General features: G+C 39.1%; 3 protein-coding genes across 3 annotated transcripts; 2 read left to right on the top strand and 1 right to left on the bottom strand.

The window, feature by feature from the left end:
* Window positions 1-27,824: 27,824 nt before the first annotated feature.
* CDC73 (cell division cycle 73) lies at window positions 27,825-134,219 on the bottom strand. The gene is made up of 17 exons (XM_054384098.1): window positions 134,089-134,219; window positions 128,090-128,195; window positions 127,065-127,134; window positions 126,029-126,091; window positions 125,891-125,943; window positions 124,114-124,202; window positions 121,691-121,907; window positions 109,895-109,993; window positions 108,579-108,657; window positions 99,865-99,929; window positions 42,269-42,326; window positions 39,248-39,283; window positions 38,787-38,874; window positions 35,139-35,300; window positions 32,846-32,946; window positions 29,260-29,401; window positions 27,825-28,059 (listed from the first exon to the last, which is right to left on the bottom strand). The coding sequence occupies exons 1-17, from the start codon at window positions 134,217-134,219 to the stop codon at window positions 28,023-28,025; spliced, it is 1,596 nt and encodes a 531-aa protein (XP_054240073.1). The 3' UTR covers window positions 27,825-28,022.
* Window positions 73,562-74,830, top strand: B3GALT2 (beta-1,3-galactosyltransferase 2). Its single transcript, XM_054384099.1, has one exon. The coding sequence runs from the start codon at window positions 73,562-73,564 to the stop codon at window positions 74,828-74,830; it is 1,269 nt and encodes a 422-aa protein (XP_054240074.1).
* Window positions 134,220-135,562: 1,343 nt separating the features above from the next.
* Window positions 135,563-139,524, top strand: GLRX2 (glutaredoxin 2). Its single transcript, XM_054384185.1, has 4 exons — window positions 135,563-135,625; window positions 135,771-135,840; window positions 137,261-137,437; window positions 138,005-139,524. Exons 2-4 carry the CDS (start codon window positions 135,778-135,780, stop codon window positions 138,131-138,133), a joined length of 369 nt encoding a protein of 122 aa, XP_054240160.1. The 5' UTR covers window positions 135,563-135,625; window positions 135,771-135,777; the 3' UTR covers window positions 138,134-139,524.
* The last annotated feature ends 4,655 nt before the right edge of the window (window positions 139,525-144,179 follow it).

Raw genomic sequence — 144,179 nt, 5'->3', positions numbered from 1 at the left:
TACAGAACTATGATCAAGCACAATCCAAACTAGCCCATTCATTGACACATTAATAAAGTAATAGTTGATCTAATAGTTGATCTAACCTAGCTGCTACAAAGTTATTGCTTGGATACCATCATTTCATTTTGTCCAGGCACTTAATCTATGTGACTTTTGTATGCATGGAGTTGCCAGTTTGGCATGCTGGGCTCATTAATTCAGCTGCTTTGCTTCTCCAGCCCTATCTGCTCTCCAGTTCTGGGGGAGTCCTCCTATGCCTTGACCCTGGGGTGTTCCTATTTAGTTCTGTTTCAAGGCTTCAAGTTTTCAAAAGATGAATTACAACTGAGGAAAGACCTAAGTTATCCTGGAGGTGAGTGTCATGTGGTAATGCTTTCAGGTGGGTAAGCAGATCTATTCCAAACATCAGCACATAGTACTGAATCCCTTTCAACTAATATGCAGATGATGTTCAGATCTCTCATTCCCCGTTTTCCTCTCTGGAACAGACAAGGTGTCATCTGGAGGTTTATGATTGAGTTGAGTTTTGCATTTCTGGCAATGCCTCAGTCTTTTGGGTTTTTTTAGCACCAAAAAAAAAAAAAAAATCAGTGGTCTCCCATTCTCAAGGAGAAATTGAAAAAATAACTTGGAAAATAAATCATAGATTTGTTTTTAAAATACAGAAATAGGCAACTCAAGCTACCATTTTCAAATCTTATTATTAGAATAATTCATTTTTCAGGAAAGTCTGTGTATAGCTAGAGCTAACTCACTTGCATATGGTATGTTTGGATTAATTGATATTTTCTCACGATCACTTGCTGTAACAGAATTATCTGCAGAAGCAAAATTGAAGAAATCTTGTTTAGAAACAGCTACCAGCTTTTACTGTTTTCTGCTAAAAGAAACCTGAATATTACTGCTTTAATCACTTTTTACCTGTTTTGGCCTACCCCTTCTCTTTGTAACCCAACCTTTGCCTTCCCAAAAGACAGCTTTACTTCTGTCCTATGTGCCGGTAGAGAAGGGAAACCCAATATATAGTTGAAGTCACACAATCCAGCTTAGTAATGTTAAGAAAATGAAACCTCTGGTTCTCAAATGGTTAGTGAGGCAGGGACATATTTGGGTGTCATAATAATGCCTACTTCAATAAATTCCTCTTCATTTTAAAGATATGTTTACCTTTAAATTTTCTGATCTTAGTGCTTTTTGTGGACATTTGAAAGAGACTTCTAGTATATATTATTCTGAACTATTATGAAACAAACTGCATTCAAAAGTAGTTTTAACTACCCTTAATTAGGAGGTTATTAATTATAGGCGTTAAAACAAATCTGTTCTCCCTTATATTTTTTCCTCAAAATATGATTTTGCATCAAGAAAAAAAAAAAAAAAAGAAAAGGCAAGCACAGCACCTTTTCAGATCAGTATAAGGACCTTCTTTGCTCAAAGCATGAGCATCTAACAGTCTAAGGACAAATTTTGGATGGTTTTACGTAGTCAAATAAAACCACTGATTGAACTGAAATATATCAAATTTGCTTTCATTTATTAACTTATTAAGACTGAATTAAAAGAATAGGCAAGCTTTGTAAAAGCTGATAAAGCTTTTACAGATTTAAAGAAGCAAAACAATGATGTTTTCAAATGAAAAGGCATATTTAATCTAGTGGACAATATTCAGCTTCATCACAGCTATCAACATGCTCAGATACCACAATAGCTAGCAAAATTAATGACAAGAATGTCAACTTTCCCTTACTCTTGAGAATAAAATGTCACCAAAACACCTTACCAAGGCATCTGCTGGCATCTACATTATTCAGACTTCATAAATCAAGCTTAGGTTTCTTTCTGAAAAATATGCTCCAGTTTATCACCCAGAGCAGTTGAAGGGAAAGTTTATGGCTTATATTGGCTCATGGATTAGCTTAGATAACAATTGCAGTGTTTATACGCCTTTAACACCAGAAACAAAACATCTTAATGTTATCAATGATAATAATGTGGTCAAAAATCAAGGACATGGTGGGGGGGAATGTCCTGCTTCTTACCTATGTTGTAGATACTTTAATATTTATTAAGTTAGTACAGTGTGGGTGGAAATATTCTGCTTTATATACACATTGTATGTGTACAAATCAATGAGAAAAATACGTGGTCAGGAGGTTTTTCTGCATAGCTGACACTTAAAGCACAAGAAGAAGTAACACTGGAGTGCAGATTTCAGATTTTGTTAGATTTAAAAATCAAACTGTGTAAGTTATTCAAAGCATGTTGTGATCCTGACATATTTGAGAATATATAGAAACATGGATGAGAATTGGAACTGACAAACCATGCAAAGAATCTAAGTGGACTGTCATTTTTATTTACAGTGTCAGAAAGGACTTCTTCTTATGTTATTGACATCATGATTAGGAAGCCTGCATATCACCACATCTTCTGTGCATTTAACAATTGTGAAATTGTTAACATTGTATCACTGAACCAGCTAAAATTATTGTCCTGTACATTTCAGGCTGGACGGAGTAACCCTACAGAAGTAACAAGGCACTTCTCCAAGAGAGAGACATGTAACAGAAATTAATAGAGAGAGATTATAACACCATCAAGTATTGCTGCTAATGACTTAGATAAAGATATTGCTTTAGTAGGAAACTCTAACAAAAAATAAATGCACATCTCATTAGATACACAGTAATAATGCTTTTATGGTTCATATTCACCCAATACACCAAACACAGTTACCAGGTACTAGTCTTCCTGATCTTCTTTGGCCAGTAACACATCCAAATGCTTTGCTTTAAGGTTCAAAATAAATCTTTGGCAAAGCCAAGAAGAGATCTTGTATCTATTGAATCCCATCACTGCAAAAGAAGCCTAAGATCCAACTGGGAGCCTGGATCAATTTTAACAAATCAGTTCTTCATGACATTTGAGTAGCAAATACATCATGTAGTATCTTCAGATGAATTAGACAAAGAAAATAATCAGAGGAAATGCAATTAATGGGGTCACTGTGGATCTGAAGTTTAGTGCATTTTGCAAGTGCATTTTAAAGACACTTCAGACCTTTTTAAAGAAAAGATGCTGGAAAAAGGACCTAACCATGAAGAGGATGAATGAAGACTTTTGACATTTAGAGCACATAGAAATATGAGATAAAAATATTTGGCATTGCCAAGCTCTCACTGTTCTAATTCATTTGTGTTCCAAATCTCCATTTCCTGTTTCTGCTGTACTTTCATGACATCCTCTCCCAAATTCATGCATTTTTCCTACCCCAGTTTCTCTCTCCTGTTGAGGAGACCTCACTTCCTACACAGTACTCACCTTAACACGCCTACCTGTTTGCCCAGCTCACTTCTGGCAACTGCTATTTCTTTCACATGCTCCTATCACCTCCAGCACACCAATATGTTTCTGTCAGAGCATATCTAGGTATAGCTCAGACCTGTGCCTGCACCATGCTGTCAAAAGCAGAGGTCCTGAGGCAATCTGGCTCTAACAGAAGCTCTTTCAAGCCCCTTCTGACTAGGGCTACAGGCAGCAACAGGGAGAAATCAGCCTGCCTGTGGCTGTCTGCCCTGAGGAGCTGAGCTAAGGCAAGCTTGCCACACTTGTGCACCCAGCTGCAAGAATGTAAGTTCCTGGAAGGGAGGGAGGGGAGCTATTTCTGTAACATGCCATGGCAATCACTACTGATGCATGCGGCACACTGTCCAAGGAGACTGGAAATTTACTAGGGGATGGTTACTCTCCCTACCCTCTCTACACAACATGTTACATTTTCCCTGTTGAGAGGTGAAGGTGAATCTGGAAGGCTTGGGGATGCAAGTTCCCCTCCATGACTTCGTGGGCTCTAACTCAGGGCTCCTCTCATCCTAGTCATAAGTGCCTGATGCAGCTCCCATTTTTGGGTCTGGTCAGCGGCAGGGTGTACATCACAGGCACAGATACACGCTAACAAGTTCAGTAGTGTGCCTATATACACACAGAGAAAACACCACATTTGAGTAGAAAATCAGCAGGAATAGAGCTTAGTAAGAACAGAGAGTAAGCTGTGGTGAAAACATGCTGTGCTCTGCCAGGCAAGGGTACTGACGAGAAGCCTGCTTCTACTTAACCGACCTTTTTTATCCCTCATCCTCATCTATTTTTTTCCACCCTCCTCTTCCTCCTCTATTTTTCCATGATTATTGTTTACCCATTCATTTTGGCCTGTCCCCTTCTCTTCCCAGGTGGACAACCCACTTCTACATACTTTATCTGATTGGTCACAGTTCTGCTACAACCATGCCCATGTTTGGTGTTTCTGAACCCATTACCAAGGTCACCCCAATCATAAGATTAAGATGGTATTACTGATACAGCTACCCAGATACTCTTAGCTTTGCAAGATTCCCTTTCCCAAAAGGTCCTTCTTGAAAGTATCTGTGAAGTTTGGATATTTCTCAGGTGATTCTCCCCTAGTCATCTGTGAAATGTGGCACGCACCTTCCCCCCACTCATTTCTGCTGTCATCCCTGCTCAAATCTCTCTGTGCCTTTAGTTTTCCCTTCCTCTAAACCTGCCTATCCTTCCAATTGTTTATGCCAGTTATCTTTCTGATCTCTTCAGCTCTGAAGGATACTCAGAGAAAAAAACAGATGATTCATGAATTCTAAGCAGATCTAGCTATCCTTTGGGCAGGGATGGAGCTATCAGAATTTTTACATGTATTTATCTTCTATCAAAGGATAAAGAAGTCTTTTCACTTGTATTGTTGGTCTTTCCCCCTTCTAGTCCAAGAAAAATAACATCTTAATATAGTCTCTCTCCCTTTTGGTCCATCAGATTTTTGCTTCTGTTAACAGGAAAAGAGTCATCCATAAGAACTCTCTCTAGCAGATGTCAGCTCCTACTTCTCGTAATGAGAATTTCACAATGAAAACAAGCAGAGAAAAGGGGATGATGAAGCAGGGCTCTTCAGCGTCAGGAAGATGAAACGTTTCCCTTCCCATTTACTGGTGGTGTAACAGCTGAGCTCCCATTAGTTTAACTCAAGCACTCAGGATTCATTTCTTTGCTACCATTAATCACTTTATCTCTCACTGAGAAAGCAGAAAGGCACGCAGGATTCTGCTTTTTGGGATCATGACAAGATTTCCCTGATGGAATAAATTACATAGAAAAGAGCGAATAAAGTACAGCTTTTTATCAACATTGTCAAAATCTCCTTAATGTTGATATAAATAAAGCATCTGCTTTGATGTTTTGGGATATTTGCATGTCACTAATGCAGTTGGTGCAAAGCTGAGCCAATTTCAGAAGGAGTTGTCAACCTAAAACCCTGTTGTCTGTAACACCAGTTGCTCTAATCTCCTCAGATCACACATCAGTTCAATCAGTCCTGTTTTGCAGCTTTCCAGTTCCTGCAACACCAAAATATAATTGTGATGCGTTTATACTGAAGAAAAAACTGCCAGAGGAAAGATTCATTAGCAATTGCCCTTACAGGAATACACAATGGAGCCCTAGCAGGAGCATCAGAGTTCTGTCATAAAATGAGCATTTCTGTAAGAGTTCTTCAGCACTGTGCTGCTGTGTAGGAAGCATCACTGTCTTTTCTCTTTGAAATGGTATGTTTTGGCCCAATGAAGCCTAAAATCAAGAAGGGACCACCCTGGCCCACATGCAGTAAGTATCTAGATGAACAAGGCCCTCATAAATTCCTTTGACTTCTTTGCAATAGATACAGCTCTGCAACTAGAGAAGCAATAGCTCAACATCAACAGAAAAGGTAGAGATTACATCAGTGAGGCAAGGATGCAACTTCGAATTCCTAAAGAAGGAATTGTGGGGAAATGGGCAAATAAATCACACAGTTGTGATTGGTATATTTAATAGCACGTGAAGGAGATTCAAACTGGTAAGCCAAAACTCTGCTGAAAAATGTCATTTTGACAGCATATTTTAGGCACATTAAGACCCCCAAAAGCTGCTTTGCAAAGGATATAGAACATCTGACTTCTGGTAATCAGGAATTAGGAATCCCAAAATCACAGCATTTGTTATTGCACCAGAGTGTGGTTGGTCAATTTGCTGTATCGATTCAAAATTTAAAGAATATTTATTAAAATGATTTCTTCAAAATCAAAACTAACACTTAAGCACTTAGTATTTACATATACTCTTAAGCAACTGCTAATTGTTTCAAGTGTCAGCGCAAAATGAATACGTTAGTAAGCTAGGAATGAGCGAAACAAAGAGTAGTGAAGAAAAAGAGGACATTGATATAGAAGACAATGAGAAAGAAAGGAAGAAAGGCAAATATGGAGTAAAACTGGGAAAGTGGGAGAGAAATAAAGGATTGAATAGCATGATCAATTTTCACAGAAGACATCTAGACAGCCCAGAAAAGACACCGAAAGTCCAAATGCTTCTACTTTGCCCATTTCCACACAATGCCATCCACTCACTTGATGTAAGATTACATGTAAGTGAGCAATTACCTAGCCTCACAGGGAACACCTTTACCTGAGCTCAGAGGTGTCTGATTTTTCAAGTCAGTATTTAACTCTGTATACTCCAAAGTGAAATTTATCTCAGCCTAGTTCCTTTGTTATGTTCTGTTCAAGCCATAGTTTTACAGAGATCTCCAACTTTAATCTTTTCAATATCTTAAAAGTCAGCAGGCTTCTGTAACTATTTAGTAATTTAGTATTTGAAAAAGAAAAAAATACAACTAAGCAACATCATTGAACATTGTGTAAAACATGCCTAGATCACTCATCATTTATTTTAAGTCACCCCAAGACTGACTTTTCACTTCCTTTCCAAATTTCCCTACTGCTACCAAATTGTCACAAGCAAATTTTTTGTGTGTTCGCTAACATGTTCTATGCCTTGCTCTATATTCATTGGCCTCATATCTGCATTACAACTGAATTTACTATTTATGTTGTGTTTTACATATGTTGAATAATTTTTGCTCTCATTTTTACTCCTAAAAGCGGGTTTGTGCTGTTCTCAAGGCGCTGTTCTTTGGCTGACAGGTATCTGGCCACAGGCTAGTTAGTTTTGAGCCATGGAGCCTATGGTATCCTCATGCACCTGTACTTTCTAGGCTTCTGCCCATCTCTGTGCTCCTCTGCTTGGGTCAAGGGCCATAGGTAGCTCCCTCTCCACAGAATAACTAGCTCTAATTACTCTGCATAAGTTAAAAAATTCATAACATTAAGTGGTGTGTCACACAACTGTAGATGTTAAGCAAAAGCTAAAACAAAGCAGGTAGTAGTCCCCTGGTCACTAGATAATAGTCTAGCAACAATTTGGATAGTTGCTGTTACAGCTAAAAAAGCTAAAAATAAATAATTAATAACAACAAACAATAATAAAAAATCTCCAGGTTGGCCAAGAGAAGCCCAGATGAAGCCTGACAGATGTTGAAGCTTGCATTGCTAGTTTAACATAACACTTAAATCAGCAGCAATTCCACTTTACTGGGCAATAGGACCAAGCCATAGATCAAACTAAAACACCCATCATGTTAAAAAGATGCAGCTCTATTTCCTGGGTGGCTGTGCAGATCTATATCAAGACATTGTTACCTGATATAGTTTCATTCAGTGATAACAGAACCTTATTCACTATTGCTATCTTCAATTTCCTATTGCTTTACAGTTTCATGCTAGGAGTTTAGGTAAGATTTCAGCTGCTAATTCTGCACTGCTCTCCAGGCTTACTCTAAAAGACATCTGTATATCTGGTTTGGTTGCATTCTTTTCCTGTTAAAATCCATCTTTCTTTTATTCTTATAAATACATTAGGATACAAATCCCATTTCCAGAAACTCAGCGAAATATCTGAAGCAGTGTCTCATCATTTTATACTTTCACAAATGCAAGATTGAATTCCAGATCTGCATTTGATATCAAAATCCTAAGTAAACATTCAAGTATATGCTCTTCAACTTTAAGCAAACAAAATGTTTGTCAGCTTGGAACAGTACAAACAGAAGTAAGACTAGCACAGAAGAAGATTATCTGAAAACTGGAACTGCGTAAGACTGCTTTGATTCTTTTTTCTGCCTATGTAGTTGGTGATCCTGTAAATTATTCTTGGGTTATGTCTGTAAGACTATCCTCACAGTTGTAATGGTTAAAAATACTCAAGAATGTGCTCGGGGAGTTTTAGAGAAGCCCACATCAAAATCATTAGAAATAGCTTTCTAGGGACCACAAGTCTGTAGCATGACGAAAAGGCATGAGAAAAAAAGTAGGCAAGGGATCCCATGAATTTGTTTTTCTCTAGGACTCAGGCTGTAACCTTGAGCATTGAGTGGTATGTGTCATAGCACTGCATTTCCTGCTGTAAATCTCTTTGAAGAGTTTGAGTTTCTCATGCTCCTTCCAGTGCCCTCAAATCTGTTTTATCACTTCCTTGTTTAATGTTTTAGCTCAGAGATGACTCTGCAATTCTTTACAAGAACAGAAAACTCATGGTAGTTTTGTTTGTTTTTATTGGGGTTGGTTTGGTTGGTTGTTTTTGTTTTCAAAAAAAAGAAAAAAGGGGAGAAAAATCTTATGGGAAGGATTTTATAGTGTTTTGCTTTTAAAAAATACTTATGGTAAAGTTTCTGTAGTGACTTTCTAGATCTTGGAATGAAGAGTCTGTATTACAAGTGAGAGAAGTTTGGAAGAAATACCGTGTAATTGATTTCCTGACATGACTAGGAAGCTGAGCTGAAGTTTGTGCAACTTTATACTTTGGAAACTGATGAAAAGCAACTTCATTGTAATAGGTGAAGGCAGAGACAGAAATCATAAGGTTCCATCGTAAGAACTTCCCAGTGTTGTTGGAGCGGGTGCCACCAAACCAGTCTTAAACAATAGATCAAAGTTGAGCATTGGAAGAAGTGAGAACAACTCCGGGGGGGAGGGGGGTGGAATCTATTCCTTTTTCTTTCCCCTACACCACAGTTCTTTAAAATCAAAGCCCTTTCATCTATGCCTGCAAAAAGCTGTTTTTTAAAATTTACCCCAAGTCCCTGCCTGATTTCTGTTGGAAGCTCAGGCAAAACAAAGCATTCCTAGGGTACCTCAGAATTTCAAGGATCCAAAGTCTTCCAAACGAAAGGCATTCATTTGAAACATTGTGAACACTTTAAATATCAATACCAGTGCTGGCTCAGCCACTGCAGATTAATATTTCACTCAACACTTCTGAATTTTGTTATTTTAATTCATTTTCTTTCTATCCCCATAGCTTCAAGGATTTGAACTTGAAAATGAATTTTTTGCTTATATTGAAACATGTTTCAGAATTCCATTTAAAAACCTCAAAGGAGAAAGTAAATAAAGAAACTTCTCTTCTAAATTTATTGCATATTTAAAATCTTGTGGGTTGTTGGCTTTTTATTCCTTAGTACTAGAAACTGGAAATGGCAACTCATTAGAAGGTCTAGCAGTGAGGCACACTTTAATTGTAAAGGTTTTATACACAACCCTGACAAATAAATAGAAAGATCTCTTCAGCTCCAGTAAGCTTAGTGACTGTGCCTGACTTTATTAAGATGACAGTTTTGCCTTTTTTCCTCTCAGTTTTTTTCTATGTACTGCTTCTTTCTTTAGTTTTCCTTAGGTTTTAGAGAACATTTGGCTGTTCATTCTTGTCTGGAAGCTGGGAGCTTTATTATGCCTTAAAGGAGCATAAATACAGCTATTAAAAAAAAAAAAAACCAAACATGCATTTTTCTCTTCCTAAATCTCAAGGTGAAATTTATTTTCAAAATAGGTATGTCCTTCACTTCTCCTATAGTTTGCATATGCTAATTTCCATGCAGATCAAAAGTTTGACACATTCTAGTGTTTCAAGTACATAAACACAAGGCAAAATATATGTGACTAAAAAGTAGTGTGCTCTGGTTTACTCCTTATAAAAAGACTATTGAAAAAGCCACAGCTCCAATACACTGCAAGTGGAGGAAAAGCAAAATTTTCTTTCATGGTTGCTGATGAGAAACTGAATGAAAAAATAGCCTTTGGGGTTTTTTTAATTTTTTTTCTCTCTGGACACCAGCTGAGAACCTCAGCTTATGAAAATAAACTGTTCAGATAAAGTATTTTCCATTGTTCTGAAACAGTCATGCTGCTTTGATAAGCAAGAAAGAACTGCTGAACCTCCACACAAGTTAGTGGTGGTAAATACAGGTGTAGTCAGTACAGGTGTAATGCAGAGCACATTACACTGAATATGAAGTGACCTCAAGTCTACAAAAATAAAGCCACAAAAGCCACCTTTGCCCAACAGAGCTGTTTTTAACCCTGTACCCTTCATGGTGTTGACTGAACTTGACCCACTGCAAAGTCTACTCAGCAGAGCTAAGAGAGATTTAGAGAAGGCGAGATCCTACATTCCTTCTCCTGATTTTTGCCAGCTACAGGTCTGCCTGTCACTGCACACACCGTGAAAGCATGTCCTCTAAACACAAAGCAGGTGGGGTTTTTTTAGATCCATCTTTCAGCTTATATGTGTGTTGATCAGTGTGGTGAGCTGGCTCCATTTCCATCACTGTGTTGCACCAGACCACTCTTTGGGGCAAGCAGTACACAACCCATATCTTCTTGTCTGGTTGTGACAAGTGCCATGGAACTGGCAACCCAGTCTGCAAATTCATATTGCTTTTTCAGACTCACCATGCTATTTCCAGAAGCCCCATATCTACAAACCATCATGTCTCCCATCCTTTTTTGGAAACTCCAAGTTATGATCTATTTATGTGAAGTTAATCAATTTGCCTTATTGCAGCACTTTAAATCTTAAGAATTATGTCCTTTTTGAATGGTCAACAAATATTAAAAGTGCCATTGCTTATACCAAAGTTTTGATAATGACTGAGTTCTTGTGAAATTCTTTATGTATTTGCCCCTGCAGTTCCCTTTTTCCTCCCCAGATTTCTGTCTCCACCATTTCTGATGTTTTGCTTGTGGCTCTATCATTTTTATATCAAAATCAATGTCGTTACAGATCACCTGTTAGGAGCACACCTACAACTGTTCAAAGGGTGGGGTTTATTTGCCATCATACGTATGTGAGGTAGAAGCTAATGAGTTTGAAATGCGTTTGTTCCAATTCTTTTGGAGGGGCAGGGAGACAATGATCACATTAAAAATGCCCTATTAAACTATTCATTCTTTCTTCTAAACAGAATTTTTTGTATGATCCTGCCTGTCAGTTGAATCTTTCAGAAGCCAGCAAGCATCTCCACAGGAATTCTTTTATGTCAAAGACTATGTTTAACGCAGAGCACACAACATATACATCGAGGAAAGACAGTGGTCAGATGATGGAGAAGACTCGATATGTAAAGTCTGCTGAAGTATAGAAATAGCTCACAAGTAAAGATAGAACTTCTGGGTATTTGCAAGTTCTGCAAAGGCTTCTGAAGTTGAGATGTAACTAGGACACAGACTGAACCACAGAAGTTGGGTTGTTGGGGTTTTTTTTGGTTTGTTTGGGGTTTTAGCGGTGGGGTGTTTTTGTGAGGTTTTTTTCACATGTACTCAGATTGCAGGGACACCAAAGTGTTGTCAGCCTTCAATTCCACAGAGAAATGCACATGAGATAAACAGCTGTCATTTTAAAAGGTGTTTCTGCTGCCTGTATGCTCCTTCTGCAGCCTTCCCCTGAGAATACAGTGCCAGAGGAAAAGCACTACAGTCCTGGACTGACAGCTGTAGGGATCAGGAGACTGAAGTTATCCCAATCAAGGAAAAACCTGCGCAGATACAGCAAGGCACAGTCCCCTCTCCACTCCCCTTCTTCCCTTTGAGATAAGCCTGAGATTTCAGCTGAGCTCTTTCCAGCTATCAGGATAGCAAAATATTTATAAAGTTGCTTTGGGACACCCATGTTAGGATACCATACAGAGTCTGACACTTGAGAAAACTGAGTCACAGCAAATCACTAGTCTCTGGCAGAAATTATATTTCAAACATATGTTTGTACCATAAAGTGCTGGTTTTATTTTAGGAAGAGATGAATCTGAAGCACTCCACACTGCAGAAAGAACTACCAATATTGCTATATGCATATGCTAAAGACTTGGTTCTGAAAGCTGCCTTTACTTCTGAAGGAAAAACTGCTTCCAGTCTCCTTAATGAAGTACAATAGCACCAACTGTCGCTATCTCGACCGAGGGCTGCTAGATCCTATTACTATAAAAGCATGAACTACTTTCCAGCACAAAAGCTCATTTACCTCAGGAATCAGCTGCAACCCATCTTTGGCCTTAGCTGCCAGTGAAGCTCTTTCAGATGCAAACCTCCCCTGATGTGAGCCATAAGATAGATACAGTCCTGGGGAGGGGTAAGACCCAGCTAGAAAACATCCTCCTGCTTAAAAAAGGACAACAAAAACATCTCCCCCAGAAGAGCTGGCGGAAAAGCATTTTATTCTTGCAATTAGATATTATTAAAGAACTCCTGTGTCATTACTCAGCTTTGAAACACCCCTTCCAGATGTTACACATCTGTCACATCTTTCTATGTTGGTCCTGCCTCCTTTGACTTGCTCAGTGATCATGTGCAAAAGAGGGATGTACTGAAATAACCAGAAGCAGACTTCAGAGTCCAACAAAAGAAAAACTGTTGGAGCTGAGGGCTTTTAGCAACTGCATTTATCATATGTTTTGAAGGATTTGACTTGCACTGCTTTAGTAGAGCCCCTGTTCTAACAGAATGTTTGGGAAAAGGAGGAAACTTTTGCAGAGAGAAAAAAATTTCACTCTTCTGCTCTGTTCTTATTCACAGAAATCTTTCAAACATGATGGTATTGCATTAATAAAACAGAGTGTGTGGGCTTGCCCTTCAATAATTTGGAGGATAAAATAATGGAGCAATTCCAAGGTAATGTACCCGTAAAGAACCCTGATGCTCAAAATTTATGGATAATAATATTCAACATTAGTAAGAGGTTAAATGTTATTCATAATTTCTAGTTGTCTATGAAATGTACCATACATCAGGACCATATCATTTTACAAAGCCTTCACTCTGGTCAGAGAGAATTGGCAGTTGTCTAAGTATGATTAAATCCTCTAATCGCTGCTACAGTTTACAGTTGTTTGTCTTCATGATGGTAACTACAGAATTCCAGAGCACCAAAACTACCTTAACTGTTTTGTTGTTGTTTTTTTTAAACAATTAGAAATGTGTAATAAAATATTTCTGCAAAGCTCAGAGAGGACATTTGTAAATACTATACACAAAGACGTCAGACTTAATTAAGGCCAATATATTGATGACATCTGTAAACACTGCCTGAAAGATAGCACAGCTGCTTTTCACCTCTAACACTTACACTGCAATAACTAAGCAAATCATACAAAGGTACCAGCTCTAACCTAAAAGCTAATGGCCTGGGTCCCCAAATAAACTGCATTTTTTTGCTGATAATCTGCTCTGGAAAGCCAGATAATGGCCCCTTCACTTACAATAGGTACATACCTAATGCCATCTTCCACAAGGGAATTCACTTCTTCAGTCTGATCCATTGCATTTCCCTGTAAAGAGAACAGATTGTCTTAATCCAATGAGTGAACTCCAGAACTGGTTGAACACCTTTCAGGGACAAGACGATTTTAGCAATTGTTACTTTTAACATCTCTAAACCTGTTCTAATAAATTTTGTTCTAGCATTGTCCAAATAAACCTGTCTGGTTATGTAAATGTTTCGTATGTTCTGCCTTTTTTTTTTTTAACCTACTTTGACAGCAAACGATATTCTTGTGACAGTTACACCACACTGTATTTTCTGGTACAGTAAAGCAAATCTCTCCACATTATTTTTTCTATACAGCAAAGCAAACCACTCTAAAAAATCACTTAATTTTAAGGTCAGAAGAGACTACAATTATCACCTTGGTTTCCACAGAACAATTTGGAGAATTTCATCCTGTAATTCCTATACCTAATTCATCTCTAGAAGTCATTATTCTGTGTGCATCTTGAAGAACCTCAATCTCTAATAAGCAATCATTTAGAGATTTTCTTTTGACTTTGAGTAGTAGTTTACATATCCATTTATACCACAGATCACTTCAAACAAGAATCCTGCACCCTCATATTTATTGGACATCTTGTGGTACCTCATAAAAACAGAAGTTGAAGAACTGCTCTGCCAAGGATTGGATCAATCCTTGGTGCCTCAACAACAGTGGCAAGCACGAAATCTCTGAGTTTATCCTGAATAGTTCTTTTTATGTTAGGAATGGGATTGCTTCTCAGGGGATTTATGACCTTGACTGAGTTCAGATAGAATGTGTCTCAAAGACAAGAGGAGGCTCGATCTGGCAGCCTTATTGGAGGCTGGCAAAATCTGCTGTACACTTGAAAAAAAAGGTTTATAACATGGCCACAGTTCTGGATTTATCAGCTAGCAACACAGTTGTCCAAAAGATCTTTTTTTTTTTTTTGTGTAAGAGAAAGTCTTCCTGACCTCCCTTATGAAGAACTGAGTATCAAAGACATACTCTGTTCAAAAGAAAGCAATTTGATTTCTTGAGTTATCAGGGAAACCAGAGGGACACCAAAGCATAACTCAGACACGCTGTTTTGTGTCTGAAGATATTTAATCAGAAAGAATTAAATAATCTCCAACACTTTGTTAGAGAAAATAGCTATGGGGAAAGAAATTATTTTAGAAATGTGCACTAGTAGGCAAGTAAGATACCAGTGGTTAAAATGGAGGCCCAACAAGTATAATCATATTGAATTCCTCCACAAGTCAGCCTTGGCAGAGATATCTTTATTGTTAACCTTCCTAGGAACCGTAAAACAATAGGGGCCAAAACCAGATGCTTCCTGAATTTGGTAGGCTGATCAGTAATAGAGGTTAAATTAAACAGAGATGAAATTAAATTTCACTTAGCATACAAGGGGAGACATCTAAGATCTCTAAAGTTAGTTAATCCAAAATGTTCAGTACTCAGTTCCAGTAAGGACAAGTGCTGGAAGCCTGGTTCACTTTGTGGGGCACCTGCATCTCAGACCTTTTTATTGTTAGTGAAAAGATACTGTGGGAGAAAAGATCAGTTCTGTGAGACAAAACACAGTGAGACCAGATCAATGGAACCTCAAGAGATCTGAGAGAGTTTGTGAGCAGAAAATAAGGTCTCAGAATCTTTTACTTCTTTGTTTCATCTACCTGTTCATTAACTCCTCCTATCTTCCTTTTCACCTCAGTTCTCTAGGTTCAGCTCCCATTCACAGCTAGCTTCATTCTCCCACCATGTCCCATTTTTTCTCTGAGTATATTATTCATAAAAAAAGCATTCAGCATTAATCTGGTCTTCAAGCCAAACTGTTAAATTTACTTCACTCATGTGCCCAAACAGCCTATTGGTCATGTGGAAAGTGTTATTTTCCTTGTAAATACAAATACATTAAGGCTGGTGAAGAACACACCTTCCACAACTACTGCTGGTAGCACATCAATTTGCAGTAATATCTGGTTCAGTTCTACCAATTTTTGTGAGGAATTATCATTTTGATCTATTAGCAAGTTGCTTATGAAGACCTTCAGACCTAAGAGTTATGAAAATAAATGAGGGCTAATTATATGGAAAGTCTCCTATCTAAATCATCTTGGCACCTCTGAAAATATATGAAATTTCTACTAAAAGCTTGTTAAAAAATGGAGTTTCATCATATGGTTTTGATTTCCATGTATAAAAATGCACCACACTGGTTTAAGGGAAGGTTTGTAGAAACACTGTCCTGCCCAAAATCCTGGTCTCCAAGCTGGTAAAATATGGGTTTGATGGATGGACAACTCAGTGGATAAAGAACTGGCTTGATGGCCGCACCCAATGAGTAGCTCTCAAAGGGTCCGTGTCCCAGTGGAGGCCAGTGACAAGCAGAGTCCCTCAGGGATGAGTCCTGGGACCAGTCTTGTTTAACATCTTTCTTGGCCACATGGACAGCGGCATTGAGGCACCCTCAGCAAGTTCAACAACACTAAGCTGTGTGGTGCAGCTGACAGGCTGGAGGGAAGGGATCCATCCAGAGGGACCTTGACAGGCTGCAGAGCTGGGCCCAAGCCAGCCTCATGAGGTTCAACAAGACCAAGTGCAAGGTCCTGCATCCGGGTCAGGGCAATCCCAAACACCAAAATAGGCTTGGCAGGGACTGGCTTGAGAGCAGCCCTGAAGAAAAGGACTCGGGTGCTGGTGGATGAGAAGCTCAACATGAGCCAGCAGTGAGCACTTGCAGCCCAGAGAGCCAAGCAGAGCCTGGGCTGCAGCAAGAGAAGTGTGGCCAGCAGGGCCAGGGAGGTGATTCTCCCCCTCTGCTCCACTCTGATGAGACCACACCTGGAGCTCTGTGTCCAGTTCTGGAGCCTCTATTACAGGAAAGATCTGGAGGTGCTGGAAGGTGTCCAGAGAAGGGCCACAAGAGTGATCAGAGGGTTGGAGCACCTCTGCTATGGAGACAGACTGAGAGAGTTGGGGCTGTTCAGTCTGGAGAAGAGAAGGCTCCAATGGGACATTATTGTGGCCTTCCAGTATTTGAAAGGGGCTACAAGAAAGCTGGGGAAGGACTTTTTAGGGTGTCAGGGAGTGACAGGACTGGGGGGAATGGAGCAAAAGTAGAAGTGGTAGATTCAGATTGGATGTTAGGAAGAAATTCTTCCCCATGAGAGTGGTGAGACACTGGAACACGTTGCCAAGGGAGGTGGTGGAAGCCTCATCCCTGGAGGTTTTTGCAGCCAGGCTGGATGTGGCTGTGAGCAACCTGCTGTAGTGTGAGGTGTCCCTGCCCATGGCAGGGGGGTTGGAACTGGATGATCCTTGAGGTCCCTTCCAACCCTGAAAATTCTGTGAAACATAAATTTAGACAACATTGTGACTACTCTTATAATATTTGGATGTCAATTAACAAGCTCTATGGTTGTCTCAGTAACGGGAGGGGGGGGGGGGGGCAGGGTGAGGGGAAATCAGTTTACACTTGAGGAAAGGCAGCAATACATTTTTCTACCACCAAAAAAAAAAAAAAGTAAAGAACAAAATTAATAAATTACTGTTATGGGTATAGGCTTGCATTTAAAGTACATTACAAAAAGTAGTTTTTTTCCCCACCTGTATCTGAAAGAAACAGGAAGCAACTCCTGTAAGTGCTTTTCTGCTTAAGCCGAGATAGGTGTAAATTAAGCAACACTACTAATTGGCAGGGGAAACAATCAGCAAATAAACTTGATTGTTAATATTTACATAGGAAAATCATCCTGGCCATTATTAGAAGATTACTCAGAACAACATTTAAATGCCACCATCTTCTGCTAATTATAAACTGACTCAACTGAGGAGACAACTGAATTGCAGTAAAAGGCATGGAGCCCAAAACTTCCCACATTCCTCTGCTTCCTCTGAAGCCTCCTGCTCCCCCAGCTCTGTACCTCACTGACACAGGCACAGCAGAAATGGCAAAATAACCCTGGTTTTGTTAAAACTGCTGGGGGGAGCAGGGTAGGTGGCCTGTGAGGGGGGAAGAAGGCAGGACAGGGCTGCAGCTCCTGAGGATGGCCTGAGTCTGGCAGGCTCCTGAGGTGCCTGAGGCAGGAGGGGGCTTGAGGCAGGGAAATTGCAAGGGGCCTGAGGTGGGAGGGGGACCTGAGGCACTGCGCAGTGCTGCCCAGCAGGCCCTCGGAGGCTTCCCCAGACCTGACAAGAGGCAGTCAACACCTGCTGCCACTATCAAAGCATCATAGAATGGCAGGGGTTGGAAAGGATCTCTGGAGAGCATCTAGTCCAAACCCCCTGCCACATCAGGTTCACCAAGAGCAGATTGCACAAGATGACATCCAGGAGACTTTTGAATGGCTCCAGAGAAGGAGACTCCACTACATCTCTGGGCAGTCTTGTTCCAGTGCTCTGCCACCCTCGAAGCAAAGTTCCTCCTCCTCATTCCTGGAGAAGAGGAGGCTCCAGGGAGACCCAATAGTAGCCTTCCAGTACCTGACGGGGCCTGCAGGAAGGACAGAGAGAGACTATTTACTAGGGCCTGCAGGGACAGGACAAGGGGCAGTGGCTTTAGACTAGAGAAGGGCAGATTTAGATTGGGTATTAAGAAGAAGTTCTTCACTATGAGGGCGGTGAACACAAACAGGTTGCCCAGGGAGGTGGTTGAGGCTCCTTCCCTGGAGATATTCAAGGTGAGGCTCAACCAGGTCCTGGGCAGCCTGATCTAGTTGGGGATGTCCCTGCTGACTGCAGGGAGGTTGGACTGGACGAGCTTTGGAGGTCCCTTCTGTCCTGGACCATTCTGTGATACCTATGTCCAAGCTCATTACCTCTTGTCCTGTCACTGGGCACCATGCAGTGTGTGAAGGAGCTGATCTTTGGCACAGTGGTTATTGCTCAGCTTCCTGAAAAGCACCAGGAAGGCTATGGTCAGGGAAGCTCTCAACTCAGGAATATCAGCATATGACTAACTTTAGGTGCTCCTCTTTACACATTGCACATCTCTACCAGGTATGAGAATGATCAGTGGCCTTGAAACACCATGAGATACATGGGACACAGATTGACAGATTGGGGTTTGTGGGCTCATGGAAAAGTCTGGGTCTTTGGAGACCCTCAGGACCAACCTCCTTGTAAAAAGCAGGACCACAGACTAGGTTATCCAGAGCCCAATTAACCTGTGCCTTTAGTACTTCTGATGAAGAAATAAGTTTCCACCACTTCATCAGCAACCAATTCCTATGCTGAATTGATGTAATGAGCAGTTTTTTCTTTCTTTTTTTGGTCCAGACAATTTCCCCTGAAGCAGCTTCTCCCTGTTGCATCTTTTCCTGTCATCATGCAGCCTTCTGAAGAGCAAATCACTGCATCCCTCCACTACAGCTGCCTTTTAGGAACTGGAAAACACAGTAGATTCTCCCCAAGCCCTTAATAAAACCATATTAATTGCTATTCCAGTGACAAAATAACCACTGAAGTCAGGTGAAGAGTTGAGTCAACACAGGAGAAACATACTACATAAACAAAAGAAACAAAACCAAAACAAACCCAAACTACATTCTTGCTAGAATAAAGTGACACTGACAAAATATATCTGTACCCATGAAAAGTGAAAACAAGCCATCTAAATATGGCCTCAATTAAAAAACAAAAAATCTGTATGTCAGAGAAGTCCCTAAAAGGACAAGCAGCTGAATAGGAGCCAGCAGTGTGCCCAGGTGGCCAAGAAAGCCAATGGCATCTTGGTTGGGATTAGAAATGCTGTGTCCAGCAGGAGCAGGCAGGGGATTGTCCCTTGGGACTCAGCTCCGGTGAGGCCACACCTTGAGTGTTGTGTCCAGTTTGGGGCACCTCAATACAAGAGAGATGTGGAGGTGCTGGAGCCAGGGCAGAGGAGGGCAAGGAAGCTGGGAAGGGCCTGGAGAATAAATCCTATGACAAGCAACTGAAGGAGCTGGGGGTGGTTAGTTTGGAAAAGAGGAGGCTGAGGGGAGACCTAATGGCTCTCTACAACTACCTGAAGAGTTGCTGGTCTCTTCTCACAGATAGGAAGGCAGAAGCTAATGGCACAGAATTTCTTTCTGAAGTGCACAAGGCATGACATTTAGAAGCGTAGAGTCAACAACAATCATTCATACTCTCCAGCAGACAGCAGGCAGAATATTTGCCTTCCAGGCATATATGATATGGTATCATATCTGGACTTATTACTTTCACAGGAAGGCAAAGAAGCTATCAAACACTTATGTCATTGGGTAAAAGCAATGAACTGCTAGATAACAAAGTCAATACTTTACGTTATTATTGAAATCCATCACGTTATGGCATTGCTGATTCAATCCAGCCCTAGGCAAGCAGCTGTTTTCTCAAACAGAGGTGGGGACTCACGTCTTTCTCCTAACTTTAAACTACTTAATATTTTTTCTTTATGCTGTAATCAATTTCCAATAGTAGAAAAACTGCTGTCTTTAGCAGTTATTAGCTACATACTCAGCTAATGTACAAGCTATGTCAATTTACCTCATGACCTACATTAGGGTTTTGCAAGGTCAGCTAGCTTAGGCAGGGAGAAAGCAGCAAGTTAGCTGAGTCAGACCACTACTTCATTAAGATTGTTTCAGTTGCACATCCTACTAAAGAAAATGGCATGGTGAAACAGTTGAGTCGTTCTTTTCAGCATTTAAATCTTCACCTAAAAGTTTCCATATAGACTTTTTCTGATACTTCAGGACAATAGAAAAACTACATACCACTTCCTCTAACCTCCAGAGCAAAACAACCACAAAACAAGCAAAAAGTTAAGCTAAGATAAATCATCATTGCCTGCAGCCACTGCAGAAATATGACTCCTTTGATGGTACTGAACCTCCTCACCTTATCATCACTTTATGACACAGCAGAACCCCCATTTCTGTCCTGTTGCTAAAAGCTTCAAGGTTGTTGCTGGTTTATAAGGAGTCATTTAGTCTGCAAACAATGCCATACACTGCATTGCTAAGTGTGGTATGGAACATTAAGTGCTGCATTAAAGAAACCCAGACATTTGTCTCTGCATTTCAGATAAAAACTTAATCACTTATTTTACTACTATATAAAAAAAAAATAAAATTGAGGTGGGTATGATATGGTCAATGACTGTTCATAAGGCCAGCAATATGGTACTGGCCAGTTGAATTATTTTTAACAGAAAAAGTAGGAAGGTACTGCAATATGGCAGAAAGGCAAGAGACTGAGAAAACAACTGGAAATAAATGGTGTGAAAGAACCAACAGACCAGATGCAAGAAAACTTTGCCACAAGTTGAGAGAGTGTGGGAATGGCAACTGATTATGCACTTATATCCTTGTGCCCCCTCCAACTCCCATTATTAAGCAATGGCCACAATTGATTTATTTTTCCCCTTTTTCTATTACCTATCTCTTCCCAGATACACTACTACAGGTACTGCACATTATTTCCCCTTGCAATATATCTATATACTGGGAGATAAAAATTAGAAAATATTTACACCCACCCCCTCCCCTGATGCGTCTGGTAACACATCTGAAGGCATTAACGCCAGAAATAATAGCATCAATCATGATCCCAGAATAGAAATAAACAAATAAAAACATATGTTGCACGATATGATGCACAAGGAATTGTTTGGCCTAGTGAAGGCAAATTTATTATAATTTTGATTTGCAGACAGTGTGAGGGATGAGAACATTTCCAAGATACCCAGGTGACATTTCAGGACCACCTCCTATGAAATGGATAAATCCCTGCCCAACATACCCCATGCATATTGCAAATTTTTGGCAGATTTTTGTTCTGATAAAGTTCTCAAAGGCTATTTCTTGCTTTTGGGAGCAGCTAGTGAACAGCCTTCTTCAGTCTACATCACTGTTAAAATAAACCTCACAAGAGGCAAATTATTAACTGCAGAGTTCTCCTTAGCCACAATTCCTTACGTAGCTCAGTTACCATATTGATTGTCTCATGATGTATGGCCAAATGTCAAATTGGTTCTGAATAAACATTTCAACATACAAAGAGCACTGCATTTTAATTCTGATACATTACAACACAATGAGGTAAAAAAAAAAATTATAATGTGCACGGTGACGGATGCCTACTTCTCAGGTGAATGTACATGCATGTGAACACAAAATTAACTTATTTTGATTCTGTACTTACAAGCTTATCCAGCTGCTTTGATATTTGGAAGGAAGAAAAGGCTAAATGAACAGACCAACAGGTACTGACCAAAGCCAGAAAAATCAAGATTAGAACTTCCAGTTCAAGAGAGGTTTTTATCTCACTAAATGAATTTATGGATCAATCAGTTTGATAAACCTAAAATAAGATTATTGGGAAAGTAATTTAGGGCATCGGTGCACTGAACTGACTTTACACAGACTTCACAAATTGCTGCAAATGTATTGCAGTTCAGTAATCTCACTTTAGGAAGCTTTTCTGTATTTGGGGTTGGTTTTTTTGTAAGTCAGATTTTCAGTTTTTTCCCCACCACCTTTAATCCCATTATTTCCTTTTGAGCAACTTTTCAGCAACCAATTGCTTCCACCATGCGTAGAACAGAGACTCTTTCACACAGGTCTTCCTACAGAACAAAAAGATCTCCTCTTCCCAGTGAATCTGCAATCTGAGTTTCACAGAAAACGCAACAAGTGAATTAAAACAAAGTTATATCAGTGAATGGCTGAAAACACCTCCCATACGAAGTGTCCACACGTGACATTGTGAAGTAGCTATTCTCCCACTCTAAGACCTGTGTTACTTGCAAGATCTTCAGCAATAAAATAGGTCCTAAGAAGTGGAGTAGTGTTAAATACATAAAGGATCACCTCCTTCCTCAGTGCACTGATCCTGAGCAGGAGCGCTTGAATTGAGGAAGGGGTCAACCATGGTGAAGAGGCAGCTGGTGAGGTACAATTCTGTTACACTACCTTGTTCTGTAACCATTTGGACTTTTTAAAGGCATGCTGCAAAACGAAATGCACACATTGTGCTCTTAGAATTAGTATTGGCTGCTGGGGTCACCTTACAATTCTTACACAATAGTCCTGTATCAGGTGCTGAGCAGTATCTGATAAACAAGCACCAACTTTTTATTCTCTGCTGATAATTCTGCTACATGAGATCTGCCTCTCACAAATTCTCCTGCAGCATCCTTGCAGCTAAACTGAGGAAATGTGGTCTGGATGATTGGGTAGTGAGTTGATTGTGAAGTGGTTGAAGGAAAGAAGTCAGAGAGTTGTAGTCAATAGGACAGAGTCTAGTTGGAGGCCTGTATCTCGTGGAGTCCCTCAGTGGTCAGTATTGGGACAAGGACTATTCAATATATTCACCAGCAGCCTTGATGAGGGCACAGAGCGCACTGTCAGCAAGTTTGCTGACAACACAAAACTGGGAGGAGTGGCTGACACACCTGGAGGCTGTGCTGCCTTTCAGCCAGACTTAGGCTGGAAAGCTGGGCAAGGAGAAATTGAATGAAACATAACAAGGACAAGTGTAGAGTTTTGCATTTGGAAAAGCACAACCCCATGGACCAATATGACTTGGGGGCTGACCTGCTGGAGAGCAGCACAAGGGAAAGGGACATATGGGGTTCTGGTGGACAAAAGCATGACCATGAGACAGCAATGTGCCATTGTGTCCAAGAAGGCCTGGGGTGGATTACAAGGGCTGTGGTTAGTAGGTTGAGAGAGTTTCTCCTCCCCCACTACTCTGCCCTGGTGAGGCTGCATCCAGAATATTGCATCCAGCACTGGGCCCCTCAAATCAAGAAGAGCCTCAGGGAACTACTTGAGAGTCCAGTGCAGAGTCACAATGATTAAGGGAGGCTGAGAAGATGATGAGGAAAGATGAAGGGCGTTAGGTCTCTGTAGCTTGGAGGAGACAGATGGGTAACCTTATTTATGCATATGAATGTGTAAGGGGCAAGTGTCAGGAGGACAGAGCTAGGCTCTTAGTGATGTCCAAATCTTCAAGAAACTGCAGCTGAAGATTCACCCCTGACAGTTTTCAGTGATCCATGCAGGAATCGTGTGAAGCAAGGAATCTTTTTTTTTTTTCCTGAATTTAGAATAAAACAAATGAGCAAAGGAATTTACAGATGCAAATAAAAGCCATAAACCAAGATATTTTTCTTACAGATTTTATGTACCACCTCGAATCTTTCAGTTTTACATGTGAACTAGTCTCTGCCACGAGATTCAAACATGAGATAGTTCTATGCATTTGGTTTCTTGTAAAAAATTATAAAATTTGTGATTAATGAAAATCAGCCTGGATGCACGGCCTGTCACTCTGTACTACCTACCATTGAATTCTGCTTGATTAAATTTCATTATTCTCACCCTTTACAACAGCATCACCACTGAGGAGAATGATCTACAGACAAGTCAATGACAGCTGAGCAATGGACTTGATGTTACCCACAGGATCAGTTCCATCAAGAAACCACCTTTATGTTTGTCAGGTGCATGAGCTCTACTTAAACAACTTCATAGTTAAAGTGATCTGCTTTCAACTACTGCCTCAGAATTATTGTATTGTGTTAAGGGTCTTGGGGTAAACCCAAGCCAAAAAAGACGAACTACACCATTTTTACTGAAATGCATAACTGCTCAAAAAAACAAAAGCCAAAGTACCATCTCTCTTCAAAAAAAAAAAAAAAAAGAAACAAAGGAGCCATTCAGAATATGACATTTAGAGGTTTTCCAGTTTGTGGCACATTTTTCCACAGATTAGTTGAACTGTAACCTACTTGGCCAACAGCTTCTTTAGGCAGGGGTTTTAATTTTTCATGAACACATTGCTCTAATAAAGTACTTGGCATTCGTTATGGCTTTTGAATTAAAATGCATTCATGACATTAAATTTTAAAATCACGAAGCCATTAATTTTGACCACTTTTTTTTTTCCCCCTCCCTTAGTGTTCACAAGAATTAGCAACTAAGTGCATATTTCACCAGCAAAAGAATGAAAGCTATACTACCAAAACTTATTTTTGCAGGTCCCTGCTGAGAATGGTAATATTTTATAGCCTGGCTGCTTATCAAATGAAAGCCAAAACCAAATTTGCTGCTCACGTAATAGTTCCAATTCATGATCAAGGGCAACTTAATACACAATTAGCTATCTACATCTTCTCCTGCTTTCGGAAATAAAAAGATTTACAACAGTTGTATAAATTGTTTAGCTCAAGCTCTGACTTCAGCACCTATTTGTGAAAGTACATCTCTACAAGAACTGCCAGGTAATAACTAAATAACTAAACAGCTGAGCCTGCTCCACTGAGGCTGTTGATCTGCGGTTCCTTCAGGTACGCAAGACCCTGCAGTTGCCCTACTTTCCCTTACAAAAAAAAAACTTCTCCCCTTGTCTGCTTTGTTCAGGAAGCGTTCAGAAAGCTCAAACAGTGTAAATCATAGGTATTTTAGTTTTTCACATAAAAATCATTCCTTCAGATGTATCTACTGGCCCCTTTAACCTTGCTACTAAAAGAAACAATCGCCTGCTGACAGTATGGGAGCCCAATAGCAGACTTCAAACTGGTTTTCATCTTGTTTCATCTTGTGCTTATGAAACAGTGTGGAGCTATGACACTTGAGACGTTTAACAGGAGCAGCCAATTTGATATCCGATTCCCAGGCCAGTACCGCTCTACTGTTAGATAAAGTCAGTGAAGTAGCTCAGTTTTAGTTATACATTTTAATTGAGTACAATTTACACATTTTACACACCTCTAAGTAGTGCGTCAAATTTGCTTGACAGTAAGAAAGCAGCTCACTACAACAGATGTCTGATCCTCCAGCTTCCCCAGTCCTTAGTATCACTTTTCTTTATTACTCTACATTAACTTGTAGATAAATTAAGCATAACATAAGTGTCTCACATTCCAGCTGTGCTGCAAAACGCTGCTGTAAGGCTAAATTTTTTAAGTCCAAGTAGTTTCATAATCTATGTGCAGTTATTTATGAAGGCAGCAGGAATGCTATTCTGACAACCTAATTAAACTTCCAATAATGTCAGCAGGAATCTGATTGCAAAATGGCTCATTTCATAAGCATCACTACTTTCATGACTGACAAAAATATGCAGGATCAGGTGCCAGCTCCTTCACAAATACGTATTCTACAACTCGTGACATGAATCGCCTGCAAGTATAAAATTCCAAGATGTTAGAGGGCTATGCTCAATCCATTAAAAAAAATGGCACAGTTCATACAAAGAGTTCATGGATTTTGCTCTTCTGCCAGTTTCACATCCATGTAACTTTGCTAGTTTCAGAGGAGTTACTCCCAATATATACACACATCAATATCTAAATCATCTCCTGTATACAATATTGGACCTGGCATTATACATGCATTTAAAACACAAGTGAAATACAGGATAGAAGGGAGAAATGGACCTTGTTTATTTTAAGAGCGCTATGTAGTTTGCATACCACAGTGTGTGTGAAGCACACATTTCTTCAGAATTTTTAAGTTTGCTGCCCACTGCAGAAGTCTCTTTGAAACTGGATGGACCATGAAGTACTGATAAAATAAATGATATCCCACTGTTTAAAGCGATAGTTATGGCTGCTGTGTTGGTAGCCATTACTGCTTTTCTAATCACAGTAAAGGTTAAAACAAAGTATTGAATGTTTTTTTAGATCACTCATGCATGATGTGGATACCTTTATAATAAGCATAGAAATTTGGTACCTGCCCAAAGAGGAAACTTTCTAGCAGTTCTCTATTGCCTGCTCTTCTAAGTCACTTCACAGAACGCATTTAAAAATCCAGTGTCAGCTTCTAATCCTGGAGCCGCTGGGGTTTTTGTTTGGTAGTCTATCTGTTGCTGTTCCTTTTTGTTGTTGTTGCTGTTTTCTTTGTTTTAAGTTTCCATTAAAAAACATTTAAAAATAGCAGTCTTGATGTAACAGAGATGGAAACATAACTACAATTAAGACCTTGCAGTCATCATAGATATAAGACATAGTTTTTAAAAAAAACTTGTAAGGAGATGTGCCTTCTGGTTTTATTAAAAATGAAGGTAACATCAAATAAAGGCAAAAAACTAAAAGAAAGACAGGTAGACCATTTTACTTTTGTCAAACCTTAAGTGTAAAGTATATTAAAAACCCCATAGTTTGGAATTCCAAGAACAGGAATATAAACATGTATTTTCTATCCCAGAAAAAAACCCCATCATGCGGGTGTTACAATATTTGATCATTCTCTACATTCACTGGTATGCAACATCAACTTAGGGTATTAAATAGATACAGAGATATCATAAACTCATACAAATACCAGGGTCTTCTAGCCTCAGTTATACTGTAGATCAAGAAATCTGTTCTTTGGTAACTGGAGGAGGCTCATTTTCCATTCCAGTGTAGGAGGCCATACTAGCCACTCATCTCAGAGAATTACAGCTCTTATAGACGAAGCCTGGGTTACTTTTCTCACAAGAAAATATTATTAGAGGTGGCATTACAGATATAAATGTAAAGAAGTTCTAATTCATTCCTTGTGGTGGCTTTTCTGGGAAAAAAAAAATCCTAACTCTCTCCTTGTCTATTCATTGTTTAATCTAAGTAATATTTAGACTCCTACGTAAAGGTATTTTGATAGATGGGAATGTATACATGCACATGTTCAGCTTAAATAAAGAGACCTGTGTGGAGCCCTGCAATTTAAAGTTAACATGACTTGAATGTATCCCTATAATAAAGATTTTAGTAAACTGGGACATTACAAAGCCAAAAAAAGTGTTTCTAGATTATATTTTTTTTCCATCTTCCCTTTTTTTCAACAAAGACTGACAGAATATACATATACAGCTTGACATTTTGATTTATCCAAAACAGCTTTCACTTTGCTCAGTTTCCAAGTCCTATTGACTTAAAGGTAATATCATTCACAACAGAAAGATTTTCATCAGTAAGTGAAACAATAAGCGAAGAAAAACAAAACAAAACAAAAAACCCCAAGAAAAAAAACAAAGCAAGCCAGAAGCTAAGTGGTTTAGAAAGCCTGATAACATCTGTGTGTGCTTAAGTGTGTCTATAATTTGTTTTATACATTATATATCTAGACACACAGGGACACACACACACATATATACACACACACGTGCGCACACGCACGGTTTGAACCTGCAGTGAAGATCCATCTATTTTCTAATTAGGAACAAAACACAGTTATTTAAAAATGTGGCCTAAATTTAAACAAAACCAAAGAGAAGAAACTGCTGCTATCAAAATATACAATTTGGATTGCAGACTAGAAGGCTAACAACATTAAAAAAATAGTTTTAAGCAAAACCCCTTTGCTTCTGAGTCACGACAGGTATCGACCTGCCATAGCGTGAAGCATCCTAACAAGATTTTATAAAAAGTTTCAACTGTGACCCTTCTTCATTTGCAAAGTTCTTGACATATCACATAGTGCGAGCTCTGGTCTCCAAACTGGATCCCCTTTCGTCTTTCTCAATTCTTACTTCAGGAAATAAATGGCAGCTGAAGGATTCAGAATCTCAAGTGAGATTTGTGCTTTACCATATACCTGGGGGGGGAAAAAAAAAAAAATTAACAAGAGGATGTTAATGCTCTTCTGGTATTTGTAGAGAATTTTACTCTCTGGAATAGTATGCACAGACAAAATTACTGGAGAATTAGCAAGTTGCCAAAGAGATGCAATGTCTTATACGTCATACAGCTCTATATATTATGCACAATATTTGTCCCACTAAAAGACAGTCAGCTAAAAACTTTGCTGTGAAGAAAATACACGTTTTCCAAGGCATCAGGTGACCTCCAGTATTGGAAGGCTACTGCTTAAGGTAACTCCAGTTCAGTGCTGGAATTCTGACATGCAGTTTAGCTGAGACTTTTAAATAAGAAGTCATAGAAAGTTTGTTGCTTGAAATTATTTTGACAATTCCCATGGGATTTCTCTTTTTGAAATGCAATCATTCAAGCAGTTTGCTGTGCAATCAACATGAACAGATTAAACATTCATGAAATGCATGGGCTTCTCCTCTCACAATATTTCTTCAGCTGCTTCCTATGAAAATTTCTTCTCTATACCATGAAAAAGGTAATGCCATGAGCTTCCTATTCAGAGAGAGTTCTGAACCAGAGGAGCAGAGTCAGAAGCAATGGAACTCTTCACAAAGCTGTCAGTGCTCTCCCATCCCTTGCTTCTCATGAAAGGCAGGGCTAAGCACTCGGAAGGACCCTGAGATACAGAAGAATCACCAGTCCAAAACTCACAATATGCCATATCGTGTTTTACTTTCTTCCTCCTGCATTCAGTGCTGTGGGCTCAAGGGCATCAAGATAAGATAACGCTCTACTTAAGGTGTTTTCTGACCCTTACTCAGCTGTCATCTAGCAAAGATGGGTGTGAGCTCCTAAGCTTATAACTGCAGTCCAAGGGCAGGGGTGGAAAAACAAGGGGAAAAAGTCTACACCACCAAGCTTGTTCTCCATTCCTTTCCTTCTGCCCAAAGGGAGGTGGGGTATTGTGGTGCTGCATCACGATTAATGGCAACTACCCTTCCTTTAAATCCATACATATTACACTTCAGAGATTATTTCAAATACAGCTGTATCCTCAGCAAACCTCTAAAAAGGCAGCATTTGCAAGCTACAACGTAGCTCAGATACCTAAGTTGTACACAATTCCTTCTTGCCGTAAGCTTGCGCTCCCACTGAACATCACAAAAGTATGAGCATAAAGGATTCTCAGCAGCAATCATACCTGTCCAAAGTCTCCCAGAAGCGCAGGAACACTGGCCTGTCCAAGTGCCTTTTGTGGTAGCTCAGTTCTAACACTGTTACATCCCATTTCTGTACATTGGGGTCCAGACGGACTTCATCGTATTTGAGATGAAAAGCTTTGACTACGGGAAGGAGGAAAATATTTAGTGTACAGCCAAAGAGAACTCCCACCCCCACCTCCTTTTTCAGAACACAGCCCAAGAACACAATTAACGAGCCTATCTCTCAAGAACATCAGCTAGCTAATAACAGGCAGTGAGCTCAATAAGGTGGTCTGTGGCTCTCAAGCCAGTACAGGTGTAAGGGAAAGGCCAGACACTATGTTAAGATGCACAGATCCTAGGAGAACAGTAGAAACTCATTGGCAATTCAAGCATATTTTCATTGGGAAACAAAGACCTTCTTTCTGAAAATCCCTGAAATGCCCAACATTTGAAAAAAGAAAAAAAAAAAAAGCCGTTTCTGACACCACTGAGAAGGAATTCTGGCTATTTCCTGGAAGTCAGTGTAAAATAACCCCCCTTATGCTACACAAAGCATTCTGAGTAACTGCTAATTTCCCCTGATGTAGTACTCAGCTAAAAGCAGTAAAATATTAACAGTTATTTTGCTTTTGGGAAGTATTGTCACGTGTGAGTTATGTAAAGCTTAGACATCAACATCGCGAGTATTAAAAGCTTCTTGCAATTCTTACTGATCTCCTTAGCCAAATCATGGATTTGACATAACCAGTGGAAAAATATTTAAGTCATGTAGAATTCCTGTCCTGAAACCCATTTGATGCATTTGTTATTTTGGATATTATTGGAGAAGAAGCTTTACTTCCTGGGCTTGTGGAAACTAATGATTTTGAATTATGTGGTTATATCTTTTCTGGTACCACACTCTTCATTTTTTTTTCTTCCACAAAATCCACCTACAATTTTAGCTAAATGGCTAAAATAAGTAAGTAAGTAAATAAATAAGAAAGATCAGTCCCCTTTTCCAGATACAGGTCAATCCATAAAACAATGTATCTAGGAGCTTTCTAGAAGACTGGTATCTGAAATTATCTTCTTTTTTTTCAGTTAAACTAAAGAAGTGATTGATTATCTGGCTTGTACTACTACCAAGTGAACTTCCAAGCTTTGTGAGTGAAAAGTAAAAATATACACCCATTATCTTTGCTATACAATGTTCCATGTTTTAAAATAAGTCCAGAGAAAGCAAATAAGGATATGCTGGGGCTATGCATTTATGGAAAACTTAACACCTGACAGAGGTTAAACACCACTGAGCAGGAAACAACCCACTTCTGAATCTGACAGAAATCAATATTAATACACACTGATGTGCTCTAGCAGCAAAACCTTGAAAATGGTATGCAAAATTAAGTATTTGTTCATTAAAGTGATAAAAATTTTATCTCAAACATTTTGCAGATGCAAAAATTAAGCTTGTTTGCTTTGTGGACATTAAACACTCCGATCAACTGTAAAGAAAACTATGGAGAAAATAATTCGCTAACAAAAGACAATGTGACAAAATGATGGAACGAATGAAAGCAGTTTGAAAGGCTCTGGTCCAATACAGATTTTGGTGAGGAACTCCTTGTGGTAAGCTACATGTCTGTCTTCCAACATGACAATGATAAGCTTGGAATATTTGTATACCAGTGACTTACATGAAGAAATGCAAACTGCAAACCACACCTATGGAGACAATTGCAGACTCTAATGACAGCTTCAGGTAAAGGTAAACACACAACCAGAGTGCTGCTGCCTGTGTTCCTCTGTTTACACTGCTTTGGAGTGACTGAAGTAATTTGGAGAAGCCCTACAAATACTCTTACCTGAAAAATATCTAAAAAATACCTGACTTTGAGATGATGGAAGGCAGTTGTAAAATTAAAAAAGGCCCATTTCAATGTATCCTTGAGAGTCAAGCAACAACACTCAAAAAAAAAAAAAGAATTTGTACACCTTCAAGACTGCACTACACAGGCCACTATTTTGATCTTCTGGCACAGCAAAGACTTAAAAAATGTCAAAGCAAAGCACAATTCCTATGGCACTCTATACATTTATATACAATGTTAAAATAGGAACAAGCATGCAACTTCTAGCTAGACCTTAAGTATTTAACAGCATTTGTCCTAGTTTTGCATTTCACAGTTTCCATTTCATCTCCATATTCATTATGAAGTCTGATTTTCTACATTCATTAGTACCTTTTGTTAAACTGTCTCTCATGGTGTATTATTTTCTTTTACGCTGACCTTTGAGCTCTTTCTCTCTCTCCCTGTTCATTCTCAATCTTAAGCAACTCATTCTATTTGCTTGTTCACTGACACATCCTTTGCCCTCTGTCTGACTCCTTCCTTTTTTTTTTTTGCTCCTTACCAAGTCAGCATTTGCTTTCCAGCTTTTATTACACATACCAAGTATGTGCACACACGCAACCTGAGGAAACTTGTTTCCTCATCAGCCTGACTGGAAGATGACAGACTGAACCGAGTTAGGTTTTTTTTAGGGGGTTTGTTTGTTCTTTCTTTTCTTGTGTGTATGCCTTGGTTAGGTGTTGGGTTTTTTTTATTATTTTTAAATCTGTAACTCAGAAACTGCTGGGCACTATAAAGAGGTCTCTTTTCTAAGACAGCTTCACAGTGAAACAACAGAGAACGGAAGCTGACAGTTTCTTTAGCTACGATCATGCACCTTACTGTCAGAAGAGCTAAGTGGGCAAGAGAAGTGCAGCATCTCAAAGCATACTGGGCATAATTGTGGCAACTGCCATGAAGCTGTTTAGTTCTCTATGGTGGTAAAATCTTGCTCACCATTTAGAAGTTTTTGTATCTTACTGAACTCTCAAGTTTTTGTGAGATACCAGGTAATATTTGTAAAGCTTTCTTAGTGAGACTGTAGGTGATTTATCCTCTGTTCAAAGAAGTAATGAAACCTGCAGACAGCCTGTAAAGCTCCTATGATGTGTATTAGAATACTTCATAGATAATTTCACCTTTTTTTTTTTTTTTTAATAGAAGCTTGGGAAGTAAATTTATACACTAGTTCTTTTGGAACTATGTAAAGTTGTAAAGATGACTGCTATGAGAAGATTTCCATGAGCTTCCACAGAACAGAAGAACGGTCAAGGGCACAACAGGTCATCTGTGTGAAGACCTAAACCCCTACCCTCTCAACCACCTGAGTCCAACAGCACTTTGGCAGTACTTGGAAATACTTTTCCAGGTAATTAGTGATAGAACAAGAGGGAACGGCCTCAAGCTGCCACTGGGTAGGGTTAGACTGGACTTGAAAAGAATGGTCAGGCATTGGAATGTGCTGCCCAGGGAAGTGATGGAGTCCTCAAGCCTGGATTTGTTTAAAGGTGGTTTGGATGTGGTGCTTGGGGCTATGGTTTAGGGGTGAGCCTTGTGGAGTAGGGTTCTGGGTTGGACTTGGTGATCCTGAGGGTCTTTTCCAACCTGAATGTTTCTGTGATTCTGTGACAACAACAAACACCCCACAGAAACTGAAAAAGAACAATCACTGCAAAACCAACTTAACATAAAACAAAACCCCACTTACTCTTTGCAAAGATATCAACAGGTGATCCATCAGGCAAGAGCCAAGGCCAGCCTTTGAACTGCCAAGCAGGACCTTGTACAAACACTGCCACCACACGATCCCTACAAACACAGAGAGATGGACGTGTTGATGGCCTTGAGCATTTCAATTCCACGCTTTCTTAAGCAGGCAATACACATAACAGTTTCTTATTTTAGTAACAGCAGTAGAGCACATTTGACAGCCACAACTCCAGCACAAGTGGAGTTTATTTTCTGTTAAGCAAAAATATCCCCAAACAACCCGTGTGATATTTCCAGACTTGTAGCTCCATCCCTTTGCAGCAAGCAGCTTGGTTTCTCATGTTACATTCAGAGGAAGTCAAACAGTGTTTATTTCTGGTCATTGTTACTTTGCTTTTAGAGAGTGTCCAACGTTTTAGAGATAACACAACAATGTAAACTAATATGCATCAATTTAAAAGCTTTTACTCTGGATAATGTTAACATATTCTGAACATTAGGAGAGACAGCTGCTGCATTCCTGCAAAGATCATCATTTATTTTAAGGGTAAATAACCATTTTACCTACAGTCTAAAAAAATGAATATGGGATTAAGAGGAAGTTTGTACATTAATACAATTTGAAAAAAACCTTTGACAACTGATGACCTCCCATGTATGGTCTATGGTCTATCTTTTTCCAACCCCTCTCTGGCAGGGGGATTGGAGTCGATGATCTCCAGAGTTGCCTTCCAACCCCTAACATCCTGTGATTTATATCATCAAACCAGGGTTCCTACCTGCTAGACAAGTAATTACCTCCCTAACCTAACCCCCAAACGTAATTCATTTTAAAGCCTAGCAAATCCCAAATGGAATAGAATAATCAAGGTAGAATTTCTTCTGTTTGTTTTAAAAAACAGACTAAAGTTTTGCCATTTAAAATGATCACAGTATCCCAGTATATCAGAGGTTGTAAGGGACCTCAAGAGATCATCAGGTCCAACCCCCCTGCCAGAGCAGGATCACTTAGGATAGTAGATGTTGCAGATTTTGTAATCACTAACAGAAACAAACAAACAAACAAACAACCCTCTAGCAGTATTTTTTAGAAATCTTAATTTCTAGATAGTAGTATCTGATTTTCCCTTGGAGAAAAACAAGCTAAAAACCCTACCCTAGACCATGACCTCTTTGGCCAGAAGCACTTAAAGAACCATTTTAGATGGCTCTCAAAGGTTTCATCATTGAACAGTTTAAATGGTAGTTGATATTTAGCGGTTCAAAGCGTTTCTCTCCATTAAAATCATAGAATCGTAGAATGATCTGGGCTTAAAGAGACCTCCACAGCTCATCCAGTCCAACCCCCCTGCACTCAGCAGGGAGATCTCCAACTAGATCAGGCTGCCCAGGGTCTCATCAAGCCTCACCTTGAGTATCTCCAGGGAAGGGGCCTCAACCACCTCCCTGGGCAACTTGTTCCAGTGATCCATTCCCCTCATAGTAAAGAACTTGTTCCTAACACCCAATCTAAATCTACTCTGAAAGTTATAAACCCACCAGAAATGTCATCACGCATGTCTAAAATCTTCACGTTTGTGAGGAAGAAGTAAAAAAGTTGCTGATCTCATTGCATGAAATAAATAAAAAAGATTTCTCCAGAATTTTCCTGCTCCAAGACAAATATATTTTCATAGCATAAAGAACGGCCTAGAGACAACCTGTTCCCAGCTTTTTCTTAAAAGCAAAAGCTATGAATCCCTTTCCATAACTGAGGCTCCCCTTTCAGAAGTAAGCTTCCATCACTGATTCCAATTCAGTGAGTCTGCTTCAATACTGAAATCCCAGTTCAGTCTTCACTAACAGATGTGTTTCCTTTCTTAAACTATAAAAAAAAGTTAGAATGTCAGAGGCTGAAGGTCTGCAAACCTATCTTCTCAACAAACATTCAGAAAGCAGACAAGAAAGAAGGATTTTTCTTTGAGATGTCTCAGTGACTTGCACGCTACAGAACCATGAACCAGAAAACTAACATGAAAATTCCTGCTTGAACTCCTGGAACATTGCAGGCAAACCCTATATAAAATTAGTTGTGCTGCTCACACTGCTAAATGTAGAGTGTTGCCATTTCTTAAGATGTTGAAAAATAAGTTCAGTTTCCTATTGTTTTCACCTGAAGGTGCCTATACAGTTGACAAATCCATACATCTGCTATCTTCACATTTTAATGAGTTTAGTAGCATTTTCATGGTTTCCTCCAAATCCTGCATTCTCCTGGTTAAGAAATTATTTAAAGGGGAAATCTACTTTACCAATCCTGTGGCATAAGTTTCAGAGGTTGGTCTACTACTCGATAAGGTACAGTAACGCTGACTGTAGTCCCCCCAGGCTGTATCTGGTCCTTCCTTCTCTGTATTAGAGTTTCATTCTCTCGTTGACAGCCTTGTTTCTTCTTTTCATCTGAGGGTACAAACCTTGGGGAATAAGGGAACATTCAGAAGACGGCAGCAATGCATTTGATGTAATCAGCAGGAACAGTAACAACTTTATCAGAACCTCTCATTATTGGCACCAGTCACTGAAGCGATTTCCTTTCACTGTGCCATGCCACCATCACCGCTTGTTCAGAACCACAAAAAATAGAAGAGCAACATTTCATAAGTGAGATCACAACCTGCAAAATGGCTACAATTCCTTCTTTTCAGTGACCAAGGGTAGCATAGGGAAGCATGAGCACAAAAAACCCCAACTGCCTCCTGGAGCACATTTTAGAGCTCTTGCTCTCAGTCATCACTATTATATTTTCTAAAGAAAGCTGAGATTTTTGGTCAAAAAGGTTGGTGTTTGTTTAGTTCCTTTGACAGATTAAATGCTCAGAAATAAGAGTGATGTGCTGCTCATGTTTATGTTATCTCTATACGATGAAAAAAGAAGCCTTAAGATGTGACCTCCTCAACTGAATTACAGGCCTTCTACTTTACTTCAAAAAAAAAGTTATCAAGAATATTTGCATAGTATGCAGCATGTAAACTGTATATATATCACAATTATACACAGGTATGTCCCCCTATCATAACCTGTGCTTCATCAAATACATTCCACAGACAAATGAGATATCTTAAAGAAAAAAAAAAAAAGAACAAAATCCTAAACCAATAATGGTCTTATCATTGTATCTTTCCTTCTACTCATGACACTTTCCTGTTTTCTATTTCTCTATCCCAAAAGAAAGCATAGCATTAGTGAAAGTAGTGATGAGTTACAAGATGCTAAGCATCATCGAAATGCCAGCAAAATTTAACAAGGAACCTCCCCCTGCCCCCAACATACTGCAGAGCTGTGAAAAGGGTTACTAAAAACCTTGGTGTAACCAGTAAGTTTCTGTCAGTCATCAGCAGCTGTGATTTAACAGCTACTATGGCATTGGATAAAGACTGTCTTGTTTATTTTACAACAACCTAAAGTATCTGTTTGGTTACTTGCAAAAATTCCAGCATTCTAGACAAAAACTGTCCTAAAAGATGGATTCCCAGCTATGAACTGAAGCTTTGATTTTAACTGATCTCTAATTAAAGTTTCAACTAACTTCTGAGCTATGAACCGACTGATCTCTAATTAAAGTTTCAACTAACTTGGTCCTTATTTTAAGAAACTCATAAATAGAGGGAATCCCAAAACTTGCTTCTATTTGAAAGTCCAATACTCATTCTTTATTATCACACGTTTCACAGAACTGTGTTACCTCAGGCATCAGACATGAAAGAGAATTTGGTGGGTCTATAGCCCATGTCACGGGTATCACAGTTTCCATACCCTAACAACCCTGGAGACCTTTCTCCCAGGTTTCTCCTGTACTTCTCAGCAGTCTTCCCTGTGATGGCTCTTACTCTTCCAGCCCTAACAAACCCTACTCCTTGTGCTCTATCATTGATCTCCTCTGATGGCTAATACAAGCAGGCTGTTTACCCTAGAAATAGAAGAAATCTACCTGCATCTTCCTCAGTAGAGGTAAGGGAGAGCATTAATTTGGGTGTGTCTTTTCTATCTGGTCAATATTCATTCCGAAACTCGTGGCCATGACAGGTGTCCTCCAAATCTCTACTCTTCTGTCAAATCAAGCTGAAGGTGAGGAACGAGTTAAAGAAGGCAGTGATTTAAGAGGCAGAAATTAGGTAAGTCTCCTTTCCTTGGGAAACCATCACATATCTATCAATCACATTCTATATCAAGGCTTCAAGGCTAGTTCTACACTCTGCATACCTGAACAGCAAAAACAAACCCTGCAGCCATTCCTAAACAAACTACTTCAATAAATTTAAATGCAAAAAAATACAGGCCAGGTGGTACATTTTCTAGAAGAGTGCTACAACTGTCATGGCTGAATTAATATTTTGCTCTTCTGAATTCTGCTGTTGCACTTCTGATTCATTAACATACCTTACTACTTCATTTTGTCTTTCATACTTGTTTACTACGTCAGTGTCCTCCTCTGAACCCTTAAATTTGATTTCTTTTTTTTTCTGGATCATGTTGCATGCACTCCAACAATCAGCCCCCTCTTGGGGCAGGTCTTGACAAGTTAACTGTAGCTCTGCCCCAGTGGAGCTGAAAACAGCACAAGCCTCTAGCACAGCTATACATAGACATGACACGTAGGTGATTTACTCCATTATAGGTATTCCTGTACCTGAAAGTAACAAATTACTTACATGTAAAACCTAGAGATTGTTGCTGGGAAATATTTTCTTAAACATAAAACCCCATGTAAACAAGCAACATCCTATGACAAGACAATTACACCAGTCCAGTAACTGCTTGCACATTAAACTATAATGCTAAAAGCCAGTCTTCTCCTCAGTTAAATATTTCAGAAGATGCACCAAGAGTCCAGTGTACTTACTGTACCTTTGATGGTATGTGGGAGTAATCTAGGAATTAGAAATGGCTGGAGATCAGAAGGCACAGGGAATCTCACAGCACAGTTTAAAAAACTTCTAGGGCAACTCCAGTAGCAGCACAGAAAGGAGAGTCCACTTTTGAAGAAAAGCAGTCTTATAAAGGACAAGCAAAGTGCTGAAGGTGGAAGGAAAGAAAGCACTCCCCTGTTTGAACATACCACTGGGTAACAACGCATTTCTCCGTGAAAATGACTGCCTGCTTGAGAAAAATTAACCCACTGGCAGTTCTAAATACCATCATCTATTAGACAAGCAGAAAGATGGCTGGTTTGTTGGTTGGGTTTTTTTTTGTTTGTTTTGGGTTTCACCATGAATTTTATCTTATTGTGAAGAAAGTAATTTGCATTGTTGATTGCACTCAGACATAAGGAATTAAGCACTACAATCAGGTGTGTGAGGCAACAGAGTTCAGAGATTCTTCAATATTTCCTGAATGAATCAGCATCAGTATTTCATGGAAATACTTTATTCTTACTTTTGTTGCACGTGACCTTTAAAAAAATTTTCTGTATTGGCACAACCAGCTGACCTGCTCAGCTGTTAAGTGTCATTTGTGTAACACAGAGGCCACCCTTCATTCACCTGCTCCTGGATAACAGTGGTCATTTCCTAATTTTTTTTTTCTGAGCTCCATGTGCATTCTGCCTTCACTTATCTTCTCTAAGGCTTATTCCATTGTAAGGGTTCATTGCTTGGTTGCTTGTGTGTGCAACTCTCTCACACAAAAAACCCAACACACTACAGATATTAGCAAAGGTACTCTAAGACTTTCTTTTCAAACTGCCCATTTGGCCCAGAGTTGCAGCCGTGCTAGAACTGCTTTGCTTTCCCCCTACTACTATTCAAGAGACTTTTTTTTTTTTTTACAAGGGTTGTGTAAAAACTAGGTTCCCCTGAAACAGCAGATACTCCCTCCTCTTGCTTAATTACTAATTTCAAATACTTTGTATTTGAAAACAGGGCTTTTTTTCTTAACACAGGATGTTCTAATTAGCTACTTACTTCAGATCTTGCAGAAGGTCCTTTGCATTAAGCATCGTTATTAAAGAGGTCGTGGCTGCTGGAATAATGATTATTGGAGTTCGAGATCCTGCAAAGATAATAGTTCCATTTGCCTGGGTTGTTCTTTCTGTTGTGGTGCTGGCTTGTTCCCCAGCCCCCCTCTTTTTTTTCATGAAAGAAACTACACATAAAAACAATCCTCTTGCTTAACTGATCGAAATCATTGAAAAATATATATTGTAGTAAGTATGTCCTAAGGAGAAGGCTTTCATTCATCAAAAATAAAAGCATACCTCAGCATCAGGAGTCTCTAAATATGCGTAGGACCCATATTTAGCAAAACAAAATACTGTCTGCATTCCACTGCTTTGTTTACATTGTTGACTGTGATTCCAGCAAAAGACAGAGTGGGAACAACTCACACAAAAATGGAAAGGATTGGGTAAGTAAAACTGACTCACCTTTTTTCTGGTTTGGAGGTGGTCTTGCTTGAGAAACTGAAGAAAAAAGAAAAACAAAACCCACAACAGAAAGTATGTCAGAATGACTAATACACAAATACAAATGTCATTGTAAGGCAACATATCAATGGTTTTAGCCACAGAAGTGAAGGCAGAACAGTCACGGTAGAGTCATTAGATCATTTTCATATATGCAGTATACAAACTGATGAAGGGATGTATAATCTGGGCCTGTGCTCAAAGGCAAACAACTTCTGACCATCTGAAATAGAGAAGTTGTGTCAATCTCCCTTAATTTTACTGAAGCCAGTCATCCTTCTTCATCTTCCTCAGAAGGCTGGGGCACTACACCACTAACAAAAATTGCCACTGGTCTTGAAAAAAGCTGCTTGTAGATCTTAAATTCAATACTGCTGAACTATCAAAAGAACTCTTGCACAACAAACTAATCTTTATAGATCCTCACCTTGTGATTATTGTACAGGATCTATAGAACTTAGCTACCATAACACATGTAGAGCTTTCAACAATTAGAATTTGAATTTCAAGCTGACTCAAGTTAGTTTTGGATTGCAGTTGAGCTACATGAGCTCTTTGAGTGCCAGAATCAGCAAAACTTGACAGATATGGTTAGCACTCAAGAAATAAACCACACAAAAAAATAAACAAACTCTTCCTCCCCAAACCACACAAGCAACCAACATTGTTGAGACAGAAACCAAAGCCTTCCCCTCCCATGCCCTCAAAAATGTTTCCCTCTTCAGCCTTGCAAGTTGTGATTTGCTCAGTATGGGAGATCCTTCATTCCCAAGTTGGAAAAGCATTTGTTTCTTCACTGGTGCTATTACTGAAGGAGACTTCATCTAAATAAACATTTTATGGATCAGTTTTCAGGAATCCTAACTTGAAGAAAGGAGTGTTGTGCTTGGTAATTATTAGCATGTGGTAATCCTAATCCACAAAATGAAAAAAAATATGAGCAGCAGAAAGATTGATACAGACTAACTCGACTGCTACTATGCACGGCAAATTTCGTTAATTGACTTCCAATTTCATGGCATCAACCTGCTCATGTTTATTTATGACCGACTGTCTCAGTAACTTCCTAGAGCAGTATAAATATTCACAACACATAGTTGCCATTGTTGAAGTATTGAGACCAGATCCTTAATTATCTTTTCCTGACACTGTCAAACACACAGATAAATAATTGGCAACGTTATACTGAACTACATGAATTTTGCCTATCCAATGATTTTTACGGTTTTTAAATCAATATATGCCCTTAATGTTAAAAAATTCCTGAAATGTACAGACAGTGGCTGCCCCACTCCACTGCCCTGCAAAAAGGAGGGAAAGTATCCCATCTATAAGAAATCCGATAGATGTACCAAGAAAGCTTAGCAGAAAAAAAATAATCTTAAAATAAAAGCATATCTCAGATATCTTTTCAAATCAGTATAGTACAACTCTTTGGTCCAATTCAACTAACACTTCCACCATGCAAAGTGATACCCACCTGGAAACAGAACATTTAAAATATTTTGACTGCTAAGAACAGAAGAAGCAACTTTTAAAAGTCTCAACCCCCAAAATATCCTAGGATGGGCAGAAAGATCGATGTGGGTTTGTTTTATTGATGCAGGATAGACTTTCTTCATATTACGCCTCCTTTGTCTCTTCAACTTACAATAGACACAAGATGATGGATTAGATTTACCTCAGAGAAGGGCAGTATCAGTATAACCTATGTAACAAACCAAAAAACCCCTAAACGCTTCTGGCAGTTAATGCCCATGAAGTCAGAAGCAGTAGGGAGCTTTGACAACTCAGTCAGATTTCTGTTCTTGCCACTTCTACCCTTTTCATACTGCTGTCAGCTCCATTTGCATTATTATGCACAACAGGGCTAGTGAGATAAGTACGACAGGCAGCATGACCTTTCTAGTACCAAAAGAACCAAACAGAAGCACCTTTGCACAAGATAATTTAGGTATGCTGAGAATATTCAATTACAGAATAGATTTGGTGGGAAGAAATATTTTTTTACAACATTAAGTCTTAGCATTAAATCGTACCAACAAATTTCATGGAATTAGGAAGGCACACACTAAAAACACTTAGTAGGTGAAAGCATTTTTAGTAGTTCTCCACAAGAATACACAGTACTACAACAGTACTTCTAGAAGTATATTAAAAGGTAGCTTACTTTCAAAAAACAAAATCAAACCCAACAATGTCCGTTTTTCAATAGCTTCGTAACAATAATAACAATGATCCTGTTCTTAAACAACACCTTTCACTTGAGACTTCCTTCTTGAAACCTGAAATTGTCATAGCATATAAACTAGGCACAGACACGCACATTGCTGTTTGGAAATGCTGATCCTCTCACATGTGGTCCGTCCTCTTACACTCTAAGGATTTCTCATTAAAATAAAAGAAAACCTATAGTTCTATCTCTGAATGGCAATTCAATCTGACATACAAAATCAACTTGGTAGCTAAAAATCGACTCACTGGGAATTAAAAAGCCAGTCGAGGATTCTGGCCCTATTACAAATACCTTGTGTGACCAGAAGGGTGAAGAAGCAATGATAACACATTTAGACAGAGACTTCTTTCTGACACATTAATAATAGAATAATACATATATATTTTTTTTTTCCTAGATTAGCTTTTCTATTTAGGTTGTTTCTGCTTGGAGTATCGAGGAGCTCTGACACATGTGAGCTGGCATTGTGAACTACCAAGATGATCACCAAGAAGTTCAGCACTTCTTCATTTCAGCAGCACATCCTATCGACAGGCTAATTGGGCAACACGCTGACAAGAATGAACTCAAGCCCCATGGTATAACACTAACCAAAAGGTGATGTGTTATTTCCAACACATATGCACTTAAAGGCCACAAATAAATGATGCTTACGTCCTTCTTCAACTAACTAGAGTTTTAAATGGCAGGTTTTTGAAACTCATGCTTATTTGGAACAGAGTGCAAATGAGAGTCTGCTACCTTACCTGGTCGTGGTACAGGCTGTGCTGCTGGAGTCTGTGTTTTTCGAGCAGAAGCACCTTCCTTTTAAAAGACAAAAGAAGTAACATTAACAGAAGAGGTAACATTAACAGCTGACCTTCTTATTGGTATATGGGGTTTTTAAATGAACACAGAGCTACAGAGGGTAATACGTTTTTTAAAAAGAAAGAAAACAGTGAAAAGATGTGAAACTTTTTCCAGAATCTGTCTTTGACCTGGGGAAGACAGACCACCTCTTGTGAGGAGAGACTGAGGGAGCTGGGGCTCTTTAGCTTGAAGAAGAAGAGACTGAGGGGTGACCTCATTAATGTTTATAAAGATGCAAAGGGTGAGTGCCAAGAGGATGAAGCCAGGCTCTGCTCAGTGATGCCCAAAGAGCAAGGGGCACTGGTGGAAGTTGAGGCATAGGAAGTTCCATGGAAACAGGAGGAAAAATTATTTTCCTGTGAGGGTGACAGAGCACTGGAACAGGCTGCCCAGGGGGGTTGTGGAGTCTCTCTCTCTGGAGATATTCAAAACTGCCTGGATGTGTTCCTGTGCGATCTGCTCTAGGTGATCCTGCTCTGGCAGGGGGGTTGGACTGGATGATCTCTCAAGGTCCCTTCCAGCCCCTAATATTCTGTGATTTTGTAAGCTTTAATCAGCTTACATTTTAACCATCAAATGCCTTTTTTTTTTTTTTTACATTCAAAAAAATCTCATCCATTCATAGTATTGCTTCATTCTACCTATGGTCACTTTCATGAAGTATTAGAAACATAAATCTATGTAACTGGTTACAGAACTTACAAAACAAGATCATCTTACTCTCTGGATGAAAAACTAGGACCAAGAAATTGTAATGCATTCCTGCCTTGAGGAGTTTTAGAGCCCAGAAATCGCACTCTCGTGATAATTAGTTCTGCTCATGCCTTATCCAGTTACCTTAATGCAACAAACAGAAGACCTGCACTACTATTTATTCTTGTTAACTCTGCAGAGTCAACATACCAAGACAACAGTGAGGTCACATATGCCTGGTTTCAAAGCAACACTGAATTCCTGCAAGAACAAATTCTGTTCTGAGTTGCTGCCATGAAACCTCACTGAACAAAACATACATTACCAACACTGTAAACAATTGCGATGTATTCTAACCACTTCAGTTTGCAAGGCTGACAGAAACCCTTTTAAAATGAAACCCTTAATTTTATCTCCCCAGAGAGGTTGTGGAGTCTCCTTCTCTGGAGACTTTCAAGACCCATCTGGATGTGTTCCTGTGCGACCTGTGCTAGATTCTATGGCCCTGCTCTGGCAGAGGGGTTGGACTTGATGATCTCCAGAGGTCCCTTCCAACACTTCACATCTTCTGATCTGAAAATCATTTAAATGCTATATGAAGCATATCCTACAACTGCAAGATACTCAGAAAGGTCAGAGATCCCACTGTGGGAAAAACCTGTTGGAAAGGACTCCAATATGGCACGATCACATTTCCATGCCCCTTGAGTAAATAACAACATGTTTTGTAACTCAAAATCAAGCAAGCTGATGAGCTGGGGATGACAGCAAGAAGACAAGATCCATGATTTAAGTAACACTTAAAGAAACTGCTTCTAAGTTTCCACCATGGGTGTTGAAACTGTTTTTATCTCAAGGATTTAAAAATACAAATAGAAGAGACAATCACTTGACAGGCCCTTAGAAAATGAACTTACTCAAAAGGTCTCTTCCCTGTTTAGTCAAAGCCACCTATGATCAGTTACAATAGGCTGGAGTTGACCTTCAGTACAGCTCACTGCTTTTGTAACTTTTACAGTCAGCAAGCTCCTACTAATCTTCCATGTCAGGATTTAACCCTGCACTGCAAGAAGTGAATTAATCCCACGTTTTGCTGTACTCTTTTCTGCTTATTAAAATACCAACATCTATGTAGGGCACTTGAGTCAGTAACTGTTATTTTAAACCTTACTTTTTTAGCGTCTGAGAAAAGGTATTTTTGCCAATGTCCTTTCACAAGGAATACTTGGAAAACGGTAAAAAAACAAAGTACCACACTCTAAGGGAAGAGCAGCAGGAAAGGCTGAATACCCTTAAAGGGAAGCCTTGTGACTGAGAAACAACACTTATCTGAAACATCAGATTGAAACAAGTTTTACACCAAGATTTAACACCAGTTTTAACCAAGAAAGTAGAAAAAAAAACATTCTGTATTGGTTTCTATAGAAAAATGTCATGTTGTGTGTGAAATGACTGCTTCCGTGGTGCACTAATTACACATTTTGAAGAAATGTCATCAATAGGTCTCCCATAACATTTTCTTAAATTCAGAGCACTTTATGAAATGAAAAAAAAACAAAACAAAACAAAACCAAAACTAACCCCACATCAAGCTAAAGAAATATCACTTCCTACAAAGCTATGTTTCAAGTTTCTAAACCAGATACAGTTAGCTTGGATGCTTAACTCTTCCTGTCCACAGGCCCACATGTACATTCCTTTTTCCTCCCTCATAGAATCAGTTAAGAAACTTTTCTGATTCCTCTTAGAATCACACAGTTCTTAGGGTTGGAAGGGACCTCAAGGATCATCCAGTTCTAGCCCCCTTGCCATGGGCAGGGACACCTCACACTACAGCAGGTTGCTCACAGCCACATCCAGCCTGGCTGCAAAAACCTCCAGGGATGAGGCTTCCACCACCTCCCTAGGCAACCTGTTTCAGTGTCTTACCACCCTCATGGTGAAAAACCTCTTCCTAATATCTGAATCTACCCATTTCAATTTTTTTTTTCCCATTCCCCCCAGTCCTATCACTACCTGACACCCTAAAAAGTCCTTCCCCAGCTTTCTTGTAGCCCCCTTCAGATACTGGAAGGCTGCAAGAAGGTCTCCTCAGAGGCTTCTCTTCTCCAGACTGAACAGCCCCAACTCTTTCAGTCTATCCTCATAGAAGAGGTGCTCCAGCCCTCTGACCATCCTTTTGGCCCTCTCTGGACACGTTCCAGCACATCCATATCTTTCCTGTAATAGGGGCTCCAGAACTGGACACAGTACTTCAAGTACTCTTCCAAGTACTCAGTACCTCAAATGTCTCAAACAGCATCCTCAGGTCCTACAGCAGCTACATGAAGGGAGGGAACCAGGAGCTGCTTCACAGATTTTCAAGTTTTTGCACATTCTTAGAAAGAATTACAATCAAATTATAACCAAAGCCTTGCTTTGGTTCCCATTTGACTTGTACTAGTGATTTGTCTCTTCACTTAAATTTCCATAAAGCACACATAGAATCAAGCCTAACAAAGTAAGTGGAAAATTATCTATTTGGGAGTTTTTAATACTTTCCTCTTATTTGTCTTCTCTACAGTGATTAAAAGGGAAACCTAGGGCAGAAGTCTAAAACACAAAGGCAGGGCTTTGAGAACACTGCAAGAAATAAACAGAAAAAAAACAAACAACCAACCACAAATCAACAAAGACAAGAAAAAAAGTCACATGAAACTATCCAATTAATGGTAGGGGAAAAAAAATCATTTAAACGAGCAAATGCAAAACTCTGCTATCGCTTCCATGCCTACAGCCTTTGCATTTGTAAAAACAATTCCTGCAAATCAATAAATGATGGAGGTCACAGCTTTCAGTTCTGTAAATCATTGCCTTGGACCATGGTAATTTCACGGATGAAGCTCAGCCCACAACTTCCAATATTCTGGCATCTTAGCACAGAAGCTTAATTGTCTGCTACTAAAGGAATAATATCTACCCTTTGTAACTGAAGAGCAATCTCTTCATGATTATCACTGACCTAATCACCACCTCCTATTATGTAAAAACCACAATGTGGCAAAAGAAACTGTTCAGTACTTCAACCCCACACTTCCTAAATGGCTTGTAAGGAGAAAAGTATACCATTAGGATGAGGAAAAAACAGAGGTAGAGAACAGTGATGGTTAACAAGATACACTAAGCACTTTCAATTAAAAAGTCATTAGCAGGATAATTTTGCTAGCACTTCACATTGTCCTAAAAAAAATCAAAAAATGCTATGTTTAGATATAAAATTAACACTTTCAAAAGTATTCAGATAGAGGTTTTTTCCTATGAAAACCCCCTGGATTTGTGATACTGTTTACAAAGCAGGCATCAGCACAGAGAACTATATGACAGGATTTCTCCCAGAGGAAAAGAAAACTGACAGAGCAAATGTCCTATCTGGTGCAGTCAACTATACAAGGTAAACATTGCTGGTAACTTCCAGCCTGTTAGCTGCTTGGAGGTAACTTCTCATTTGCATGTTCTAACTCCTTATAAAGACAGTAGCTTATTTCTCAGTGAGCACACAGTAAGATACTTCAAATCTTCCAATGTGAAGTTTTTAATGCAAAAGTTACTCTTAAGTAGCACACTGCAAATTCAAACTCCAGTTAGGGGAGCTTTTGTTTGTGCAGCTGTACCCTAAGTATGAGAAGGCAGCAGAAATCACTGTTCAGCTATTTAAGGAACATCCATTTCCTCAAAGTTTCTGAACACTTTACAGTTTTGCTGGAAGATGACACACCTAATTCTTATGCATAAGCTGTTTGAGACTGTTAAGGAGTAGATGATGAATATTCATAAGTTGAAACTAATTTAGCAACAAAACCATGTAATTTGAAAAATACAAATCTTCTGTAAGACGACCACTTAACATCATATTTTAATCAAAAATTTGTTACTTGGTTTAGTTGTGCTAATTTACCATAGAAGGTTATATATAGTTTACTTATGATTTACATTAAATACATGAGTATTTAGTCATTCAGAAGCAGTAATCTGATCTAAAATGAAATCAAGATGACAGCTACCAAAAGTGTCAGAGTTTCCTGGATTTCACAGCATCATTTACAGTTAGGTGCACACACGGTATACAATTTTCAGTGGAGTTCACTCCATTCCAAAACTATTTCCTATCACATCAGACATTTACAAAATGTCTGCACAAAATCCTGTTTTTACTTTAGTGTATGCCCTCTGCTCTTTAGCATTGTCCTACCTAAAAGTAATGGTTTTGCAAACCAATGTATCAACAGAAAAGAGGCTCATATATGTGATAAAAAAAACCAACTATAAATTCAGATTTCCACTTATAAACAAGGACAACATCCAGCACCCTGCAGGACGACTGATTTCTGCTTCTGTTGTATGCCCTGGTAATTAAGATTTTAGTGTGATCTTTTCTTCCCTAATTCCTTCATACACACGTTTGTCTTAAAAATCCAGACACAGCTATGTGTTCTGTTCAGTTCTATGATTATAAACTATATTTAGAGTAACAAGAAGCTTTAGGTCTACTGGTTCAACAATACCAAGTGCAAGGTCCTGCATCTGGGTCGAGGCAACCTCAAGCACAAATACAGGCTGGGCAGTGACTGGCTAGAGAGCAGCCCTGAGGAGAGGGACTTGGGGGTGCTGGTGGATGAGAAACTTAGCATGAGCTGTCAGTGTGCACTTGCAGCCCAGAGAGCCAACCAGATCCTGGGCTGTATGAGGAAAAGTTTGGCCAGCAGGACGATGGAGGTGATTCTACCCCTCTGCTCCGCTCTGGTGAAATCCCTACGTGGAGTACTGCGTCCAGTTCTGGAGTTCCTATTACAAGAAGGACCTGGAGGTGATGGAAAGTGTCCAGAAAAGGGCTGCCAGGATGATCAGAGGGCTGGAGCACCTCTCCTATGAGGACAGACTGAGAGAGTTGGGGCTGTTCAGTCTGGAGAAGAGAAGGCTCTGACGTGACCTTATTGTGGCCTTCCAGTATCTGAAGGGGGCTACAAGAAAGCTGGGGAGGGACTTTTTAGGCTATCAGGGAGTGATAGGACTGGGGGGAATGGAACAAAGCTGGATGTGGGTAGATTCAGGCTGAACGTAAGGAAGAAGTTCTTCACCGTGAGAGTGGTGAGAGCCTGGAATGGGTTGTCCAGGGAGGTGGTTGTGGCCCCATCCCTGGAGGTGTTTAAGGCCAGGCTGGATGAGGCTCTGGCCAGCCTGCTCTAGTGTGAGGTGTCCCTGCCCATGGCAGGGGGGTTGGAACTGGATGATCCTTGTGGTCCCTTCCAACCCTGACTGATTCTATGATTCTACTGCTTCAAGTCCCCTTAACTGGTACCTTTCTTGTACAGCTCACTTTATGGCCTGCCCCTCACATGCACAATCACTTCCCCTCCCCCAAGAAAGCTGGGGAGGGACTTTTCAGGGTGTCAGGTAGCAACAGGACTGGAGGGAATGGAGCAAAACTAGAAGTGGGGAGATTCAGATTGGATGTTAGGAAGAAATTCTTCCCCATGAGGGTGGTGAGAGGCTGGCACAGGTTGCCCAGGGAGGTGGTGGAAGCCTCATCCTTGGAAGTTTTTGCAGCCAGGCTGGAGGTGGCTCTGAGCTACCTGGTCTAGTGTGAGGTGTCCCTGTCCAAGGCAGGGGAGTTGGAAGTAGATGATCCTTGAGGTCCCTTCCAACCCTAAGAATTCTATGATTCTACCAAAAAACCTCTCTATTTCACATACCTGATACTTTTCTTAACTTAACTATGCATGTTAATGCTCATTGAGACTTCTTTCAGTCATTTCTCAACTGGAATCATAGACTGCCTTAAAATAACTCATGCTAAGTTTTTAGGAGATAAACTCTCAGGTTTCAAGCATACACCCAAGTCTGTTCACTTTCCTGAAGCACCAAAAAAGTTTACTATTGGGACTTCACAAGATACAAATAATGGAAGGAACAAACTAAAGTTCTAATTATTTCATTGGGCATTCGCTATCCCAACTGGCTTTTATCTAGAGATCCACACAATGTGTAATACTTTTGTCCTTAAAAAAAATATTAGAAGCAATGGATAGAATTGACAATTTGATGCCATCTTGTGGCTTTTTCCATTTAGCAAAATAATTTCTACTTTTTTACTTTATAGTATTTAAATTGCTACAAGGTCTTCACCACCTAAAAAAAAAATAAATCTCAATTTCTTATTTAACTTGCATGCTTCTGTGCAAGTAAAAAGCATCATTTGATTCTGCAGGGAGTATTAGCAACTTTTTTCACCTAAAAAAAACAAAGCAGCTTTCTTGCCTCACTCTCCAAGACAGAAAACAATTCAACCAAAGACTGTTCTGTTCAACAAGATGAACATGGTAAAACCATAACTCTTGGATCTCGAGTAAGAATGAAAACAAATGCATGTGGATTGCAAGCTTCCAAAATTATCTTTAGGAACAGACTTCAATTTCTCTGTTTAGAATCTCTTCTGCCATAAATTAAGAACTCATTTTACTTGCCAGCAACTCTACTGTCACAGCCCAGATGATTTAAAGTCTTGAACATTTGAAAATCTAGTAAAGCCAGCCTAAAGAGTGCTGGCAAAATCTTAAGATAACTGCATGGTAAAAAAATAACATTTTTTAGAAATTAAATCTTGCCTACATCAATGTCTGATGAACAGCCAAAACAACAGGATGACTTTAAAAAAAACCCAAGTATCTAACAACAACTCCAGATGCCCTACTTTAAGCCAGATAGAAACATCTACTTCACACAGAATCATAGAACGTTAGAGGTTGGAAGGGACCTCCAGAGATCATTCAGTCCAACCCCCCCTGCCAAAAGCCAGATCACCCAGGGTAGTCTGCACAGGAATGCATCCAGGTGGATTTTGAAAGTCTCCAGAGAAGGAGACTCCACAACCCCCCCAGGCAGCCTGTTCCACTGCAAAGAAGTTTCTCATGTTGAGGTGAAACCTTCTATGTTCAAGCTTGTACCTGTTGTTCCTTGTGTTATTCCTGTGCACCACCCAAGAGCTTGGCCCCTTCCACTTGACACCCAGCTCTCAGATATTTATAGACCCCCTCAGATCAGATCCCCTCTGGGTCTTCTTAAGACTAAACAGCTCCAAGTCCCTCAGTCTCTCTTCAAAGGGGAGGTGCTGAAAAAACAGCTCAGATTCAAAAAGCACAGGACATTATTGTAAAAATTTAAAGCTGTTAAAGCCTTGGGGGAGGGGAAATCTTCCAAAGAATCAAGCAAAACAATCTGAGCTGCTCTGCCTCTGAAGCCTTCCTAATGATTCTCTGACTTCTGTTCATATTAAGGAAACGTTGGTAATATTTTAAGTTCAACTAGTAGTGTTTTGTCTCCTCATTTTATTTACACATGAAACTGGTATAGCTAATTTGCATACTTCTACATGCAGTCCCCCAAGACAGGTATTTAAATAATGAATGGCAAGCTTTTAACAGCCTTCTTAATTTTAAACTATGCTTAAAAAAATAGAATTTGATAATAGGATCTTAACTGTTGTGCAAATACTGCTAAGATCACAGTCATTTTAGCTTCCATTGCTTGTAATATTAATAAAAAGGTCATTTCTACTGTTTACATTGTTTCAACCTCCTTACAGCCTAGAAAAGAGAATAGGAGTTTAAGCATAATTGAAAACATCTCTATAGAATTCATTTTAAAAGGGGAAAAGTTGACCACTACTTACCAAATGTTGATACCAACTGCTTAAAAAAACACCCTAGATTCACTATTTGCTATTTTGTCAACCAAAAAACTCAAATCCCTGATGTGACAAGACAAAAGAGGTTAGTGAGAATTACATAGTCTTTATTTCAAAATACAAAACTGCTTACGCTGAAGATCATGTCTTATCAAGCACAGTTTCAAGAAAAAATACCAATGGAAGGCTGCCAATCTTCAAACTCAGTTGTAAAAAATAACTTCATGCTCATATCTGAAGGGGATCTACAGGAAAGCTGGGGAAGGACTGTTTATAAGGGCTTGTAGTGGTAGGACAAGGGGCAATGGTTTGAAGCTGGAGCAGGGTAGATTTGGGTTAGGCATAAGGAGGAAATCATTTATAATGAGAGTGGTAAAATATTTTGCACAGGTTGTCCAAGCATGTGGTTGAGGCCCCATCCCTGGAGACATTCAAGATGAGACTTGATGTGGCCTGGGCAGCCTGATCTAGTTGGAGGTGTCCCTACTCACTGCAGGCCAGTTGGACAACATGACCTTTGAGGGTCATTTCCAACCCCATGCAATATGTGAATCTTCTTACAAAGGTAAGGTAAATATCATTATAGTTTTCAGTATACTTTTCAAAATACTGTCGAAGTTATTGCAAGCAGCAAATTTAGATGTAGACAGTCTCTTCTGAACTACTGCAGCATCATAACGGAGGAGAAGGGGGAAAAAGGAAGGCAGCAGAAATAAATCTACACTGATGAAATACCAATACTTCTTGTTGCACAATATTCAAATTGAACTTTTATTTACAAGTCTGGTCCTTTGTAAATCCATTAGAAAATTAAAGTTGACATGATTACTGAAATTCTGGAACCCTGACACTGTAGAACAAAGAACAGGACTGGTGGGTTTTTTTCAGTAGTAGGTTAGGAGAAGACTCTTATTGAAAGGTATGAAAAATACTCACTGCAATTTCCTGCTCATTACAACTACATTGAAGGTAGACAAATATGAATAACTAATGGGACTGCTTATAGACTGCTTAGGTAATATTCTAGTTCTGTACAAGTCTGAACCAGATCACAAGGAACACTGCAGTGACTAGTAATCAACTATGCACAAAAATAATCATAAAAAAAATTAACGGAGATGCTTACGGAAAAAATTAATGAAAGCAACAACTACTGAGATGTCTTAAAACTTCAGTGTGAGCCCCAAAGGTAAGATTTCAAAATGTTCCTGAACAGTCTTCATTGAAGTGTGCCAGACCTCTTCCTACCTTCATCCCTCTCAGAAATCATCAGTAAAATTAAGATCATCGTCTTGAATTTATATCAGGTATGTAATTTCAAATTGGTGGTACTGAAGTCACAATTTTGAGCTCAAGAGGAATGCTGGTGACAAAGCCAGATTAAACTTGTAAGCACTTCCATTTTCCTGGGGATAAGCTGTTTTCACCAAAACCCAACAACTCTTAATCCTGAGAACTCCAGAGATTTTTGTTTGGGTTTGATTTTTTGTTGTTTTGTTTTTAAATAAAGGCCTGTCTATAATATATCTACCTGTGTTTATCTAAATTACTTATTCCCTTGACCTAAGTGATAAGGCAAAAGCAGGTATCACTGTTGTTCTTAGAATTCTTTCCCTTTGAGTTAATTATCTGAGCCAGCCTCATATATATTACTTGGCAACTGATAAGATTTTTGACAGTTTGAGACTAAAATTGTTTCATCTTTTTCAGAAGTCAGGTGCAAAGGTTTATACTCCTCTCCCCCTCTGTATGCTAACATCAATTCAACACAATTGGAATTTGCATAATGGGGAATTCACTATAATTTCCTAAAGGTTTAGTCTTCAACTTGCAGCTCCACACATTCCATCCAATACCACTTGTAAGCACAAGTATTAGTCACTCATGTGCAATGAGTTTTTACCAGAACATGAACTTCTTTTTCATCACAGAACATGAGGCTCAAACAAAAGCACTGATGACATGAAAACTCTAAGCACATGGAGAAAAGCACTAGGATCATTTTATTCACATCCTGCCTTGGAAATGATATTCAGGGGAACAGTCATATGTACATTAAAGTAAATGTTGCTCAGTACAGAGCAGTGGGAAGATCTCACTTTCGTCTGCATTCAATGAGTAATAATGTTGGAGAGGAAAAGGTTTAAAAGTCCTCAAAAAAGACTCATAAAATGCTTTGTGCAGTAATAAGTTTTAAAGTTCTGCAGGTGCCTGAATGAATACAGATTGATCCTTAACTTCTGGGGGAAAAATTTTTCAAAACATCCAAACTGAACCAAGGCCCAAGCAACTGATTAATTCTATGTCATGCTGTTTAAATGTCTCAATCCAAAAGAAACTTGTGATGCTCTTTCCAGGTTCCCCTTCTGAATCCTGTTGCGAGGACAGGGGATGCTGTCATACTGGGATTCTAATACATAGGAAGCTACTCTAGAGCTAGGTTTGTTTTGGGGTTGTTGTTTTGGTTTGTTTTTTTTTTTATGATTGCTTGTTCAAGACATTACCTAGCACCACTTTTTCCCAGTTGTACTCCATGCTGATGTGATGATCTTCTTTCTAGGCACTGAAAAAAAGTTTAAATCTAACTCTTAAATACTTTTCCAGCTTTTGCAATCCCAGCACTATGGTTATGTATTATACTAAGAAAACCAAACTATCACATGCAGTCAGGGCCAGAGAGATGAAAGCAATTGAAAAATTGAGATCCCCTTAGAAGACCTAAAATATCAGGAGTAAATCAGGAAACTGTGTTCCTTCAGGAGCCAATGCACAAACCTGAACAGTGGAGTGATAACTTGGTTGTTTCTGTTGCCTAGAAAAGTAACTGCTGAGTTCAAAACCTGCATGAACTTTAGCTACAGCTAAAAATAAATAGTAATAAACAAGCCAAGAGATAAGAGTGCTTGAGTGATGACAATGATGATCATGAAGAACACAATGTACTATAACCACTTTGACTTGGAAAGGACTATTTGGGAGTGTGACAGGTGAGGGAAAATCCAGAAAAAAGTTCTAATTACAGAACATTGTATTACACTCAAGGCTTCCCACTTTATGAGTAACAGCTGATCTACTATCAAAGTTCAGTTGCAGAAGAGCAAGTGATTAAAAAAACCCACCAAAATCATAAAAGGTGATGATCTTGAGGCTTGTTATAACTGAAACAGGCTACTAGCAATAATGAAGTACAGATCTTGTGCAGTCAGTCGAGTAATATTGGTGATGGAAATTATGCTAGATCAAATTTTCATAACTCTCTTTGTATTTCTCTAACTTTGAGAGTTGTACATTAAGATACCCCCAAGGGATGTATAGGAAATACAGCAATAATAAAAACAGAAGGGGAAAAAAAAAAAAGGAAAAGAAAGAACTGGTATTTACACCAGTTATCTGTGCCATTTGCAAAGAGCAGTAAACCTCCAGCATAGCATCTGTTAAAGACCTCAGATCAACGAACTGTCCATTGTGACACAGCAGATTATTTTAAGTGCAGGTTATAAAAATAATGAGACACGGGATACCTGTTCCACATCACGCAAGCAAGTTAGAACAGCAATCAACTGCAAACATTTCTGCATTTAATGCATGAGAATTTGAAATTCCCCCAAACTGGGAAGACTCCTGCATGGCAGAAATGCAAATTCATTTCCCCTTTTTGAAATGCCTAATTTAACCCTTATATTTACAGTGTGTTTCCACACTGAAAATATCTGCCAAGCACTATAAAACCCAGCATTATTCAATGTTAAATCACATGGGAACAGCAACTAAAACTTGAGACAAAGCTTCCTTCAACAAAAGGACCTTGAGCTGCAGGGATGGGACAGGCTGTACTCACATCACTGCAAGGCCAGATTCTATTCCTTAACTAATGGAGTGTAGGAACTGACCTACACTCAATTCTTATCACAAGAGGCTTTAGACAAGGCAATCCACCCCCAAACACAAAGTTATTGTTCATCTTGTGAATAAACTTTTATTTCACCAAGAACACTAAATTTGAAGGAAGCTATCTATTTTGAACAGACACAAAATACCTTAGATTTTCAATGTACAGGCCTGCCATATGAAAAAAACAACAACAACAACAAAAAAACACAACTATTTTTGAAAACTGTTATGACTGGAGCTGACATTTGATTGCAATGTTTCTTTCTGCCTGTTGATTTCACATCCTTGTCTCAAGCAAAACAAAAGATTTCAGTAGGTTTAACTTCAAAGAGAACACATCTATTTCTGGATAAAATGTTTACATTCAAATTTCAACCAAAAAACAGGTCCTAGGAAACACATTTCCACATTTTAAGTCAAAGCACAGAGGCAATTTGGGATTCAAAAGAACCAAAGCTACTAAGTGCATAAGCAGTGTATGCATAGTACCTCAATCTTAATTTTAACCTGTAGGAGGCACATAGCTTCCAGCTTCTCAAGCTTTACATATTTAAAACAGTAAAGCATCATGGAAAAAAACTTGCATTCTTCAATATCCTCAAATGGTTGCTGCCACCACTAGTAAAAATCATTAACATATCCTTCTCAGCACAATACTCTGAAGTCTGAGCATTTCCAAAATTTACAATAATAGCATCCCACTTAAATCAGTCACAGCTGCTCTGACAAACTGTCTTCTAGACTACTTAGATTTTTTCCGTGGGACTGCATTATGTAAAAGTTTCACACATCCCAACATAATTACCTAGAATAAAAATGCAACAGTTTTGATACTGTTATATGCCATTTGCAGTCCTGTTCTCCAATTCTCTCCCCTCCAGTTTTCCCAACGAGATCCACCGCACTACATGTTTTTCATTGTAGAATTCTGGTTTAATTAAAACACATTTTTACTTACAATTATGAAGGAGCACTCTGATTAGACCAAAATATTTATTTCCCCCCCTCTTTTCCACTGATTTGCAACTGGTTAATTTCAAAAGGCCAGAAGTTTCCCTCTTTGCTAGTTTTAGGCTATGCCTTTAAAAATTTTTCACAGATCTTGAACAGAAAGTGGTAAAGTGGAAATAAATCACTACTGGTTGTAAAAAGAAAAATAATGATAATTCTAAACAATCCCATTGGAGAGGTAAGGGAGTTGGGGGGGGATTTTCAACCCACCACACCCTCCCTAGGCACAGGTGTAAACAGACTAAAAAAGGTCAAATCAATCTTTTGCAGGGTTCGCTACTACACACTACTGTAGCATGTCAGCAGAAACAGCCAGGAATCCACCTGAAGCCCAAATCCTGTATTCCCTACATTAGGCTTTTGTACTTATTCAAAAAAAATTTAAGATAGAAAAAAACAATACAAAAACCAACAAAACCCCCAAAACAACAAAAAAAACCCCAACAAAACAAAAGAACCCCCAAATAAACAAAAAAAACCTGCTAATAATCCCCCAAACACTGTAACAAACAAATCAAAACCTTCTGGCTTGTACCCAGAGAGTGAACAAACAGTGTAGTGTTGAACTTTCAGTTGTCTACATCTAGGTGTGTTCCAAAAGTTTGGCTCTTTGGCAGAAGTCAACAGAGCCTTTTGACAGGGCTGCTTTACATCAGAAAGAAATCACACATGTCAATCAAGCACCACAATCACAACATTAATCGTCACATAACAAAGGCACCTGGGACACAAAGTATCTTCCCCATGCATCATAGACTGACATGTGGAAGATAAAACAGAAGAACAGATACCTTATTTGCCTCATAGCAAGAATGCTGTCTGCTTGTGTGCTTCTCGACAAATATTTACAAAGAACTACCTTCAAAAATGTTTGTATTAGCATGCATGTAACAGAATTTCTGCATCATTGCTGCTCTGTTATATACCAAAGAGGCTGTGCAAAGTGCTATTGGTATCCTGAACAAACATACCATTTCATACCACCCTACTGGAGAACATAAAAGCTGATGATGTTATATGCCTCTATCAAAACCTAACTGTAATGGCAATAAATCTTGCATTAAGTCCGAATACAGCAAGGATTCTGGATGGATCACACACGAGGAATTTCTCCATTTGGCCTTCTGCCTCTGCTTTCATTTTCCTTTGGCATTATCTCTAAATTCCCCATTATTCTTCTCTCCTTAGTAGAGAAGATTAAATTAAGCCCTTCTCAAAGCACTGAGATGACAACATTCAACTTTTATTTTTCCATTTTATACACAATACATACACTAGACAGACTATCTCTGAGCTTCTACCTATGCATTATGAGATCTGGTTTGTAATGACAGCTCTCTGAAGTGGTTAGGGCACAGCTGTATTTTTGGTAGTGAAGAAATGCATTCCTCTTCCATGAAGGTCAACTGACAAGGTCTCATTCAGGACAGTCGGGGGCCATTCTCTTCAAAGACGGAGAGGAAAAAGGCCACACAAAAACTCCACACATTTTAGGATCTTCCTATTATGCTATGATGGTTAAGTGCTGTGGGTTAGACTGGGCTAGGTGGAGGCAGACAGCAGCTCTGCAGGTAACTGGCGAGCAGGTCCCAGCGCACAGCTTTGTCAGGACCTGCTGAATCTCGTGGGCACTTGAGACCAACACGGCTGCAAGGGGGCGTTGCCAGGACCCAACACAAGCACCAGCAACCCAGAGGGAGGAAAAACACAGAGCAAGCAAACTGGGTGTGGTGTGGCAATTTGGGCAGTAAGCTCATGCAGGCAGGGCAAAGTCTCTGCTACTGAAGAGACAACCTCCAGTGAAGGTAAGTTCACACTGGGGAGGGGGTTGCAGCAAAAAGGGGCGGCAAAGCGCTCTTTTGGGGGGCTCTTTGGAAGCTGAGAAAGCAGATTGCCTGCGTGCTAAGCTGAGGTGGGTGGTGGGTCCCCGACTCTGGAAAGCCTGGGGATGAACAGGAAACCCAACAAGAGCCTTCTGCCCTTGCGTGCATGGTGGTACTCCCCTTGGAAGGAGTTCAGCCATGATCTACACCCGGCAAAAAGTCAAGCTCTCACCACTTTCTGGAGTGGATGTGGGAACCCAGACAGAGCTTGGAAACATACAGCTGTCCAGGTCACAGGCTGCAGGGAGTGCCTGCAGAGTCGCAAGAGGAGTCTGAAAGGTTAAGGAGCATCAGGGAGGCTGAAGGAGAGACAGACTGGTGGAGTCAGGCTCTGTCCTCCTCAAAACAGAAATAGGAACACCCAGGATCAGGCAGCCCCTGTATCCTGCACCTATCAGGCTGAAGGCAGCTGCCTACATGAATAGAATGGGGGCAAGTTCGTCATCAAGGCTGTGATCAAGGAGGAAGTAGCCCCCTACCCCACAAATATATGGCCCACCTGCAGTGTATCTATGCCAACACATGGATCCTTGGCAATAAGCAGAAAGAGCTTAAAGCTATCATTCAGCAGGAAAACTATGACATTATTGCCCTGGGGGCATGAATCCCATAGCTGGAGTGCTGTGTTGGATGGCTATAGGCTCTTCAGGAGGAATAGGTCCAGAAGGGGAGGTGGTGGGGTGGCTGTCTCGAGCATGACGAAGATGGTGATGGTAGGGATGAATGCTTGTGGGTAAGATTGAAGGGGAAGGCCAACAAGGCAATGTCATGGTGGGAATCTGCTATAGACTACCCAACCAGGATGAAAAGGATGACAGAGTGTTTTACAAGTGGCTGGGTAAGGTCCCAGAATCGTCAGTCCTTGTGGGTGACTTCAACTTACCAGACACCTGCTGGAAATACAAACACAGCAAACAGGATGTAGCCCTAGAGGTTCTTGGAGCAGCTGAGGGAACTGGGGTTGTTCAGTCTGGAAAAAAGGAGGCTAAAGAGAGACCTTATCACTCCGCACAGCTACCTGATGGGAGGTTGGAACAAGAAGGTGGACAGCCTCTTTCCCTTGGTGGCAAGGAACAGGACTAGAGAATATGGATGCAAGCTGTGCCAGGGGAGCTGTTCAGGCTGGATGTTAGGAAATATTTCTTCAGTGAAAAATGTTTGAGAACATTGGAATGGTCTGCCCAGGGCAGTAGTGGAGTCACCATCCCTGGAGATGTTTAAACAGCATGTGGACTTGGGGCTTAGATAATGGGTTTAATGATGGCTTTGCAGTGCTGGGTTGAAGGCTGGACTAGATCTTGAAGGTCTCTTCCAACCAAAGATATTCTGTGAGTTTCATGCAGTTTAAATGAGCAGAATCAAAAGGGTATTTTAAAACAGCTCTTCAAAATTTTCCCATGCCTGTCCCTCTCTCTCTGTACAACACCCCCCCACACACTCAGTATGCATATACATACACACACACAAATTCACCTTTAAGAATTTCCCACTGTGAGCAAACCTCTAAGATGACAGACTATACCAGCCAGCACAGACACAGGTGAGGTGCACAGCAACTATTATTTCTGCTACTCGCATGGCAAATATCAGTCATCCATAATGATCCTGAGGATTTCACAGTTTATCTGAAGGAAATCTGCCGTAAGCAGCAAGACCTTTTCAGCTCTCCTTCAGCCCTCACATCTGCCCTGTTACTTCAAATAGTTCCTTTGCCTTTGAAAAGTCTACTGATAGTGATAAAAAAATAAACAAGATGTTTTTTCTAGAGCAATCTGTTGCGATGCAAGGTCCCCCCACTGGAGAGCTGAGCACTTAGATGGCAGAAGACAAAGAATGAGTAAAGCACTAAGAGCAGACAATGTTTTGGAATGGAGTTAGGCTTTTGATGCCAAATCTCAATGAGAAAAAAAAAAAACAGAACAAAACAAAACCCAAAGCGTAACAAGATTCCTCTGTTACGACACCCTGGAACTTTCTGTACATGCTTAGGAGGGCTTCACCCATCACAAACAGATTCAATTTCATACAGACTTGTCCAGTAACTTCTTTGTCTTAATCTGGCAGTGCTCTACCTTCATGAGAAAAGTACCAAAACAAAATAGCAGTGTTACCTTTTGAGAAAGGGCAGCATAGTAATTTCATGCATGCCTCAAAAGGCTGGTAATAAGTACAGAAACCTCACATATTTCTGTTTATTCCTTTTCTCCTAAAAAGACATTTTGGAAATGTAAGAAAAACAACTATTCAAGAGCTAATGCCAGACTCTATTTCTTCCATCTTTCTACACTGTCGTATTCTTGGGCAAATGAATATGTTACCTATCTTCTTCCCTTACCTTCTTCCCTTTGGTCCCTGACTAGTGCCTAGTTTGAAGAAAAATCATCTGAAAATTAGATAAAAACAATGATAAGGAACTAGCAGTATGAAAGCTGCTCCTAAAAATCCAAAATAAACCAAAAAAGAGAACCCCCCCGCCCCCAAACAACTCAACTTATTACTGCCACCAGATCTTTATCAAGTGGGATCAGATATTCTAGGTAGCACATTTTCCATTCAAGACCACAGAGGTGCCTTCGTTTAGCAATTTCATTAGCTCAGGGCAGCTATGTGGAAGCACAACTAGTTCACTCCCCAGGCCAGCACAGCTTCAGAACCCGCACCACACAGCATGGAGCTGCTATTTATAAATCTTGCAAGCATCTCATGTATGCTGCAGTATTGTTTCAAGAACAAGCAAGCAATTCTGCACAGAGTCATCAGAGCTTATTAGCTCCAGCCACACGGGACCTGAACAGACTCCACCAGACCATTCAGAGCAGGCTGATGCATCTATTCCCCAATGGTCGACATTCCACAAGGCTTATTAGGTTGTGTGCATTATCATGTGAATACACAGATCCAATTTCAATTTGGCATTGGTCCCAACCAACCTGATGGTAAGAGAAGTACAGAGATTCAAGAGACCTGCTCTAACTTCTCCTGCTGCATCCAGCATTTCCCACATCACTGACATATCTCCTTGCTCATTCCCTTCCCTCAGCGTACCTCAGATAAGCAAAAGTTAATTACACACCACAAAAAAAAAAACAACCTCTTCTTGTCAGGAGACAAAACCAACATGAAAGTACAGATACTGGTGTGTAGTCCCAGACAGTGCTGTTTAGAGTGAACTGTACAATGCAAAAAAAAAAAAAAAAAGAAAGGTATTTTCTCAGTAAAGAAATCTTCTCCATACAAGGTGACCTAGATTCTCAAACAAACGGAAAAAAAAAGGGATTCCTTTTTGTACTATATCCAGGCCTCATTAAATTAAGAAGAGATTTTTATTCTGTTTTATTGCTTTGCTTGTTTACCTAAAAATGCAATAGAAGTAGAAAACAGCTGTTGTCTTTTTTGGACTAGAATGCTTCTAACTGATATTAATAGAATTGTAGGGCTGTAATATTTGGCAAAATAAATAACTCCAAGAAAAATAATAAGGTGGAGATCCAAGGGAGGTGGAGGGGGAAGGGGAAGTCAGATTTAAGCTCCCAAAACAGACTTCTTTCCTTCTGCAGTATAAAACATAATACTTGCACATGAGTAAAGCAGCAATGTGCATGAACCAAAAACTACAGAAAAAGCCTCTGTAGGAGTCTGAATGCTTAGTTACACAAATCCTGGAGAAGAGAAGACTTAAAAGAACAAGCTCATGAGATTTGTGGAGTTTTTAAGAGGATGATAGTATTCTCTGTGCTTTTAAGAGGTTTTATTGTGGGTTTTTATTATTTTTTTTTAGATGATTAGATGACAGATGCTCCTGTAAAACGGATCAGTGATAGAAAGCTTTGCAGATGCTGATTAAGAGTTACAAGAATATATAGCTCTATTTCAGAAAAATACAATCTTTAATTTTAGGTCAAATTTTATGAATTCAGCATTACCACATGAAATATGACCAGTTTTGTTAGCTGGTTGTAGGGGTTTTTTTGCTTTCTGTTAAACACATATTCCCTATGCAGTATACATAAATTATTCTTAATATTATGCCTTGAGATGGTCAAGATGCAAGAGCACTGTCGCATTTCTGCTGTTAGACACCACTAAATTATAAAAAATAAAACCCCCTGGAATTTAGGATAACAGCAAAGAATAAAAATTACCTACTTCTGAACCAATATTCTCTGTTAATTAACATAATACGAAGTGAGCTTTAAGGATTTTCCCTAAATCATATCTTTGAGGACCTGGAGCCTCGGTGCCTCTGACTCAACATTACTACTTCACATGACAAAAAAATCTTGGACTCACAAAATGAATCTAGAATCTCCTAACAGATTACAAAAGGAATCACCAATGCAATCATTCAGACAAAAAAAAAAATATATATGTATATATAAATACATTCACAAACAGAGTTTCCTTTTCCTTGAACATTGCTCAAGGAATGCTATCATTTAAGCTTAATATAGATTTCAAAATGGGAAAGTCTGCAGGACAGACTGGCATCCAGGGGTATGCAAAGTCATTTTGTATAGTAACTTGATTTCTTTGTCCATCAGAAGCACATAAAATGAACATTTATTTCCAAAAGATTTTTGCCACAATACAGAAATAATCAGAAAGCAATTCAATGATATTCAGCACACTACATGATAAAACTCAGCACATACCAAAATCAGCTTTACATTATTATACACTGACTGGAAACTACAAGTTGATGGTATCATTAATATGGAACAACAGCAGGAAAAAAATAAATACATGAAACTGGCTGGCTAGGCTGAAGAAAATCTATCAAACTATGTGGTATGTAGGGTGTTTGGAGTAACCTTAGCTCCCCTGTGTCAAAGAAACGGTGGCAGGGAACTGCTCTTAAAATAGGACTTTATTCTCCACATTATGATCCAGGTTTTCTGTTGGATATGAACAAACATTGTGTCAATTTATTACAAGGAACTTCTTAGATTACTGGAGAAAGGATTTTTCCACAGATTTTGTTGGGTTTCCTAGTTTACGCATCTGTGCTTGAAGAAGAGGCTTCAGACACTTAGAACACTTGGCTAAAATTTTGTTATTTCAGTTGTAAAAGCTGCATGTCTCACAGAATTAGCTGTAAATGAGGATACCTACAGAATGGAGCTGCAGGAATTAATGTACTAAAGCTACTGAGGAAGTGTGACAGATGGAAAGAGTCAATACAGGTCTCAACTCCAAGACACATGAAATTGACAGCTCTGAAAGTCCAGCTCTTCAATTTCACATTATTTAACAGTAAATAATCATTTGCATTGCCCATTTTAACTTCAAACTCTGGGATTTTTGAGGCTGACAAGATGCTTCCATATTCACAGACAAAACATACACATAGGGGAAAAAACGTAGCGAGCAGATGAACAGTTGGAGCTGCTAATCTCTCAGTAAATTTGACATGAAAAAGTACTAACAAAATCTACATAGCTCATCCAGCAGTCTAAAGAAGAGTGCTAGGCTGGAGGTCTGCATCCTGGCAATGCACATGATGGGCCAAGACTCTTGGGAAAGCAGTGCTGGATGCTTCAAGATGCTGAAGACAGCCTACGGGAAGAGAAACTCTGTGCCTATGCCAGAAAGAATGAGGCAGTGCGAAGAGGCTGGACAAGTGGTAACAGCTAGAACAACACATTTTCTCCTTAGGCATAAGAGCTGGTGGGCTATTAACTCCCAGAGGATACCATCTTCTTGCTTAAGAGATTTGATATGTACTATCAGCTCTTCCCTGAAGTCTCACTTTCAATAAGAATTTAAGTTTTCATTTCAAATTCTCATGCTGAGGGTGTAAGGGGGAAGTAAGGGGCATGTCATAAGGTAAGGGGTAAAACAGAAGGCTGTTTTCCACAGTTGTGTTTTAAGCTGCCTGAGAACGTTTGGTACTTCTGCTGGTTGGCCTTCTCTTCCCTGCTGTGCTGAAACAAAGCTTCATAAAGTCCCTGCTCTTCTCAGAATGCAAAAGAAACACTTGTGACAGGCAGAAAATTTTACTGCTGGCACTAGATTGTCAGTTCATCAGGGGAGATTTGCACTACCAAAAATGCTGCACAATACAAATGAAATTATGCTGTCCATCCCCTGGAAAAAAAAAAATTACAATCTGCATTTAGCACTAGACATCAGCAATAATTGGATGCAAAGCCTCGGGGAAGACCTGAAGAATTGGAATACAGAAGAGAAAGAAGACGTGTTAAAGCAAACACATTACTGAGGGAAAAAAACAAACGTGCCTGGACAGTTGTCCAGTATTTTGTATAACACACAAAACCAGAACAGAAATAATGCAGACTGAAACCATTTGGTATTCTGCTTTTTCAAGTGAATTTTGAAGCACCAAAAAAAAAAAAAAAAAAAATCTGTGTTCCTCCAAGTGTGATAGGAGAATGGATGGAATTCCATTGGGACACCTGGAACATCAGTTTACTTTTAACAAAATACAAGTTTTAGAATTATGAAATATCCTCTTGAAATATTTTCTAAGGCTGGTGTAATAAGAAGCAGCCTCCTGACTTGTCTGTTCTCTCACAACTTTGCAAAGTTAGGGGATGTGTTTATATTCCTTATTGAATGATATGACAATTATCAACCACTCATTAGCAAACAAACCCATGCATGTTTCAGAATAACTGGAAATCTTTTCTAGGTTCTATCACCACTTCAGGGTGATCTATGTTGCTGCCTTTCTCTTTTAAACTTAAGATATTAAAAGCTTGGGTGTGATTAGAATAGAGTGCAAAATCTTGACCATTTATAAAGAGAAGTATCAAGTGTAAGCTGAGTTTCTCACCTAGCTAAGCAACGGTGAAAATCTGCTAAGGAAAATAAGGCAGGCAATACTGACACTTGTGGTCATTTCTAGATTGCTATTTTTTATCCAGTTGCAAACATGCTTGTGATAGTCAGGAAGTATGTTGGGATAATAAAAGCAGCCAAGCAAATTACAAATACATTCTACAACACTCTCCTCTTCACTCTAAATGACTTCTGGACAACGTATTTTTTTTTTGAAGTGAAGAACAGAAAGGCCACTGGCCATATGCATAATAATTCTTAGCATAGAAAATTAAACACAAAGCATTTATGGCATTCTGCATTAACACATTTTCAGAAGGAAGTTTAAAAGCAAAAATACCTAACCTTGAAAATGCTGCTATTAATCATTTTGAACTGTCACTCGACAGGTTTTCAACATGTTACCGCTGAAATACTACTACATTTTACTAGGATAAAATGGAAAAATCTTTGCAGAGTATTTGTGGACTATCCAGAAAGCATGGCCCATGTGGGAATATTCAGTTGACAGGTCAGTTATGATGTATGTATTTAGTTTAAGCTTTCATAGGACTTGCAGCCACCAGGCTGAAAATTACCAAGTAGTACACACCTGACTATTGCAACCACTCTAAAGCTGATAGACTCCAGATAAATAAAGTTCTGTCTTGACACTGTTAATGGCCCAACCTTAGAGTCTGATTTATTTTTAAAACCAATTAGACAAGATTCTATTGATATCCTCTAAAAATGACACAGAGGAAGCTTCATAGAATCACAGAATTGTTAGGGTTGGAAGGAACCTCAAGGATCATTTAGTTCCAAGCCCCCTGCCATGGGCAGGGACAGCTTTTAGAAGAAACTATTCCAAATTGACACAATTTTGTTATGCACAAGTAGACTCTGCCTAGTGCACAGTTGTTGTATGCACAGGTTATTCTAAGCAGACATCTTTTCTGACTTCCTGCATCTGCTTTGAGCTTTGCAGAATTCACTGAACAGTCAAAGCTTTCACTGGCTTCAGTAACTCTTCAGTGTTCCTTACACACGCTGCACATCTTCACATCAGAGTAACTCATTCTTAGTAGATGGCAGCATTTCTAACACTAACACTGCAGCTTTTAATTTGATACGCAACCACAGTAACATGACAGGAAATACTACTCCTAGGATCAAGAACAGGCAGTCCACTGACCCTTCACAATGAGACTTAGCTGAAGTGAAGCTCATTTCAGTCTCCAGTCCAGCAAGATTACTCAAACCTTCAGGTCATATTTCCAGTACAAAGCAACCTCTGCCCTGCCGAAATACTCAGAAACATACAGTACCACATAGAAGTATTGAAGAAGAAAGCACTATGTAAGAAAAGGAATTTCTTCCTGAAACTTTGACTCTCTAAAGTCACATCAGTCACACCAAAACAGAAAGTAGTAGAAAAATCAAATCTTTTCCTTACTTTTCTGTAAGATGAGCGAAGACCTGCTCGTCTTCTAATAGAAAAAAATGAAGAAAAGAGATTGTTCCTTAAAGGTTCAAGAATTCAATATTCAATTTGTTCACCTGGCAAGATGACAAATTTTGCACGTATCAACAAGCAACAGCTCCAGCTGAACTTTAGAAGCTATACACAAGTGATATATAATTAAAAGCCAAAGCTGATGTCTGCTCCCTTCTAAAGGTGCTTTAAAACAGCTTATACTAAAAAAAAAATGGCCCCTAGGATATTTTACCTTTAATATTTACTAATAAGGACTTATGGAAAAATAAAAACAGCTTTTTGTCATCTCTAAATATACTGCATGTAACTCACAAGCCTTCAGAGAAGCACTTCAGGTACAGTGAAGCACTAGCAAATTAAGTGGAAACACTATGGGTTTTAGTATGTTCCGTGGAGATTTAGACTTGTTTCCTGAACACAATGTTATGTGTCTGAGCTGAAAATTCAGAAATCAGAGGCAGATTTACATTTTGATATCCAAAAGAAATATTACTTGCCCCTACGTAAATTAACATGGGTAAAATAATTACATGAACATCTCACTTGGATTTCCCACTCAGAGAGCAGAACACAGCAAACTGACAACACTCCTAACCACGTATTTGTATACAAACAGCAACAGATTATTAAATACACTTTTGTATGGGGTAAGAATATGAAAGCTCTGAATATTTCAGTGGAAAACTCAGTAGACTTAGCACACAGACTGTCAAAGCATTCATTCTAAATTATTCATTAATGTCCCAGAACAGCAAGTGATGCCGGACACAGGACTCTCCACTCTTGCTGTGCTGCTGCACTGACTCTCCCACTCCATTATTTAAATATAAATTTTTTTTAGAGTGCAGGAGAAGCATGTCTGTATTGATAGGTACATTACATTTATATCATTACATTTAGGGAACATGATCATGCTTCTAAAATGTTCTCAAACAGGATCATGGGATTTAGGAAATTATCATTAGGATAGGAAATGCATACATGAAAACCAAGACTGGATTAATAGAGAAAATGTTAGTGTACATCAGTGATCTAGCCATGAGGACAGAAATCTGATTAAGTTTCTAGTGAATTATCAGAATGTTTATCTAGAATAGTAAAACACACTGACAGTATTGGGAAGCCTTATTTGCTAGACAGGGATGTACCTACACCAAATCCTACTGATCAGAGATGCCATGTGATAAAGTAATTATATTTCCTCCATCCTTGGGCTAACACCCTCCCCTTAGAAGGAAAAAAAAAAAAAAGTCTGAAGAGCTAGTTATTACAACAAAGTGGACAAACACAGTGACCAACAATGCTGCTCATCTTCTATATTCTGAGCTATGTATTGTCATATTTATATTGCATGGTATATACTGTAATAACTTCAGTTTAGGAGCAGTCATTGAAAGGACTGAAATTTAAAGAACACAAGTTTCATTAGGAGTAGGCAGACTAATTCTGTAATGTAGGTATGTCCTGTAACAGACAAAACACATTTTAGATCCATCAATAATTGAAATCAAGTGCCCCCGATTCTGCAATAACGGATTTCAATCTTTACCAAGGAAGAAAGCCATTAACAACAGCAGAAAGGCAGCTTAACAGCATGTATTTATACATCAGTGTTGCCCAGCTTAATTGACTAACCTAAGATTACAAAAAGCAGCTTTTATAGAGTAAGCATGTGTAAAGCAAGTATCAGCAAAGTAGTATAATTTTTTTTTTCCTCTGGCATGAAGGCACAGAAGATTTTTACTCAGAGAGCCAAATGGGTTAAATAAAGCTTCGCTATTTAAATGCTTGTAATTCCTTTGCCCTGCAGAACAGCTTTTGGAATATGGGAATAAAGGGTCTAGCATTAAACATCCCCTAGAGAATCATAAGTTACAGCATCAGGGAAAAGTGAAAACAATTGGGGAAAAAAAAACCTCAATCATTCATTTAATATCATACAATTTTTATCTATTCACCTATCATTGTGCTGGAACTGAGTGTGTACCATTTATCAAATCGGAGCAAGAGCCTGTGAAGCTTTCTGGCTGCCTTTGGATTTAGTCAAAATGAATGCAAACAATCACGTGGGATTCAGCCAAGCAATGACGTTAAATTCTGCTCTGTCAGAAGACAGCATCTGTCAAAGCCCACATTTAAACTGCTGCCTGCCTGTGCAGCAGCTGAAGAACTACGGAATGGATTTTATAGACCAGAATCCTCGGTTAAAACAGCTCAAAACCATTTCTATTACTGCCTAGCAACAATGAAGGAAGGAGTAGAGGGAAATCCTGTTACTGAAGGCAAGTGAAGCACTACGCGCTAGCACTCCCTGCTAACATTACCATTAGGAATATGGATACTGAGGAGCAGAGAACACAGCACTGCATTGTCCGACAAGGGAAACACCAGATGTAAAGGCTCCAGTGCAGCGGCGGTGAACGCCAGACCGCCCCGAGCCGCACAAACGAGAACTACCATCCTTTTGTTTGAAGGATAAACAAAACCCCCCAAGACAAGGACAACACTTATGAGCAAGGAAGGTAACACAGCAACGAGCAGACAGATGGACAGATTGGATACTGTGAAAAGCAATCGCAGGAAGCAGACTGTTGGGGGATGTGCGCATGTTCAATAGCATCTTTTTTGCTGAAGTGATGGCGTGCCAAAACTATTTTCTGTGGGTATAATCCTCGCACCATAAATGGCCTGACCAAGGAAGGTATGTCAAATCCTTGTGTGTGATGTTCATTTGATTGTCTGTAACCTTTTCAGCCATTACAGATAATGATCGTTCCTAATTTGCAGAGCCCCGAGATAACATGTCTCTGAACAGGGAGAAAGAATTCTAGCAGGTTTTCCTCTCCCACAGCACAATGTCACTACCTTACACTTATTAAATGCATTGCTTACAGTCTGCACTAGGTTGGTGTGACTAGAGAGGAGGGATTAAAGGGATAATGTAGCTACTGTAATGACTGCTTTTAACTGAGGAATTAAAAACTCAAACCCCTCCAATACAGGAAAAAAAAAAAAACAAACAGTTAGAAATCCTCTCAAACTAGGTCAGAATTAATCCTTATCTGAAGTAATCTTAAGGCAATGCTAAAATGTCCATGATGAGACACACTGAGAGAACTGAACCATCAAAACAGACCACACAGTCAAATTACATTATCTTAAAAGTACCTTCAGACTTTTCACACTTGCTTTTTCCCCTTTAAAACACAAGCAAAATGTCACCAGGCTAACATCAGCCAAGCATAAACTGGGAGCATCCAAAAGATTGGACATGATTTAAACCATCAGCAGTGCAATCAGGCACCACATTTTACAAGTAATATCAGGCTCCCCTGACATCCCAAAAGGAAATCTTCAAATACTATTCACTCAAAATGGTGAGCACGTAACTTATCTCATGCCATCATTACCATTTGTGTTTAATATGAAAACACTGCCTGTTTAACTTGGATTGTAAAATGACATTCCATCTAATTGCCTTTCATTTCTATTTATTGTTGAAATTTAAATACTTCCTCACTAGTGGCAAAACAACAAAACGAACACTTGCAATACAAATTTAAGACCTAAATCTACAGCGATTTAATACACCAGAGAAGGGAAAGGCACATCTGCAGACTCCACCAATAAGCTATAATAAATCTTTAAATGTCAATATAAATGTGTTTTCTTTGCCCAAGGCAATACTAAAACAACTGCAACCGGAAAGACTTCACATACCTAAGGATGCAGCACACAACAGTCACTGGTTTCAGATCAGTTTTCAGACATTTAGAAGGTAAAGTCACTTTCCAGAACTTTGAAAACAAAAAATTCTACCCTCAGGCAATACTCCTGCAGAAGCATGCCTAGCTAGTGGTGTGACTTTCATATCTGGCACTTGAAAACCACATCTCAAGCACTGTTTGGTGTAAAGGATTAATGCACTTTGTAAGCGAAATCAGGCAAATTATGCGAGGCCTAATATGCAACCACTACTGCTGTTTATCAGAATACCAACTCAGGCTGCCTTTTGAACTCTTTCTTCTAATTAAAGAGTTTGCCCACACAGTTAATCAAAATATGAAAATCCAGGACATGTGAATAGGAAGCTGAATGCTTCAATCTGCAAAGCTGTAATTATAGAGCAGAAATGAGAGTGCAAGGAACCAAAACACCAGCATAGCACAGACCACAAATAAAAATTCAAGAGGCATTCACAGTTTATATATATGGCATTTGATAATGCATCACTGACTACATAGTCAAGTGCCAAAACTGAAGCAGAATTATCACAAACCGTATCTTCAAAATGCAGAGCTGCATGCAACAACACTCTTTCAGAGGACAAAGTGATTGTCCAGAGACCTTTGGCTACACTTCGGCTGTTTTACCTACTGCAAATAGTTGGTGCCTGTTCATAAGCCTTTTGTGAAATTAAATTCTAAGTATGTGGGCAAAAGCATTAATGCTCTAATTAAAAATGGAAAGGAAAACAATTATGATACTATCTGATGGTGCTTTTAATATACATTGATAGCTGTTTATATTACTTTTAAACGATACATCCTAGGACATAGTAGTTTGTTGTGGTTTTTTTTAAAAAGAACAACTGCTTACTGCTGTATTTCAAATGCTTAATACCCACTGCAATGTTTTGAAATGTCTTACAACTAAACTGTAAAGAAAGCAAGACACAGTTATTTGGGGTTTTTTTGCATACAATAGTTTTATGAAGCTGAGAAATAGATGTGGGTCCTTCACCTATCCACACAATGCCTTTTTAAAAGGCAGTGACTGAAGATGCTCTAGGAAACTCCTACCTTGAAAATACAAAGGAAATATGTAAGCGAGAAAAACTCTTTAAATTTCTTATGATTCTAGTTCCATCCCTCACTGTAAAACTTATTTTGATGAGCAGAATGTGAGCATGCAGTCAAAAACCCACCCACACACACAAAGGAAAAAGGTTTCAGCCATTACAACTGCCTTCTCTGGGACACTTTCTCAGTGCATCATGGAAAGACAGCACTTGAAAACAGTATCCAGTTTACACAAATATTTACATAACTTAGGAGTCTCACTTTCACCTACTGCCATATGAAAGGAGGTGAACTGAAAATTTAACACAGATCAGTAATGCAGATTTGTTGGTGTATTTGCACCTAATGACTGCAGTTTTAGAAGCAGAACAATTCATTATGGCATAATTAATCCGAATTCTAGCTTGCCACTCCATATTCATATAATTCTGGTCTTGACTTTCTTCCTAAACTATGTCTGCATGCAATGGAACAATAATTAATCAAATATTTCCACTGCTGCCCCCCAAACTGGCATCAAACAATTAGTTTCCCTGAGATCTAGGGTACCGTTTGAAGTGCATTTATGTTTGCTTATGCAGAGCTATTCTTTGCAAATAGCTGAGTCTTCCTTTCAAACTCACTGTACACAGCAGAGAAACTAAAAGTTTATTAGCCTTGAGGGCAGGCTTTTACTTTCTAAGCATGTAAATGCAGGCTCAAGTGGTCACAAGCGTTACACATTGGGGTCTTTCTTACTTTTCTATAAGGACAATGTCTGAGTTAAAGTAGCATAGGAAAAGTAGCGCAGAACTCACGTTAGCTCTAAAGCTGCATACTTTAGCCACACATGTTTAACAGCTGTAGACTGGAAAATCATTTTTCAGAAAGCTACCTCAGCCCCCAGTACATGGCATCAGTCCAAAGCAGTTTAAAAAAAATTAGAAGTCAGAAATGCTTTCATTGAGCTTGTGAGCAAAATTCACGAGCACTGTGTAATAGCACAATGACAGGGAAGAGCTTAATATATCACTAGGCAAATATTTGGGCAGGAGGAGAAGGCAGCCGTGTCGCCCGAGCGGCCCCGCGGGCAGCGGCACAATCCCCGCGCACTGGCGCCTCCTGCTGCAGGCTGCAGACACAGCCTGCCCATGGTGCCAGCGCTGCAGCCAGGCAGCTGCCACACGCTCCTCTGCTTGGTTAGACACAAACTGGCACACAGGAATTAAGCTAAACCCTAATCTACTGAAATAGACCCTCTCCAAATGCAGATTTGACATTCAGTCTGCCCGGTTCACGGAAGGGAAAGTCGCACTCATGCAGTTGAATCTTACATTATTCAACTTCTCTCTCTTCTTGAAGTACTCCCACACAATGTAGAATCCTGTATATTCCCATATAACATCTCACTTAGTTTTTAAGTGCAGGAATTAATACAAATATTGGTTTTGGAAGATAGTGAAGCAATTAATAAATTACACATATTAGAAATAGCATTTTCTACGGACTTCTCTTCAGCTGTCATCCTTTTTCATATACAAAACCCTAGGGCCCAGAAATAAATGAGAGCAAATTGAAAATCACAAACGAATTGCTACTGTGCAGTGAAAGGTTCATTTACAAGATGATGTGATCAGATTTTAATATGCAGCATCATGAAGCTGCCATATTGACTCTGCTCTTGAATATGAAAAAAAAAAAAAAAAAAAAGAGAATTAAGAGAAAATGAAGCACAGACTACTTTGGCACTTTTTCCTGCACTTACAGCTGCTGGTAACACCAGTTGGAATGGCAGTATGATACCGGAAGTATAATAGTTAGACATGCATTTCAAGAGTCAAAAACTCATGCTCATCAGATAGTTTGCCAGAAACTTAGAGCTGTGCAATTTTACTTCAGTTAACGTGAACATTTACCCAAGATCTCTGCCTGCTAAAACCCAACAGCTTCATTTGAACTCAGCTGCATACGAGCCTGGCACAACATCAGAGTGCTCCATTCAATATTTTCTCTCAATGTGGAGTACAAGGTTAAAGGTGCTTGAAAGGTGACTGAAAATGTTATCCTGTGTTACCATCTGAGGGCTGTGCAGTGAGGTTACTGGACCCTGAAAATTAATTTTGACAGGTGCATCTTCTCATTGACTTTCTGAACACAGTTGGGGCCAGTGGAAACACGCCAAGCAGTGTACTGTGACTAACACAACTCTGCCATAATCAACCTTGTGCCGTCTGTCTCACCATCAATACATGACCATTTTGCAAAAAGGGGTTTTAAACTGCAAGCTATCTAGCCTCTGCTTGTCAAATCTATTTTAATTAATGCCAATAAACCTCCCATCTGCTATCAAGGCCTTTTCATTCAGTCCTTCTCAAGCACTTCTACGAAGATTTTACAGTCAGCATACACAAAGCCATTTTCATCTAATTCACGTTTTTTCTGCTATCATGATCAAATTACCTTTTCCTGGTTTTCCTTTTATCTTTGGCACCCAGGGTATTCGTCAAAACATTTACCATGAAAAAAAAAACCCAACCAAAAACCCCACTACCAACATTTAAAAAAGTTAAAAATTAAAAAAAAATAAAATCAAGGTAACTTTAATCAAAACCAAGGTTGTCTTTTAGTACAAATCAAGACTTGTTTATACTAACATGAGCTACGTTTGGGTTGGTTTTCTTCATTAATTTTTTTTCAGATTATTCAGTTTTGTGTTCATAGCTAGATTCTTGCCATACCTTTTTATAAATGTGTAAAAACTAAAGATTTCTGATTTTCTTTTTTCAAAATTTTTCAGCATGAGCCATTTGCAGACAATTACTCAGCACGAACAAAAGAAATGAGTACCAAAGAATAGCAGTGGATTCAAAAACGATCAGAGAAGCATTTTGTTTGGCCATTTGTCTCATATCCCATCATTGGATTCTTACAACATGCTTCAGTGGAGAAGACGACACTGCTGCTTTGGAAAGATGACCTGGAATACCAAAAGGTCTCTGTTTCGCACCCATCTCATTGGCCTGATCTCACTGGTGTTTCTTTTTGCTGTGTTTCTCTTCTTTAACCATCACGACTGGCTGCCAGGCAGGGTTGGATTCAAAGAAAATCCCATGGCTTACACTATACGAGGATTTAGATCTACAAAAAGTGAGGCAAACCACAGCTCTCTAAGGAACGTGTGGAAGGATGCCGTACCTCAGACACTCAGGCCTCAAACAGTCACCAACTCCAACAACACGGATCTGTCACTGCAAGGAGTAACTGGTTTGGAAAATACCCTCAGTGCAAATGGAAGTATTTACAATGAGAAAGGTACTGGGCATTCGACTTTGTATCATTTCAAATACATCATCAACGAGCCTGAGAAGTGCCAGGAGAAGACCCCTTTTCTAATACTGCTCATAGCAGCAGAGCCAGGCCAGGTGGAAGCTAGACAAGCTATTCGACAGACCTGGGGCAACGAAAGCCTGACACCTGGCATCCAAATTGTTCGTATTTTTTTGCTGGGATTAAGCACCAAGACAAATGGATATCTCCAGCGTACCATACTAGAGGAAAGTAGACAATACCACGACATCATTCAACAAGAATACTTAGACACCTATTATAATTTAACCATTAAAACTCTCATGGGAATGAACTGGGTTGCATCTTACTGTCCACATGTTCCTTATGTTATGAAAACTGACAGTGATATGTTTGTCAATACTGAATATTTAATACACAAGCTTCTGAAACCAGAACTTCCTCCGAGGCGCAAATATTTTACAGGTTATTTAATGAGAGGTTATGCACCTAATAGGAACAAGGATAGTAAGTGGTATATGCCACCTGATTTGTATCCAAGTGAACGTTATCCTGTATTTTGTTCTGGAACTGGTTACGTTTTTTCTGGTGACTTAGCAGAAAAAATCTTTAAAGTCTCTTTAAGCATCAGACGTTTGCATTTAGAGGACGTATATGTGGGGATTTGTCTCGCCAAGCTGCGAATTGACCCTATGCCTCCACCCAACGAGTTTGTCTTCAATCACTGGCGAGTTTCTTACTCCAGCTGTAAATATAGTCACCTAATTACCTCCCATCAGTTCCAACCTAGTGAACTGATCAAATACTGGAACCACTTACAACAGAATAAGCACAATGCCTGTGCCAACGCAGCGAAAGAAAAAGCAGGCAGGTATCGCCACCGTAAGCTGCACTAGAAGGACGATGCTGCCTCTGGCAAAAGTACCCCCTGTGCAATTTGTAAATAACCGCTGAGCGCATGTACAGTCACGACGGAGGAGCTCCATGGGACAGCCTTCAGGTGATCCCCATCACATAGTGGAGTCTGGAAATTATTTTTTTAAGTTAAAAGAAATACGGCTCTTGATAACACTATCAAACTATAACCCAAAGGGATTACCCAGCAAATTTGCGGGAAATAAAAGATGGTATATAAGGATTTTTTTTTTCTGTGTTAATGTGCAATAAGAAGCATGCACACTTTGGTGGTACAATTGCTGATTTATGTGCCAATAAAATATGATTGAGCATATTTTCCACACTAAAATTTTATTTTTAAAAGCTGCATTAATAGTTCCAGTTCTCTACAATGGAATGATTTCTTGTTATCTAGAATTGCTCTCAAATTAAAAGCTAAGGAAATGTACAAAGGGCAGATCAGTTTTCCCTTCAAATACCACAGGAAAATTTTTATACGTTCCTTTAATGCACAATGCATTTAGCAACATCACATTTACAATTTAGTAAGACACTACCAACAAACTTGAAACAGTTACTAAGAAAGTACACTCTTAAAGTAGGTCCAGTTTGGGGAAGGTTGCTTGTTCTGTATTTATATATCCCTCCTTCTGTTATTAAGAAGGATATACAAAAATCAAAGTTCAGAAGACTGCCGCTTTGTACATCCCCTTCAGAAATGAAGGTGTTCTAGATTCAGCTGTAGATTCTCCTCAAAAGAGCTGACTAAAAGTTACTTCCTCTAGAAATCACAGGGCTCCTAAACACAGAGCTCCCTAAAAGTCAGTGCCAAGTAACATTTACCTTGGCAACTTCATGCAAATTCTTTGAGTCTCCTATTAATTTCCTTACATAACTTAAGGTAACCCAAAGGCTGATCAGAAATGAAAGACACAACTTTAAGTCTTTTCACTATGGTTTCAAAAATGCTCCTTTTTGGGGAAAGTGGGAGAAAAGCAATCAAATCTTTTCTGATTTGGCTCTTTTCTGCCGGCTATAAAGAAGGACCAGTGAAGTGGAAATAGGTCTGTTAGGGAAGTCACACACACACCTTATTTTATAAGTGGGGAAGTCTACATCATAAGGTAGAGAGTTACAGGTAGAAATATAGGCAAGAATAAAATTTAAGTGACTTTAAAAATTAAAGGCACAATACATATCACTGAACACAAATTATGAGAAGCAGGTTAAATCTATTTACAGCTTTCCAGTTTTCTAACAAGCAGAACTTTTCAAGCTTATTTTCCAACAGAGTTACAGCAGAGTTGTATCAAATTCAGGTTATCACTGTTTGTCACAGTGTCAGGGTAAGCCATACCCACACCTCTGATTTAGCAGCAGCTGATGGAACTGTGATCAGTTTTCTGTTTGACTGGGACTTTTTAATTGGATAAAATACAAGTATTTGATGTACTTTTATTATTTAATAAAATTGATTATATTTATGGTCTTCAGACTACACTTTTTGTGGGAAAGAGGTTCAGGAAGAAAGAAAGTTCTAGCTTGAGCATTATTTGAGTTTTCTAGTGTTCCCTTATTCTTCAAGCCTAGTTTTCATACCACACACAATACAGAGATCACTGCAGTTTTTTTCATTTGTAATGAAAAGACAAAAATCATATTACTGAGCACTCTCAGCCACCCTAAAGCTCTCTATGCAGGAACTTACACACATGAATGGACTGTCTGGGCTAGTCCCCTGAAGAAATTTTAGGAGCTCCTATTCCATATGTGTATGGGAACTTGCTCTTCACCATTTTTGTGGTGATCCTCCACCACATTTTGCCATCTGCTGTATTTGAGGTGTGATAAATATACTCATTTGTGCATTTCCACTATACCTCAAATTGCAGAAATGTCCATTTCTGGGGAAAGCAAACGTGTGTAAAAATAGTAACTTTCTGCAGGAGGGATTTCTCCAACTAGATGGAAAGTGCATCTCCTTAGTTTATGTGACGGCTACTGGCGTTCACGTGACACGGAGATGCAAGCTGCATTAGAAAGTCTTTGGGAGTGCTCTTTCAACACCCATTTGTAGTTTTCTTCACACTCAGTCTGGCCTGCTTCCTTCCAGCTAATGCAGGCCACAGTCAACAGCCCATCTGAAAGCCACAGGGCTTAAGTTAATTATATGCAAGCTTTACACAATAGTGCAAGTTTTAGACAACCAGAGTGAGTGTTGAAAGCCAGCCACTACTCGAGAGTATTCAGTTCTGGAAGATGTACAATCCCCTAAGTGGCCTCTCCCTGAGTAATGCTGGCCAAAAACACAGCCCACCCTCTTGGAGAGGACTGCTCCCTGCCTTCAGCACTTGCGAGATAGTCTATAATGTACTCTACTTGGATTTTACCAACTCTGGCAAGTTCAAAATGCAGTTACCCGCTTCTGGGTATAGTCCAAGAGGTTAATAACTAAACCTTAAATAGTTTGGCACTCGAATCATAAAGTTTGGCAGCCAAACAACCTCTCGGGTACTCCACTTTGGAGCTCATGCACGATGCCAATCTGCCCAAGCTTGGCGGAATTATGGTACAATGCCTACAAGTTCAGTATATCAAACTTCTTGCTAGCTGAAATACTAGTGAGGAGTGTAAGATGTTAAATAAAAAGCTATTTGTAATGCCCTTTTAAGGGTTCAACACAACTTTTAAAAATTTCTATTAATGTTTGGGTATAAGTTGACACTACGCTATAAATATATTTGAATCATTATCAAAGCAGCCAAAGGCTGCTTAAATCATTTGTATCCAAGTACTGTTTTCTTGCACAGTTTGTTACAAAGCTTTCAGAAGCAGGAGGGACAGCTTGTATAATGAAATATGCAATTACAGAATTAAAGATCTACATTCCATTCTCTGAATGTTTTTACTGTTTTCTAGCTTGTGTTTAAGCTATTTGCTCACTCTACTAGAATATAGAATCAGTTCGTATTAAAAATAGTGCAATAATTATTTATATGATTCAAATCTTTGGCAAGTTCTTTCATTTCTTTCCCCATAAAGCAAGACAAAAAAATGGATTTCCATTAGTGATATGATACAAGCTTGTATCTAATAGCCTAATGTCTTTGCAATGCAGTGAAATAAAAGATATAATTAGTTGACTCACTGAGGTATAGAACTTTGTTTAATATTTGCTTTAATTGTTTTTACTTATCTGTGTGTTTGCTTCAGGTTGAAAACAAATAAAAAATAAGAATTAGAATGACTCAAACTTATTACAGGAAAAAAAAAAAACAAACACAAACACACTTAGGAAAGTGGACCATGGTAACAAAAATCAGAAATTTTAATTCCCTATTTTTTCAGCTTTCAACTAAATACATATTTATACATTGACACTACATGACCAAAACAAAGTCCAACAAAAAATTGTTATTCACCAACAACAGAACTCCTCCTTTCACATCTCCAATTAAATTAGTGATGTGAGTAATTTGCAAATCACACATCAATAGATGTATGCAATGTACAACTTAAAAGAAGATGCCAGTGTAGAAGCTAATACTTCTTACCTTTGCACTATTAACAAGAGCAGGATTGTAACTGATTTGCAAAAGCATCCAAAGTTGCTTAGACTCATTTTTCCCAATTTTACAGCTCGTTTTTCAGTTCCCATTTTACGCTGTCAGATAACACAAATAAATACTGGACAGTTACTTAATTACACTTTGATAACCGCACCTATTACATTTTCAAGAGCATTACCATCCTTTTCATTTCAGAATGTTCTTCCAAAACACCACACCATTAAGGTGGTGTGCAGTCTCACCCTCACCGACCAGAAAAAATCCTGAGTGCAAATCATACCTAACAGATGTGGAATTTGTTTTATTACTACAGATTATACCTCTAGCCTATCCAGTCCCTTCTCCAGCTCCACTTTGCAAGACCTAGCTGCCCTGGGAAGGGAGCACAGAGAGGGGAAGGAGGGAGGCAGGGAAGCTGCAGTGCCAGCTATCCAATGTTGCACTGTGAAAATGTAGGTCAGAAAGAAGAGAACATTGTCTTTGCTTTGTACCCATGGCAAGAGTGAAGTCAAAGGCTTTCTGGAGTGGGAGGCTAGGGGAGGGTGGCTGTGGAGAACAACTTCTTACAGCAGGTCAGTTAAAAGAAAAGCTTGTGAATATCGGAAAACAGAAGTGTGAAATTAATAATGCAGCAGCTGATCAACAGCACATGAGTTAAAGAAATATAGGGCATGCTCAGTGATAAGGGAAAGCATTAAAAGTGAGGCCAGTTAGAAAGCAGGATGTGAATTTCTAGTGGTAAGTGCACTTTTCCCCTTTCAGAGAAAATACCAATCTGAGGTAAAATCCATTCTTCTAACAGCATTTTTTAGTTTGTGATTGCAGTGCATGCTTTTTACTATGCCCTGAACCAAAGTAAATACAAGACATGGAATGATGGCATGAATAACAAGTCGGTAACTCCAGAGTATTTTACACACAGGACTGTTGACACACAGTCAAAGGAAAAGCAAAGCAAACTGGATCGCTTGTACCTCAGATTCACATTTCAGTTTCAAATAAAGAGTTAATTCCAGTCTTCATTTGTCCCTGTTTAACTCAAAAGAAATCTAGCCTGCTAAAATATGCTACCTTCCTTTTACAGTTAAATGATGGCAAAGGAATTCAGCTGAATATGGGCTATGGATGAAAGCTACCACACTGCCGTTCTGATATTGCCATGGCAACAGATACAAGAGCTCTCTTAAACAGTGAAATCTGACAGTTTTCAGTGCTAACACTAACTGGATGATAGTAATGATACATTTTGGTTCATGAGCTAACTGCTGTATAACTCAAATCACAGGGTACAAACCACTCCCTTTGCTTTTCTCAAGTCTGTGTTTGTGGTCAAAACTTTCTGACAGAGAGAATAACCTTGAATTACTACTCAAAAAGAAAAAAAGATTCCCTCCAGCACAGGGAGTACTCAGGGCTTAAAGCTTTATGTACTCTCAAAGGTTTCCATTTGAATGCTTAAGTTGGTGCACAGGGTGGAGAATTCAAGACTGCTAAAATCTTTGACAGGACTTTTCTCAAAGGGCTTTTATTTGCCTGGGAAAGCTTGAGAGAAGAATACTCTAAGAAGAGTGAATTAATTCTGCTGTCTTCCAGGTATCATTTGCAGAGAGGAGGAGGAAATAAGTGTTCTTCTACAGTCTTTATCAGTTTGTAGCCAATATACCTTTTTTAAAACAGAAAAGACTGCAAGCTACTTTACCTCCCCAGAGGCCAAGGTATACTGACAAATACACAAGTCTGCCTCTGAGGACAAGTGCATCAGAATAAGAGCATCATTTTCCTTTTAGCCCATTTAGCTTTATCTAGTATTAACTGACACTTCAACTGTTTAATATGAACATTAGATGAACCACTCGCTCAGGTGCTCAATGTAGGCATAATGGAGAAGTCTCTCTTTACCTCATTAGAAAGTGAACTGTGTGAAACACTTCCCCTGTTAACATTTTAAGGGTGCCAGCTTTGATATTGTCTTGCAACTAATTCAACTGAAAAAGATGAAGAAACTGAGAACAGTGTGAAATCCCTACAAATTTAATATTTCCTAAGTTGACAAAAATCAGACTGGGGGAGATAGCCATGCTTGCAAGGAAGTAAGAGGTTAATATCTTCTCAACTTTTAAAAGTCCTCAAAAAGTTCACTATTGCCAGTTCTTTCCCTTTAAAGATTAAACATTTATGCCATCATTAAAACAACAAATCTCCCTTTGCTCTTGAAAAACCTGAATCCCACCAGATCTCTTCTTCTGGAAAGGAGAACTGCTCCCATGTCTCAGTAAGCTCAGTTTAAAAACAAGAAAAAAATGCCAGAAGAAGTCCTTTGTTAATAAAATACCAAACAGGTCACTAAGGAAAACAAAAACCTTGTTCAGTGCCTTTACTAATTATTTAACATATCCTGCATTTATTCAAGCTGAGATCTTTGAGAATAAGAGAGACATTCTAAGTTTCATTCATAATCTCTATGTCACTATCATCACTCCCCAAAGAAGCAAGAATATACTACAAAAAAAAAAAAAAAGCAAAACCCATGGCATAATTTAAGTCTGTTAAGCCATAACATATAGGCTGATGCAAGATAACAAAACAAAAATGAAACACTGGAAAACACCATCTGTGACTCAGTTAAAAATTTAGTACTGCCATTTAATGCAAATGCCAGTCTTTTTATAGGCACTCCTCCAAAGCCCACCTAGGCATTGATTTTTGTAGACATAAAAATTCAACTCAATTATCTGGCCTTCTGAATCAAGAAAATAACCAATTTCCCGTTGTATTATCTTTGACTAATTCAAAGTATTGTACTTTATTGATTGTTTTTTAACACAGAAGAAGGTAACGTTTTTATGTCCAAATAAATTAAGGAAACAAGATTACAATACAGAGATACTCTTGACGTTACTTAAGACTCTAAAATAAAAGTAAATATCATAGACATACCTGAGGGGACAACTAACACATCTGTTCCTCAAAAAGCAAATTACAAAGCGTATGCTGTAAGCACACTGTGGCATACCAAAGCAGAAGAAGAAAAAACAACCACCACCAAAAATAGCAACGAAAAAACAACAACTAAACAACCAACCTGAACAACAATAAAAAAATAAACCAGAAAAAACAAACCCACATTGTTCGTATATACATGTACCTTCCAGAGAGAAACTCCTTTCAATAATCACAGGATCACAGTACATTAGAGGTTGGAAGGGACCTCAAGAGATGATCAAATGCAAGCCCCCTGCCAAAGCAGGATCACCCAGGGCAGTCTGCACAGGAATGCATCCAGCTGGGTTTTGAATGTGTCCAAAGGAGGAGATTCCACAACCTGCCTGGGCAGCTTGTTCCAGGGCTCTGTCACCCTCACTGTAAAGACGTTTCTCCTCATGTTGAGGTGAAACTTTCTACGTTCCACTTGGTATCCATTGTTCCTCATTAGTGAAAAGAGATTGGACCCCTCCACTTGACACCCACCTCACAGACATTTATAGACATTGATAAGATCTCCTCTGGGTCTTCTCAAGACTAAACAGCCCCAAGTCTCTCAGTCTCTCTTCATAGGGGAGGTGCTCATAAACAGCTCAGACTCAGAAAACACAGGACAATGTTGTAAAAATTTAAAGCTGTTAAAGCCTTGGGGGAGGGGAAATCTTCCAAAGAACCAAGCAAAACAATCTGAGCTGCTCTGCCTCTGGAATCTTCCTAATAATTCTCTGACTTCTGTTCATACTAAGAAAATGTTGGTAATATTTTAAGTTCAACTAGTAGTGTTTTGCCTCATCATTTTATTTACACATGAAACTGTCATGAAAAAATTAATCTTTCAGATCTGAAATTATTTTTAGAAGCTGATGTAGCAGATCACCTCTATTTGAGATGATTTATCTATTTTGGAAGTTCACTATGCTGCTTTAAAAATCTTTTTCTGGAGTTCTCAAAACGGTAAAAAAAGAACTGTGGAAGAGTAACAGATAATTCCTAATCTTTTTACCAAAATGATATAATCTATTCAGATTTAAAACCCACAGTTACTACTTCATACTATGGAGCTATGAATTAGTCCCTTCTAAAAAAGTAGGAAAGTTTGCTTGCTACAGCTGAGAAATGGATGCTGCAAACAAGATACCCAACTTCAACTAAAGTTAATAAAAGAATAACAACCATCTGCCAATAATTTGAGGTCTTTGAGTTAAATATACTGCTGCATTTAAAAAAAAAAAAAATTCTCTGGGTTCCTCAACCATTTTTTCATGTTTTTCCCCTTCCACTATTTCCTCATTTTCTCCTAGTAGAAGCTAAACAGCTCAAATGATTTATTGTCTAAATTTCATGCTAGGAGAGCGGAATGGAAAAACTGAAGTACACAATTACATTTCTTCCCTACCCCTGCTCCTGTTCATCAAAAAAAACTTCACACCCTTGAACACACACTTCAACTAACATCTTCTGCACATGTTCCATACTTTGAGCCTTTTTGAGAAACACTGCTTTTGTTGCAAGCAAGACTCCTTATGGCAACCTGTCAAACACTAATATTCTACCTCTTCAACTTTTGTAACAGAAAAATATCTATGAATATTGTATTAAAATGGAACAGAGGGGTTTTTACCCCCATTTCTTATCACAATATTCTCTTGGACTTGTGAATTTTAGCACCTGAAGTACTAATTAGTACTTTGATTTATTACACCTTGACTTACAGAGCAGAAGAATCCTAGAACACTCCTGACAAAACTAGTCATCATGAGCATTAAATGCTTTTTCTTTTCCTCTCAGCACCCTTGTACACTTGAATTGCAGAAAGCACTGCATGCTGTAGCATTCTAGCTAGTATATAGCAAAGTGTTTATACAACATTTTAAAAGTGCTGAAAAAAAATGACTGGTACAGTTATTTAAGCATATACAACAACTATGATCCAGTTTCAAGTTAAAACAAATTGCAGAGCTGGATGGTGCTTGTGCTCTGAAAAGCATGGACTGAAGGTTGAGCCGCTGGCATCACACTTTTTTGTATCTAGATGATTTCCACTTTTTTTCTGTGACACTTAAAAGACTTGGGCAAAAATAGCTTCACATATTTGCTGAACATATTTCACACTGGCATTGTCAGTTACTTGAAGGGAAAAATTATCACAATGATGTGTTGTCAGAGGGAAAAAAAAAAAAAAAAAAGACTGCTTCCCACCACCGCCAACTAAAATGTTTGGGATTTCATTGTTTGCAGCAGCCAACAGAAAGACAAGAATCTGTTCATATTTTGGGAAATCAATAAAAATGGAATTAATTTTGTAATAGTCAACAAAGCTTTCTTTTCTTGCTGTCTTTCTTCTCTTTGACAACTGCCTCTTCAAAGCTAACCTTTTTTTCAAGTTCCCAAAAGGTTCTATGGTAACCAACTAGAAGTGAATCCCTTCAAACTAAGGGAAAAACTAAGTATTTTTTCTAAACAAAATCCATAAGAAACTCCCTTTCTACCCAAACACTTCAAGAATATGCTAACGACAAAACATTCTCAGAGAAATTTCAAACCCATCTTGTTCTACACAAGTGAACATAAACATCGCTTTAAGAACTCATTCAGAATAGAGGACATAAAACTGCCTAGCTCTGATAAATACCAAACTACAGGGTTGAATCTTCTATACCACATTTTCAAAGCTTACTAACAAGCTTGAGTTCTTTAGATGTCAGAGAATTTGTCACATACAGCAGACCAACTCTTTCCTTAACCGTGGCATCATATGAGACCAAATCAAAATGACTTGTTTCAATGGTTTGCCAATATAAGAACACAGATGTAAAAAAATGAATAAAATTCCACTAAGTATAAATAATTGTTGATTAGGATATGCTGCTACCAATACCCTCTCCTATTTTAACAGCTGGAGAAAATGGATCTAACAATTCATAGAAATATTTCCTGAATTTCCCCGTATACTGAAAAATATAAGAACAAACCACAGCAATTCACCTGTAAGGATTCAGCTAAAGGTATGCTTTAATCTGAGACTGCACCATCCCCTCCATATATGCAGTATGGGAGTAGAAGTTATCAATAACTTTACTGTGCTGCTGCTACCTACATTAAATGAAAAATATCACAAAAACAGGAGAGATACCTTTGTAATTACTTTCCAATATTCTAAACTTTGAGAAATGAGATCCTTCACTCAGCATTATGTAGTACATCTCATTCTATTAAAGACATAAAAAAGATACAAAACCAAGGAAAGCTACAACTTCTGGGGATGTACATAGGCAGGACAAGCACTGAAGAAACTGTAAGAAAAATATTCTGCCCTAAGCAACTTAAATAAGTGAATGAGAGGATGAATTTTAAGTGGTAGGCCTCAACTGATTGGTTTTGGTACCAGGAATGAGAGTTTTTCCTTGTGTAATGACAACTGAAGTGTGAAAGGAGTGACTATGCTCTAAAATAAACAGTCACTCTATTAAACAGCCACAGCAATTTAATTTCCTCTCCCCTTCTCACATTAAAGACCCCAAACGCACTACATAAAACTGAAAGCTAAACCAATTACCCTTGGGTTTGCCAACCAAAGCACAAGCAGAAATTCAAAAGACCTCTGCAACTTTGTTTTAATAGGCACAAAACAATTGCATTATGGGAATTTCAGTACTTCCAAAATTCACAAATGATTTTACTACTGAATTTGCACAGACTCCAGAAGATCTTGAACTGTGCATGCTGGAAGTGCCCAATCTCTACAGGCTAGTTAAGAAATATCAGTATAGTTCCATATAATCTAGCCATCAGTACCTGGACTGAAGGGTAATAGTTCAGTTTTATTGGTAGCTCTGATCGAGATCAAATCTATAATCCTACAGGAGCTTATAATGAACATGCAGACAGCACTAAGACCTCGGCAACAGGAGACGCAGGAAATGCCTGTGACAGTCCAGGGAAGCTGCTCCTGAGCTTAATGGGCTAGCCAACGATCTAAAGGCTTATAAAGATTCAACTAAAGGTGAAAAGTCAGAGCATATTAATTTAAATGCATTCAATTCCCACATGCATTTTCTAATGCTGGAGTAAATTGGCCTTCACTCACTGTAAACTAACGAAATTAAACTACAGCTAACTAAAGCAATTTTATTCCTAAAGACATCACTAGTCAATGGCAGTTTAATGCATTATAACTTATGAATGTTGATGTTGTACACTTTGGTAATTCGCTTTAATTTGCTTGAGTGCCTTGATCTAGATATAGCCTTAAGGAATACTTGTATATTGCCATATTAGATTGTATCATCTAGATTGTGTTAAGGACAAAAGGTTATTTCTGAATGGCAGAACTATGAAGTACTTGCTTTAACAGGAAAAGGGGGATGACAGACTCTTAACTTCCTAATGATTCCTGACCATGCTTAGGTGGCAACAGATTCAACCTGCAAAGACCCAAGATGTTTAATTACAAATAAAAAAAATAAAGATTTTAACCCTTTAAAACAAGTTCTGTATTGAGGAGCTCAGCAACTACAACTGAAGGCTGGGAGGAAGTTGCAGAAGCTCTTCAGGCTCCTCAAGGGTGCTGACTGACTGACTGAGACTGAAAGGCTAACAGGAAATAAAAAAAAGTCACATTTCAGACACAGGGGAGGGTTTATTCCCCCCAAAGCTAAACATAACTGTTTTTCTTAGCATTCCTGTGAGTGCAAAGGCACTTCTACAAATCTTTATTTGCACAAAATCCCTTTTAAATATTTTACAGTGAAAAATCAAAGAATTAGAAAGCAAAATACAATTCAATATAGTATCTAAATTCACTACAGATCAGTGTTTGAGTGAATGAACTGTTAATAAATAAAACCAGAACATATCTTTCTCCTCCCTCCACCACAACAATGTCACAAAGCACAAGAAGGTTAAAAATGACTGGGAGCACAATAAAAAAGCCGCAGTAAACCCAAACATGATACAGAAAGGCATAAATGCCCTTGTGTAATTTAACTAGAAGGAAAACATTTTTCCCCCCATCATATTCAGAATTGCCAGAGAACCTTATTCTACTACTTTCACCCTTGAGACAAGAAAGCATCTGCCCACCCCATCAGTTTTTAATCTTCTTATGAACAGAATTAATTTAGCTTCCTTCTGGGAAATGTGATAGGAGAGGACACTAGCCAAGCCCACTTGAGCCAAAATGAGTCTTTTGTTAAAAACAAAACAAAACACATTTTAAAAGATCATAACATATTGCTCAATACTGTGAGTATTCAGCTATGTCACTTTCATGAAGTATCAATATATATCTCCATATATTTTGATACAGTTTAAATACAGCTTCACTAAAGAAACATCACTTCATTGAAAGTAAGGCAGAAACTCCCTGAAGTTTGCCAAATATTAAATGTCAGGTTCATCAATCACTTTCATTCCACTTAGGAGAGGCAGCAGCAGAAGTTACATTATTTCCTTAAAGGTATGATTCTTACTCATAACTGAGAACTCCCACAAATCTTAGTACACGAGTAACCACTGTTTAAATGTAATATATTTTTCACCTTAACCTGGAGAATGTTGAGTACTTATTACCTTTTACATTCTTTCCCTCTCAGCTCTGTAGAAGGGAATGGTAAAATAATACTTGAAAATATTTTCTGTGTGTTACAGATTTCCCTCTATAAAATGTTCCCTGCATATGTATTATTGTCAAGGTACTAGCTGTTTACAACCATCTAATACTTACGTTCCTAGTTGAAAGGATTTCAATTCACACTGTTTGGTAATACAAGTCAATTACAGGCAGCTTTCCAGAGAACAAAATAAAAGGACATTAACAGTCTTGCTGAGAACTGCCAGGGGAAGGAATACAAGAAACACTGAATATGTGGTTTTGTTGTACAAGAACACGCAGATGAAAGTTATCCTCATTAAATATTTAATGTATCCAAATAAAGGTGAGCAAACTGCCTGATTAGGCTATTCTGTCATTAGTCTCAATGGCAGCTGCAACAAACAAGTAAATACAACCTTCAAAAGCTGATCTACATGTTCAAATTTCACATATGAAATTTGAGCCAACTACAAAACTACCCTGTAAAACCAGGTGTAACATTGCAGCAAGCAGCCCAGAATCCCTTTACATTTTAATTTCTAAGATAGCACTATGATTCATTTACTATGCATCTAATACGTATTTTACTACTTTAATCTGCATTTCACCTGCTGTTCATGTCCAGATATTTTTGGAAGTTTTTGCATTGCTTTATTTTCTAGACCAAATTGTACATGTGAAGCTTGCTATAAAAACAGGTGATTTGAGTTTTTTTTTTTCACCCTAAAATGGATTTTATACACCAGTATGAGGTAGCTGGCATATATTGTGTGTATTATACTATGTTGTATGTATTATTAGCCACAAAATATCTGGCTTAAGGCCTTATAAAGCCCTCTACAACCAAAAGCCTTTTATATTACTTAATAGCCACAGCAAAATACAATTAATCAGGCAGCGTAATTTTTTTTTTTAATGACAACTGGATTCCATTTTATTTCAGTAATACTGCAATCTGTTTGCCTCATTTACACCAACTGCCCCAAAGGTAACTACTAAATAGGACTGATGAGTACCTTGACATGATCGTAGAATCATAGAATTGTCAAGATTGGGAGGGACCTCAAGGATCATCCAGTTCCAACTCCCCTGCCATGGGCAGGGACACCTCACGCTACAGCAGGTTGCTCACAGCAACATCCAGCCTGGCTGCAAAAACCTCCAGGGATGAGGCTTCCACCACCTCCCTGGGCAACCTCTTCCAGTCTCTCACCACCCTCACGGGGAAGAATTTCTTCCTAACATCCAATCTGAATCTAACCACTTCTAGTTTTGTTCCACCACCCCCAGTCCTATCACTACCTGACATCCTAAAAAGTCCCTCCCCTGCTTTCTTGCAGCCCCCTAAGATACTGGAACGCCACAATAAGGTCTCCTGAGAGCCTTCTCTTCTCCAGACTGAACAGCCCCAACTCCTTCAGTCTCTCCTCATAGGAGAGGAGGCTGAGCCCTCTGATCATCCTGGTGGCCCTTCTCTAGACACGTTCCAGCATGTCCAGATCTTTCCTGTAATAGGGGCTCCAGAACTGGACATAGTACTCCAGGTTGGGTCTCACCAGAGTGGAGTAGAAGTGGAGAATCACCTCCCTCAACCTGCTGGCTACACTTCTCTTGATGCAGCCCAGGATACAATTGGCTTTCTGGGCGATGCACTCTCAAGTCTCCTTCTTCCAAAGAAAAAGGAGAGGAGGTTTTTTTTTTCCCTCCTCAGGAAACACACTTGCTAGCAGCCTACTTGAGTTAATATTCCCTCCCTACTTACACAGTATGTTTTAAACCTACTCTCCAATTTCAATAAAACCTGCAGAAAAGTTATTGCCTTTGTCAATTTTTATGACGATTACTAGCGAGGGAAATGAAACCCTCAAATTACTGCTCCCAAGGAGGGAAAGGCAGGCAGTGCTTTTTTGCTTCATCTCCTCAAAATGGTAGCACCGAGCCACTCAAAAGCAAATACCTCTAACTCATGGTCAAGGGAGGGTATGAGGAGCTATCCACTTAGGTGAAAGAGAAACATAAAGAGAAAAAATACAGAACTTTTATTCCCTATGAAGAAACTCAGTAAAAAAACTCTAAATTAAAAGTACCATGAATTTACAGCAACTAGACTGACAGCTAACTACAAGCAATCTTATCACATCTCTACATCACTTTGCATAGTCACACAAAATTTTGCTTTGCACTTGAACTAAATTTTAAAAGCATATCTGTTGCTTGAGCCCAAATCCCACGCATACACCTATATGGAGGTAAAATGCCACCCTGCTTTTAAACTCAAAGAGCCAAAGCAGTGAAATACTTTATTTCTACAAGTATTGCCTCACTCTGCTAAAGCAGCAAACCAAGTAGATAAACTTACTAAAGCTTAGTCCACCAAATGCAATGGTAATGTAAGGTGAAAACATGCTTTGTTAATGTGTCCAGTTCTGGAGCCCCTATTACAAGAAAGATCTGGACGTGCTGGAACGTGTCCAGAGAAGGGCCACCAGGATGAGCAGAGGGCTGGAGCACCTCTCTTATGAGGTGCAGGCTGAGACAGTTGGGGTTATTCAGTTTGGAGAAGAGAAGGCTCCAAAGGGATCTTTCTTATTGTGGCCTTCCCGTATCTGAAGGAGGCCTACAGAAAAGCAGGGGAGGGACTTCTTAGGATGTCAGGTAGTGACAGGACTGGGGGGAATGGATCCAAGCTAGAGGAGGGGAGATTTAGATTAGACATTAGGAAGAAGTTCTATATCTTTGCTAATCAAAAAATGTATTTGTTAAAAACCACAATTCTTCTCAGTTACTTATTAATGATACATTCTCTCAATTTACAAACTGCTTTGGATAAATTAGAAATTTTAAGTACTTTGGCTATTAGAAATAGTAAGTATTGAAGATTAATATAGTACCAAACAAATATCTGAGACCCACTTCCACATTGAGAAGAAAATTGAAATGCTTTATCCTAAAGAAATTCACATACCATACATTTAACTCTCAAAGATTGTTTTTTTTTAACCAGTTCGGTATCTTCAGTGTTAACTCTCAAGTCCTATATATAGATGAGGTATGAGGCTCCCGTGCTTAGCTGAGCAGCGCCTTGAAGAGAGTTTTAGATGGATAAAGACCAAAGAAGCACCCTTCCAGCAGCAGTGATGCAAGTAGTTTCCACAATAGCATACTGCTCACTGAAAACATAAATAGAGCTCCAGATGGCAGCTCAGCAGATTGCAATCACAGGTATATCCCGGAAGGTACGATCAGTATTGCCTAAATGCCAGTTGAGTGAGCCATAACTAATGCTGAGTTCATTATACAGTCTTTACAGTCATTTACCTAATGAGAAAGCCTGTGCTGAAACAGACTATGCAGGAGCACAAGCAGCAAACCTGAGTAAACCAGGACTTTGTCTATAGATTGGCCTAGTGATAAATAGAAACATTCTTTAAGATCCTGAAAGCAAGGAGGCAGCTTAAAGAACAGTTTGTGGCTACATAAAAGACACAGGGAGACTAACTCCTGGATTTAGATGCAACAATAAAAATCACAGAGACCAAAATATAGGCACTCTTAATCAACTACCTTCTTCAATGGTGCCTGAAGAAATTGCCTTAAGGGCTTAAAAGTATCACCTCTTTTGCTATTGTAACCTCCTCACTAGTATGTGGCATTATGTTTAAATAGTGCTGACGGACATCACTTCTAATCCACCCCTTCAGAAGACTGAGAACCAGGGTTCTTACCTTAGCATTTCATTAATATCTGCCTCCAAAGATCTGTTTCAAATCTGAGCTCTGCAGACTTCTGTGCTATACTATCTTTGCCTTGCATATTCTGATGCAGGAAGCCCAGAATACCTGTCTATAATATGCTCTAGTAATAACTGTAGACCTGTGATGTAAGTGCCATACTGAGGCACCCACTGGTTGGATTCAAACACTAACAGCCACATACTGAAAGAGTTCAATATAAGGAAAAAAAACCATCCCAGAACAAACCCACAAGTACAAGAAGGAAAATGCTCATAAAGGAGAATTTATTCTAGGTGAACAAAGCAGTAGTAAGAAACATGATTGAGATGTACTTGAGACTGAAGTCTGAGGCATGTTTCTCTGGATGTTGCTAGAGTAACAATCCAACTATCCTACTTTCCTATTAGACTGTGATGCTAAGTCACATATAAGCAAGTCCTCAAAGCAGAAACCACAAATAATGAGTCTTATCTTACTCCACTAAGAACAAATAATCAAGTAGTAAAGTGTCACATGGCTTAATGAGACCAGAAAAGGAAATCTTTACTCATTCATCTCCGATTAGTTATATAAATGTCTCAGTTACAGTATCATTAATTGCAAAGTGTGCTACAGACTTCCAAATCTTTGTTAAAACTCTTACTCAAACACAGTGGGATGGCTACCCAGGTGATTATTTTAGCAAACATGGATAATCTTACAGAAAGAGAAAGGGGTGTTGAAGTGAACTACTTGGGCTCCAACTTGTCACATGCTCATTTCTACTGGGTCCATAAGACATTTAAAACCACCTTCAGTAGTTATGTAGTATTATAATTTATTCACAGTAGCTAAGCTGTTCTTTCCTCATTTGCAGAGCTTTCAAGAGAGCTTGAAGATGCAACTGCTACATATTCTGTAAATGTCTGGAGATAATTTGTAGAGGGAAATACATGTTGACAACGTTGTTCAGCACATGAGTGTGAAGCATGTGATTTTTATATCTTACCCTAAAAATCAAACATCTGTAGCTCAAGTTCAGCTGGTCCTACTGAGTGATGCCCTGTAAAAGTTTCAGTAATAGACATTGCATATCAACCTTAACACCTTAGAAACACAAATGAATTGAAGCAGCTGCATAGGATTCAAGCAGAAAGAATACAAGAACACAAATGGGGCTTCCTAGACACTGTTATTTGTGGCCATGTTTCCAAATGAGCATCTCCTGAGCCACCCATAAGGATTCGAGTCCTTGCACAGTCTACATGGCAGATGAGTTTCTCAAGAGATGCTCACAGGGCTGCCAAATAAACTCTCATAAGTCACCTTTACATCAAGACAGTAGTAACAAGTCAACTTAAAATTCTTAACAAGAATTTCTGAGACTCTCAAGCTTTAAGTAAAGCTTCCCGGATAGCGAAAGCTCCACTTTAATGTATACTCAGAAATACTTTGGATTCTCATACTTGGCACTCCTCCTTTTAAATGGCTCCAGGACCTGACAGGCATGCCCACAAGCACACTTAGCACACTGACACCACCACGCTTTACACAGAGCAGTGAATTCAGCCACATTCGTTCAGTGACAAACTACATGGCTCCCAGTCTTGCTCCCTCTTTTGTTCAGCAGCGTCCTAGGCAACAAAGCAATGCCTAACTTCCAGACGCGTGACTGCTTACACAACAGCCACTTTTCTTGAATTTGCAGTTCTTAGACTCCAAATAAAATACAATCCATTATGAGGAACAAGACAGGCAGATCCATTGTATTGCAGTGCAATGGCAAGATATCTTGGCACAGATGTATGTAACCTACAACCACTGAGGAAACGACCGCAGCGTTGTTCAGCCAAACGCAGTTTGTTGAAAGCAGCATTTGTGTGTCATTTCCCTTAGTCTCTATCAGTTTGACTATTTACACCAAAACTCTTTAAGGGAGAGTAATCTATTTAATGTTTGAAACACAACTGATTGTGGTGGCAATGAAATGCCAGCCACTGAAACTGTTGTGTGGACCTTAAGTATAAAATGCAGTAATCAAAGAATCACAGAATTAACCAGGTTGGAAAAACCTTTGAGATCATCAAGTCCAACCTATCACCCAACACCATCCAATCAACTAAACCACGACACTAAGTGCATCATCCGATCTTATTTTAAACATTTCCAGGGATGGTGACTCCACCACCTCTGTGAGCAGCCCATCCCAATGGCCAGTCTCTCTTCCTGGGAAGAATTTCTGACATCCAGCCTAAACCTCAACTGGCACAGCTTGAGACTGTGTCCTCTCCTCCTGTCAATGGTTCCCTGGGAGAAGAGACCAACCCCAACCTGGCTACGATCTCCCTTTAGGTAGTTGTAGACAGTGATAAGGTCTCCCCTGAGCCTCCTCTTCTCCAAGCTAAACACCCCCAGCTCCCTCAGCTGCTCCTCATAGGGCTGTGCTTCAGATGTCTCCCCCAGTTTTGTTGCCTTTCTCTGGACATGTTTCAGCATTTCACCATCTTTATTAAACTGAGAGTCTCAGACCTGGACACAGTACTCAAGGTGTGGTCTAACCAGTGCTGAGTACAGGGGCAGAATGACTTCCCTGCTCCTCCTGGCCACACTATTCCCAACACAGGCCAGGATGCCATTGGCCTTATTGGTCATCTGGGCACACTGCTGGCTCATGTTCAGCCTCCTGTCAACCAGTACCCCCAGGTCCCTTTCTGCCTGGCTGCTCTCCAGCCACTCTGTCCCCAGCCTGTGGTGCTGCATGGGGTTGTTGTGACCAATGTGTAGGACCTGGCACTTAGATGCATTAAATCTCATAGATCTTAGGAAACCTACATGCATTTCATCCACACTCATTAGGAGTAATAAACAAATAAAGCCTATTCTGTTACCCCAGAGCTATGTAAGGCTGCTGGCAGACTATTCTGGGGAAAAATTCATTTCTTCAGCTTAAGGATCTTTTGAGGCAGTGGTCATGTCCTAGTCCTTAACCCTCACAGACCAAGAATGTAACAGGTATGACTGAATTACAGTCACAGATGGGTATCATGGAAAAGATTTATAAACCCAATGAAAACAGAAGTGTCTACCTCCAGTATCATCTATGGAACACTCTTCTAATTACGAGTTATCAGTTTTCCTCACTTTCCCTTGATGGTTAAAAACTGAACAGCATGCAGAGTTCACAGAACACTGCTAGCCTGAGGAGGGAAGAGGGGGTGCCAGCAGGCTGGTGTCACACTTGCATGGAGAATAATGACCAGTTTTATGCACAGACTGCAGGAAGATCATGTTCTGCTTCAGAGCTTCTTTCCAACACTTTCAAAGAGTCTGTTGTTTTGTTGACTCCTCCTTCATTACTGAGGATCGCAAATATTTTAATGAGATTAGGACATGACACAGAAAACTGGTAACATGTGGATATGTAGTTCTCTCTCTCAAGTAATATTGAAGATGTATTAAATCTGTTTAGTTTTTCAGAGGTAAGTGCTGTGTATCTGTATATTGAGACAACATCCAATTCCACTACATGCTTCTGAAAAGTTATTTTCAAGTTTTGACACCAAATAACAGACAGGTTTGAGTTGGAAAGGACCTTTAAAAGTCATCTAGTCCATCCACCCTGCAGTGAGCAGAGACATAACAATCTTAATTTATCCTGATAAATTAAAAACAAACAAAAACCACCAAAAACCCCACAAACAAAACAAAAAAAAAACCCACCAAAAAAACCCTCATGGATTTACCTACTTGCACAGCAACACATCAATTATCTAAAATATTTTATATAAAATATGGGTATGCACCATGTTGATTACTTCTGTACCACCATACGTCCTCTCCTATGGCCCAATCTTTAAGGCACCAGAAATTTGGCATTTCCCATCATTGTCTTACGCAACTTAATCCTTCAGAAATACACAAGAAGTTAAACAACCTCTCAGTTAAAACAATAAAATTGCTGTGACTACACCATACTTAAAAATAAAAAATGAGGGTACTAACAGCAACATCCTTTGATTAATTAATGCTAAAAATATGATCCTGACCACAAACTGAAAAAAATGCTGTTTGCCTTAGAGGTACTGAACCAGTCTTCTATAGTTCTCTAAAATTAAGCCTGCACACACTGTGGCTAACGTAGGGACTTCATATTTTACTAGCTGTTCTCTGATAGCACTAAGGAATGTATTTGCTCCAACAGAAATTTAATATATTTTCTTTCATTACCTGATAGTCTCATATGTTTAATCAGGGTAATTTTACAACTGAGAGACTGCTGTAAAGCCTGGAAGTTTTACAGGGGAAAGACAGACCTTACTTTTGTTAATTTGTAGGAAAAACATTGTCACTGAACTCAGGAGCACTGAAAAACTACATACAATTTCTCAGCAGAGACAAAACTTACATATTGGAATACAGAAATTTGCATTTGAATTTGTTACAGGTGAATTGCCTTAACTGAAACTCCCACTAACTCTACCCATTAACTATGATGAATCTTCAAACACAGCCCCAGACTCTCTCAATAGCTTAAAGAACCGCTATATCCACCTGCGTATTGAACAATAAAAGAACAAAATGACAACAGTAGCTCTGCCTTCTTATGGGTGCAGATGATCAATGGCAGATTCCATTAATAGCAGCAAAAACAGAAGACAAAGGAGGCTGCTGTGCTTCAGCAGCCATAAATACTAAAAGAAACTGGAAGTCGAAATAAAAAAGAGCTTTCTAGCAATCCAGAAAAGCAGCTAAATAATGTCTACAAGAGCCTACTGCAGTATTCCGCAGGTTTTATTTGCTTGCACTCAAGCTGACAAACACGCTGCATCACAGTTCAGGACCAGTCTGGACTCTCAGAATTCAGAGGAAAGCATTCGACAGAACTCCAAAAGCAATCACTCTATTCCTTTCTTTAATATGGAAGTCATGAAAATTTAAGGAAGAACACAACGATGAGTACGACTGGCACCACCATGACTGTTATTTCAAGGAGAAACATATATTATTTGTAAGTGCCTACCAGTCAATACCAAGCATACCATCAGGTAGCAGAGGACACGCTCATGTACCAATCTGCAAAAGCCAGCTTTAACAGACACTTGTGGAACAAGCAGCTTCTCCCATTTCCTGGCATAGGTGCAGATATCTAGTTTGTTCTGATCTAGACATCTCAAGCTACAGCAACAGTCAAATGCTTTGCATGTTCCAGTTGCACAAAACCAGTAATCTGAATTCAATTTCATTATATACAAAAGGTCAGACAACACTTTCTAGGCTTCCATTAAACACTGGTTTAGACTCCAAGTTAACATTCCTCTTCAGAAAAGCACTTCAGAAGGCTAAAGCCCTGAACACGTCAAATTTACACCACAGTGAACGTGGAGAGGGTGTCAGCTTAAGATTCTCTCTCAGTATTCCACTACACCCTGCAAGGCACAAAAATACCAACACGCTTATCTTCCGTATCACTTCTTTGATCCATCTCCAACAGTAAACCTGATTATTTAAAACACAGAAGTTGCCCTCCTATAGAGGGGATTATGCTTTGAAGTGAAGTCTGCAGGTAGATCTGTAGGTTTCCCCAAGTCATGCTGCACACTTTGCAACATGAACTGCTAGGTAACTAGAAAACAAGAGCTACCACCACTTGCTTACTTATTTCCAGCGCATCACCAATCCAGGCAAACAGAAGGTGCCACAGGTATTAGAAACTGCTTTCTCAGGAAGGTGTTCTGTTAACCAGTACCAGGTCCATAATAATGAAATCATGCCCTCACAATAAAAACTCATTAAATAACTCAGTTCCTCCTAAGAGAAAGTAAGTGTGCCAATTAAGCAAAAACCCTGTTACAGAGAAGAACTGCCAGCAACACAAGTTATTTTAGCTGACATTACTTCAGAAAAAGCCCACCATTTACCATCTGTTCTGGCACAAGTTTTGAATGCTAAGAAAGTTTCCAACATCACTGATGAAAAGAAAGCAGTCAAGATGCAAAAGTTTTTGTTTTGCTGCTAAAAAGAACAAGCAGCTTGGACAACTTGCATTTCAGCAAGAACAAACACAAACCAGAAGTTTTGGACAGTTCAGAAAAGATCATTACGGAGAATTACAATGAGGCAGAGTGCGAGTGGAAGACGCATAAGGAATACAACACACAATAAATAAAAGCTTCTTAGAAATTTTACATAAGAAGCAGGTGGGTGACTGCAGACAGTGGGCCACTGCTTACGCTCCAGGTAAAAGGAAATGTCTACAAAGATTTTTTTTACAATTGCTAACACGACCAGAACTTTTGGAAGCTAATGGCTCCATCCGTCTTTTAAAGAGAAGACTAACCATCAAACTAAACTTTCATTCAGACAAAAAAATACACCCCCCCCCCAAAAAAAAAAAAGGGCAATGTGTCAAAGTAAGACAAAAAAAAAAAAAATCATCAACATACCAGACACACCCCCACCCCCCAAAAAAAAAATAATTAAAGGACAATGTGTCACAAGTAAGCCAAAGGAATCAATGCACCACAGAGAGCACAAAAGCTGGGGTAGATAGCATTACCAATGTTAAAACACTCAGCCACCATGCTAGGGTAAATAAGCTCTTCCTATAGGCAACTTATAACCAAAGTGGTAACTAGAGCAAGGGAAAAACACACCAAAAAGTGATAAAGAATGAAAATAAAGTAAAATACATAATTCATCTATCTCAAGGCAGTATTTATAATTTCAGAAGCAGTAAGAAATTCTTAATGCCTTTCTATAAACCATTGCAGAGATCTCACTTAGAAGACTCCATGAAGTTTTACTTCTCTATGCTTGAAAAAAAAAGCTGAATTCTAACAAGAATAGCTAGAGAAAGAAAACTCACATGGCAATTGAAGGCTTATTTCAAAACGACACTAGTTTAGCCAAGCAAAACAACAAGTTTTTAGAGAATGACTTCTCTCTTTAAATACATTAATGGAAACATCATAGAAGAAATGGAGAGGGTACCTAAGTCAAGGAGAACAAATGGCATAAAAATGAGCCTTTCAAATTTCCTCATTCACCTGGAAATCAAAAGTGAAGCTTGAAGACAGCCTCTAAAAAAGGCCTACCTAACACTTCAGTTCCTGTGAAATGCTTGACAAGTTCACACAATGGCTTTACCAACATTATGAGGATAGTAGTTGACATGGTGTAGGTAAAATGCAATTCCAATTATATTCTTCATGTTGTTTAGCTGACAAATATAATGCAATTTTCCATTAAACCTCTAGGGGTAGAAATTACTTTCCCTTTTCTTCTCTATTTTTTTCTAGCATAAAAAATAGGATCAAACTATCAGAAAAAACCCAAACACCAACAACTTGCGTAAAAGAATAATATGAAATACGCTAACTGGTAAGAAATTCAACATTCTGTAGAAAACAACAATCTGGAGATTATGGGTTAGAACTACCTCGTCCATCACTGTGACAAAGTTTAGACAAAAACAGACGATTCTTTCAGTGCCACATAATTAGCAGATTTCTCCCCCAGCTGAAACACAAAATCAGAATGTCACTAATTCATGAATGAGATAAACATTCAGGGCACCTTTTTAATAGTCTGGAAAATAAGGCTCCAGAAGATCCTTACAAGTTTTCTCTTAGAAAAACACCAAACGACAGATGGACTTTTAATATTTCTCATGACAACAGATGATGCTTTCACTGCAGTCATGCAATATTTCTTAAGTAATTATTTCAAATAATTCTAGTGTATGATGCAAAAAAGATGTGCTTGTAATTTAGTATCAGTTACATTTGCTCTCTTAATGCCCACGGACATTAAGATAGGACAGTTTAGTAACTCTGCCTCAGAACTCTAGGAAGTGTGCTGAGTACCTGAGCAAGGACTTCTCAAATAAAAAACCTTAACTACTTTTTAACGAAATAATAAAATAAAACACTTTTAGAGTTATTGTGCATCCCCTCACTTCCACAAGTTTTTATCCTGACAAGCTTAAAACACTTCAACATTTCCATTTTACTATAACCTTTTTTTGTTGCTTTTTCTTTTGCATCTCTTCCCACAGGGAAATTAAAACCAGAAAGCTGTTTACGAAGTCATTTAACTAAGCCATTTCAAGTGACCACTTGAAACAGATATTATAGGATAGAAGCCTGGGTTTGGCAGAAAACATTGCTTGCTCTCTCATAAAGCAGCCATCAATTTGTGCAAGGTTCAAGAACAAATCTTCAAATGTAATGGGTTATTTTCTTCCTTTATCCAATCAATTTCTCAGTTAATTTAGAAACAACAGCATTTAGAACTAAGTAGATTCCTTCCTTTAAAAAAAAAAAATAAACTGGAAGGGAATATTTTAGTATTTCAAGTCCAGAGGAGGTTGAGAATGAAAGATTTGGGCAAGAATTTTAACAAACAAGAAAAAGCTCTAAATGTTTTTAAGAAATTTACATTCAAGATACTATTTTATGTTCAATTTAGGAGCACAAACTAGAAGTAGTACATGGATTTAGGAGAGCGTTTAGTGCCATCTATTAATCAGATTTATATAGGTATGCAGATGGCAAAAACCTTAATGAGAGCTCTACATTAGGTCTGTAGCATCTGTCCTACTTACCAGCAGATCAGAACAGCATTTGAGAGTATCCAACCCACTTCCACAAAGCAGACAAATATTAGCCAAAAGAGAAAACCTATTTGAGTGTCTCTATTTCTCCTCTGCATTTTCAGCATTTCCCAGTGACAGCATTGTAAAGTCATACAAAACTTAGCAAATTTTTGTTAGTGAATGCATGGTAGGAAACAGAGCAATATTCCAGACCCTAGTTTTATTACATAGTTTTACCACTTACGATTTTAGAAGATGTATTTCGTAGACATAGGTAGGATTAGGGTATCTTATTTGAGCACCAGAAGACCATGTCTCCAGAACAAGCCACAACCAGTCAGCAAAACCTTCCCAACACACTTTTTTACTGCAGACAAGTCCCTTGAGCAAAGATCTCTACAATGTGTAGACCAAATCAAAACATGCTTTATCTTTTCACAGAGAAGAACCGTCATCAATTCTGTCAGCCAGCCAAAGTGCCCTTCCAGAGCCTAGGCTAGGCTGACAAGAGCCAGTTACAGATACATGGGTACACTACCATTTCTATAAAACATATTTAAGAAAAAGACTTTTCACTTACCGTTACAGACTTCAGAGTCATCCCGTGATAGGTGCCCATGGTATCAATTTTAAAGCCTTCCGTTTCTGCAAAGATAAAAAGTCTCTCATAAACCATTCTGAATGTAGGGACATGGTGCCTAAATGGACAACACTGGACATAGCTTTGAAATTATTCCTGCAAAGAACCCATCTTGCTGTTGGTAGAGGTTTCAGTTCTGCTCACAACAGAAAATCTGGCTAGTAATTAGAAAATCTGTGTTTTCTTTCGACAGAGCCCCATTTGGGCTTCCTGCTTTCTGCAAGCTTTTCCTGCTGCACAGAATCATTCATACCGCTGCAGAGAAAGGGCATTTAAATTCATTACAATATGTATGCAGTCTCAGAATTTGTCTGCTCACTGCAATTTCATTCATTTCACCTCATTTTCCCAGAATGCATTATAACGTAAAATATTCAACTTGCAGTTGCATTAATGGAAAATATATTTACTAAGAAACTGGTTTATGTGACCACTTGACGTGACAGATTCACTTCCAGAATGCGGAAGAGCAACTATATCATTGTCATATGATAGAGAGGATAGAACCTGCTTAAGTTCAGACTATCAAACTAGAAGTTATTCAAAGGGTTAGTTTGGATTTTGGTGATTTGCATTGTTTTTTTCTGAGTAGTTTTAATCAGGCTGAATTTATGCTGATTAAGTGTCAGTGACTAAACCTACTGCCACTAGCCTCTCAGGTTTTGAATACTCCACTGTTCTCCAATTCTCAGCATTCTAAGATCCAAGTCAGCTCCTGAATACTGGCATTAGGACTTGAAAGAAAACCTTTTTCCTTTTGTAAATTCCCTAGCCTTGTGCATCTATTGTCAACTAACCACTCAATTAATTAATACTTAAAATGGCAAGATAATCACCAGACAAACCTTGATAAGCAAAGCAGCTGTCTATGCTAAGCAACTTTTGGGCTATTTCAAACAGACTTGGGTAAGATAAGTCATACTGTGCAGAAACAGCTATTCAGAACTGGAAGATTTTTGCCATTTATTACAGCACCTTCATAAACTACACCAGCACAAAAACTTAACAGACCATATACAATGCAGAATCAAAGCAAAGGTTATATTTGAACCTACAGAAGTCCAAGGGAAACAGATTTTTCAAGACTGTTAGAGCTTCTTGTTCTTATCATGAGTAAATTAACTTAAATTAAAACCCATACAACCTTGAAAGCAATGCAGATACTTTCTCTGGGAAGCATCTATGGTTGCTCATCTGTTCTTCCTTTGATGAGGAAGACTACTTGTAAGAAATGAGATAGAAAAGTTTCCCAGACTTAGTAACTCTCCAGTGCCTAGAGAAAGATACCCAAGAGTTGCAAACTGATCATACTCCTTTCACTACAGAGATAGGTATCTACTTGCTAAACATTTGTTTTGGATTAAGCTTTCTTCATGTTGTTATGCAACCAAGTACCACCAGGTACCAAGTGGAGAGGTCTAGCATTACTAACCATGTTTTGTTTTACACAAAGTCACCTCAGCTCGGGCTCCTTCTTCATCTTGGCTTCTCAAGGCTACCCCTCCTGTTCTGCCAGATTTTACATTTCTGAACTTCACAGAGTCGATTTGAGAAAGCAAAATGCGGGTAAAGACAGACACGAATGCAGGGTTTTTTTTCTACCAAAAAAATAATAAAAAGCTGAGTTTCTCTTTATAAATTTCTATTGCATTACTGCCTTTCCTCCCAACCCCAAGATGTAATTATGCATTGAGTCCTAACTCAGGGCACATACGATAATGAAGGTGCACCTGACCAACACTTGCACGCATAATAGCTTTCCCTGTGACTATATAGGTCACTCTTTCTGGGCAAGGAGCATATTAATATTTCAGGTGGTGCCTGAAGCCTTGCAAAATACTTTGTAGAGCTCCCCTAAATTGATGAGATGCTTTTGCTGACTGAAGTGACTTAAGTCAGAGGTGTATAATCCAGGCTGACAGTTGTTTGCAAACTGTAGAAGGTAACCAACAGAGGAACCTTGCCCCTTCCTGGACTGACCTATTTTGGTTTCTGCTGCCTGTGACATGGAGAATTTCCAACTACTTCAACCTGATATTCTTCCCAAACTCCAAAGAATACAGTCATTAACAAGACCAGTAAAATAGCATTCTCTATTGTGCCTAGCCTGACACAGTTCTTTCCCCTTGGCACAAATCCTTTTTCTAGGATTACTTCTACACGTTTGTTTCCCACTTCAGTTATTTCTTTCTACCGGCATCTTTCTACTTTTTCTGTAATAAACTCTGCATTCCTTCTCAATTAATTAAAAAAACCTCAACCCAAGTCTCCATCAGCACTGCAAAGGGAACCAAGGTCTAACTGTGCTGCTGGCTCTGTGGAAAGTAAATCAAAGACAAGAGAAGCAACTGGCAGGGAACGAGCCTCTGCTCAACTGCCAATGAGTTCATCTTTTGCAAAAATCTGAAGCCTCTCAGAATCTGCCCTGGTTCATTAAATGAGCCACAAGAGCTGCTAACCAGAGCCCTGGCTCTTACCAACTTCCTGCTCCCAGCTTTCTGCTGATCCTTCCTCCTGGCAGCAGGAGCAAATAACTCGGCTCTCAAAGAGCCACCTGTTGCCTCAAGCATTAGAGTGGGCGCTCTCGCCTGCTGACACTTCCAGCAGCTACACAGGCCTCCCAATGCTATTTAGCAGCTACTCCAGTAGTAAATAAACTGCTCCTGATCATCTGTAAATAATGACATCGTGCTTTTCCTTATTCATGTACACAGCCAAAGGAAAACATAGGCACCCACTTTATGAGGTCTACTACCTACAGGTAGTGGGATGAGTAGAAGAAATTACCATCCAAACTGCCCACCAGCTCTCAAATTTCCTGCCTGAAATTCTCAAGCAGCAAGCCTCCTTCAAGTGGTAACAGTACAGACACTCTTTTCTCAGAACACAGCTTTTTTGACCTGATCCTGACACGCGCACCGTGTGATATTCTACCCATCAGCCACTCACTTTTCTTACAGAAATAAACACTGCTACAAGTGACAGCCCTGACACTTGCACTCTTCTGCCTTTTTATAGGGGGATTAACTATTTGTGCACTTGGCCACTGGATAAAGCCTGTGCATAGCAGAAAACAAATGCTTCTAAGTCAGGTTCTCCATGATTACAGCTGCATTCCCACTTCAAAAACTGCCAAGAGTGCTAGCCAGGTTAATGCAGCTGGTTGTAAAAGAAATTCAAGAACCAGGCTAAAAGTCAGAGAGGCACTTCTTCCAAAGCACTCTCTGAGGGCAGTAGCTGACTCTGACACAGCTGCTCAAAAGCAGACCTGGCATACAAGAGGAACCATAGACCACAAGTAAAGAGGACTGGAGCAGCAACCTGGAGCACCCGGGGACATGCCCCCAGCACACATCAGCGTAAATGCTGTACTGTACCCTCTGAGTAAGTACACAAAAGCAGTATGTTTCTGCCCTTCCTCCCAAAGGAGCTCAAACCTGTGCTGCTGAGTCATGTACCAGTAATGAAATGAAATATTAATGCCTGGCCAAGAATTAGTTCCTAACTCCAGTTTCAAAATCACAGCTTCCCTGGTGACAGAGAAAGCAGTTAAAATTATAAACTTCATCTACTAAGAAAAAGGTATTTAAGAATTAAATAAAAGTATTATGATGGCAAGACTTCAGGAACATTTTCAAGCTTGGAATTAGATGAAGACCCACCATGAAAAACACCTACTTGATAGTCTTCAATACATTGGGATTTTCCATTAAAACCACAACAAAGCTATCACACCTGTTTCCTTTTGGCAAAAAGCTGTCCATATCAAATACTTTACATGCAAGTCTACGCTGAAGAGTAAAGAATGCAAGCAAAGCCCCACATCAGCATCTAATGAAGCTGTATTGCAACTTCTTCTGTTTACTAAATGTCATCATTTCTGTAAACACAAAAGCATTGCTAAAAAAAAAACAAAAAACAAGAAATGCCTTAAAACCTACATCTTAAGAGACTAAACACAATTACTAGCACTGAATAATCAATCCTAAACCTCCAAAACCAAACTATCATCAGTTATCATTAAGACTGTATCTTTGCTTCTCCAGTCATTGCATGTATTCTGATTACAATTTCACAGTTCAATGATGGTTGAAAAAGAAAAATAAACAAACAAACAAACCACAACACAACACTACAGACTTTTCCAGTGTGGTTCATCACTAGTTACCTTTCTAGCATCACCATGGATTAATTTGAGTGTCTTCTCTCATTTAAAAGAATTGGATATGGAAATGAAAATATGCACCCCAATGCATCAGCTTATTGGACTCCATTTCAGTTTGGGCATACGTTCCATTGCCTTGCACACAAATATTAATGTTCCAATTGCCTTCTATTTGTTTACAGCTACATCCAGCTAGGTCACTCTGCATTTTGATTCTGCACCTGGGGCAGATTTAGCCATGCAATCCAGACACAAACTTGAGCACTGACACATTACCAAAAGAATAATAACTTTTAGAAGACTTAAATTTATCTGAATTTCTGAAAGGAAGCCTAGGCAAACAGAAATAGAACAAAGGAGCACATCTCTGAAACAATGAAGAGCTCAAGTTAAGGTCTTGGTGTGAATTGTGAATGAAAAAGATTGAATAATCACTTTTTTTTTTTTTAAGCTGCATACTCTTCAAACCTCAGATAGCAACAGCTCTGCAGACTGCCTAGAAGGGATTCACTATTCCACTTCACACTCATGGTAATTAAATCACTGACACCAAATTTCATTCTACATAAGAGTTTACTCAACACTCCTTTTGAACACTATACCCTAACAAGTGAAAGAAGTTTCATGCCTCAATTTCCAAGCTACACTAATTAATTCATAAAATTCTCTGCACAGTTCATATATAACAGTTCAATAATAATCTTACAAGTAATTAATATCAAGTTCTTAAAACTTTCTCACAGTACTAACAAAAAAGTAAGTGTAAACCTCTGTGTGTTTCCCAGCACTGAAGGTTATAAAACTACCTGGTCACACTAAGCCAGAGAGACTGCAATCTTTTTCCAAATGTCAACTTCTTGCCCATATTCTCTGATAAAAAAAAGAAAGCACTATCCTATAACCCTAAAAACGAATGCAGTAAATAAGTCTAACAATGCAGTCAAGTTTCAGAAGTCTGGATCTCCTGCTACCAGTTCTCCTAGTCTTCTGGAGTAAACAGAAGTGACACAACTTAAAAGAAAATACTTACAATGAGAAATACTTTTTAAAGAAACTTTCTTAACAACACATAGGGGAAGGGGGGGGGGGGGGGGCGGAATAAAAAAGAGAACATCCACAGTCATCTCAAGTTCAAAAAGCTTCATAGTTCTCTGTTGTCTGGGCTTCACATGACTGATTGGAACCTAGGCACAATTCAGAAAAACTGCAGCTATGTTTGAAAATCCAACACAATTGTAAGAATAATTCAAACATAAAATGACAATAGCAGCAAGTCAATAGCAAGCTTTCCTGCAGGAAACTCTTGGATGTGGTAAACAATATTCTTTTCACCATTATGGACTAAAACCACATGGCTGTACAGCAAGACCCTCTCCAATTCACACTAAAATGAACTCAAAATATTATTTTTTTAATAAGAATTGCCTTCTGCTACATTGAAACCCTAACAGGAACAGTGCTGCAACACACCTCAAAGACCCATGAGCAGAACAAAGAAACTTTACTTTGCTATCTATGCTGAGCTATGCATTCAGTAGATCATGAAAATGTTAAATCTTCAAGATTATCATCCCAGCACTATTTCACACTCTGGAATTAACAAACAACCATACAGAAAGGAGTTAAAGCCACCCTAAAAACTCTGGAGGAAAAAAAACAAACAAACAAAAAAAAAAAAAAAAACAAAAAAAAAAAAAACCAAACAAAAAAAACACCAAACCAAACAAGGTATAGTCTTGAAAACAGCTTAGTACCTAGAATGTCCTGCAGAACAATCACAACGGCTCAAAGTTTCAGTGTACCACTGGCTGAGCTACAAACCATAATCATCAATACATAAGAAACAGTGAGGTGCACTGGGGAGGACATGAGATACCTTAAGCATCAAATGCCATCTGGGCACAGGGCTTTTAAATCCTGAGAAGATGACCTTTGAGGGTCTCTTCCAGCCTGATGCATTCTGTGATTATGTTGCTCAAGAAAATAGAACAGGCTGGCGTTTGAACAAGACATTCAGTGGCATTAATGAAATACGGCTAGTAAACACACACATGAATAACTGACATTAATAAAGTGCAGGAAAACAAAAAAAGAAGCTGAAGAGAGTAATATGAAGGAATAAAACTACAAAAGGAAAAGTAGATCATTTTAACACAGAACAGAGATCTATGTTGTTGAAGAGAGGACACCATCACTGCCTGCTAGCATGAAAGAAAAAAAACAGGAAGGAAATGGCAGGCAAGAAAAGTAATTGTTGGGAGTTCACCTCCTCACCTCAAAACCATTTGAACAGCTCAGCATGATGGGTGCACTGCCAAGTAACATATTCTTCCACTGTGGAAATAATCTAGGACCTCTGAGTCCTGCTGAAACAGACATTTCTAATACATTGTCTATGGTATATATCACAGAGCTTCAGATTTAAGAATGTCAAAGGAAAGATTTCTCCCTCCTGCCTAACCAAACCTGGAGTAACAAGACATCCATTTGAGAGAAAGGTCCCAGCTACTGACTCAGGGCTCCATAAGCAGTTCCATTGACTGCAGGTGTAACTGATTATTTGCTCTTCCAGAATAGTATTTTGCAATTACCAGCCCCCTCACGCTTACTATTAAAGCAATCTAAACCATTCTAACAGTGAAGCCTGTCCCACCTGGCATGAACAGTTTGAGTAAGCCAACCAGAGAGGCATCCTGATACACTGCACCAGAAATAATGATCCATCACAAGAAGCAAAGAAATTTGGCTGCAGCTCAGCAGTTCACTTAATGCATTTTGTGTTAAAATTCCTAAATTTACCATCTTAGCTCTACAAGCTTTGAATTGTTCATGCTAAGAACAAGACTGTTAATGGAAAAATTCTGTATTAAACCACATGAATATTCAAAGAGAAAACAAAACAAACAGTTCACCTTTTTCCTGCCTAAACTTTGAGTCTTCATGAATACTGTAGTATTACATGAAGCTGCAGATAGACAGTAAGCCACAATCATGATGCAACTAGAAGAGGATGACTGTGAATCCTTCCTACAGGTTTAATGCCTCAAGGAAAGGCCAAAGAGGTGAGACACAAAAGCTGAGAGACAATGCCCCTCTCAGCTTTATTCTAATCCTTGGTCAAAAACACTACTACAGAAGTTGTTACACACATCATAAAATTCTCCCTTCCACAATATCTATCCAACCACATGCACAGTCATATAGGGTAAGGTGTGGAAACCCTTCAGAGGGACACAAATCTATAAGGTTCAACTTTATCTGAGGTGTTACTCATCATACTAACAATATGGTTACAGTGGTATAAGGGACCACAAGCTACTATACCTAGAACTTAAAAGAACCATCCTCCTTTCCCAAAACCTCCAATACTGCAAGCTTTCCATAAAACCACGTAATTCCAAGTTCTTACTGAATTAGCTGCAAAAAAAAAATTGTCAAGGAACAAAAAAATGTCTTATTTTACTCTTATCGATAGCCATTTCTGCTTGCAATCTCACTTTGGCACTGAATATTTGGGGAACACAATTTAATTTTGAGGGTAATTAAGTTAAAAATTGTTGAAGGAACAAGTTCACCTGTGACACATTTGCAAATGATGTGCATGTCTAGCTCAGTTTTAAGCAAATGGCATTAGTAGTGCTGCATGGCATAGGAAACCATTCATGTCTAATTACAGCTTTTGAAAACTTACCTGCACAGTGAGCTTCAGTCATACTAAAATTTTGATGTTATAGTTTTATACTAGAACACCCCAGAAGTAAATAACATCTTCTGCTATTTTCTGAAGTTAATTTGTAGCTAAGGAAGATAACTCAAGTATTTCTAGATCCTCTCCTAAAATCCAGATGTAGATTACTAATTCTACATCACTTCCCTGAGTGCTGCATCAATACCTTTCATAAGGCAATCTTTTATTTGAAACACATTATTTCAATCACCTAATTTGTATTTCGAATGTTACCCCACACTTAGATAACTTGGTATTACACCAGTGCTAGTCTTAAACTAAAAATTTCTTCAGAAGCACCTAGAAAATTGAAATACAAAATTAACTCCATATGTGAAAAAAACAAAGAGAAGAAACTGAAAAATTAAGGCACATAAACACATCCTATAGCGACATCTGAGAATTCACATACATGGCACCTGAATATTACTCGGTTTCCCTGGACACAAAATGGTACTGACCTGGCCAAAGCCAAACACTCTAAAAGATGCAAGCTGAACAGCTCACTTACAGTTTAAAATGACCTTCAGTAACAGGCAAGTTCTTGTACTCAGAAAAGAAAGCCTTTAAGAAGCATGAATGGGAAGTTTCATTAAAGAAGAGTAAACATTTTTTGTCTTTTCTTAGGTTTCAACATGCCATTACTTTATGGCACAGAAAAATCCCCTAACGAACTTTAAAATTCATCATTTCCCTTTTCCAATTGTTTATTGTTGTTGTTTTTTTTTCCCCTTTTAAAAAGAAGAATTACATTCAACTTACCCTCTTTGCCTTTGAATCGTTCCTGATCGTATCTGTTGTAGGCAGCTGGAATAGGTTGCTTATTTCGTAAGGTGGGATCCTAGAATACATTAAATAAGATTTGTAAAACTTACTGAAAGGTATTTCATGGTTTTTGAACTTCCCAACTATTCCATGGAACTGCTCAAGAGTATAAAATCAGTTCACTTTTGCAGGAGTTCCAATGCATTTGAAAACTTGATCTGTTTCCTTTCAACATCCACTTACAATCTTACAGCAGCAGGCTTTAGAAGTTCATACTGACAGCAATGACAACCCGAGGCAAACCCAAAGTAGCAGTAACAGGCTGTATTCACTACACTCTGTATGTTTTATGAAATCACTGAGTCTTTCTAACATGTCAGGAATTAGGTAGGAGGGTGGGGAACTGTCAAGTGATAACTCAATATTAAGCCTTCAACACGCACAAAGCATTCCTTGCCAGCCTGACTGAGCTAAAATTTTGCTAAACCTACAGAATAAACACAAAATTGGAGGAAAAAGAGCAATTCTGGGAATAAAAATTTCAGAAAAACCACTAATGTAGAGGCACACTAAATACCAATTCAATCTTTTATGGTGGATGGCTTAGTTATGCATTCACAGCTACTCTGAATGGGATATTTGAATAGTCCCATGCACAATGTACAAAATTGAACATAAAGTAAATATTTAAATGCTGGAATTCATCTTGCTATTTAAATGTAGTTCTTTGTTAAGTGCAGTAGCAGCAAAACCAAATCCAAGTACGATTAAACAGCTTTTATAACAGACTGCCAGTGAGTTCAAGAATATATTAGGTTTAATAGAACTCAATAGTTAATGCCACAATACAAAACAAATCCTGTCTAATACCTAGGTAGACTTAAACAATAAAGCTCTAAGTCTGTCCTGATTTATTACAGGCAAAAGAAAGCTGGTTCAAGCTGTTCCCACTCATGAGTCATGTTCCAGATTCTTAAGCATTTGCTACCCTATCTGTCAGGAAAACAGCAAAACATTTTGTTTGAAATGGCAGTAGTCTCATCTAAGACATTTTTTGCAAATAGATGCAGGATGTCACTAGTGTTTGATAGATGCAGAAGCTGCCACTAGCAGTTTAATCTCCAAGAACATAGTGAACAAATTAAACCAATATACTCAACTCTTTAAATACCAGTAAGTGTAACTTAAGTCAAAGAATATCTGTGAAGTTAGGCTTGGAAGTTGTGCATTCACCAGACAAAACAAAAGCAAATTTCATACTGAGTAATGACAAGACACTGCCTTTGCTTTTACTGTCACAGCTTTCACCTTACCGTTGGTGCTGTATTCGGTGCAGGTCTTTGCTCAGGTGCTCGACCTTCTTCTCTGGCTTTTACTGATTGAAGAATTGCAAAAATATTCTTGGCAAAGTTCTGAAAAACATATCAGATACCCGTGAACCTTGCTGACTATCTGCGTTCCACATCATAACACCACAGTTAGAAGACACCAGTTGGTTAAGACGTGCTTCACAGGAAAACAAAACTGACACACCTATCTTCTATATACATGTGTCTTGATTACTTTTCTGTTACTGGATCCAAACATAAACAATTTTAAGGCATCACTGCCATCTCCTATTCCTTAAGGCCCAAACCTGCTAAATACCACCGGCTTCATTACACCACCAGGGAAACCAGACTCTTCATAAAGCACTTGCAATCTCCTCCCCTCTTGCCTACCATGCCCTTACAGTGTCTTTGGAACTATTTGTGCTATAGCAAGAAGGAAAAACTTCTCCTCAAGATTCCCAGGACAACCATCACCTCTGAGGTCCAGGTATGCATCTGCTAATGAGACTCTGTCTGCTCACCTTCGACCTCCTGATGGAATGTCACAAGCACAGTCCCTCAATCTAACCCTGCACTACAAGCAGCTTTCCCCACACCTAAGCACACTCAGCTACTCCTAAGGAAGAGCCCTTAGGGAAGAGTCCTTATGAACCCTTGGGAGGCTTCCCCTGACTCTGCATGGGTCATCAGCTGAGGCAAGGCAGCCAGGCTGTCACCTCCTGCACTTTCCAGCAAGGCTCTTGTGCCTAGCAGAATATGCTTCAACTGGTTGCTAATGGCTCACAGGCACAACCCTGACTCATTGTGGTGCAGTTCTTTTAATATTATCTTGAATTACAGAATCACTCCATTTGGCACCATGTAATTTAAGCAGCAGAGCCTTTCATTTTAAATTGGAGAAAGCAAGTACAGGAATCACATTCACAAATCTTTGAGTCAAGACCATTCCAGGATAATTCTAATAGCATCTTGCAGTGTTTTGCCAGATAACCAAGTCATTGGAGCACAACTGAACAAGTGATGTTGATCAAGGCTTTTAAAACACATTCCTCCTGGTAATATTAGTAGGACTGATTTATTCTAAACATGAATGTAAATGCTAATTAAACTTTTGAAAAGCATATGCTTATTACAGCACCACTCGACAGGCATTTTAAGTTGTAGAGATATCTGTACACAATGTGTGTCATTACTGTCAATTTTCAGTAATGCTTCAATGGTAAAAGAAGACTTCTATCAATTAAGGAAAATGGCTCTTTTCCTGGGTCAGAACACCATAAAGTAGTCACAAAACGCTTAGCTTCTTCCAGAGCATTGCATACTAACACTGAAGTGGTGTTAACACTACTGACACTACAAAACAAATGCATGAATTACAAAACCAGGACTTCTGGGGTGAATTTCGGAGAAATCATTTAGAGAGCTGTAATGCAAAGCTCCTCTGAGCTTGTTCACTTGACCTCAGGCAGTCTGTTGTCAATCTGCTGCAAGCCAGAAGGGCAGGAAGTGGAAGATCACCAGAAACTACTTATAAAGGCAAAGCCATTCCTTGAGTAAACCCAGTTCTTTTCACAAAGATTGAAAGAACTCACACAGAACTGCATTGGAAGTTCTTTTCAGCCAGAACAATCCCAGATTAAAAAAAAAAAAAAACCAACACCTTTGAAGGCCTGTGAGCCACACACATATCAATTACACAAGGACACCCAAAATTAGCTCTAAACTACACATTTTTACTGGGAATTTAGAGATTTCTCCCAGCTGTGGACTGGGCAGCATATCAATCACAATTGTCCTTGTTGCTGTGCTTTGCCACATCCTGGCTCTTGGAAACAAGAAGCTACTCAGTCTACTGAAATTCAGGGGAAGGAACTAATTCAAAATAAGAGGAGGAATTTTATGAGAGTGATTGTTCATGTACCAAGCCAAGTCTTTTCTCAGTCATAAAGAAGCTATGACCTATAGTTAGCAGACACTTAAAGTGACATTCCATATTATTAATTTTTCAAAGGAATTTTAGCATCTCAGATTTTAATACTCTGAAATTGCATGCCATAGACCAAATTTTCAATTCTTTTAGGTTATAAGACCCACAGGATTTTTGCCCATCTGCTGATAACAAGTCACTAATACGCATGGATTACAAAGTGTTCTTGCTGATGTCTTTTTTTATCACAGCATGAAAATGCAGGTCCCCCAAGGCCACAACTAGTATCTGTTTGGAAAGGGAAAAAACAGGCAGTGCTTTAACAAGCACTTGAACTAATATCACCATCTTGCTGTTCATTGACTTGGCCAGGGATGTGGGATTCTATTACTGTGACAGAAAAATGAGAGAGCAGAAAGAAAGTCCTCTGCAGGTACCAACTGATTTGCAAAGCCCTGCAGAGTTGCAAGACCACTAGGTTCTCGTTGTTCCACCCTTTGGAGATCAGAATACAGATATTCACTAGCTCCTGCCCTAGATTTACTTAGGCTTAAATTAAATGTAAGACCAAGTGCAACATTTTTATTACCAAAAACTTCCAATCTTGGAGAGCACAGAAAAAAAAAAAGGAAGAAAAACCCCCATTTCTCTGCACTGAACACACTTTCGAAACAAGGCTTAAGAAAATCCGTAGTATGTAAACGGATAATTCCATCATGAATTCCTGTTGTTAGCTGCCTAAAGCACTGCTACTCCCATGAAAGCTCTCTTGCTGATCCTAACCATGCACTTAATAATAATTCAACACATTTTGGGGGGAGAGAGGGAAAGAAAGGTAGAAGAAGCAAAATGTTTTAGCAACTACCATATCAGGTTTTTAATACTGTTTGAAATATAGCCCTATAATAGCAGATTTTCCTACCCACTCTCACATCTCTGAAAAGAACACTCATGTAAATTGGAAGGAAAAACAATGGTAGCCAGAAGACAATCAATAACAGCAGCTGTGGTCAGATAAACATAGTCAATCATCTTATAGAGAAAGCCACAGGTTCTTTAGGAAAGCCTGCAACAATATGTAAATTCTCAAAACTGACTGGCACAGATGCTCTGTCCCTTGCCAACACAGTGACTAACATGCACCAAGTCAAGTTAACATCACTGGTGTTAATTTAATGCCAGGCTGCTTGAGAAGTAGTAACATAGCAAGCATCACACACAGAATCACACAAAATTAACCAGGTTGGAAAAGACCCTTGAGATCATCTAGTCCAACCTATTATCCGACACCATCTAATCAACTAAACCATGACACTAAGTGCCTCATCCAATCTTATTTTAAACGCTTCCAGGGACAGTGACTCCACCACCTCCCTGGGCACCCCATCCCAATGGCCAATCTCTCTTTCTGGGAAGAATTTCTTTCTAACATCCAGCCCAAACCTCCCCTGGCGCAGCTTGAGACTGCGTCCTCTCCTTCTGTCACTGGTTGCCTGGGAGAAGAGACCAACCCCCACCTGGCTACAACCACCATTCAGGTAGTTGTAAATGGCAAAGAGGGGCTCCCCTGAGCCTCCTCTTCTCCAGACTAAACACCCCCAGCTCCCTCAGCTGCTCCTCACAGGGCTGTGCTCCAGACCCCTCCCCAGCTTTGTTGCTCTTCTCTGGACACATTCAACAACTCAACATCTTTCTGGAAGTGAGGAGCCCAGAACTGGACACAGTACTCAAGGTGTGGCCTAGCCAGTGTTTAGTACTGGGGCAGAATGACTTCCCTGCTCCTCCTGGCCACACTATTCCTGATCCAGGTCAGGATGCCATTGGCCTTCTTGGCCACCTGGGCACACTGCTGGCTCATGTTCAGCTGCTGTCAACCAGTACCCCCAGGTGCCTTTCTGCCTGGCTGCTCTCCAGCCACTCTGTCCCCAGCCTGTAGCACTGCATGGGGTTGTTGTGGCCAATGTGTAGAACCCAGCACCCAGACGTGTCAAATCTCATGCCACTGGACTCTGCCCAGCCTGTCAAGGTCCCTCTGCAGAGCTCTCCAACCCTCTAACAGATCAACACCTGCTCCCAACTTGGTGTCAACTGCACATTTACTGATGATGGAGTCAATCCCCTCATCCAGATCATCAATAAAGATATTTTATGATCAGCCTGCTCTCTTGGGGATACCTTAATGAACTTACATCACTAACAAGACTCCTTTTATAATAACAGCACTTCTATTTAAATATACCACAATTTGTTCTAAAAGAATGCAATCTTGAGTTTGTGACTAGCCAAACCCCTAATGCTCATTAGCAAACACTTGGTGTCCCAATAGCAGCTTTACTGTGATAGCAAAGCCTTTTTTTTTCCTATTAATGATGAAGAAGAATTATTCATTTCAACTTCGTAGAAAACAATTCAAGGGAAAAAAAAGTTTAAAATTATACTTCATCTCAATCATCTAAACAAAAAAAAATTATTAAATCTAACATGAAACTAGAGGCATATACACTGTTACATAGCATGGCTTACAAGGCTTCAACAGTTTCCTATGGCTAAGTCATAGCGAATTTTTAAAGAGAAGGAACAACTGTATAAACTTTTATTTTAGCTGACAATAAGCATTTCTTGTTGGGCATACATTCCAGGATGATCAAGAGCTGCAGAACAGTGTCCAGACTTATGCATGTATACTTGCTTGATATGCTCAAACATACTGCTTAGTCCTTTGCACCACTGACAGACTGCAAGGCACAATGCAATACCAGAAATATTCCCAAAACACATTTTCAGCAATTCCTACATACTGTATGACATGAAAAATGTAAACATTATTCAGGGAGTCTTGTGAAAGTGCAGCAGAAATTAAAAAACTTCATATGGAACACAAATTGTACATTGGAGAGGATATTTTGTATGTTTTAATTTAAAGCAGGTTTTTCAATATGGAGTCCTCCCTTTAAGGTATCACTCTCCCATGCCTAAGAATCCATACCTTTGTCTTGTAAACTGTTCAAGATGGAAGTCTTCTCCTACTTGCTCTTCTAACAAAGATAACCCTAAAGCATAGAGATTTACACTGTGTGCTAGGCTGCCCTCAGAATCAAAGGTTGGACACACACAAAATTGATATTCAGGGATATTTTGGTAGAAAGGCTATGTGAGCAATTGGTATTCTCTGCACTGTGCTTATTCAGACCATAAATATCTCCATTTCTGACCCAGCATCTTTCCCCTCCTTACATAAGGACCCTGCAGGTAAAGGCCACATATCTTGAATTATATAGCTGTGATTAAATAAAATCCCCCTTTTCCAATTACATACACATGCACCTCTCCCATTTTCCTTACTTGCTTTCATTTAAATAATACTTATAATGCACAAGATGTTCAACTGCACTGACAAGCATGTTTGCTGAGAGCTCAGGGTAGGTCTCAAACTATTCTCCATACACTTCTGACCTGTGCATACCCTACACTACAGAAAGTCATGCAACAAGCACACTCCCACACAGTTTTAAGAAGAATCACCTAAACAGGTCATCTTGGTTATGCTTTCAGAACAATAGTAGTTTAAAAATTTGCAGTGAAGTACCAGGATTTATATAGCTAGCCAGGTCCATGACTTCGTTTTTTTAAACTGCCAGATTAGAGAACCTCTAAAAAAAAAAACCTTTGTAAAACTGAACTTGTTCTCAACCTCCTGGGGAAAAAAAATTAAAAAAAAAGAAAGAAAAAGTAAGTCAGACTCCCTTTCACAGAAAGCTACTGAGTATCAAGTAACATTTCTTTATGTTCTAGACAAAAAATTAATTTATATATTACTATAGCCTACTGCACTGAATTGAAAACATAGCAGTTAACCCTGAGTATTTGTGGGCTGTTACACTCCTCACTTGTTCTGCACTTACTGAACTTTATAGCAGGAATATTACATGAAAGACAATGGAGACATTTCATCTGAAATAGTACAAAAACTATTTCAGAAGTATGAAAGACAGCAATATTGCAATATCCTAAACATACAGCATAACACAAAACCTGCTCCAAAATCCCCCCTCATACATAATCCAAGTTTATATTTCCTATGAATTCAGCATCCAGAACTCTTTTTTTTTTTTTTTATATAGTCATAAAAGTAGTGCTTAACAATGCTCTAGTTACTTGACAGTCAAGCTGTTTTCTTTCAGGAAACATAGTAATTTATTCTACAGATTGTTTTCTGATGAATTTGAGGTACCTGTTTGCAAACTAAGATTCATTATTGCTCAACATAAATACAACTTTCATAATCCAGCCCATCTTTCCTTTAAATGCTGCATTCAAAACATCTGCACCCATGCCTAACAGCAGTGAAAGAGTCTTTGCAGTTTTACAAAGTTAGAATAGGATAAAGTGGAGTCTGGGGACTTCAGCTATACCATGCCATTACACTTTCACACAGCCATTCCAAAACCATAGCCTTGTTCCATTTGAAAGCACTAATGAGGACACCAGTTGCTATTAACCTGGCACACCTTTGCCTTTGCAGTTTTGCTATTAAATTCACCACTACTGTGAACTTGACGAGCACAGAACAATTCTGCCACCTAGAGCCCATACACAAAGTTACTCTTGAAGCGCTTTTTTAGATACCCAAAATTTTTACTCTCTTACCTTTCAGCTGTAAAAAGGCAATTGAAATATTATTAGTCCTGGTATAAAATTAAATATTTTGCAGTCACAGGGTCATATAACAGAATTGACTGAAATTGTCATTATAGCTGTAGCATTAATCTCCTTGCAGATGGCTTCATCAGTAAGAATGCTCAAAAGGTATCAGAAGAAATGTATAAGAACTGGAAGTAACTGGAAAAGCAGTTTCTCACAGCATTTACTTCAAATAGGTTATTTACTGTTAATTCTACCAATAAAAGGGTATAATTAAAAAAAAATATATATGCGTGTATATATACACACACACGCATATATAAAGTATGCAAATACTAAGTGCAGCAGTAATATTTTCCAGTTGTTAACACAAAACTAAACGTATAGGCCACCATAAAAACTAGATTCATTTGGGTAAAATGAAAAGTGCTGTTGTTTAATACTTATGCACAGAAATACAGAAAACCACAAAGGAGGCATCATCACCTTTTTTTTGTGTCAGTAACTAGTACATTAACCCTGGACTGCTATAACAAAAGATATCAAATCTGAAAAATTGTGAAGGTCTAAAATAAACCAAACAAAAAGGCTTTTACTTAAATTGCTTGCAATACAAAATAAGATACTTATTCTCAAAACAAAGCTTAAGAAAAACGTGTGCTGGATAGCCTAGTCTAAAGTCTTTCACGTAAAATCAGAGAATATTTTTAAAAAGGCGTTTTATTTGATTCAGGCTTACCTCCTACTGTATTAGGAAGGAAAGATGAGGAATGTTATATATAAAAAAGCCATCATCCAGAACACTGACTTAATTTTTTGGTAAACATTAAGTGGGGAAAAGATTAACTACCTAACCTGTGAGAAAAATCCAAGTGGTCAGCCTGCAGAAGAGAAGCAAGAGCAAGTAATAATTGACATCTTTGCTTCAGCACTTCAACCTAGACCAAGCAAGCAATATGTGCATGAGAAAAGATCTTGCACTGACATGATAAAATTCTGTGATTCAAAGGTTATGAAACTAGAGGGACCAGGTTTCCCATCACTTTGATCCCATATCAAGTTTTAATGCTCTGAAGAGTTGTATCATTATTTACAGACACCTGCATAACAAGGAGCCCACATTTGACCATTCTTCCATTTTATACAATTAATTCCATTGGGAAAATGTTTACCTCAAATTCAGGCTTCTCATACCCAGCTTCTATGATTCTATTCCAGTGCTTTTCCCTCGATTATACCCAGGCACGTTAAGACCCTGTACAGGTCACTCTAGACTCCTAGTGCCTCACAATGTCTTCAAAAGACTTACAAGGGGCTCAAGGAAGACAGCAAAGAAGGGATTTACAGATCTGTTGTAACCAATCAAGAAATCCACAAAGCCAGCAGCTAGGCAAGTGCCATGCAGTTGCTGCACACAGATAGACAAACCTGTGCCTGTGCATGGACACATATATATCAACTCACCACTGTTCCAGCTTCTTAGTTGAAGCCATTTAGAAAGTTTATGTGGCATAACCTTTGACTTCTAATGTATTGGAAAGGATGGATTATGTTATTTCTCCTGTACATAGGTTACAGTTCACTGGAGAAAAGGTAATTCTAATATACTCACAACTCAAAGAAATATGACTGAAGACTGCTACCCAAAACCTAGAGTTCTAGCAGTAATCTCTTGAATATCCTTAACTATTGGTTCTGGCTGAGGCAGAGTTCATTCCTCTAACAGCAGGAAAACATGGGGGGGTGGGAAAGAATGGAAATGCTGAGAGCTCTGTTCCTATGTGGAAACTGGTTCATTTAAAAAGGTTAAATTCACAAGGCCAGTAATAGAGTATTTCCAACATTCCAGTTTTAAGATTTCTCTACACACAAGAAGAGCATCAACCAAGCCTATCCAGTCTCCAAGCTGCTCATCTAAGAAATATTTTTGAGTAATCTGGGAGATTAAAAAAAAAAATACTAAAAAAAAAAAAAATCAAGTACATCAGCAGTCACTGACAAAAATTCACTCTCTAAATACACCTGTCAACATTGAAATTTCTGCTTAGGGTACTTAAATTTGCTCCTACAGGAAGAACTCAAGTGCCACAAACATTTACAGCAGAGATGGAATGAAGAGGTTTCTCCTTCAGAAAAGATTGCTGAAGTGTGCTACAGGAGATTATAAAAAAAATGAAAAAAAAAAAATCAAAGGATGATTCAAGAAGGAAAGAGAGGAAGGACATGAAAGGAAGGAATCAATTTCAGTTTAAACAGTTTTTTCTAGGCGTTCAATAGTTTGCTTTACAAAACAGCCAGACATCCAGCTAAAAATATGTACACAACAAAACTGAAACCTCAGTACAGCAGTAATTCAAATCTTAACACTCCAAACACTTGTGATAGTAAATATTCCATGTATGGGTTCAAAGCTTCAGCTATTGGAGAAGATAACCTCTTATATGATATACAAAGGTTCTCTCAATAAAGAAATCACAAAAGTAGTATTTTGTTAGCATTTTTCCCCCTAAGATTTTTTCAGTTTTAAGTGCCAGTATTAACTGACATATCCTCACCAGACAAAAAGTGATTTAACATATCTGATAAGCTCAAGCAGTTATCCAGAAAAGGGTTCCACAGTCAGTGGTGTGACTACATTATCCAGAACTTGCATTCATACTCTTCTAACAGAAGCATCCAAAATTATGCCTGCTTTATGGGGAAAAAAAAAAAAAAATCACTGAGACATACACAGCATCAAAACACCCTGTCCCAGTATCAATCTACAGATTAAATGATTTTCACTTTTTCTTCTTCAAACTTTTCTCCCTTATCTTGACTTCTGTGTGTGAAGATTGAGAATGAAAATTGGGCTGCATGAAGAGCGAGGCCAAAGAGAACAGATTTATTTCTTAAAGTCCCTGACAATTGTAGGTGTTAAAAGAATAGTCTCTCCTATAGAGACAGACTGAGAAGAGTTTGGGCTATTCAGTCTGTAGAGGAGAAGGATCCAAGGAAACCTTATTGTGACCTTCAGTATCTGAAAGGGGCTACAAGAAATCTGGGGAGGGACATTTTAGGGTGTCAGGTAATGATAGGACTGGGGGGAATGGAGCAAAAACTAGAAATGCGTAGATTCAGATTGGCTATTAGGAAAAAGTTCTTCACCATGAGGGTGGTGAAACACTGGAATAGGTTGCCCAGGGAGGTGATGGAAGCCTCATCCATGGAATTCATTAAGGCCAGGCTGGATGTGGCTCTGAGCATTATAATCTAGTATGAGGTGTCCCTAGCCATGGCAGGGGGCTTGGACCTGGATGATCCTTGAGGTCCCTCCAGCCCCAACAATTCTATGATTCTATGAATTAAGAAGCAGCTCTAGCATTAACTACTTGTATTGCTTTTGAAATCTATCTTTTTGGCTGGCAAGACTATCGGTTTGCTACATGGCAATGTTATGCTGCAGGCCTTTAACCAAACATGCAATTAATATTGTTTTAAACAATGTATCCTCTCAAATTGTTCTAAAATTAAGCTACTATGAGAGGAAAAAAAAACCAAAACACCTCAGTCTAAAAAGATGCAATTTGGCTCAGAGAAGTGATTACATAAAAATGTCACATTATTCATAAAATCTAGGAGACTACACTGCAGACTTGGGGAAGGCCAACAGATGTTTAAAGCAGACAGTGCAGGATGACTCAACCACTAGTGATTAGACCCAAAGGAAGGTAGAACTGCATAATAATCAAGCAGAAAGGTATGGAAAAATGTCAACAAAAAGTTCTAAGCAAAAGATTAAAATAAGCAAGCAGACATGCAGACTCTAGAAATGTTAAAAAGAAGACATGTGAACAGAAATGTCTGAGGGTAACAGAGCGGATAGTACAAATAAAGGACCTGTGTGATGCATTACAGAAACCTTAGAGGCAAATTAACTATGAAGGACAGCTAATGAATGCTAATAATGAATGATAATTTGTCCCAAATCACTAGAGCTACACTGCCAATATGTATGGGACAGCACAGAGATTTCCAAGGAAGAAAACTGTCATGATGAGAGACTGCAGTTACTTTGCAGGTTGGAAAAGCATCAAGAAGGGAAGTGATGCTGGAGTCACTCTTGCTTCTTGTCATTCTGCCCATGTTAGGTTTTGCTTAAAAGCATTACCTCATCTCACTGTTATTGCAAGGATCCTAGAATAAAACATGCAAAGATACTTGGGAGAGAGTTGAAAGTTTCCCCTTAAAAGACATGTAAAAACATGAATTCCATGAATGATTCACTAAAGGAAGAAAAGCAGATTCCCTTCAGTACAATCATTTCCAATGTCTAAAACATGGAAGGCTTTTACCAATTTATCAGCGCTTCAGCAGAAAATTGTTACAAATTTCACACTCAAAGCAACACTCACTCTGCACATAGCACATGAATAAATACTACATACCTAGTAATTACCCCAGAATTTATGAACTAAGTTATTCTACTACTAATGCCTGTGGACAGGTTGTGAAACTGGAGCCCTGTTTACTTCTAAATATTATTTTCCTGTGACAGCAGTTAAAGAAGTGAAGGCAAAGGATGTGATTTGGCAATAATCTTGGACAACTCTAACCTTTTAGAAATTGACTTACTGCTTCCTTGAGAAATTTAGGGCTAAGTATCAATGCAATAAAGAGTAGCTGTCCGAAGAGAGCAAGCTGTCAGCCGCGCTTGCAATCATGTTCTGGATGGCACATAACTAAATGTAGCTAAAGACATGGATTAAAAGACCATAAAGAGACAAAAATATACAGAAAAGTCTCCTCCTGGTAACACTTTCTAGTTCTGTTTATTTTAGCATTTTCTTTCTTCACTTCTTTGGCATTTTCCACAACTTAGTAGTAGCCTTTGGATTTCAACATACACGTGTTGCTACTTGTAGCTGTTACTCCCCACTTCTGTTTCAAATTTCAGGTACTTTCATACAGCCCTCCCAACTCCAGGGCTCAAGCCAGCCTTAAGAGAAATTAATGATTAATTGTTATCTTTTGAACAGCTGAAGCAAGTATTTTGAGACACATTTCAGCCTTACTGTAATGAGATGAGAACAAACTCTTGTATCACTGTGCTAACAGCCCTCCAAGCCTACCTTTACCTGGAAGACCAAGTGTAACTTCCCAGTCAGAGAAAACAGAGATTGCAGTTTGTCATTAGGATCATACAAGTAGCTTGGTATCCTGAGCATTACCTTGCCTGTGCTTTGTAAGATTGTAGTTCTTGTCCTCCATACTCTCTCCCTGCTGACAATATCTCTGGTTACATCCACTTCAGCATCAACAAAACTTCTCTGTTTAAGAGCAGTTATGTCATCATCCAGGTCAGTTTTGATAGTGGATCTTTTCTTTGCCATGATTTTTGCTTTGATAGCAGCAATTTTTTCCACTGACATGGCTTCAGACAAGGACCTGAGTAAGCAAAAGTAACAGAAGAGACTGAATAATCGGCAGAACAATCCTTCTGAAAGAATTTGTGAATGAGTAACTCTATCCTGCTTAAAGTTTGTGGCTATGCTAGAAATCATAAATATAATTAAAGATTACATGAACTTGGCATCACTGCTTCACACATGAGAATTAAACTTCTGACAAAAGACTCCATTCCAGCATCAGCACAATACCCATCAAAAAAATCCCAGCTGCATCAAGCAGAAGTAAAGACTGCAAACTGTAAAGCATCAGCACTAACACTTTTGTTTCCAACACCATCTGAGTTTCAGCTCCCCATTATTTTTAGTGGATTACAATTTTGTGTCCAGTCAATCAATCCCTGGCTGCTCTGAAGCTTTCCAAACATTCATCTACGTTTCAGCTGAGGTGCCATCACATGGACCTGGCCACATGGAAGGAGGGTTATCTTTTCAGAGCACGTAGGCCAAACAAACAACAGATGGTAGTAACTTTGTCCACATCAATCTGAGTTTGAGGCAGCCCAGTTCTGTCCAAGACTTTATCTGTTTGCTTTTTATTGTAAACACAGAATTTGGTTACCAAATAGTGAGACCTACTGCTTTGCAGTTGAGATGAAAGTTAAAAAAAAAGACTGACTTGCACAATCCTCACTGCACATACCCAATTCTTTTTTATGTGATATTTTTGAGATTGCATTGGAATACTAATACAAGTATTAGTTGTGAAGCATTCTCCCCTCCTAAGGAGCTCCTACTAAGCTGTAGGAAAAGGAACTTTTTGTATTGCTTTTAGACGTAACAAGAGTGACAAGCATGGAGTTCAAACTCACTGCCTGTAACTGTTATTTGCACTCTAAAAAAAAAAAAAGTAGTCTTTCATGTTCATCATTAAATCTGCAAATACAGAACATTAAGTTATTAAGAATAACAGTCAGCAATCCTCACTGCAGCATCATCTCACAAATCCAGAACAAAGTGTGATACACACAAGCTAGCATCCAAATTATTAGGTTACACAAAACAATGTGTGTACTTTGATTTTTTTTTTTTATCCTTAGACTTCCTGACTTTAAGCCAGGCATGACAACTTGGTGTTTTTTTCCTCTATAGTTTCCTTTTAAGTACAAGTGAGGAAGACAACATTCAAGATACATATGTTTCACGTGGCTAGGTGTAATTACATATTCTGTAAATGCTCCAGCTCTGCTATATTAACTGTTGCAAGGATAGCCGCTAAATTTAATCCCAGTAAAGGACAGACAAGCATTCACAGTATTGTTTATGCTCAAGAGATTCATTTCTCAAGAATGTAGTTCATCTGTCACATCAAACTACTTATCTGCAAAAATCTAACGCAGACAAAGCAGTACCTTGATTCATACTCATATACCTTAACTAGAGGAAGCATGTCTCCCATTTTACATTATCTGACACACTAAAGAAATTAAGCAGCTACCTTTAATGTAAGCCTTCTCAACTCAGGTATTTGAGAATGAACTACTGAAGTCTGGTATCCTACTAAGCCCAAGATCCTTAGCAGCAGCAAGATCTTGCAAGAATTTCATTTCCTTCTGCTTAGCTTTGGGAAGAAGGGGTGCAAGACTCAAAACTAGCTATTCTGGATGGACACAATGGAAGAAGAAAGGTGATAGGCAAGTTTTTAAGCACTTGAAGACTGATTACTACTTATGGCAACGACAGTGAATTACCCTCTAGTAGCCTACTGCCTCTTTAGAGGCAAGAAGCTCACCACTGTAGGGAATCAGAGGTTGTGTTACCCTGTGATCTGTTCTCACAATGTTTTCCTCCTTTTGCATGTAAGACAACCCTCAATACAGGATGTTTTCCTTGAAACAGACAAGTAATCAGCTTTCCCTTGCAGTTCTGCTCACTGTATTTGACTGCTTAGACAAACAGCATGGTAGAAGAAAGTCGAAATGGCAGACTTGGTGGGAGGAAGGAGGAAAAGACAACAGCCTGCTCAACCTTTGGAGACATGCCATGCAATCTGAACTTTCACCCAAGAACAGGAGTCTGACCAGGCATGAAGTTCTGCCTCCTCAGACATTACCAACAATGCCAGATACGAAGGGAGACTTCTTCTGGGAAGTCTAGGACAAAAGTAAAACTGGCTGCTTCGAACAGCACAGGAATTGTTATCAGTCCTTTAATTAAGCATTAGCCATATGAAAAAGTATTCCTACCTGATCTGCTCTGTCTGCACGATGCCTTCTTTGTGTCCTTCCAGTCGAGCTGCCAACCGCTCCTTGTCAAGGCGCACACATTCTTCATCCTAGCAGCAACAGTAATGTTGAATTGCAAGGTTTAATCTTGTGCAATCTCTTTTAAAACATGAATACAACTAGAATTAAAGTCATTCAGAAGTTTGTTTTTCTTTTTTTTCACATTTGCAAAGACAACCTTTATTTCCAGTTATTTTTGACCTATGTACTAGCAGTAACTGTACAGCTATAGAAAATTTCATCTTGGGAACCCCAGAATACAATTAGACCAACAAAAAGGAAACTACCATTTCCTCATAAAGAGCCTTCCTCAGACAACAACTGAGAGCAACAGAAAAAACAGTCAGAGAACTTAAAGCTGGCAGAGACTGAACACCTTCAGGTAGGACAATACATACACACAGGTGCATGTGTGTGGCAGTTTGTGACTAGTTGCCTTTAAGAGGGCCTTTGTGTGAGCAGTTTTTCTTTTGCCCCTTTTGCAAGAGGTAAAAGAGCAATCTGTCCCACTTTAAACCATGACAATACGTAAGAACTGTTACGTCCTGACAGAGAACTTCTAAAAATGGCATTCCTAGTAATGACTGAAGAGTAAGGAACCTCTAGTTACACAAGCCAGGTTTGAGACAGATGTGTAATTTGAGAAAGCAGTAGAGAGATGTAATGTTATGCTTCCTAATGCCTGCCACACTTGTGCTCAATCTGTCTTATTTCTCCACAAAACTTAAATCAGCATCAAACGTGTCCTATTGCTAAAAGGCTGGAAGTCTGGAAAACAGTAATGCCCATGTCTGGCATCTCTACACCAAGATGATCTCTGAATAACTTAGAAAATACTTTAGAGACTCTGAGCTGCCAGAATAGTAAGGAAACAAAGAGAAGACAGCCATAAGCTCATTAGGCTCACATGCAGAGTTCTTGATTCTCCAAATAATGTTGAAGATCTACAGTTTCAAAACGTGCTGGCACCATAACCACATAGGGCAATTTAAAAAAAAAAATAATAAACCCCATAAGGCATCAGTATGTCATCTCACAGCAATCATCTGCTAGCAGGCCATTAAGAATGCATAGCTTTTATTATTTTTATGCAGTTATAGCTAAGTATAACGTTCAAATCCAATTCTTGAATAAGGGAATTCACATATTTTGATAACTCTAAGAAATCTAAAGCCTCAGCACTCTGAAAACATACATAGCCAGACTTACAACTCCTCACAGGAGACAGCTAGATGAAGATAGTTAAAAAAAAAAAAAAAAATCAAGAAAACCAGTAAGTCAGTTCTTAAAACCATGCACAGTTATAATGTGCATGAGTAAACCCATTGCTTCCAGTCAAGAGGCATTTGTGAAAACACAGTTACGTTAATTACCTACAACACAGCTTCCTAAAATAGTAATCACAGGGACAGTTTTCATATACTGCTCTAAAGGCACTAAACAGTATGTAGAACAAGTATCCATTGAGAAGAGGCAAGACTGGCATTTAAGTTATAATCCCAACTAGTGGACAGCAAATACTAAGTCACTAAACACCACTTTTATTCCAGTCCCACAGCTATTAGCAGACAGGCAACTAAAACTCCAACTTGAAGAGGCTTAAATTCTAGCTCCTTCCAGTTATGTTGACACTAACAGAAGTATTATGTGCTCAGTTGAACTGCTACAAACCCAGATAAATACTCAGTGTAATTTACCACCCCCTCCAATTGGTATATATGACAGTTATTGCCATTACCTCTATTCTTGGTTTCTTGGCTTCTGCTAATATTTCATCCGCTGCTCTCTTAACTACAAGAAAAAGAGGACATTAAAAGGGAAAGACTATAGAGTTTTGTAAAATAAACCTCAAAGTCATTTTTCAGTTGAACTGTACCTTGAGTGGACCGTTGAAGACCAATTTCAAGTGGAGCACTTCTGTCTATGCTTGATGAGGTTGCTGTAATCAAACAACATTTCATGTAAGTGTAAAACATTTGCAGAAGTGTAAAAGGCAGGACAGCAGACAAATTGTAACAACAGAAATTCTAAGTGGATGTTAGGTAGCAAAGGCAGTCAAACACCAGAACTGGAGACATTCAGGACCTGACTGAATACTAAGTTAGATCAGGTTGCTCACAGTCATTTGGCCCTTCTTTGAAAAGGGGACTGACCCCGATTACCTTCTGTGGTCCCACCTAACACACATTAGTCAGTGATTCTATGATCTATATACACCACTTAAAAGACAGTCACAAAGATAATTACTTGATAACCTGGAATCAAGATCTACTAGTTTGCCTCGTTTTTGGAATAAAGACAACCTGCTGGTCCCTTTAAAATGTGTATTAAAAAAAAAAAATATTTACTGCTCATTACAGAACTAATCTCATATTTCAGTATATTTAAAATTCTAAGACCACCTACAAAACAAAGCAACTTACAACAGCCATATTTATCTTTCCCTCAGAGAAATTCTTTTCTCTATCATCAATAAAACTTTTAAGAAGATGGAATACTAGCCAAATCTACCAGACTGATAAATAAATGATTTAATATCTTTTACTATGCTGAAGATTTTATCCCACACTGAATCAAGATCAATGCACTGCTGTAAGTTTCCTACACTCCAGAGAAGACAAAAAGTAAAACACTAAGCATTCTAACACATTCTAACTACTAACCAAAGGATGTTAATAATAACAAAGTATCTGACTTGTAAACGTGCACTTATGCAGCTCCTATTTAAGCACCATAAAAATAGTTTTCAGAGCAATATTAAAAACAAAAAGAAATCCTAAACTTGTTTGAGAAGTTTGAATATATTCCATTAAGCTGCAAACTGACCATCATTAACCATCCTTGTCCTCATTTGTGCCATAAATAAGAAGCAATAAAGCAATGTGTTTGGGTTAAAAGAAAGCATCACTCACATGTTTCCCCGTTTAGGTAGGCAAGCAAGTCTTTCCTATCAGGTCTTCTCACCACAGGAATGTTTTCAGTCTGAAAAGACAGCAGACAACATTAAACTGTTCTCCTCTCAAAGTATTTTGCTGAAGATTTTTCACTTCTATGGAAAACACAAAGACAGGAACATGTGTCCTGCCTCCCCAAGAAAGCATAAGTATCAGGCTTAAAAATCCAATTACTTCCTAGAGGATGTTCAACTACACAAAATGGAAGATGTTTTCTACTATAAAAACCTAAAAGGACAGCCTTTTTCCTCTTTCATTTCAAACTAACAAAGAAGATTAAGAACTAGGTTTTAAGGCAAACACACACACACTTCTCTGCCAGGAGTTGCTGCTGATACCCAGATTTTGTTGCTGCAAGTATGCAAAACAGGCAGCACTGCTGTATCAGGTAACCATGTGGCACGGGGTAAGAGGAAGCACAGGCTCACAGAAAGCAGTCAAACAGAAATCAAAAGGATTTTCTTTTTTAATAGTTCCCTTATCTTCATTGGGAAGGCTTATCCAATCTTTTTTTTTTTTTTTCATTAGACTGCATACTTCTGAGTCCACTCCAAAGCTGTTATGATGCATTTTTCTCTGGTTGGTAGATGCAATTTCAGGCACTACAGAATCACCTAGATTCAGGTTGCACAGTGGAGAACAGACGGACAAAAGTATTTTGAAATAGTTGGTTCTGGAGATAACTACAGACTTAGAATATCAAGATAAATGCTGCTATTACTGTTAATATTTGGGTGACAGGCTGTTGTTGAAGGTGCAATCTGGTGCTTTGAAAGGACAACCTGTTAAGGAAGGGAATTGTCAAGAAAAATAAGCCCTATATAGAGACGACAGATTTTTCTGAGCACACAATACATACACACTTCATTACCTGTCTTTTTCTCTTTCCCCTGTCAAATTCATACACTTAAATGCTACTACCATTCCTTGAAAATGACTTTATCACAAACAAGACAAAATACAGTTTTATATGGCGTACTTACTGCAGCACGGCGGACATAAACTGGATGTGAAAGGTGCACATTATTGAGCAGGAACAAGATAGAATCCAAAGTGTAATATTCCCTGGGTTGGCCCTCTTTTCCTGTCCTGTAAAACCATGAAATAAAGATTTCAGCATTTAACTTCTCTGTCTGTCTCATGTTGCTCAGCAAAGTCCTCTTTTCTTTTCAGGTGACAGCTCAAAATCAAGCAGTAGTATTATTATCAGGCTGCTGCTGAGCTAGGGAATTACCACTTGTGTTAACAACACAAGTGAGGGTTGCAGCCTTTTTTACTGAGAGAACTGTAAAAACTGTCCAAAACAATCCAAAACAAGAGCTGGATGAGTTGTAAAACATTCAACAAGCAAGACTTGGGAAACCATAAGAATGCATTCTCTCACACATCAATATTTATTCTGATTATCAAAGAAACTATCTACCTTATTTAGGGCAGCTAGAGGAATGTAATTGAACTGTAAATGATGATAAAAACAGTACTGTGTGTTCTTCAGGTATAACAGGATAGAATTTTCACTAATAGCAAAAGCAGGTGAAGAAATCAGAACACAAAAATTTCATGAAGTCTAGAGAGCAAAAGGTTCAAAGTGGTGCTTTGAGGTCAAACTAAAGACCAACTAGAAACTAACCGCACACAAAACTAGCAAAATGGACCACAAATGGCAATGAAGTCCCATACAGAAGTCAGATAACCTCAGAGCAACATGACAGCAACAAGTTCTATCTCAGCTTTGAAAACTTAGTTTGTCTTTCAAGGCTAAAAATGAATCTGTGTAACAATTTGAAACAAACAAACAAAAAAAATCCCCCAAAACATGGCCAAGCAAGAACTGTAGTTTCAGCTTGACTCCATGTGCATGAAACATATTTCCCTCCTCACAAACAGTCCTCCCCCTTCATGCTGTTCCTAGAAGACTTTGTAGGGGAAGGAGTGCTTGTCGCAGTTTCCAAACAAAGGCTGCCCCTAAATACTTTCACTGCTTTCAGAAATTGAACTTTCCCTCCGTTTCATAGCAGACCAGGAAACCAATGAGACCAGGAATTCCACTGCCCACATCTGGGACCTGCCAGACTCCAGCTACACATAAAACAGGGCTCCTCCACACTGCCTAGTCCCCATCCTCAACTAGCTGTCTCACTTCAAAGCTTGAAGAAGAAAACCCACCAGAAAAACAGGCCAGAAATGGCACAGAATTTGATCAAACCAGAGGTTTCAGGAAGAAATACTTCCATGAAAACCATAATAAGGAATCTTCCTTCTAAGTGCAGGGGCTTTATTCATGGCTCACCGCTGTATCAAAACATCTCCAAAGTGCCAACCTCAATGGGGGAAGGGAGAGGAAATAAAAAATACTCAACCATAACATTCTGGAACCTCAAAGAGCTACACAAACATCTCGTAAACACCACAGAAGTGCAAGTTTCTTTTCTCCTTACTGTGGATAGAATGAAACTACTGCTTTCATTGCAATTACTTTTCAGAAATTATCTCTATTAGAAGTGTCCAATACCCTGTTCAGAATTCATTGCTAGCAGGAAGGTGGAGAACATTACTTTCATAATGATGCCTGAGAAAACCAATACATGAATAGCATGCAGAGAAAAATGATTCAAAATACCAGAAAGATAGAATAAAACATCTTTCTCTGACTTCCAAGAACTTTCCTGGCATTGGGGAGACAGTGCTTACCTTTTATTACTAAAGAGGAAAAAGAGACATAGCATCTTTCAACTAAGAAAACAAAAGTTGGCTTTACAATTAGAAGCAACAAAACTGGATTCCTCACTAAGAAATTGTCTGGAGTATTTTACTGTTTCATGTTTGCTAAGATGGTATCTAAACACATTCAGAGCACTGGTTGAATCAAAAGCTTCCTCCATGTAGACTTGGCTCTGAAGTGAAGTTTACAGGACATGATACAGTTGTCACTTCACTTTAAAATGAACGCTTGAGATTATCTCACTTCAGAATAGCTCCTTATTTGAAGTGTGCCATATCCACTGAACATTTGACATCAAGCCCAGCTGGTCATCTATTCAAGCTTTTAGTAATATTTAGCAATAAATGGCTTAATTTAGAAAACAACTGAAGGGTTTTCTATTAATTTGAAAATACAGCATTACAAAGCCACAGGCACTGCCAAAGCTTAGCAGAGCACATCTGGTAGTTCGCCACTTGAACCACACACAAGAAATCCCAACGCTCATTATGGCTCTAAGTGGATGTTTCATTAGGAGGACAAGATATTGTGTATTAAAGGGAAAGTGTCAGGTGGACAAGCAGTTGTACACAAGGAGAAAATCTAGGTCTAAACTTGTATTACAACATCAGTTTGTGCTCCTTTCAGTTTTTTCAGGCAGAAAGAACCTGCTCAATAAACAGAGAGCTAAAAGCAAGTTCATCTTAATGTAGCTTACTTCATTGTATTTAAAAACATCCAAAGCAGCAGAAGATATGAATGCTCTTATTTTTCATATTTAGTAATGGCATCAATTACTTAAGAACAAAATAAAAATCTTAAGTTTCAGACTTCAAAAAGCCCACTACTTATATTTTTGCATTAATGATTCCTAAGAGCTGTACTGCTTAAAAAATAAAGCTCTATCCTAAAAAAAAAAACAAAATGAGAAAATGTTAACATCGGACAAGAAAATTTCACCTGCTTGTTTTTAGCAACAGAAATTAATTGCCTGATGATGTATTCACCCTCAACCTGTGAGCACCAAGAGCTTATTCATTTTTAACTGCACTGTTTCTTCTTTCATGTTTCAAAAAATGAATTTTTATAGAGATACTGAAGGCCTGTGTCTCACCCACAAAAGAAAGCAGTAATCTTTATAAATACAAGAGTAGGCACGCAGGGTATCACACAAATCACAATGCCCATGACCAGCTGCTCACTGTTTAAAAACTTCTCAGCTGTGCATACAAACCCCTCTGCTGGGCAAACAAAGCAAGTCAGTTTCTCTGTTAGGCTGATTCCTTCCCTTGGATTTGAAACAGATTGTATAATCACTCTACAGGGGCCACAGAATAGCCCTTAGAGAAAACCTAATGAAACCATTTTAGATCATCTAGCCTTCTTCATGAGCCAGCAGGGATATTCATATTTTTATGATCACAGAACGGTTTGGGTTGGAAGCAGTCTTATAAAGACCATCTATTTCCAGCCCCTCTGCCATGGGCAGGGACACCTTCCACTAGACCAGGTTGCTCAAAGCCCCATCCAACCTGGCCTTGAAAACTTCCAGGGTTGGGACACCCACAACTTCTCCGGGCAATCTCTTCCAATGTCTAATCACTCTCAAGCAAACAACTTCTTCCTAGTATGTAATCTGCATCTACCCAATTTAAAGCCATTACTCCTTGCTCTATCACTACACACCCTCGTAAAAAGTCCCCCCCCTTCTTGTAGAAAGTAACATGGATTACAATTAATTTCTGCTTTTGCCTTTTGTTTTGTTCTGGGTTTTTGTTTGGTTTGGGTTTGTATGTTTGTTTGCTTTTGTTTTGGTTTCTTTTTTTGTTTTTCCTCTCCAGGTTACTTTTAACTTGGCTCAGTTCCTCAGACCCATCTCCTCTTAGGCTGACACCTATGTAACGACAGAGAGAAGGCAGTGCAAGGCAGCACTGCCAACTCTGCCAGCTTGACTGCTCAGGGAGCCGCAGTGTTAAATGTCTACTTCTAATTCTAGCAGGGACAAAATGCCACCACGGCTGCATTACTCTCTCCAGACCAGCTGTAGAGATGCAGTTGCAGCAACCGTACTGTACACACCTAAAAGCAGAAACCAAGATTTACATCATGAAAGACTAAGCCACTAAACAACTGTCTGGTGCAAGCGTAGTTTGAACCCTGACAAGTGACCTGAACACAAAAGGTTCTGTATTCAGACTTACTGTGCAAGTCTGGCAATTACATAAATTAACACCTTCTAAACAGTGGTGTCAGGACTATTGAGTGTGGCTTGCAGAACTGGTCTCCTTTTTACAGTGTCTTCAAATTAAGGATTAGACAGACATAATTCCACAGTGGTTCACAAGAAATCTGCATGGGTGGCAGTGTGATCCTACCAAAAGTTCAGAAGATTAACTTCAAACAAACCAGAAAAAAAAACTCAAAGTTCTACAACACATCTATCTCAAGAGGTGAGGACATGAACAGCTCTTATAGGGTTACTTCAGCTGTTCTGTTGAGCATCCTCTGTTCACCCACAGCTCCTTCTTAACCATGAAGATAAAGCTATCTGAATATACATAATAAAGTTTTCCTATCTGGCTGCTGTCTTTTTGTCTGTTGTTCACAATTTCCAGGCCCAATTCAAGCTCTCCTAAGGAGTAAGAGAGTTAGACTGGCATACGGGTTTCTCTGTCACCAACAGAAGGGTAATCAAACTGTCTGCCTAGTTAACCATTATTTGTTACTGCTTGGGAAAAGCAACTTGCAGCAAGGAAACCACCACAAACTGTCTACACAGTTGCTCCGCAAAAATAGAACTAAGACTTTTCAAGAATTTTGAAACTGCTTATGCAAATTTTTTTTTCCTCTTCAGTCTAGCTACCATTGTCCCCTATTCAGCCAGGAAGTGCAAATAACTCCCTTGTGAGTTTCTGAAAGCTTGAAACAGGTAATAAGATAGCACATTGCAAGTTTTAAATAGAGTGCAAAGTAATTTTTTTTAAAAATATAAACACAATTTAAAAAAAGATAACACGAATAGGTTTTGTTCCTTTTTCTCTCAAACTGAAAGTCAAGATATTGGAGGAATACTAATGTTAATGTCATAATTATGATAGCTTAAAAAAGTAGCAATAATATCTAGTCACAGACTGAACAAGGCATTTTTTGAACATATTTGCAGGTTCTTCTGCTTTTCTATCAAGCTTTACAGAACAACATACTCCCTTTGATTAGTATCTGAATCTGATACTTAACACTTTTTTCTCTTTTGAGAGATTCACTGAAATTCTTTTAACTAGGACATTAAACGCAAGCAGCTGCTAAATTCAGAGGAAGGGAGAGCAAAGACAGCCATTGCACTGTAAGCAATACATGTAACACTAGCAAATTCAACAGGTACAAAACCTCATTTTCTCTAAGTTTTCTAAAAAATAAGCATTTTACCTAGCAGAATCACTCAAGCAACTAAAACCCTGTCTTTACTTATCACTGTAAGAGCAACTAGCAAACAGCCTGCATTAGGCCCAACGCAGGAAAAGACTTCAGCTAGGTGAATGCTGAGGAGAAGCAAAGCACCTGTATAGTTCCACTTGTATAGACCTGAGAGAGGGTCGGTCTGGACTTTACTGACTTCCCTACATCAGGACAAAGCTCCAGGAAAAGAGAAGTGGCCCGAATTAACTAAACTGGTAAGTTTATAACGTCGTGTTTTTTCACATAAAGCCCAGCACAACTTCGAGAAGCTGCCTTCTGTCATCCCATTGCACGAGTCTACAAGACCTAGACCCGCTGAAACCCTCCAGCCCCACCGGATTGCAAGGACAGACTAAGAACCCAAAAAGGGCCTCAGCCCAGCCCCACTGCCTTTCTGGCCCAGGACAGGGACGCCGGCCGGCGGCTGGCCGGGCGGGGTCCCGGGAAGCTTCCCGAATGGACCGGCGAGTCTTCCCTACCCAACCCGGCTGCCGGCAGCACAGCAAAAAGACAGCGCCCACCCTGCTGCAGAGAGTGCCGGCCCTTCGGACGCTGCTCTACCCGGACACCGTGCCCAGGAGAGAAGGCGCACGGTCTCGCTAAACTCCCGAGGGGCCCTGACGCGAAGCGACAACCAGGCCACCCGCCCCCGTCCGCCTCGCTCCTCACTACGCAGAAGAAAGTGAAGGGCGGCGTGATAGCCCTCCCCGCTCCGCAGACGCACCTCTGCAACTTCGTGGCAACTTCTCCCTCCGCCCCCCCCCCCCATCCGTCCCTTCCCCGGGAGAGCTGCCGCCTACAGCCCGCCCCGACCCCGCTACGTACCCCCAGATGACATAGTTAGTCTTGACATTCTTGGGCCAGGAGAACTCGCCGAAGATCACCTCGTCGCCCTTCACAACGATCTCCTTCTTCTGCGTGTTGTATTGCCGCAGCACGCTCAGCACGTCCGCCATCTTCGCTCCGGAGCCGCCGGCCGCCGCCGCTTCGCTCTGGCCCAGCCCCTCTGCCAGCCGTGCGAGGACCCCGCCGCCAGCCTCCAGGTCGAGGGCTGCCTGTCGCGAATGCCTGAGCTCCAGCTCCGGAGCCCCCGCCTCCAGGGAGCGATGTTGAGTCCGTTGCCAGGGAGCGAGGCTCTCCCTGTCAGCTGTCTAGCAGCTGCTCGCCGTCGCCGGGCATGGTCACACGAGCAGGACGGAGGGAGCCAACGCTCCTCACGGCCCCGGCCTCGGCCCGGCCGGCCCTTCATAGCAGCACAGTGACCGCACAGAAGGAGGAGAGGAATGCCTCAAGGAAGAGTGTCAGAGCGGTCAGAAGCAATGCACGGATTGCACGCTACGGGTCAGAAGGGAAATCTTCTGGAACCTGGATGTAAAGGGCTAACTTTGGCCTTTTCAAGGAATTTCTTGAGAAATCCTGTGGGATAGGGTTCTAGAAGGTAGGGAAGACCGAGCGAGTTGGTTAATGTTCAAGCACCATTTTCTCCAAGCTCAAGAATGAAGCATCCCGAAGACTACGAAGCTCCGTTCCCGCCGCGCCCCGGGCAGCGCCGTTATCAGGGTCCTCACCTCAGGCACTTGCCGCCCTCTGGCGGCGCGATGCGGCGGGGTTCGGCTCTGCACACAGCGTATCAAAACACCGGCAGCGCCATTAGCAGGGCTCTCACCTCAGGCACTTGCTGCCCCCCTGGCGGCGCGACGCAGCGGGGCTCGGCTCGGCACACAGCATCTCAAAACACCGGCAGCGCGGCGGGCAGCTGCATGCTGCGCTAGGAGGCGGAGCGGGGGCCTGCGAGTGCTGCCCGACCGCCGTGAGGACTGCGATAGGTCCCTCCCCTTCCTCTTGGCCGCCATGGCCCTGCAGAGGGCGCTGCGCGGGGCAGTGGGGTTGCGGCGCGGGTAGGTCGGTTTGTCTGCCGGTCGGTTTGTCTATCTGCCTGCCTGCTTCTCGGGGCCGCGGCGGAGCCCCTCGCGCGGGGCAGGGGTGGGAACTGCCCTGGTGTCAGGACCTTGGGCTCTGGACGGAGCCACGGAGGAGCGGCTCGCCTGGGAGCGCAGCAGCAGATTGCGGGGCCGCCCGGGGCTGTGGCGGGCGGCTGGAAGGGGACCTGCAGGCGTTGGAGCAGCACGCCAGCGGGATCCCCACCTTTGATGAAAGCGAGCGTGGTCCTTTCTGTTAGAGTCGGGTTGGGGCGGTGACCCCAGCCCGGTGACGGATTTGACACGTGTCTTTGTTACCACTGGGGGCGGGGGTGGGACGTGATTCTCTCGTGAGGGCAGCCTGCTTGGTTATTCTTGAAGTCTGCAACATCCATCTTCGTTTTCATCTTCCTTCAGGCGTGATAGAACTCGGATGGCTGGAGGTAATGTAACTGAAATACGATAATATGTAATGGAGAAATTTCGTTAAATATGTAAGCAAAACACTACAAAGCCAGCCTTTAGTTTGTGATCTATAAAATATAACTTGTTTGAAAGCGCAACTATTTAACTCTAATTTCTTTTTAGTTTTAGAATGGGGAATAGTCAGCCTACTTCTGTGGGATTGTCTAATGATGCTGTTGTGAGTCAAATACAGGTAACATCATGCAGTTCTTGTTTTCACCATTCCTGGAAGCTGTAGTTACCTAAAAGCTCTTCTGATTCGTACACAGAGATTCTGTAACTAGCTCTGCACGTTGAAGTGATGCATTATTGTTATTATTTAAATGGTATTATTTATACACAGCCATAGAACTTGATCTTTCAAGGCTGCCTCCAGTTAGTATTTTTTCAGATCTCTACTCACATTCAGTATTGCTATCAATGGTGGGGATTAAAACTTGTAAAGTGATTGCTACTAAGTGAAGTAAATATTTAAAGAGTCAATTGGGGTTTGAAGTAAATTTAATGATATTAAACTATATTCTGAGGTCATCCTGAACTTAGCATAAATAGGAGTGTTTTTTTCACCCCCTCAGAAGACATCGTGTCACTCCTTTGCCCTGGCATGTCCCATTTGCCTTACAGACTGGGAAAGCTGCACCAATAACTCAAGGAGATGCAGCTTGTGTGGCAGACTTCAGGAGTCTCTGACTGCAGAGCAGAAGAGGGTTCAGGATTGGCACTGTTGCATGGCATTTGTACCACACACTGCACAGTTGTTCTGCTGTTTTGAAGTCAATGCAGGCCATGCACAACTTCATGGCTGTCAGTCATGCCTTTGGTAGAGATTGTTAACGCTAGCTCCCTATTTCTCTGCTCTCACAACGTCATAGCACTCCTGAAAGTTAGACACTTCTACATTTTAACATATTCCAGATCCTCAAAGATTAGAGCATATGTTTTATTGAATGGCGTACCTGGAGCAGCAGAAGTTACTTTATCTCCCATACAGTTCTGTAGGCTGCTGAAATTGCATCTCAGTGCCCACTGCACGTGAGTGCAGATTTTCTTTGGGATATTGTCAAGTGCAACTGCACTTCTTGAGCTTGAGTCTTTCTTGGGAGTTCATAGGAAGCTTTTTTTTTTTTGATGTTCAAGTATGGGACTCTTCCCTAAGGGAAGTACTAGGCTGCCATAGAGACCTTCAGAACAAACGTAAAGTGGTTATGTTTTGTACCCACCATACATGTGATACTTTGCTAAATGCCTTGATAGAATTCATTGTGGTTCTTCTTGCTTTTAAAGAAAAGGAGGTTGTTCTTTGCTTAAGATTCCTGTAGGGAAAATTTAGAAGCTGAGCTAGCTTTTCTTATCTTAAAAAACTGAGAATATAGTACAATATTTTGGAAGATTCTTCAGAAGTACCCAGCTAGTGCTGTAGCTTAGCTGGGAACTCCTCAACTGTGCCTGCTAAAAATATCTCAAAATGCCTTTCACAGAGAGTAGTTTTCCTGCAGCTGTTACCATAGCAGCAGGTTTTAAACTTCTGTATTTGTTTTTGTGACTGATACTGTTAAAATACAGAGACTTAAAAAACAAAGCATGCTGACTTGACCATCTTTTTGCACATCCAGGAGATGATTTCAGACAACTGTGTGGTGATTTTCTCCAAAACAACATGCGTCTACTGCAAAATGGCAAAAAAAGTTTTTGAGGGTATGAATGTAAATTATACAGCTGTAGAACTGGACATGAATGCAAATGGAAGTCAGTTCCAAGACATTCTTGAACAGATGACTGGTGGCAGAACAGTGAGTATACTTTCTTACTACATGTAACAACCAAAGTAATGACTTAAACTATACCTGTTCCATATGGGTTGTGACCATACCAAGTTCTTCATCTTTTCTGCGACAAGTAAACTTGGAATACAAGCTTTAAATTAAAAAGAAGGAACAGCAGAAGGGTCTTGTACCTTCTCATTCCCTGTATACACTCTGGCTCTCCCTCTGAGGTGATCTTTTCCCTACTGCCACTAAGGTAATTCAAGTATCCAAGACAGCTTTTGTTTATATAGGTGTATTTAATCCATTGTGTTTAGCACCTACCTTGTAATCTCTTCCTTTTATATAGTCTCACTCCAGTTAATTATCTTATCAAGATCTCCCATACACTGACTTTGTTCATGAGCTCCTCAAAAGCAGAATAAAGTTTCCCTTCTTTCTAAATACTATGTAAATGTACCAGTTGTAGAGTAATACTAAATATACCTGGGTAAGAACATGACTGTTGTATGTAAACTAGAGACCTTACGGGTTTGCTTAGATTTTTACTTTATTTGCAAGAGGTAACTAATGCAACTTTTGTTTTCTTCATAGGTCCCAAGAGTGTTTGTCAATGGGTCTTTTGTTGGAGGTGCTACAGATATTCAGAAGCTTCACGAGGAAGGCAAACTGCTTCCATTAGTTCATCAATGTCAAAAAAATCTTGGACAGCCATCTACTTAGCTTAGTCTTCCTTTCTATACGCAGGATGTCAGGCAACTCAGAAGACTGCAAAGAGATGCTGCATCAGCTGGACTCAAGAACTTCAAAACATAGATATCTGAATCCTAGATCATTCTCTGTCACAGACGTTATGGACTTGGCAAATTACTTGGTGTCCTTTCCTCAGCTTTACCACGATGGTGATAAAAAACAATGTAACTCTTGGGGTTTTAAGTGTGAGATATAGTGATGTAATTTTATTGCTGTTCCATCCTCATACTATGCTTCAGGGAAGTATTGACTGGAGAAGAATAATCCTGTAAATTTTTTTATGAAGATTAGTTTTTCTTTTTAGCTTCATTCCAACAGGCAAAAATGAAAGATCAGTTTAATGATTCCTTTAAATTTAATTCTTCTCTATCAAATGGCATTCATAAAGACAGTAGGAAGCAAAACAAATTGGTATGATACTGCTGTAGGCTTGTCTGCCTCTCCTCCATTTCAGTGCCTGATCACCTAGCTACCAAAGTGTATGTCCAGTTGCTACAGAAAAGGGAATAAAGATTCATGCAGCTCATTTTCACTCTCCCCTGTCAAGTCTATACTATGTCATTCAGGAATATCCTCCTAGAAAAGCCAGACAGTTTGCTGTCCCTAAACTGTGCAAGCTATCTTACAAGCAATCCAGCACTATTATGAAACCTAAGACCAGGTAAAATGGGTCTAATATGCATAGAATTTATTTAGTACTTAAATTCTACAGTCAGAATGCACTTGACTAGCGGTTTTCACTTGCAGTTAAATGTCTACAAGAAATGCCTAAAATTCAATAGTTTCAGTACAATGTACATCCAAAGCCAGACCAGGCAATGCCAAGACTCTTGGTTATTTCAAGAAAGTTCATATGCAAGTAGAAAATTGTTTCCCACTCTTCAGTAAAAGAGACCATTACACTACTAAAGGTGCACAGTTTCAAATAAAAACATTAGTCAATGAATTTGTTACTCCTTGTGAATAAGGTTCTTGCTATTTCCATTTCTTTCAGCATTGCATGCATCTAAACTTTACCCCCCGCCCCGCTTCAAGGGGAAAAAAGCATCACATTTATCTTCAAATCCAGATAACCAGGATTGTAAGAGTTTAATTTAAAATTCGACAGCTTTCTTTTTGTGATGTGGGTTTGAAGTAAGTTTAAACTGCATTATTTGTTGGAATTCTTTAGTATACAGTTGTCTGCACCATGCATCTTTAATGTGGAATGAGCTAATTAAAAACACTGACCTCATTACATTTTTATTATTGTGGTTTACTGTATTTTGATAGTTTCGTCACTGCCTTATTCAAATCTTGTGTACAAGGACACACTCATCAAGGTAAACACAAAGGTGAATCTCTCCCTAATTTTATATTTAATAAAGCCATTTAATTTGCACATATGGTGGTAACCAAGTATTCTTTTTCTCTGTTCATGATTTTTAGGCCAGTTCTGTTTTCTTAGAAGATTTACAATAATTTTGCACCCAAATGCAGGTATGAACCCAAATGGGATTCACCATGTAAAAATAACAGCATACAAAGGAATTTTTCAAAGACCATTTCATTTTGTTCCCTGTTAAGAAACAGAAGTCCCAAACCAGTAGTCTAAAATAACCCTTTGAGTTCTCTGCTTCAGAAATCCCAGGGCATTGTCACTTAAGGCAATGTTCTATTGCAATGTCAAGCAAACGCTGTGTGCCTCCAGATCCAAATGAGTGCCCCTTTAATAAGGAAGATATGTCTTAAGGCACTCAAAGGGTTAATTATATTTTCAACATATCAAGGCTCCCCATCCAAATCGTTTCTCATTAATTTTGTGTATTTTCATAGAAAGTAGCAGCAAGACAGTGCCTTCATTATTGGATGGCACAAAGCCGTGTTATGTTTAAGTAATTTAAACATCATATGGCAGTTAATTAACGTGTGGGTTCTACTCTATAAAAAAAAAAAAAAATGCAGGGACTCAGAGTCAATAAAAATTTCCCTAGTTTTTTTGCTTAGCATTGTCTCCAAGACAAAGTTTGTTTATCTTAAAATCAGGCTTGCCCTGGGATCTGAATATTTACAATTACCCACTAAAAGATTCTGTACTTAACCTGCACATCCAGCTTAAATACCACACTCCTAAGAAGCCTGAGAATGCTGGAAACAAACATCAAATAACTAAGCAGACAGAGCTGTGAATGCTCTGCTGCTTCTTTATACAGAATTGTTATTAAAGAATTATTTTTAAAGAGTAGAACTGCACTTTTATAGGAGACCGTAACAAGACATTTTATTTGTAACTAGTTGTGCTTACCTCTAAGAAGCTGGTAACATTAGGAAAAGAGCTATTCAATATTCATTATTTGTTAATGAAGCATTTGTAAAAGTTCTCAACATACCACATATATATATATGCAAATACATATATATTTAAACTTAAATGCAGAATGCAGATACACCTAGACAAACCACACTTTACAGTATGAAAATTATAAACCCAAATGTAAGCACACATATTTCAAGACACTATATCTTCTGCTGAGATGAGCTAATCTTAAATCCTAGCCCTCAGAGCAGCATACAATACACTGTCCTAGTGTTTTATCTTTTCCCCCTTAACTCTCCCTCAGCAATGTACACTACACTGTCATGGATGAAATCTCTTACCATTCCAGCAATGAAGTCATTACAACAGCTTGCTTACAGGATATTTATCCACTGTGAACCACTGCAAATAGCAAAATAAGCCTATGAACTGATGAAATGCCAAAAGGAAAAAAAAAAAAAAAAAAGAAGATAGATTCTTTGCTGAAGTTTACTTCGACATTTTGTTCTTTGAACACTTTCTTTGATCAATTTCTTTGCAAAGAAATTGCTCATTTATCCAGACTATTAAACGTTTCCCTAATCCTGCCTGTAACAGCAGCTTGATAATATTTCACAGAGTACAAAGCTCCAACCCACTGAACTAATTTCTAGGGGGGAAAAAAAGTTTTAATTTGAAAAGCCAATTTTAAGCTGTTACTTCATAAAAATAAAGCCATTCACAGGCAGATGTTGGGTTTTTGGACATAACCAACATATACTTTTGTCACTGCTCTTTACACATAGTTTTACCAAAAATGTGCTAGATAGAGCAAATTAATATAGATTTATGTAATCAAAAGAAAGAAAAGTATGTATCCTGTTTAAGATAAATGCTGTGACATCAGCTATGGTATAGGTTATTTAGCTAAGCTATCACACTCGATGACAGCAAGAAGGCAGAAGAACAGGGGTGAAAAAGGACTGGATGGGAGCTTGTATGTAGAAAGAGATTCAAGTATAGGCCTGAGGTGACAGAGAAATGAGAAAGGAGAAAATAGCCAACACTAATAGAGAGAAGGAAGGGCAAAGCAATACAGAACCAGTATGAATGCTTCTGGTACAGCAGCCATGAGTTATGTACGTGATTAAGCAGCGCAGCATTTTGCAATGGAGAAAAATATTTCTTAGTGTTTTTACAGACAGAGCCACCATTAAAATACATTTCCAAAACTACTGGTATCTTTTTTAAGCTGAGAAGATATACTTTGTTCAATACCCTTTTGAAGCCCTACCCATGTATGAGCCCAAATTAAGCAACAACAATGAAGAACACAAACCCCCAATGATATATGCTTAACAAACAGGTTTAACTGTTTGCTGTTTTAAGCAGCAAGATATTTTAGGGCCGGTTATTAGTGGCCCTGACATAGCAGGCACTTCGACTGGCCCTGCTGACTTCAGATCTATACCTGCTTTTAGACTTCTCTCTTTTTAAACACATAGGATTGAAGGTAAATACCCCTGTTTTGCTTGCACTCTAATTGTAGAAGCATCCCAAATGCTTTCCCTGCTTGCTACAGATCTAAGATTCCGGACTTGAAATTCTATTTCTTGCCAAAATTATTCCAGTCTTTATTCAATTTATCACACAAGGGAGAGGTATGCACTTTATGTGCCTTCTCTGCCCTCTCCACCTTCTTGATTGTATCCCTTCCATGACAAAACCTGACATACGATCATCACGTTACAGCCCTTCATTACAGAATGTTTTTCTTCTGCTGTGCTTCCAACCACTACATCCTTTTCTTCTTTCTTAAAGCTAAAGTGCCTGAACATTACAGTCTTAGACATAACAGTCTAATACTAAGAACAGTTAAGAGGGTCACAGTGAAATGGCAGTCAAACTGAAAGCCCATTAAATCTGCTAGATAGTAGGAAACCTGCATTTACCCAGTCTACACTTGCACTCTGCATTTAGACTTCTTTTTACTCATTTAATGTTTTCAATGAAATGAACTTGCCCCTGTTCAGTTTTTACTGGCAAACTTCAGTGCACAATTACAGCCCTGGTTTTTTTTTGTTAGTCAAAGTGTTCTTCCAACGCAAGCAACACTATTAACTTGAAAGAGTCAGTGCCTCCTCTTTGGTGAAAGGGTAGGGTTTTATTGTATGCTGAATTAATGCTTAAGCTTAGCAACTCTGCCTTAGCTCACTTACTTAAACATTACAGTAATTATTGCCTAATTACATGTCCATGCCATGCAGCCCCTTACTGTTAGACAACAACAAAAGCAGATAAAACAGTAGGAAAAGGTCACCACACTACGAAGTCTCAGCTATCAGCATTTACTTCAGTTTCCCCTCTCTCCAAGAACCTTAAAGGAGAAGCAGACAACCATATGATCTCATTGCTGCTGGTTTTGTATTGGATAACACTTAGAATATTCTAATAAGATTGTTTAGTACCTAGAGATACAGTAAATATTTAGGAGTATATTATGTACTCCAGCATGGATGACTATCTTTAACATGACGTATAGCTATCCAGTGTCAACAGAGTTACACTTTTCTCTAAGTTCTACTGAAAAGTTCATCTTCATTCACACTCTAGTTCAAGGAACTGTATTTTAAACTGGACTGCTTTCAAAGATGCAACACTACTATAACCCTTAATTCAATCCATTAGTAACTAGTCTAAGCTTTTACTTGCAGTAAATTTATGCAGTTAACTGCACACAGGTACTTGAAATACCTGTTTTAAGTTTGCAGTTTATATTTAGTCTGAAGTATTTCCTATGATTTCACAAATACTACTTCAAATCAGAAAAAGTACTTGAAAAAGGTACTTATCTATCAGTTATTTTCAGTATTTCTAGCTTAAAAGGAAACACCTCATCAGATCTTTGACTATTGTGTATTTTAAAACACATTACTACCAAAACAACCCCAAAACATCAGTGCATTTAATTGAAATAATTATTAACATGTATTTAGCAAATGAGCTATACTCCCCGTATTCACGGTGCTTATTTAGATAGAATACTAACAGTGGTAAGAACTCTTTCACAAGAAATGGGCAATTTTCAAACTCAAAGTGCGAAGCTTTTGTAGGAACACTTGTTTTTTTTCTAGATGTCACTTGACAAGCTGGTGGCAGTCCTGTATTCTTCAAGAATTGTATCAGAGCTGTGTTGTCAGCGCAGTGATCGTTCAGACAGAACTGCATTAATGTCCACTGAAAGGTAACGTTCCTACCATCTGTTCTTTATGCCATGGTTTCAACAAAAATAGCATCCCTCACTGTTTTGATTTATTTAAGGTAGAGTGTAAGTATGTAGCAGAATACCTTCAGTAAAATGTAACATTTTAGCACCAAAAAGAGGTATCCGTCCTACAGAAACACAAGCTTTGAATTTATACTCCATATGTACGAGGCATAATGAAAAGTGTTACAGGTATCAAAAGTATAATATGAACTTGAATTTTACATTTAAAAGCTTGGCATTCACACAGAAAAATAAGGTCTTGCATGTCATTTACCACAAGTGGGTTATTTTTATAAATCATAATTATTTTCACATTAACATCAAATTCACTGTTTAAAACAGCCAGAATTAGCATAAAAGAGCCTGACACACATATGTCCTTGGGGAAGTTGTAAAAGCATCACTAAAAAAAAGCCCTCTCATTTTCTAAGACTGATCTACTACAGAGATCTTTAAACTTCCCCCTGTACAAG

The sequence above is a fragment of the Indicator indicator genome, chromosome 10, assembly GCF_027791375.1.
Source record: "Indicator indicator isolate 239-I01 chromosome 10, UM_Iind_1.1, whole genome shotgun sequence".
NCBI lineage: Eukaryota > Metazoa > Chordata > Aves > Piciformes > Indicatoridae > Indicator > Indicator indicator.
This window is presented reverse-complemented; position numbering and strand designations above follow the sequence as displayed.

What these genes read in the sequence shown, in the direction of transcription:
- B3GALT2 (XM_054384099.1), top strand. Translation starts at nt 73,562, where the DNA reads ATGCTTCAGTGGAGAAGACGACACTGCTGCTTTGGAAAGATGACCTGG.
- CDC73 (XM_054384098.1), bottom strand. Translation starts at nt 134,219, where the DNA reads ATGGCGGACGTGCTGAGCGTGCTGCGGCAATACAACACGCAGAAGAAG. An exon ending in TCTTACAAAGCACAGGCAAG is followed by an intron (nt 109,994 to 121,690) that starts GTAATGCTCAGG and finishes TATGTTTTTCAG; the next exon opens with AACTTTGCCAAGAATATTTT. An exon ending in ACCTCCAAACCAGAAAAAAG is followed by an intron (nt 38,875 to 39,247) that starts GTGAGTCAGTTT and finishes TTATCTTTGCAG; the next exon opens with GATCTCGAACTCCAATAATC.
- GLRX2 (XM_054384185.1), top strand. Translation starts at nt 135,778, where the DNA reads ATGGGGAATAGTCAGCCTACTTCTGTGGGATTGTCTAATGATGCTGTT. An exon ending in CTGTTGTGAGTCAAATACAG is followed by an intron (nt 135,841 to 137,260) that starts GTAACATCATGC and finishes TTGCACATCCAG; the next exon opens with GAGATGATTTCAGACAACTG. An exon ending in AGATGACTGGTGGCAGAACA is followed by an intron (nt 137,438 to 138,004) that starts GTGAGTATACTT and finishes TTTTCTTCATAG; the next exon opens with GTCCCAAGAGTGTTTGTCAA.